Source organism: Rhinolophus sinicus, chromosome 3 (genome assembly GCF_057876585.1).
Source record: "Rhinolophus sinicus isolate RSI-liver-muscle chromosome 3, RSI-T2T, whole genome shotgun sequence".
Lineage (NCBI taxonomy): Eukaryota > Metazoa > Chordata > Mammalia > Chiroptera > Rhinolophidae > Rhinolophus > Rhinolophus sinicus.
The window spans coordinates 160,505,659-160,633,079 of record NC_142503.1 but is presented as its reverse complement, the minus strand read 5'-3'; the positions used below and the strand labels follow the sequence as shown (position 1 = coordinate 160,633,079).

The following is a 127,421-nucleotide window of genomic DNA, read 5'->3' as shown; positions in this document are numbered from 1 at the left end:
TGTGGGGAGAGGGCCATGAAGGAACATTCTAGGGTGATGGAAATAGTCTATATCTCAAGTGTGCTGGTGATTACTAGACTGTAAAATTTCACCAAAATTCAGAGAATTGGAAAACTTTCATGGGTGAATTTGGGGAGGCCGGTTAGCTCAGTTGGTTAGAGAGTGGTGCTAATAACCCCAGGTTACCAGTTTGATCCCTGCATGGGCCACTGTGAGCTGCGCCCTCCTTAAAAAAGTAAAACAATAAAAAATAAGTGAATTTGACTGAATGTGAATTATACTGCAACAGCCTGACTTTTGGAAAGTGATCTAAGAACTGTACAGATAAACAATAAAAGCAAACATGTCCTATGTGATGTCATCATAGAAATGTCAAGACAAAGCTCCACAAACGTCAGAAATGAAGAGATAGATGTTATTTTGCACTTCAAGTAGAAAAAGATATCTCAATTAGAAATAGATTAATTTTACCACCTATAATTATTCTGGAAAAAAGGAATGGGGTATAAGAGCAACTGTCAGCTGCCACACAGCTGTGGAGGTAAATAAAGCATTTGAGGAATGACGAAGGAGCAAACAGCAAATGACTGATTTTTTTACTATTTGGAGAAAATTTTATCTTGAAAAGAAAGTCCCCCTTGCATTCTCCTCCCCTTTTTTTAATAACAGCTTTATAGAGACATAATTCATGTAACACAACATTCACCCTTGTAATTTAGTGGTTCTAACCTATTCAGAGTTGTGCATCTATCACCACTATTTAATTTTAGAACATTTTCATCACACCAAAAGGAAGCCCCATACCCCTTGCTGGATCATACGATAATGTTTTTCCTTTTAGTTTTTTATTTTTAATTAAAAAAATTTTTTTTAATTACAGCTGATATTCAGTATTATATTCGTTTCAGGTAGGTCATGTGGTCATTTGATGTGTAATTTTTTGAGGAACTAGGCTGCCGCACTGCACAATCCAGCCAACCCAAGGACTCTGGAAATTACCGCTTTGCATTCTCCCTCGCTCATCTTTTTTACCCTTTCTCAGCTTTCCATACACAAACAAGGAATTTTTTAAAAACCTGATGCAGTTGAGATCGAAATGAAACATTAAAGGGAAGTTTGAGGAGAGTCCCAGATGATGAAGAGTGAGTAAGGTAACTAACTCAGCACATTTATCTTTTCTGTGTTGTTAAGGTTTGGCATTGTCTTTGCCTGTATCTGATCTAATTTAAGACAATGTATGATAGTTACAAGATTGGACGTTGGGGTATTTTTGGGTGCTTAAACTTGAGAGCATTAATATGAGCTTCCTTCTGGCAAAGGTGATTTCTTGGAGAAGAGACGGTGCTAAGAGAGTTGAAACTGGAAGTGCTGGGGAGTACCTTCTTCCTTCCAAAGAACTTCACACATTCAGGAGCCGGTGCCCCCTGGTTCCATGGCAAGAGGCAGGCCTGGGTTTTTCTCTGTATCCGTGGAAGGATGGAGCCAGGATTAAAGTCCAGGGTCTTTGCATGCTCCTTTTCAAATTCCTCCGGTCCTTCCTTAAAGGGCAGCTGTTCTGTGGGCTTTCTTCATAGCCCTGCTGCTCTTCTTATGTTATATCAGTGTTTCTAAAACCATGTCCAATTATTTGGGAAGCTTTGGGCTAACCACAGTAAAACATGTTCCTTTGGCCAGGATCTCATGTCTCAGAATTGTTACTTGGCTAATGTTCTTTGAGATGCTCCAAGAAGAAGGTATAGAATGCAGCTTTTCACTAAATTCACCTCCTCTCCTTTCTCTTCCAAACATGCTTTCCTTGCAGGATTCCCTACCTTGAAAAACAGCATCATCAGACTCCAAGTGTCCCAAACCACTAATTTGGGACTCACCTTCGATTCATCTGCTTCCTGTCAGCCAGAAGTCCTTCTGGACAGAATTATGGCTATTTCTTGATAAGATATTTATTTATTTAACAAATATTTACTGAGGGCATTTTCTATAGTATCTGGCTTGAGACGCTTACACTCTAATTGTAAAGACAGAACCTACACAGGTGAAAAGCTAAAAACCTCAGCGGTATCACCAGATAATAAACAAGTGTGTATTACAGATAATATGATGCTGCAGGCTCAGCGAGAAACATCTCTGTGGGCTGAAGAGGTCAGGCAAGGAGCCCAGGGAAATACTGTTCTGTTGCTTAGAAACAGCAATGGAGATGGAAGAGAATTTTAAATGGCTATCCGACGGGACCCCTAGAATGTTAAAACTGGAAGATACATAAGCAATCATTTGCCAATACTCTCAATTTACATAGAGGAAACTGAGACCCAGAGAGACCGAATGGTGGATGATAAGCTGCAATCGTACAGTATTTATTGAGTGGACACTGCATGCCAGGCACACCATGGGCTTCGCTGGTTCAAAAGAACAAGCAAGTTGAGACTAATTCTCCAAGGGCAACCGGTATCTAGTAAGAAACTGATCTGTGTCAAACATCCCTGGGGGCTGCGCTATGATGATAAGGTGTTGGGACCAGCTGGTAGTTATAAACTGGATTACTAGTCCTTTGGCTCACCATTCAGAACAGAAGAATCAAAATAGTTAATCACAGGTTAGTTATTTTTGCTTTGTGAGTAATCAGGGTGGAAGCATTTACCCACCACCTACAGTGTCCTGTCACCCCATCAGATATCCATGTGGGAGGTACCTGAAACAGTCTTCACAGTGTCCAGTCCAGGGAAGGTGACACAGCCTGAATTTTTGTGAAGTGGAAACAGACGTTTGGTTTGGGGACCATATAGACAGGGAGTCTCACCATCTTGACTTCTACCGGAGTTATTTTTTTTAAATGCCCCTCTAACAAATTCAGAGTAAGGGCTCTTTCATGGTCCAGAGTCCAGCCTTAGGGAAAACAATGACATGGTTTTTTTTACTCTGAAGGAAGTCAAACAGGAAAAGCTAAAAGATTAGGCGAGAATAGATAAAAATATCTTCCTGAAAATGAAAGCACACACATGGAGAAATTGGAGAAGACAGGAAAAATGTCACAGCCGTAGATAAAGTAAACAGGAACTGGCTTTTCAGTCCGAGGAGACTGAAGGTTCCCAATTCTGGGCCCTCTGGAGAACTGACATTAATTTGAAGTAATCGATTCCTCCTTGTTTGTTAGAACCTCCAAAGGGGTTCCTAAAAATAGCCTCATTTTCTTAGTTCCCCTGTTCATGACCCAAGTGTTTGTGTGCTCCCAGTACAGCTTGAAATCAGTGTATTTTTTTATCTTTGCCTTTATTTTCTAAACAAGCAGGGAGAGACCCCAGGGACCTCGATGGCAGCTCACGGTCTGAATGCTGCTGGGTAGCCCGAGGCACGTCTTCACTATCCTCACCCCGCCTGGCTTTGCTTACATGGAACAACCTGCCCCTAGAGAAGAGTTTTATAACAATAATGTGTAGTGAGTGTGAGGTGAGATCATAGATATGAAAACTCTACTTTGAAGTTAAAAAAATTTTTCAGCCTACACGTGCACAGTATTGCTATTATTTATTACTGAATGTGTTTGATGTGACCTTTGTCAGGCTCCTAGCCATATTCATTTAAAAAGACAATCATCGGCATTATGGCTTATGCACTAACACAGAAGTTTAATTGTCAGTAAATACTAATACATACACTAGTGTACCAAGGAGGCCAGGCAGCCACTCTCCTCTACTTCATCGCCAACCAAAAGGAATTAATAATTGACATCAGTAAGAGACTCCCTCCCTTCCTTACAGTGAGAGACAAAGGAATGTGTGAGGGTGGGGGCGGGGATGCTCTTTCTTCCCTCTCCAGCGTGCTACGAGTCAAAGAGGACAGCAGCTCCCAAAGGAGCCCTCCCAACCCAGCCGTCACAGATTACTTAGCAAACACCAGCTCATTAATGCAGAGGTGCGTATTGAGCAGCTTTGTGAGGTGACCTGCTGCACAATGTTTAAGCAGAAGGGCTATAGTGTTTCCTATGCAATCCTATAGTTTTGCACTATATAAATCACAAGAATCCTTGTTGTTGGGTGTTACCTGTCAAGTTTGGGAGACAATTTCATGCATGCAGGCTATGTGTAGCCCCGGCACCCAGCGTAATGCCTGCCACAAAGAAGCAGGTGCTCAAGAAGTATCTTGTAAGATGAATGACTAATTAAAAAACTTGAATCTGTACAGCAGCCAGTCCAGTGACACAAAATTCCAATCTCCACATCACATACATTCTCTATAGGCCTCTCTGGCATTCTCTGATTCATACCTATACAATTCTGAACTGCACAATGACGGGACAGAGGAACGTAGAACCAGCAAAAGTGCTGGGAGGGCTACCGTGGAGGCCTGCTGCAGGGTCTACTGGCCAGTTCTCACCTTCTCCACCCAGAGCCAAGTTCCAAGCTTAATAGAGCCATCATGCCCTGTGTAAAGTGAGATCCTGCCTCACTCTATCTTTGACCCATCTGAAGATTCGACAGGAATTCCTGCTCTTGTGCAATCCCACTCAACCAGCATTCATCAAATACTAGCTCTATATGTCATGCCATGCTAGGCACTGTGGAGGAGAGTGGAAATATAAGATCTGACTCCTGATCTCAAGAACTAATATTATAATTAGGGAGAGTCTGCACTATTCTTCTTTGACCCTACAAACATATTGAGCATATGTGCTAAGTACTGTTCTAGGTGCTGGAAATTCAATATCAACCAAGACAAATACCTTCCCTGCTCTTATGATGCTGACATTCTAGATGGGCAAGACCAAATTAACAATCATACAAAAAAACACATCATACAAATTCAAATAAGTGCTATTAACAAGAATTCAGGTCATAGAGAAACTATTTTATCTGAGATCTTCATGATAAGACTTGAGAGCAGAGGAAATAGCAAGATCAAAGTCACCCAGGTGGGAATGCAAGCTTGAAGTGTTCAAGACCCAGCAGGAAGCACGGAGTGAAGGGGTGTGAGACAGAAGACAAGGTTGGAGAAGTAGGCAGGGGCCAGGTCAGGCAACTCAAAGTGTGGTCCATGGACCAGCTGCATCAGCATCGCCTGGGAGTTTGATAAAAATTACCCCCAATCTCCATTTCTCTTCATTTACAGTCATAGGACCATCAGATTTCAGGTGGCATGCATCTGCCTCCTATGAAGACCACTTCTCAAAGTCTCCCTTGCAGGTAGTTGTGGCAATGTGACATAGAGAAAGTAGTATATGTGACTTCTCGGAAGTGTCCCCAAAGGGACATCCTTTCCTTCCTCCTGCTGTCTGGAATACAAGTCTAAAAGCTACTTCTCCAGCAGCTATCTGGTACCATGAGAGGTCTTTGAGAATGGAAGCCACTCAAAGCCAAACAATAAACAGAGGAGCCTGTGTGCCTGAGCCTCTGGAAGGCCTGACCAGCCCTGGACTGACTACCTCTCAATTTCCTGAACATAAGAAAAACGATTTCCATTAGCATTAAGTCACTGACATTCCAGGTTTTTCTGTTACTTACAGCTGAACTTAATTCCAACTGATTCACACACTATAATATGTCATTATTTCTTTTAATAGAACTACACATTTCCCTACCTTTAATAAAACCAACAATCCAAGTAGATAGGCTATATTTATTTTGTAGCTTCAAATAACTACCCCCCCAAACCCCCTCATTCCCCCCCCCCCCACACACACACACATACTCCTCTGTGGACGTACATATGGCAATCAGAGCAGCATGGCCCTGACTGGAAGGTGGCAAGGAGGGTGGACACAGCAGAGGTCAGTGGCAAAGGCAGAGGCACAAGGTGAAAGGTGGACCTGGGCTCCAGGTCTTCTGCTTCCTAAGGGAGGGAGGCACTTAGAGAAATGGACCCTTCCAGGCTGAGTTGCCAAGCCTGAGTCTTGGTGGCATTGCCCCCCACTACGCTGAGACTTCTAAAATTGTTAACCAATCGCAGATCTCTTGCTCTGTTGAAAAGACTTCAGCCTGGACTTATTAAACTCTTCACACCAGGTTTCTATACTTAGAAAGAGCCCATTCTTTGAAACACTGAAGGACTGACCAACTGATTCCCTTAAGTTGATTCTCTCCATTCAATCAGATAGTTACCCCAATTTCTTCCGTACAGAAATTCTGGATCCCCTGCTGCCCAGGTTCTCTGCTGCCTTTGCAGATGTTGACAGGCATCTTGACTGTTAGAGTTAAATGTCTACAGATGCACCGAACCTGGGAAAACACTAGAAATATAGGCAAGACTGTTCAGAGCAAGTTGAACGGCCCAGAAATGCTGGACTTATATCTGTCTGTATCTTATAAGCTCTGCCTTACCCTCCACTGTGATAAAGCTGGTCTTGACCCAGTTCACAGGAGCCTCAGACGGGTGACTGCAGGAGTTACAAAACATGGTGACCATTCCACCAACTGCTCTACTTTCAGGAATACTGGCTGCCCACTCAGACCATGCGCTTCACGATTTTCCTTTGGGAGCAGACATGGGGTTCAGTCTCAGAGAATCTGCCCATGTGGCTCCGAGGGAGGCACTGAATTGGAGCAGTTGTTGAATCGCTTTGGGGGAGTGAAGCCTGAGCCTAGTCCCTCAGAGCTATTTCTGGATGAAACAGTGAGCGCTCAGGAACCACAGAAGGCTGCTGAGCAGGTGACTTTGGGAAGTGACACTAAGGCTGCTACTGCAGTTAGAAAGGTTCTGGGATGATTATTAGGAGCAAGCGGCCATCTCCTCCACAGTGTTGAGGAGCCTGCTGCAGCCTTTCTGCCTAAGGGAACAGCCCCTTGAGCTATTCAGCATGAAAGCCACTTTCCAAATTCCACCTAGGACAACACCATATTCTGTGTGGTCTCAGTTTCTCTGAAGCAAGAAGGGAATCAGAGACACTACATGAATGAGCAAGAAACAGGAAGAACTGGCAATTAATACAAACCCACAGCAGCAGCCTAGTTTCACATCAAAGTGAGGATTCAATCTGCTCACTGAAAAGGTACCAGGTGAGCACAAGGAAATTGCACTTTGATGTGTGTTTGTTTGAGCCATGTACCAGAAATCATCTCACATCAGAGACTGTGCGAACTTTCAATCATCCTGAATAAAGGACTTTTACTGAATGCTATAAAATAAAATCCAATGCACATCAATGAATAAGTCATGTGGTTTCTCTGGAAGGGAGTCTCGTTAGCAGGACTTACATCGATAATGAAATCATAATCACTCTCTCTAAGGATTAAATTTATCCCTTCAGCAAAGGCACAATGAACTGCATGAAGGAGGGAGGAAGGGGGGGGAGAGACAGAGAGAGAGAGAAGTGATATAACAATCTCTTCTAAAGTGAAAGACTTGGTGAAAATTCACCTGGGTTATACAGGTCTTATGAACAATAGAAAACACTGCTTTAATCCCATACCATTTACTGTCATGAGAGCCAGTAGACTGGGGGGAGGTTTCCACCCTTTTATTTACAAAGCAGAAAATTGACAAATTCTATGTTGTGGCTTTTATATCAGACACGCGGGGGCAGCAGTGAGCCAATGAGGAGCATAAACAATACCTTGGAGCCAGAAAGTTTGACTCCAGTCATTGAGATGTTTAAAATGACTTAAACCAAACAGAAACATTTTTAAACCTTTTAAAAATTAAATATTATTAGTATTTACTCTTCTAGCATATGCTTCGTTATTTCCCAGATGTTTTTGCTTTTCCTATTGACAGTTTCCTTTTTTAATCCATTTAGGAGTTTGATCATTTTAAAGCTGATGAACCTCTTCCCGATCAATCTAAGTGGAAGCGTGGGGAGAGGAGCAAGATATTCCAACCCCACAGGCACAAACACAAGCTCTGCAGTGCAGAGGTACAGGGACCACCTTTGTGGAGCACCCACAGTGGGCCGGAGCTGCCAATAGCGTTGTGAGAGCAATTGGTTTCCGAGGGCTCCTTTTGAGCTGGTGGAAGCAGCAGTACTTCCTCTTCCTCCCCAAAGACGATTCGGTGCATCCCTGCCTATCTGACAGCTGAAGAACAGCACGGGGCGGGCTGTCCTGGTTTTGCTTTCACTGCTCACGGAAGATTTTGTAAACAAAGGTACCCCAGTCTGTCCTTCTTTAAACCCCCCAAACGACAGGGCAGTGAGACAGAGCTGGAAGCAAAGGGCTGGAGCTGGTGATAAGGGGCTGTTTACTGAGAGCAGGCTGGTCTGCCCCAAGCGGGTGTTGGGCAGTGACGCCCAGGGGGAGGGAGGGCTGGGCTCACTCCCCAAGTGGCCGAGGAACAGCACCTCTTGCTGCACCTGACAAGAGGCCTTTGTTAGGATGTCAGGCCACTTTTATTTTTAGACTCGGTCAGGGCTGTCCTCCGGCTCTGGGCTTCCCCTCGCTCAGCTGTTGCTTCTGCTTTCTGAAGCCCTAGCCTACAGGTGTTACACTTCCCTTTGCCTTTGTTTTTGGCAGTGACAAGTTGGAAAAGTGATGATTGTTTTAAAGGGATGAGATGTGGAAGACTGCCCCTGGGGCTGAAAAGCCTCCTCTGTTCTCCCCAGCCCAGCCCTGCAGCAGCATGCCATCCCCTGTCCCATCATGGTCCTCCAGTCCAGGCTTTTCTAAATCAAACAGTTCCAGCCTGAGGTGAGGCGGCCTCATGTTAGTGAGCACCCTGAAATGCTAGGCCCTCCTTGCTGCTCTCGCTGAGTGTGGGACCTGTCACCTGGCACTGACCTGTGGAGTAACCAATGGAGAGGGCAGAGCTGGACTCAAACACCAACGCCCCCCTCCATGCTGCTCCTACACCACAGGCCTTCGCTGATTAAAAAAGGGTTCCTTGTATACAGAAGGTGCCAAAAAATGTATACACATTTTAAGAAAGGAAAAAACTGTATTAGTATATACTGATAACAAAAGATGAATACAAGTCACGTTTGACTTCTGCAATTACAAGAGGTGCTCAAAGTGGTTACCATCAGCATCCAGACACTTCTGATTACGGCGAACTACTGCTTGAGCAACGTTGACCAAAGTCTTAACATCGCTTAAATTGTGTATACATTTTTTTGGCACCCCCGGTATATTATATTTTAAATAGTTTCTTTCTTGCTGTATATAAAATGTGTGTTTCTTGTGTTATTTCCATGCAGTTTGTCTCTCTGGACAAATCGCAGCATAATTTCACGTTTCTGGGTTTTTTGAGCATGTTTGCAGCCCTGCTGGACATGTGACTGCCGGCATTGCCTGTGTGTATTTTAAAATCTGCACAGAAGCAGAGATTGCCTATGGCGAGTCGGACTGGGAGATGAGGCAGTTTTGCTTTCTCACTTTCTACCTTCCTGTTTAATCTTTTCCCAAGAAAGGAATTATTTTGTAATGTTTTAGAATAAAGGAATGAGGACAGCCGCACTGAAGTCAGGGCCATTGCTCTGTTGGCCATGCCCTCAGCCAGGACTCCACACAATAGGGTTTTCTCTTCTGTCCTCAAAAATACACTTATATTCTTGCTCCTACTGGTGTAGTTCTCTTTGCTAAGAGAATATTAAATGGTTATGCTGTCCTTGGATGCCTGTTTCCTGAGGAACAGGCTGAGGGCTTCCTTCCTCTGCCCAGCATCCTGCCCTCTCCCCACCCCCCACCTCACACACACTACTTTCTTCCTCTTTTTCAGAAGCATGATGCTATCAGGCCCAGGAGTTGGCCAGGAAAGGATTCAATGCAGACAGGACCACTCAGAAACACAGTAAGATAAGTCCGCATATGATCCAATACTTTGAAAAGCAAATTGTCAGGAGAGTAAAAGAGAACTGGCTCCTCTTTCTTTTAACACTTTGTCCTTTGATTTGTATTCTCTCTTTAATCTATTCAGCCTCTAAACACCTGCTGGCCACCCACCCTGTGCCTGGCTCTAGGTGGGTCCTGAGTTGTAAAGGGAGGTAGCCACAGTTCCCACCCTGGGACCACACATCCTTGTAAAGGACACAGCTCAGTGGTAAGTTTCTTGTGAGACGAGCAGGCAGGGGCCATAGCCCAGCCCCACCCGGCCCCACCAGCCCAGATTAGGGAAGGTTCTCAGGAGGAGATGCCTGAGCAGAGAGAGTCTAAGGCCTGGTTGGCCAAGCAGAGAACAGGAGAAAGGAAACATGAAATAATAACAAGGTTCTTCTGCTACTGAGCTTTTCTATTCATCATGGCCGGGTTCTGAACATTTCACTGCATCGTATCACTTAGTTCTTACAACCCTGTGGAAAGTGCTCTTATGGCTCCCTTTATAAAGTTGAGGTCCCTGAGGCATGGACAGGCAGTGATATTTTTCCAAGGCCGTGCATTTAGGAGTGGTGGAGCCAAGGTTTGAACTGAGGCAATCTCGCTCCAGAGCCCTCACTTCAAACCCCTCGATTGTCCTGTAGTTTGGGTAACTTGAAAAGTGAGGGGTGACTAGAATATAGTCGGGCAGGTGCTGGGTTGGAAAGGTGGGCAAAAGCCATATGATGCTAAGGAGCCTGAATGTTATCCTGAAGACCATGAGAGGATTGAAAACAGAGGAGTGCCATGATCAGATTTGGGTTTTAGATAGAGCCATGCATCTGAGATGGTCAAGGTGAGTGGAGAGGGCAGACGAATCTGAGCTCTGCTGAGGAGACAAGGCTGGGTCCATGATGGAGTGTGGAGAGAGAAGGCCAATGCTTGGCACCCAGCTTAGGTTCCTGGACCGAGGGTGGTTCCTCTCAGGCATGCTGGGAACACTGCAATAAGAGCAGGCTTAGCAAAAAGGGGAGGAGTCAATTCAGGTGCATGTGGGGACATAAAGACCCTCATCAGGTCAGTGGCAGGAAGAATGGGAAAGAGGAGGCAAGTGCCAGAGATCATTTTAAAGAAAAGTTCTTTTTTTAAAACTGAAATACGATTGACATATAACATTAGGTAAGTTTAAGATGTACAACATGTTGGTTTGACACATTTGTATATTGTAATACGATTGCATGATAGCGTTAGTTAGCGCTTCTATCACTTCACGTAAATATTGTTTCTTACAGCAGGTGTTCTTAATTCAGATAGAACTCGGGGGATCTGTAAACTTGTGTGGAAAGAACATGATAGCTTTACTTTCACTTTTCTCTTAACAAAAACTATCATATTCTTTGATTATGAATGCAAAACAAATGCTACAATAAAATTAGCAATAGCTATGGCTTTGTCTCCAACAGAAATCACAGATTTTTTCATATCACATTTCAGTTGTAGATATCTCTGAGTATCATTTGTGTTCATCACTACTTTAAAATTGCCATAATTAGACCTGACACTGGATCTGAGTATTTGGTATTATGTTAGTGCATTTTCACATTGCTGTATCAAAACTTTTTATAATTTTGGAAATTGTATTTCCAAAAAATGATGTCCTTTGTATTTTATGCATTATAAAGCATTATTTTGAGAAACAATCTGAAGTCTTCACCATATTGTCAGGAAGATTAATGATATTTTAAAAAGTTAAGAACATTTGACGTTAAGGTAAAGTAAGTAATGGTTGTTAATGGTTGGAGGTGAGGAGTGAGGGGGAAGGAGGAAAATACAGAAACTCCATGAATTTCTGACTGACTGACTGACTGGGTGGTTGATGGTCACACCTCTACCATGGAGAACACAGAACGAGCAGAGATTTGGAGAGGACCAAGATGCGGATCTCTTCTGGTGAAGATGCTGGGTGTGGGAAGCCCATAGGACGTCATGGCCTCATCTAAACCTAATCACCACGCAAAGGCCCCATTTCCAAATACCATCCATTGACAGGGTAAGACTTCAACATATGAAATTGAGGGGCAAACATTCAGTCAGTAATGCAGTAATAACTATTAGTGCTGCGTTGTCTGGTATGTTCTTGACAGGGAAAGACTTCTGTTTTGACTGTGTCCTGAGAACCAAACCCTTTACCTCCCGTTCAGTGTATCAGAGGATTACAAGAACTTTGCACAGACTACCTTGTGGCTCTGTATGTGCAAGCCCTGCTTTCCCTTTTCCCTGTGCCTCTGCTGCCAGGCTCTGTGGAAACCTCCTACTGCCTTGTCCCTCCCTGCACTGCGGTGTAGAGGGCAGTCGGAGTCCCGGGAGCTGCTTCCGTGCTGGGATGGCCAGCAGTCACTGAAATCGATCTGGAAGTGACCGAACCACATCGATGTTCCTCACTTAACCCAAACTAAATATGTCTCCAACGGAACTTCTTCGTTGGGGCCCCACATGCCCACAGCCACTTCCTTGCTCCCTAACACAAGGGGAACAGAAGGAAACAGATGGCATCTTAACCCATGGCGATGAAAATATATCACTTTTGCAAATTTGATGAAAGCACCACATGAACACATTGCTAGGGCCTCTCTCAGGACCTGGAAGCGACAGGCTCCTCCAAGCAAGGGGCTTTCCCTTCTAGGTGAATCTATGTCTGTCTCAGGACATGGGCTGTGAGTGTGAGGATGAGGACAATGAGACAGTCATTTAAAATAAAATAGTTCACACGTTGGTAATGTTTACGAGGGGAAATGCTAGGTGTGTATTCAGCCATTTAATCCTCATAACAACCCTATGATGTTGGTACTATGAAATCCTTCATTTTACAGAGAGAGAAACTGAGTCAGAGCGAGGGTAGGGTCACACATATAGTAAGTGCCAGGGCTGGGATTGGAACCCAGGGAATCTGGCTCGTGCTTGCACATAGTACACGGAGCACAGCACACCTCACAGCTGCTACCACCACTACAGGACTCTGCAGTCCGACCGATAAGACTTAGTATATGTTTTACTGACTTGTCTATTTTCTATACCTTGCTACTAAAATATGGACTCTATGAGGGCAGAGCTGTTTATTTTGCTCACTGCTGTATCCTCAGCACCTAGAACAGTGCTTGGCACATAGTGTGTGGGAAATATTTTGTGACGCCCTTAAAGTCATTAATGCTCCTCTAAACTTTTTAGTTACTCCAAGAAGTCATCTATGTGGAAAACTGCAAAAGAAAATGAAAACAACAGGAAACATATACAAACAATGGGGAAAGTTTGGCCCACATGAAATGCAGGGGGGGACATGAACCTTACATATTTTGAATGAGGTAGAGAGCTCTGTCCTAAGGGTCTGTGATTCGTGTCATCCAGTCCCACATGTCTCCGATCAGGTAGATTATATAGGGAATCAACTAGAAATAATGGAAGAATTTTAGGTGGTCTTGAGTGCCCAGCTGACATTTGAAATTCAAAATGTATATTAGCACCTGACTGTATGGTTATGTGTTATGTAATTCTCTCCCATAATGCTCAAGGGCCAAAGAAAACAGACAGATGGGTGAATCCAAGATTAGGATTTATTGGTTGGCTGTGCTAGCAAGTCAAAGGAGTAAGGGGGTTGTATCTGATGATGATAGCGTCCTTACCCCCCAGAGGGCTAGGGGCTGTTACATGGGGAGATTGAAGGCCAGTGCCTTCTTACGACTGAAGACAGGTTGGGTGAAGGTACAGGCACGGGAGGGGTGTTGAGTTGAGGTCAGAGTGGAATTTCCAAGTTCAAGATTTCAGAGGTGAAGCAGTTCTAGGTGATGACAAGGTCTTGTAACAGGATAGGACATATTGATGGCAAGTGAATAGAGCTCTCAGATGAGTCAGAGGACATGAGAAATTTATGTGGGTTTGTATGAGATATTATGTGGGTTAGGCATGAATGTATAAGTTTATCAGCTTGAGCCATGATTTGTAAATTATAAAGCCAGCTTTAAATATTACAACATATTTAAATATCACCTCCAGTGGTTTATTTTGCTTAAAAATACTTTATTTATAATGATTCAAAAATAAAGATTCTCCCCAAAGTAACAAACAAGGATACTAGCATCCTCTCAATTCAGTAGATTCATAAAGTTGGGGGCTGTGAGTTTTGCTTGTTGAAGGTTTGATTCTGTTCACACACACCAAAGAAGTGTCACTTTATAGTACCAGATTAAAGTCCCTAGGGATACTGAAAAATCCCTATTTGGTGCTACTAAAGATAATAAAAGATCTTTAGTCTCCAGAAGTTCACATTCTAAGTCTATAAGACACTCAGTAAATACATAAATATAATATTAAACAGTGGTAGGACAGAAAAAAGCACTTAGATCTCCCAGACACGCAATTCATGAAGTGCTCCAATTACAAATATAGCCAGCTGATTTTCAGAGATACAAAAAACTTTACCAGGTATTGTCCAGGGGCTTAAAAAAACAAAAATATAATAGAAGCTTGAAATTGGAGGTAATGTCCAATGAGGAGTAAGATTTCAACTTCTTTCCCTGTCAGGGGGCAGCTGGGGATAGGCAAGGAAATGGTTTGTTTTGCAGATTTTTTCATCCAGTATTTAGCCTGAAACATGAAAGAAAGGTATCAGAAATCCCAGATCAACTGTAGCCAGCAAGTAAATTGATGATATTCTTTTTTAAGGATAGTCATGATAAAAGAACCAATCTGTGTGTTTCATTAAATTCACCTGAATTTACAGAAGTCTTTCAAAGTAGAGGTTGTGTAAAAGGCTTTCAACCTTGCAAACTTTCTAACCAGGGAGTAACTGAGCAATGTCTCCTTTCCCTGCTTTGGAAGGCAGGTTGACCGGCTCCTGGGTAGTGAGTCTTGTGGAAGTAGGAAGCGATGGAATCCATGTACTAGGTCTTACATGTGAAGTAATTTTTAGACATTTCAGAGAACTAGGGGAATGCTTTTGCCTTTTCCATTTTACCCTGCTGAGTTTTCCGTATCTCCAAAACAGATGGAGCACATGTAACAAAGCCAACCAAATGCAGAGGATGCAATCTGGGATATTAAAAATAAAATCTTTTCCAAATCTTCACAAGCTCCTTTAAAAACATTTCCACTCAAGTGTTAAGGCAGCTAACAGAGGTGTCTAAAAATGGAAAAAAGGAGAAGAGGTGCCCCAAGCGTTCCTTTTTCAAAAGCAGTCAGCATTAATATTTACATCTCAGACAGGGCTCTTTCCACAATGAGCAAATATGACCAAATTTAGTCATATGTGGATTAAACATGATTGTATCCCAGAGGGCTCTCCATTAAGAATCTTTAAATATAAAAATGTTGAATCAAATCCAGGAATAAGACAAATAGGCAAATGCAATTAATACCCAGGTATGATATTAATATTTCCAAGGATTCCAAATAAATATTTAGTACCATTAAATTATTTAGGGAAATCAGTTAAGAAAATATGGTTAGCTAGATTTTAACACTGTATTCTTTAGCCTTACTCTTTATTATAGCTCTTTAGTATAGAAACATTGTAGCTTATATTTTATATCTCCATAATATTTAAAAATAGGAACCTATCAATTGTGGCTCCTGGGTGTAAATTTTTTTATGTACAAATAATTTATTCTGAGCCAAATGTAATTTCAGATTTTCTGGGGGTAGATTAACCTCACAAAATTATGTGGCGATATCACTATTCTATTGCCATCTTCCAAAGACTACATCAATATTCAATTAAATGTAAATAAAATTCATTTTTATCGCCTTCTTTTTCCCATTGGGACATCTAAGTAAATTGTTTTAAACGTATTACTGATGGAAATTAAATGTAAATTCCTTATTTTTTAATTTATGGAGCTTCCGTGCCCTGAACACTGATGAAGGTTCTGGGGACACAGCCGTGAACAAGATGAACGAGGCCCAGTCAGGCTAATAGGTAAACAAGCAGATGAACAAAGAACATCATTTCAGATAGTGGTGTGTGCTGTGAAGGAAAGGAAATCTGCTAATGGCACAGAGGGTGGCCGAGAGAGGGTGAGGGGCAGGGGCCAGAGTGATTGGGGAATTGGAGAAGGTGATATTTGGACCAAGACCAGAGGAGGAGAAGGAGCCAGCTATGCAAAGAGCCTGGGGGAAAGCATCACAGGCAAAGGGGAATCGCTGATGCAGGAAGGAGCTTGGTGTGTTCATATAACAGAAAGAAGGCCTGGAGGCTAGACGGGAGGGAGTAGGGGTTGGGAGTGAGTGAGAGATGAGATCCAGCTGTTAGGCAGGGCAAGATTATGTAGTAAAAATTTGGGGTTTATTCTAAGAGTGAGAAGAAGCCACAGGAACTGACTGCATTCTTTAAAAGATCTCTGTCTCCATTGAGGCAAAGGGACGGGGCAGGGACAAGCGTGGAAGCAGCAAGACCAGTTAGATTGAGGCAGGAGTCCAGGAGAGACAGTGGTGGCTGGAAGGAGGATGTTGGCCGTGGCCACCGTGGGGGTGATGAGAAGTGTTCAATTTCAAAATATATTTTACAAATACAACCTGAAGGACCTGCTGGTGGTTATTTGCATTTCCCGAACTGTTGAGTTCTCTTTTGAGCTCCATATCTAAAGCTTGTCTGAAACAATTTCCGATCCAAGTTCCTTGCTCTTATCTCCCTACTCACATGCACATCTGTGCACCCCTTTTAGACTTCAGAAAAATGCCCTCAACCCTTTCGAATCCCAGTTGATCCAAATGGTTAACCCAGCATGCCAAGCGCATTTCAGCGGCTCCTCTGTCTACGGACCGGAGCTGTGACTCTCCAGACAGCCTTTCCCATGTCCTGTTGTCACCTTACAATGCGCACCCTCCTACACCGCCAGAGAAGTCCCTAAATGGTTATTTCTTATTTTGTGCAAGACTCTTCACATGCCCAAGATGTCTGCACCTTCCGGGGGTCTGTCCTAGAATGCTACAGCAACCCCAATAAGATTACCAAAACCTCGCTTGACTCGAGGGCCCTCACATGCCTCAGCTACTTCACAGAGGACAGAACCCTCAGCAGCGCCATCTTACCATGGAGGAAACCAGGGCACAGATATGGTCTGTGAACTGTGAAACGATACCCAGCTAAGATCTAAGTCAGGTGAAGCTCAACTGGGCTCACAGCCGGTTGCTGCTGCCCCAAGAGTGCCCCCCACCCCTCCTGGTTAAGCGTCATAGCTAGAATATGACTCTGGAGCCAGATTGCCTGGAATCAAATCCAGTGTCACCACATTTGAGTTGCATGACCTTGAACAAGACACTTAACCTTTCTGTGCCTCTGTTTCCTCCTCTGTAAAAGAGAAAGAATAATAAGACCTGCTTCATGAGATGAGAATTAAGTGAGTTACTATATATATCAAGTGCTTAGAATGACACCTGGTATCGAACAAGTGCTGTGTAAGTATTGTTATCACCATCATCATTCTCCTGTGACCCGCACGGTGCATCACCCTCGTTTCACATTTGTACAACAGAAATTCAGCTCTGTGATCATTGAACCGGTACCAAAAGCCCCCGAGGTAGGTGTCTAGGTGGGTGGGTTGTTAGGGGTGTCCCTAGCAAGGTCATTACAAAAACACTTTGGTATGGGAGGGCAAAGTGATGAGACGAATGTCAGAAATACTAAGCAGACACTTAATAAGTTGTGATTGATTTACTCTGAATAATGCATTGACGGGAAGACATTTATAAAGCATTATTTGGATTAAATTACCATTCTGAAGCTCATCTTGCTAACCAATGGACAGAGGGGAACCTGTTTTTTCTAGTAACTGTTCAGTTACTCAGTTAAGGGTCTGCATCTCCGGTTCTTGCCTTCACTTTATTGCTTTTAGTTACTACAGCATTTAGGGTGATTACCAGTTACAATAGACTAGATTTATTCATTGGAACAATAGTAAACAACTTTCAGCTGCTTAAAATGATAAAGTTTATTTTTGAGTCCATCATGGAAGGGACAAGACCCTACTTAGTGTAGTCACTGAGAACTAGGTTGGCAGAGTCTCCATCTCAACATGCCTCCCTGATTGAAGGGGCAGAGAGAGGGCGCATGGCAAACCACATGGTGGCCCTTGAAGCTTCTGCCCAGAAATGACTCACCATGCCGCTCACATTTCTTTAGTCAAAGTAAGTCATATAGCCATGAAAAGGCTTTAAAAAAAGCAGCATGTACAATATTTCTGCAGGGAAGTGCCCCAAATCCTTGGGGACAAGCTACCACAAGAAATTAACTGAAAGAAAAACCATCTAAAAGCAGCATGAACAATTAAGGTGTTATTTTTCTCACACAACAAATCTGGAGGTGGATCCAGGAAGAATAATGGTATTTCCTCCCGTGGGTCACATATTACTGAGAAAAATCTTCCCAGAAGCCTGACCTTACTTTGGTTCCCATTGGCCAGAAGGAAATCATACAGCCATGACTGAGGCAGTCAGTGGCAAAAGGCATAAGATAACCACCTGGGATGAGAAAAGACCTATTTTCCCTTTTCACAAACAACTCTGATTTCTGTAAGAAATATGCTACTGAACATAAGAAATCAGGAAAACGTAACCTAGTTTCACCTATTATGGCAAACTCCTTTATTCAGCGTAAGTAAAGAGGAACCACAATGTCCCTTCATGAAAAGCCTTCATTTGTGCTTACGTAATTATTCACAGTAAAATAACTATGGGCAAATAAAGTGAGCAAAACAGGCATTTAATAGGGAAGGATTATTTACCTAAGGGTCAGGGAAATAGAAACTACCTTAGATTGATATTGCATCTGTCTCAAAAGAGTTGACCAAAAGAATTCACCACTCCCTTCTTTGTGATACCCCCCCCCCATGATAGCCTAAACATTCTTTCTTCATCATTTCACCCACCACACTTTCTTTATTGCCTTTATCTGTGCACCTGTCTGTCTCCACCTGGAAGACTGTAAGCTCCTTGAAAGATATGGTCTGTTTCATCTATTTGTCCTTGGGCATGATAAAAATAACAGTGGGTGACGTCAGTTGATCAGTTACTGTGTACCAGAGCCCATTCTAAGTTTTAAATGAGTTAATTCTTGTAATACTCAAAACTGTCATATGAGACATGTGCTATTATTACCTATGTTTTATAGATGAAGAGACAGAGGGTCAAAAGGTTAAGTCACTTGACCAAATGCACACAACTATTAAGTGAGAGAGTTAGATTTCACATGCAGGCAGCCTAGCTGGGTGATGCCTAGCACATTTGCTGGACAAATTTATTTATATGCAGAATTTATTTATATGTAAAATCTAAAACCCAGTATGAGGGTAGAGGTCATGTATGTTTCCCTTGCTCAGTATGTTATCTCTAACTCCTAGAACAGTTCCTGGCACACAGTAGATTCTCAAGTATTCCTGGAAGTAGGGGAGGGAGGAAGGAGAGAAGGGGAGAGGGAGACTGAATGTGTAAACACAACTAATGTCCTCCTTCTCTTGTGCCTTATGTTTTCTACTTTCCCTTCCTCTGTTATTTCCATGGGTAATCTGGCTTTTGAAATCTACAACATTTTACCTTAGGATAGGAGGCAGTGTTAGTTTCTAAGGACTAAATTTCTCTAAGTATTGAGTGTATGAGTAACTTGGTTACAGAGTAGCTAGGACTCTGCTGCCCTATACTTCTTTTGGCTTTTGAAACAATGTGTCTTGTGTAAAGTAGACTTTTCTTCAAACTGAAACACTTTTTAAGGATCTGGACTTGTGCTTTCTCTTCTGTGTGCCTCTGAAATGTCGACCAAATGCAGGGATGATCAGTCCCCCATGCACATATTGATTTATTTTTTTAAATCAATGCAAGGCCATAAGCAAATCAACAGCAATAATTAATGGCCGGGAAATTACTACTGTCCATTGATGGATTTATTCCTCCAGCAGTCCCTTCACAGCAATGTGTTACATTAGACAGGCAATAGGTTGCAAACACTAAAAGTATTATTTTTCTTCTTTATTTCAGCACCATTGTCATAGGACTCTGCTTTCATAGATTGCTCCAAAGAGCCAGATTAGTATATCAGATCTAATCTTGGACCATATAGATACCCAGCTCTATTTAAACGGCAACGTAAAATCATAATGAAAGTGAAGCATTGCACTTTGTCACAAATACATTTCAAGAGTTCTTATACCCGATAGGTGTCCAAGTTTCTGTGGTTGATTTTGTTGTTTTGATTCCTGTGCAGAAACCTAATTTTAAAAAGTGTCTCTCTTTGATCTAACTTTGAACTCGAACTTGAGTCTCTAAATAGCCTGATTTGTTGTTGTTATTGTTGTTCTTCTCAAACTTCATTCAAATTTCTTTGAGTTATTAGAGATTGTTTTTCACATGTCTCCTTCAATTTCAGAATATCCAAAAATGAGCTCATTGGTTTCTCTGGCTTTTACCTCCTGGCTTCTTTCTGTTGGTTGATGGCACCATCATTCACTCTCTGACCCAGTCCAACACATTAGACACTTTTGATTGCTCTTGCTTTCCCACCTACATTCAGTTAGTTGACAAGTCCATTCATTCATTCTCTAGATCCGTTCTTTCCTTTTCATTCTCATGCCCAGTAAGTACCCTAAGTCAGTCTCTCATTATCCTTACCCAGAATATTGCAATGACCCCCAAATTGGCTTTCATTATTTATGTCTTATCTCTCCAACCCATCCTTTATATTTCCATTTAATTACTTTCTAAAGGAGAGGTGTATCATGTTTCTCCTCTGCTCAGAAACCCACAATGGGTAACTGTTGCCAATTTTTAAAAAGCCTAGATTCTTTAACAATATTTAAGACTCTTCTTCAGTTAATCCCAGCCTACCTTACCAGCTTCATCTCCTATCACTCCCCACCATCACCTTTATTATCCCTGCACATATATTTTTCCCAGATTTATTATGGCATTCCTCAATTCCTTCTGCCTGGCAAAATCCAAATTACCCTTCAAGGCCAAGTTCAAATGCCCTTCCTTTTATGGAAAAGTCCTTGATCTTCAGGTGAAATTAATCACTCTTTCTGTGCTCTCATCGCATTTTGTTTATATTCTTATTATGTCTCTTGTCTTAGGCCAGGTTCCGAGAGGAGGATTTGTAGGGAAGTGTTTTATTAAGGAAATGCTTCCAGAGGAGACCAGCAAGTGAGTGAGGGCAGTCGGTGAGGGAAGGGAAACACACTAAGCAAGGGTGAGTTTAGGCACAGTCCCAGAGGGAGTAGCTCAGCCTGATTCTCTAGGGGCATCAGTTTATGTTCTGCTGCCCAGTAAGGGAGCTGGGCTTCCTTACTCCATGCTGAGCAGTCACTGGCTAGGAGCACCTCTGTCTCTGCATATGTACATAGCACCCAAGGGCAGCCACCGAGGAAGAATCCTAGGTGAAGGCAGTTGGAAGCCAAAGCATGTCAGAGCTGATGGAGGGGCACATGGACACAGTAAAGGGATCCCCCAGCCTCTGGGAGGAGGCAGTGTCAGCTGCACTCCTCAGAATAGCCTGCTTTGTTTCCACCTAAGCATCTCCCACCCACTGGATGGTGAACCACTGGGGAGCAAAGACCCCTTCCTAGTCACCCTTATGTTGGTAAGGCATGGAGGCTATTACTTCACACCTGACAAGTGCTTAAATAGCACTTACTGGTTCAAATGACATACTCCTTTCCTAGGTCTTGCATGACAGTTTGCTGCTACGAATCACATTGCAGAGATTTTGTTCCCTAGCTGGTTATAGTTCAGTAATAACAGAGATGGCTTCTGAGGTTTCAAAACCTATGGTTCAACTTTTCACTTTGCACTTTTCTTCCTGGAGCAACAACTTGCTCAGCACATCTCTTCCTAAATTCCAAGACAGGCTGTTTGCTCTGTTCAGTCAAGGCTGCCAACCCAAGAAACATTTTCGAAAGATCACAGTCAACATCATTGCCAAGAGAAGAAGTTCTTGGCACACGAGGAACCTGGTTCAATATGAGATGGCAGATGGTGATTTTAACTTCAGCTAAATTTCTGCTGAAAAAAAGTGTTTGAACTGCAGATGAGAAAAGCTTCTGTGACAAATTTCCAAGTGTTAGAAGCTTCGGAGGGAAATGGCAAGTGTTGATACCCCACCCCCAAACACATGCACACATACCGTACAACTACTGTCGGTATCTGGTAGCTAATATTCCGACAGAGATGCCTTTGCTCTTTATTGATTGGAGTTTTTACTAACATTAAAGTACATTAACCGAGTCCAGTAAAAGCAAATACTATTTAATTATGTGCAGGTTTTTTCAAAGGGTGTGTCCCCTTAGCATCTGCTGTGAGCTTTTTTTCGATCTGGAGGTAACTCTCTTTCCTTCATTATTAACTCCATTATTAAGCCACCAATAACTCCATTATTAAGCCACTTAATAGTCAGTGTGTCTCCCCTCCCTAAATACTTTCAAATTACAGGGGATATATGTGAAATATAAATTGATGGTACTTGGCCTGGCTGCCCTTGGGTCCCTGACTTACTGGTGCAGGAAATTGACAGGCCAGGTCTCCTGACTCGAGTCAGGGCAAACGCTGAGATGTGGTGTATGCCCCACAGCTCCACTCAAGACTCGGCTGAGGCTGGGGCTTGTGTGACATTGTACCCTTGCCGGCTTCATCTCCTGCTTTCTCTGTGTTGCCCCTCCCCGACCCCTTCCTCCACCACACTCCCTTGCAGGTTTCTCCTCGGAGCATCTCTACAATAAAACTCTGAACACAGAGCCTCATCTCAGGGTCTGCTTGTAGGGAACTGACCTAAAACTCTGGACAATGAAAAATTCAAGGTGTTTTATGCTAATAGAGAGAAGGGTCATTAGTTCTGGAGCATGGAATGTATCCATAACTACGTTATCAATCAAGATCTCAGAAGGAAATAGTGGATGAACTCCAATGAGGTTTTGGGGGAACAGTTAACAAAGGGACTAATGACAAAGGGGTGGGGCAGGTGCAGAGAAACAAGGATAAGCTGCCGGGAAGCTGACGTTAGGAGGTTTATTACTCATCCTCAGTCTCAGTGGCAAGAGGAGAGCTGGTGACAGAATTGTGTGGGAAGGGCTGTGTGACAGAAGCTGTGATCTTAAGGGATGCAACCAGGCTACAGAGACCCTATAGGAAGCAAGCTGGGTGAATAAACACCCCAACATCATGCTCCTTCTTCCTTACAATCTTTTGCTAGAGACCCCATCACCTGGACCTAATGGACACTAGGGTGCAAGGGAACCCCTAAAAGCAGTACATCAAGGTTTGCCTCTTTGGGCATAGAACAGGTGGAGAAGGGCATACAGGGCATCTGGGGGGACAAACAGAAGCTATCCAGCACATCTACCTAACTATCCTCTCTCTCTCTCTCTCTGACACACACACACACACACACACACACACACACACACACACAGTTTGACCTGTGGCCAATGACACATAAATAGGCGCTAATTTTTCCCTCTGCTGATCTTATTTCCTTTTATATTGTTTGTACTTTGGGGGTCCCAGAGGTAGGCTGCATGACGCGGGGAAGATTCCTCAATAATCAAGCATCAGACCAAACACATTTTTATTAAAGTCTGAGTATGGCCACTGGACATCTCAGCATTAGCCCCCAAACCTCGGCTGCTAAGAGGGCATTTTATGTGGACTGAAATAGGCCCCCCAGAGCTGCCATGAGGTTAATCATGACTTTGACCTCAGTACAGCGGTATCTCGGTTTTCGAACGTCTCCGTTGACAAACGTTTTGGTTTAGGAATGCTGTAAACCGGAAGTAAATGCTTCGGTTTTCGAACACGCCTCAGAAGTCAAATATGTCACACGACTTCCGCTGAGTGCAAGATCTTGAGGCCTAGCTGTCGGCTGTTTTCAAACATTTCAGAACTTGTGGATTACGTTTGAAAACCGAGGTGCCACTGTATTTTGGTACAAAGAGGCCTAAATTATATCCTTGGTGAACCATGCCATTCTCTCCCAACTGAAAATGAAATGCAAACCAAAGATGTATGTTGCTTTTTGTAATGACGTATCTAATTGCTTTCTCATCAATCCAGGTGGGAAGATGCCCTCATTATTTAGTTTGCTCCCAAACGGCCTCCCTATCAGAAGCAATGCTCTTCCTTTCGGTCTCATTTTCTGTTTTTGAAATGGTCATTTTCCCCGAATTCAGCTTTGGCTTGGTTCAGAAAGCAGTAGAAAGTATGTAGAGTGGAAGACAAAAAGTCACTCTGTTATTTTAAGGTTTTTGAGATTAACCGTGGGTCTTCAGGATGCCGGCAGGAGCTGCTGTGGGTGGCATGAAGGATGGAAGATGGAGCAGCAGCACTCCCACACATCCCTGGGGGACAGGCACCACCCAGCAGCGCTGCCTTCTTATCCTCCAGCCTCGGCTCTGCTGGGTGCCCTGCAGACTCAGGTACAGCTGAGTAGAAAGCAGGTAGGCTGTGGGACAGGCATTAACAAGTGGCTAACAGGGTGGTCATTTCTAAGTATTAAGATAGTATAGACTGGGCTATTTTCTTCTCAAATTTTATTTTTAGAAATATTTGGGGGTGTGCAAAGGTTTTAGAGGGTGGTCATTTTTAAAAATATTTTTAAACACTGTGTTTCATTTCGAGGCAGCTGTTAGCATCACACATGAACCTTCCTCTCAGGAAGCAACTGCTGAAATGAATGGGCCCAGCCTAGGGGTCTGATGCAGTTGTGTCCTCATCTCCATCAAGGCGCCAAACCCTCCTGAACCCAGGTTCCTTGTAACAATACACAAGACGATGAAAGCGGAATCCTCTTCTTGTTCTAACATTGCACTATAGCCACTGGCCACATGGGGCTAGTCTGAATTGAGATGTACTGCAAGTACAAATAAAATACACACCAGATTTCAAAGACTTCCCTGAAATACTAATGTAAATTATCTCATTAATAATTTTTATATTGATTACATGTTGAACTGATAGGACTTGGGGGGTATATTGGGTTAAATAAAATATTAAAAATTACTTTCTGAAAGGTAGCTACCAGAAATTTTTGAATTACACATGCGACTCACATTATATTTCCATTGGACAGGATTGTTTGATTTACTTATTTACTTACTTATTTTAAGAAATATTTTTACTATATGTTTCTGGGTTCCCATTTCTTTTGTGTGTGTATCAAATTCTAGAAAACTTAAAGTAGTCTTGTCTGGGGGGAAAAATGTTACATCATTTTGTGGTCAAAGTTCTTTTTTTCTAAAAAGGTAAAGATTTCATGTCATGTTGGCTAATGTTGAAGAGAGTGTAAGGGGAAGGAACACCACTGTTTCTTAAACTAGAATTTCATTTCCTTCTACTTTGAATGAAGCTGTGGTGCCAATCTTTATGCACTTACAGTCTTTAGAACAGAACATTTCCAGATTCCAGCACATGAAAAACGATACTTCTAAATGATCAGCCCCCACACACATAGGCCACAGCTCTTCCCCATGTGAGCACTAACTATTTGGAAAGCACCTAAATATCCAGCCCATGAACTCCAAAAGTCACATGTTCAATAACTGCTGGATCAAATAAAGAACAGTAGACAGAGACAGGGCATCAAATATGCTTTTGGACTGATGATCTGGGCAGAAGGAGAAGCAGAGGGAAGATTCCGAGGCACATATGAGGTCTGACAATTAAGTTCACAAACTTTCCACCGTGTAAATGGACATATGAGCAGAGCTTGGAAGGAGGGTTGGTTGTCTGGGGACACTGACAATATATACATTTGCATGGATCAAGTAGGGCCCTGCATGTTCAGAAGGAGATCTAGGATCTGATATGAAAAGCAATGACCTGATTGAAGCCATGTTTTCAGGAAATGATCCCTCTTTACCGTGCTATATATGTGTGCATCCCCGAGCTGGAAGATCTGATTAGAATCCAATGCCATCTCACACTGTACCCTTACTCTCTTGTGCGTGTATATTTTTGCTTCCCCAAGGGAGAATGACACATTTCTCAAAGATAAGAGTGGAAGTTGATGTTCCTTTTGAGCACCTCATGACTTCCAGGACAGTAGTCAGCACAGAGTAGGTGCTCAAGGCTTACTTTAAAAAAAAAAAAAGTTAAATTGTGCAGAATCCCTGTTTCCTCTTCTTTCATGTATTTCATGAGGGAAAATGAAGACAGAGAATCCTAATTACGAACAAGGGCCCTTCAGGGGCAAAAGTATGAATCAGTTTGCCTTCTGTCTCTTTCTCATTTATTTTTTGTTTTTCTCCTTTTTTCCGGGCAACTTCCTGGGTCCTCACCACCAGCATTTTGTCATCGAAACTCCTAGCCTTTGACTTGCATGTCTGGAACCCCAAATTTCCCCTTACTCCTTTCACCATCCATTGCCTCAGGGCCGCAGGGAAGTGTATGATGTCTCTTTCACCCTGACAGTCCCTGAGTTGGACCATAACTCATAATCTGCTTGAGCCCATTGGCCCTCCCTGATGCAGCTTTACAACTGACCTGAAGATTGTTCAGATTAGTTTAAGTGGTCAGAGAAAAGTAAGAGACATTTATTAAAGAAGTGTGGAAGGACATGGGAGTTAGTACAGAGTGACAGGAGAGTTTTCTTTTTTACTATTCTGTAAATGAGAAATAACTTATACCCAACTGTGACTTTGGGGAAGGTAGACTCAGTTTGGGTAAAACTATAGCCTTTCCCTGACCAGAAAAAAAGAAAAAAGATAATTCTGTAGATGCCAGGAAATTTACAAAGCCTGGATTTGCTTTTTCTCTCTTTCCTTTTATTTTTAAATTCATTTTTGTTGTCCTGACTCTACACTAGTCATTACAAAGTTACTTTCAGGAAGAAGGAAAGAATAACTTTCTCTTTCTTGGGTTACTCTTTAGTTAACTTCTTAGAGCTTTCAGCCACCTGAGAAAGCCAGGCCAATATTGAAAAATGTAGGAGAAAGCCACTGAAAATGTCATCTACAAATACTTTAAGGATCCTGGGTCCCTCAACAAGGCTCTTTATTAAATGAGAGTTAATATCAGAGGCAGATAAACTGCAACAGACAAGAATGAAATGTGGTTTGTAAAGGGTATTAACACAAGGTAAACATTTATATTTCATTTTCTTTATATTGGTGATAATGTAGAATTGGAGTTTGGCTGTTATTTCTGCTTTTATCTTCATTTTTGTTTAACAGAGAAAGCTCAAGATATGGGTTCTAAGGGAAGACATTGCTTTCTTCCAGGGACTCCAGGGGACTAAGACTAACCTTTCACCCTGTGCAGCCTAAATTGCTGTTAAATTACCTACTTCAGTGGGATTGCTCTTATAAAGCTACACCTGGAAGTAACAATGCTCCACACTTCCCCTCCTTTGTAGGGAGGCTGGAGATTGAATGTAGTTTCTAGTTCCTAGTCCCAGCATTAACTCCTCCCCATCCCCTGTTCTCAAGAAAGAGTATCTTATGTTTTTCAAATTATATAACCATCAGCAGTCCTGAACTTTCTCCACAGGCAGTAAGGGAATGCTGCCTCCAACATCCCTACACCCCATGAATCACTACTTTAATGAGCAATCTCATCCTTAAGAATACTTGCAGGTTAAAAAGGGATGTTTGGAGAGAAACCTAGTCAGGTGAGGCTTCCATGGCAGAGATTAGGTGAAACAAAAACATTTCTTTATTCTTACCTTCTAAGACTTGGCTGTTTTAGTCCCTCGTGCACATTATTCTCTTATTTATAAAATGACACCTATGTAAGTATTTTGGTAACAAGTTTGCTATTTGTTTAACAAAGAGTGTGTATGTACATTGTATAATGATTACTGGTCTGGACAACCATGCATAAAGAACATGAGTGTGGATGTACAGACAGAACGTGAACCTGTGAACCTCTTCTCTTTCTTATTTTCCAGGCATACTGTGTTGAAGGAAAAAACTTGAGTTCTGAAATAAGACATCTGCTTTACTTAAAAAAAAACACACAAACTTTTTATTTCGAAATAACTGTAGATTCACATTAAGTTGTAAGAAATCATATAGAGAGATCCCTTATAGACGCTTTACCCAATTTTCCCCAATGATAACATTTTGCATAACTGTAGTACACTATCACAATCAGGAAACTGACATTAATACAATCCTAGGGCCTTATTCAAATGTCACCAATTTTACATGCACTCATTTGTGTGTTTACTTAGCTCTACGTAATTTTATCACATATGTGATCTGCATTTGAATCCCAGCTCTGCCAAATACTGGCTGTGTGACCCTGAGCAAGGTCTGTAGGGGCCAGTTTCTTCATCTGTAAAATGGGTATAATAATATCTGCCCATAAATGTGGTGCAAGGATTAGGTAAGATCATTTTGCGGAATTTCCAGCACAAGTGGATTCTCAAATGCTAGTTTCCTACCTGTCTATTTCTTGTTCTCTAGGTAGCAAGGGAGCTCTTCAGTTTCTTGCTAGAAAAGAAAACCAGACTTGTGGGTTATAATAAATCAGGTGCTCCTTCTTCAAAGGCAACACATTTAACCCTGCAGCTCAGAGAGTTGTGCCCCAGCCCACAGCTGCTCCCGCCTTTGGGTCTGGTCTTGAAATCCTGTTTGCATCCAGATCAGAAGTGTAGGGATGGAGGAGTGAGAAAGCGGAGATTTGGGGGGCGGGGGGGGGGAACGGGAGGAGGAGGAAGGAGAGGCTGTGGGGCAGGAGGGAGGGGGGAGGAGGAAAGAGGCGATAAATACCGTCGGCTGGAGAACTACCAACTCCAAAGAGTTTCTGTCCAGTGTGGCTAGTGACCGAGGGTTGGATGAACCCGCGGAAGGCTGGATAGGGGATGGGAGCCTATGAAGACCTGGTGGGCAGGTGCAGAAGGCAGTCTAGATCGCGTAGGAGGGTTGCAGTCACTTCACAGGGTTCAGAGTCCATGCTAGAACCCTTCCGCCCCCTAGACCCCCTCTTCCAATGACAGCCAATGGGCGCTAGAGAGCTGAGAAATCCAGGGCAAGAGAGGCACCTGAATCCCCACCTCAAAGTACCGCTGGCTGGAGGCGGGGCCTGTCCTCCACACCTAGAAGTGGCCGGCCGGGTGTGCTGGGTGCAGCGGGGCGTGTGCGGGCGTGTTTGGAAGGAAAGGGAAGCGGGCAGGCAGGGGGTCGAAGGGTGGACGCGCCAGCCGCTGCCCGGCTGCGACCTCGGGGCGCTGGCCTCCTCCACCCGCACCTCCTAGAGCCCGGGCGTTCCAAGTTCAAATCTCGGAGACGACAGCCCCGGTGTCACGCGGCAGCCAAGCGGGGACCCGGCTCCTGCAGGCTCCGGCGACCCGAGCAGTCGGGGCCTGGGACGCAGTCCGGGTGGGGGCGGCGTGGCGGGGACAGGCCCGGCGAGGGCCGGGTAGCGCTCGGCGCTCCTCCCTCCGCAGCCCCTGAGGCTCGGGCAGGAGGAGGAGCCGCGCTCCGGCCGGCGCCGCCCTGGCTCCTCCTCCCAGCGCGGGCCTGGCCCTTCCAGCCCGGCGTCCAAAGCTGCGGGTGGCCGCTGCAGAGCCGGGAGCCGAGCGCGCTGGGCGCGGCCGTCCGGCTGCCGCTGCCGCAGCCTGCGAGCCCTGAGTGCGCCCGCGGCCATGGTCCCCGCGGCGGCGCCCGGCGCTTGAGCCCCGGGAGGCGGTAAGCGAGGATCCCAAACCCGGGACCTCCACCCCGCGGCCTGGGGGTGCACGGAGGCCTTGTTCTGCCCCCACGCCGTCGGCGGGGCCCTGCGTGGACACGGCACGGGCACAGGCTGGGTCTTCCCCATCGGGGCCCGGGGCTAGGGCGGGAGATGTCCCCGCAGGCCGGGTGCAGGGGGCGGAAGCGAGGAAGCGGGTGGCCTGGCCGCCAGCCGGGCCGGGCCGGTCCCGGGGGAGCCGGCGGGGAGGGGATGGCTTCGGGGCGGGAGGAGGGGCGGGTCGTGGAGTCGCGGGCTGCGCTGGCGGGGGCGGGCCGACGGTGGAGAGGACGCGCGCGGCAGCCCCCGGGAGCCTCGCTTTTGTAAAAGCTGGTCCCTTACATATGGAAATGACGCTCGAGCGGGTCCCCATTCTCGTCCTTTTGAAGGACGCCCTCCCAGAGCCTCGGCGCCGCCTGCAAAGTATTGTCCGGCTTCTTGCGCCCTAACAAAGCGTCCGCCTTCGCTTTGCAGAGCCGTGGAGGCAGGCGGCCGGCTGTGCGGGCGCGACGGAGGCTGACAGAAGGTAGGCGGGGACGGCGGGGTCCGAAAGAACGGGCCGCCAGACGGTACAATCGGGGTGACTGAGGTCTCTGCGGGTGGCGATGGGCAGGCGTGTCGGGGACGCGTCTGCATCACAGGTTGCCAGGGATGTCGGCAGCGCGCCCGCCCTCGGGCCTCACCTCTCCTCCGCGTCCAGCTGCGCGGCTGAGTCTGGGAGCCTCCGCTACCCGCGTGGTCCCAGCCCACAGCTCCCGGCTGAAAGCGGCTACTGTGTGTTGGTCCATGAGTAGACTTGAGTCCCGGGGGGGAGCAGAGAGGGTGGTTGTTGTGTTGCTTGTGCCACCCAGGCAGACTTGTGATTGAGAAGCTAAAGAGAAACCTGTGTGGGCAAACTCGGGGTGTTACCCTGGGCTGCGCAGCGGAGAGTTACCCTTAAAGTGGGAATTTTCGAAGGTGTGTGGGATCAATGCATACAGAAAGACTTTCCCAGGGCAGTTACTACTAAGAAAGGGAAAAGAACGAAATGACACTCGTTTGTTGCCCGAAAGCCTTGATCGCCACACCAGCAGACAAGTGTGGAGTGTTGCAGGAGAAGCTTCCAGGGTCCCAGGGGCTGGGCTTCTACAGCTACTAAACCGGTCCCTGACAAAAGGACAAAGCTGATGGAAACAGTTTACAGCTGAAAGCTCTGTCTGCGAAGTGAGAGAGAGAGAGAGAGAGAGAGAGAGAGAGAGAGAGAGAGAGAGAATTTCTTAGCCTCAGCGCTACAAATCAAATGGGAGCTGGAGAGATTGTTCTACCATGTACCTTGTGTCTAGACAACTAATTATGAGATCTTCTGCTTTCTTTACTTCCCTGGAAAACTCCTGGTGTTGAGGAATTCCTGAGATGAGCTTGCCATAGAACTCCTGAATTTATTAGATCAAAACAGATTGCATAGTTGTTTTTGTGACTAACGTGGTAGCTTTTTAGGATTAGAATCCTAATAAAATGCACTGTGGCACATGGGGTAAGCTTGGGAGACCACGAAAAATTCTCAGTTGGTCTCCCTTACATGCATTAACAAATTTTTTATGTTACGTGTTTCTTGAGGCTTGACAATCAGCATGCAAGGTAATGTATTTTTTCTGTGTCAGCTTAATTTTATCTTGAGTCTTCTCTAGGGGCTAACACTGGTGACTGACCTGGAATATTGGCAGAGCTTGCTCTGGAGCTGAAGGGGGCTGTGAAAATTCCCAGACTGAGTGTAAAAGTAAGATTCCAGGCTGGCTGCAAAACCAGTTTGTTGTGGTCTCTTCAGCTGTTGTCAGTATCCCTAGGGAGGTCATGTGAACGGCTGGGGAGTAGGGAGTTTGTTTGTAGATTTGTTTATTTTCACGAATTCTCTGGTGATTCTTTAGAGGAAAGCATTCTGAACCGCAGTGAAGATAATAAATGGATGTTCCAGATGAGTTGAACATGGGGCAAAGGAAGGAAAAGGCTTTATAAGGGACAACAGAAAGAAAGCCACCACAGGCACGGTCTTTGCATTCAAATGTCAAGGATCAGTCATTTTAATAGGCACTTGCTCAGAATGGCAAGTGTCATAAGCAGATGACACTTATTTTCTTATTCTTTTTTCATTTCTTATTCTTTTTTTATTCTTTTTTCATTTTAGATATGTGATGACCCTTAATATCACAAGATGTTAACTGTCACGAGGAGAACCAGGGCTCCAATGAATTCTGAACAGCCAATCTTAATTTAATAGACAATATTCTTATCATAAGTCAGATGTTGTTCAAGTAAATTGTTTTAAATGCCACTGCAAATAACTTTTTAAACTAACATTTCACCAATCTCGATGCTTCCACTTTCTGTTGATAATGAAAATACATTTTATCAGGCTTATATTGATAAAGGGTTGGAGAGTTTAGCCAAGGCATTTTCAAGGGATTCAAACAGCCTAAAGCCTTTTCAGAAGGTTTATTTTTATAGATGTCAATTCATTTGTAAGCCAATAAATTATGTGATTTGAATTCTGGCTATTGAACTTACATCTGTTGGGCAGGGGCTTGTAAAGAGATTTACTAAAGCTTTCAAAAAGATTTTTTTATCCTATTTACAAATAAAATAGAAATTTAAAACGTTGATGGGAATATGCAAGTGAGCAAGTTTGTTTGAAATTAGGATGCTTCTTTATTGCAACTTATATCAGCAATTAACCATTTATTCCAGTTTTTGGATGGAAACATTACGAAGTATTTATCCTCTAATGCTCGCTCACTTCAAAAACACAGTTGAGAAAAATCTATTGCTTATCGATGTAAAAAGAGAAGCTCGTCACTTTTACCCCAGGGAACTGTTCTCATCTGCAGGCATTCTACATTAATTTGAGTTAATAAGGCTCAAGAAGTGAAAGTTGTTACAACCAGGCTCTTTTAAGAAAGTAACAAACAGGCAGCTGTTGTTTGCTTCTGTAATGTTACACAGTAGCTGATTACAGGTTATTGTATCTACAATGTGCTAAGCTAACAATTTTGTTCATCCAGCTATCCTGAGTTAACAACTTGATTAGGTAGCCTACCTAGCTATCAGGTTTAACAAAAGCTTGGCTTTTCTACATCATTCAGGATAGTAAAATACTAAAGCTTATTTATGTTTTAGAATAAATACTGGTAGGATACCCTTAGTTAAGTTAAATTTTATAGTGCAGTTAGCAAAGGTTATTTCCTTTCAATTTAATGTGACTTTTTTTTCCTGTGTGGTGGCATTTAAGCTTTTGTGTTGTCTTTTTATACCATGATTTTATTCTTGGTGATGCTCTTGTGCTTTTGGTATCCAGCTAAAAGTGAGGTGCTATCTGAGCAGGGAGGAGACTGTCTGACAGTAACCAGTTTGAGCAGCAGTAGTTTTTGGCAGAAATAGTCTGTATAGATATGTAGATGGGGACAATTGCTTTTTCTATTAAGTTTTTGCTAAACTTAAATATATCCTTGTCTCTAATTCATTTTATACTGAAATTAGTCCAAAATGGTAGGACTGGGAATCTTTGCAGCAAATTAAAGTGCAAAAAAAAGAAAAAGAAACACTGTAATTTGATCAGGGGCATTAGGAGACTCTGATCTGCCAAACTGAAAGCTAAAGGCGTGAATGAAAAAGCTTTGCCAAACCAGGGTTATGCATGTTTATCAGTTTAGTTATAAAGTAACTAAATTAGTCACTTGGTGGTCACTGCCTGGTCTGTGGACCCCCAACAGCTATGTCTGAACGCAGATCCAAAAGCATCTATTATACTATCCAACGAAAGCGGCTGAGCCAAGAGGGGCATCCAGACATTCCTCGTAGCTGTTCAGCTGCTGGACCATCTGGAGGGGAAATAAAAGGCCTGGGCAAGGGGCTCTGGCATTGTGCTCGTTTATTATTTGGTTTTCCCTGGCCAGGCTTTGTCCCCTTTTCACTCCCTCGGGCCCAGAACAGACGTCCCCTTTGGCCGGGGTACCATTCTTACAAGCTCCTTTCTATATCTTGGACACTGGAAAGTTCATAAGTTCATGTATCCACTTCATGCTCGCCTTATGTTGGGGACTTCATTATTCCAGCTGCACCCCCACCTATCTCTTTTCTTGTCCCAGTTGGCACTGTGATTTCATCAGCCAGGGTTGCCGGGGGCAGCACAATAACACAGATCTGCAATGGACATCCCTGTCACAGTCTGCACATTTTGGCAGCCTTGTTTTCAGTTATTTGGAAGGAAAAGTCTCCCAATAGTTCTCGTTATGAGTGGTTACTGGGTGGTAACTGTTTTGATTAATGGCTCTGTGCACCTGCCTCGTTAGAACTCCAAAATATTGCTCACACACTGGCTCTTTTATTCCCAAGGATTGGTAAAGGCTTCTGACAGTTGGATGCGGAAGGTAGATAGTGAAGAGAGGCCCTGGTTTGTGGCAGGCTTTATAAAACTGGGATTGTTCTTTGCCATTGGAAGGAAGATTTATCATTCCAAACCCAACTTTGTCTCTGAGTAAGATTCCTGTCACCGATGGGTGTCAGCAAGGCTTTGACTCTGGAAAACATTGAATTGCACAGATGAGACATAATTAAGTGTTTGGGGGAATAGTTAATAACTGACAATTCCTGGACTGTACCCATTGTTGAAGATATGGGGCTTTTCATTATCATTTTTATATAAAAATTTATTTCTTCCCTAAATCCCACAGCTGCTTTAGTAAAAAGAGATTGCTTGTTCTATGTTTCCCTAGTGCCTTGTGGCTAATAATTATTCAATATATGGATGAAGGGAGGAGGGTGAAAGGAACCCCCCCACTCCCCATTCCAATTTGTAGGAGTTTGTGGCCATCCAGTGTTCCATGGTGGTTTCCAGTACGTGGTACAAGTGACTAACACATAAAGGTGGAGACAAGTGATATGCCAGTGATATCATTTCATCGGCCCATTCATGTGGTCTGTGTATATGTATAGCACTGAAAGACAATGTAGGTTAGAGTCAGACCAGGGTTCAAGTCTCGGCTCCACCTTCATATCAGCTGTATCCTTAGACAAGTTGCTTGATTTTTCCAAGCCCCAATTTCCACATCTGAAATGAGAATATGGTATCTACTTTAAAGAATTAGGAGGATTAAATGAGATCATATATGTACTCAGTGTAGGCCACACTTACAGTAAATGCTCAGAAGTTAACATATATATTCTCCTGAACTTTTAATATTTCATGCTTTCTGCTTTCCTGTGACATTACATTTATCAGTAATCTGCCTTTAAGGATTGAGGAAGCATTGAACATTAGCTGATTCTATTACCATTTAGTAATGTAATATTTTAATGTACGTACTACGTCCCCTGTCTGCTTTTGCTCTCTGCGTTCTGGCATTCCACAGCTCCTGTTCTGTGTCTTTCAAGGCAGATAGATGTATGGCTGATTGACTTGTGTAAGTTACCTCTCCTCAGTTTTTACTCCTCCTTTGTAAGTCACAGGTATTTTCTTGGTGGTTTTCTCAATTCCCTTCTTATATCAGCTTTCTCTGGGATTGGCTACTCTCACTTGCTTACTACATTTAACCCTCACAGATGGTTATTATTCTTTTGATCCTATAAACCAGGGGACTAGGGAGAGTGTTTTGGTACAGATTCTCCTCCAAAGTCACATCTCATAGCAAGCAAACAAAAACAAGAAAAACAACAAAAAAAATGCAGCTGAAGTTTGTGATTTCATTGGCTCACTTACTAACTCCTTGAACCAAACCTCAGACAGCTCTGTGTGGTGCAGTTTGGCAGTGGGTGCTGGCTTTCTACTTCTGCATGGTTATGTGTAGGACTGCAAATGCCTTTGAAACGTGGTTGCATGAGGGAGGTAGAAGTGTGTTTTCTGAAGAAATAGGCATTTCAAAGTCTTCATATGCTCCTTTCTATACCTCTTTCAGGTTAAGTTTCCATTCAAGAAATCTCCATACACTCAGTCAGTCCATGACATTGACTATGTCCTGGTGTGAAGAACACACTCTATTATGGATTTGGGGGTAGCTATAAAAGAAATAGAGGTTGTGGACCTCACCCTTAAAGAAATTTCTGGCAAGTAGGGAGAAAAAAATTCTTGCACATGAAATTACTGATGAACATTTGGGAAATAATATCAATCAGTAGAAATGCATTCTGTGCCAGAAAAGTTCTGACAGTATGTCACCATATGTAACATCTTTTGGATGTTTCCTTCTAAATGATCATTTGTTCTGCAGGGGTAGGGCTGATTTTCCCCTTCAGTCAAAAGAATGCTTTCCTAATCGGGGTGTCTTGGGAAAGAGGGAGACGGAATAGAGATAAAAGAAAGCCCCTGTAAAATGAAAGAGGGTTGACTTAGTGAAAATCCAATGGCCTCCCAAAGAGCAGGGCGTGTTAGCTTATCAATTTAAAACCATGGATAAGATCAGTATTTCTCAGTACACTGTTAGTTTTATGGCTTCCTTTCATTGGTTTAGATGGACAAATTCCCTCCGCCCCCTTGAAAATAATTTTACAAAGGGGAAGTGTTAGAATTCTTTCAGTTTTGAGGTTTTTTTAAATATGCAAAATCAAACAAAAGCAGAATAGTCTGGCTTTTATGATGTTGGTCAGACTCCAGCCCAGGGGACTGTTAAACTCGGAGAGTGAGTCAGAGCTATGGCAACCCTGCAAATCCCAGGGCACCTTGGGGATTCTCCACAGATCTTAGGTGACAATTAACAGGCAGACTTTAGGTGAATCTCATTAGCCCAGTCTTGGTCTTGTCTAAATTCCTGACTTTTGTGGCTTTGCTTATCACCTTGGTGTTTCTTTCCTGATGCTTTGATGTTTATATAGCACTCTCAACGTATTTTGATAATATTTGCATAGTGATTAGTTAACCCAACAGACCAACTCTGGGAAGGTAGCCAGAACCAGCAGCACCTTGGTAATAGAAAAACTGATAATTAGGAGAAGAGATCCTCTGAGAACAGTGATCTGGACCACCAGCTTCAGCTCTGGTGCCACTTCATGTTAAGGAGGGACCCCAGTAAAAATCACACTGGGTGGTGGACTATTTGAATTAATCTTCTGAGCCCCCCCCCTGGTTGTGCTGACACCGTGGCTCTTCTTTAGCTTGTCATGTTTAAACAGTTGTCTGTGGAAAGCAAGCTACACAACCTACAGTAGCAGCTCTGGTTTGTTGTGGAAGGCTCTCTTCTTTCCCTTTCTGGCCATGTTCAACACTGTAAGTCGTGTGTTTCCCATGTTGTAATGGTCTGCTCCATGCACCATCACCTCTCAGAGTTCTCTGATCCAGGGCTGGGTTTAGCGAAAGGTACTGTTTTCACAGGTAGAATGGTGGTTGCTAGGGCCTGGGGGAGGGAGAAGTGGGGAGCTGCTGTGCAGTGGGTATAGAGTTTGTCACGCAAGATGAAAAAGTTCCAGAGATCTGCGGTTCAACAATGCACATATAGTTAATGATACTATACCATACAGTTAAAATTTTGTAAATAGGATGGATTTCATGTTATGGGGTTTTTATTACCATAAAAAAATTATATTGACAAGATAAATACATTGGTTGTTTTAAAGGTGCTACTTTTTATAGTCAAGGGCTGGTTCTGAGAGCCATGCCTCAGATGGCTGAGGTCACCATCTCAAGGGCATATGTCGTGTTTGGCTTCCATTGCATCATGGTGAAGGGACTTCCAATGTGCAGGTTTCAGGCTGTCATTGGAAGACCCAACCCATTAAAAATGAATTACTGTACAAGCAAAACACCAGATTCATTCCTAAAGTATGATGTACCTAGTATTTTATGATGTATATTTTTAGCAATAAATAATTCTGAGAGTTATTGATGACTCTACGTTGTTATGGATCCCATGGAAATTGGAAAAACAGGAGTTTGGGTGGTCAGAGAGGTAGAAGACAGAATAACCAGGTGAACAGAGTGAGACGGCCTAGATGGTAGAGTTCCCTGAGAATCTTTATGATTCATATGGTCTGCGGCTCCTTCAAACCTCACTGTCTGAAAGGTTGGAGGAGTGTTTTCCCCTTTCCCTAGGCAACTGAGCATTACCTAAACCTCCCTGGGACTAAAGCGAGCCTCAGGGAGTACTCTTCCTGTCACACCTGTAATTGCACCAATGAAGTTAATTGAGTTGCTTTTTGAGGAGCATGTGGAAAAGACATTCAGTCTCATGTAAACAGGGAGGTGGTTTTGTATCAGACTGTCCATTTCCTCTTGCTGCAACCCTCCGGTCTAACAACAAAGGAGATCATCTAGGCTGCAGTGTGAGAAGCTAAGCAGCTCCTCCAAGCTGACATATTGCAGCATCTGGGCAGGTGGTCTGGAGCTCTCAGACTGGCATGGAAACTCTGGCCCTGCAGGCTATTGCTGCTAACAGGTAGTACATTTGGAAGGACAGGATGTTAGAAGTGGTCTTTCACCATCTGTAAGTCCTGCTCCAGATGAGCTGATAGAAAGAGAACCGCTGGCTCTCAGTCTTGAGTCTGATAGACTGGTTGGGTGCTTTCTGCCTAGAGATGCCCTTCTGGTTACATTACCCCGCGGTGACTGGACCTTATGGGCGTTCCCCAGGTGGGTGCATGGGGCAGCTCCACTGGCCAGCGCTGGGCCTGGAGAGACCTGTGGTCTTGCTGAGGGGTGTACAGTGTTACCTCTCCCGCTGGCCCTTAGCAAGATCTTGATTGATCTGCATGAGGGGCCGAAGGCATACAGAGCATTCCCAAGGCGCTGGCATGGGTGAGGGTGGCGGTAGTGTGCCAAGCAGTGGCGGCAGTAGGACTCCAGGGGCTGCCACAACTTCTCCTTGTTTCTGTCTCACACAGGTGAGCGCTGTGGGCTATGGGATGGATGAGGTGGAGCAGGACCAGCATGAGGCCCGACTCAAGGAGCTGTTTGACAGTTTTGACACGACGGGCACTGGGTCCCTGGGACAGGAAGAACTCACCGACCTTTGTCACATGTTGAGCTTGGAGGAAGTGGCCCCAGTGCTGCAAGAGACGCTGCTTCAGGACAACCTCCTGGGCAGGGTAAGTAAGGTCTGGGGAAGAGCACCGGCAGTGGGAAGTGGGGGCGGTTTCTGTCGGGGCGCTGGGGGTGGGGCAAACCACACATATTGTAACTTGTTTCTAACATCCTGGCTGTCTGTGCCCTTGGCTCTTAATGTGATAAACAGACAAGATGTAATGGGTGTGACACAGCAGTGCTGTTCGCTCAGGTGGTGAGGGCCTGCTGTAATTTGTGCACTGAGCATCTTAGATAAAGAGAGAACAATAGGTAACAAGAGGATGTTTTCCAACTTTTTTCTTTGTGGATCATTTTATGGATGCCGCTTTTATCATTGAGACAGCAGGGGGGAGACAGATTTCCATTGAAGAGAAGGGAAATGCAGTAAGAAAACTGCCATTCACAGGAAAAGCAGATTGCTGTTGTGACTTTTACTTCCAATAAAGCTATTTCTTCTTCTGTGGGTTGTTTCTCAGGCGAAGTATTAATTAAACCCTTCACCCAGGAAATGAGGCTGGAGGGTAAGTAAATACAGTGTAGGTTCATTTAAAACCCAGCACGACTTGCTTCCAGCAGGGAGATGTGTGTGTGCTGATGTTAACTTCTGCATTTGACAACAAATAGTCATGTTCTCCCCATAAATCAAGTCACAGAGATGAGTAAGAAGTGAGAAGGGAGGGATCCTTTCCCCCCCACTTGCTGTTAGTGGGGAAGAGGTTTGGTCCGTTACGACTGATATTGCCTTCAAGTCTCATAATTAAGAGCATCGTTTGTATGGCTTTGGGTTGAGTCTTTCTGTTATTTTTTGAATGGCTGAGAGATAAAAATGGGCAACACTTTTTGAGTTCTGTTGCTGTCATTGCTGACACTTTGTAAACACTGGTTTCTGTCATGTGGTGTAAATTGAGGAAGTAGTCATGAAGCTCAATTTTATTCCAGTGATTGAAATTCCTTTTCTTCATTTCATTTTCACTGTCTCTTAGCTGACTAGTTGAGTAAGTGGCCTTAGGTGTTGAATGTACGATGTGTCAGCTCTCAGTGACATGAGACAGACAGGAGTAGCGATCATCCTGCAATGAATGCAGAAAGGAAAAATTTTCAAGGGCGTGGCACTATCAATGTGGTGGTTAACAGGGCTCACACTTAAAGAAAAAATGAGTTTGCAAAAGTGGGATCATTCTTGGTCACTTTGGGGCATTAGCTGCTTGTGAATACATGTGGTCTCTAAAATATGTTAAAAATCTTGCTTTGATGGGCGGCCGGATGGCTCAATTGGTGAGAGCGCAAGCTCTGAACAATAGGGTTGCCAGTTGGATTCCCACATGGGCCACTGAGCTGCGCCCTCCACAACTAGATTGAAGACAACGAGCTGCCGCTGAGCTGCTGGAGGGGCGGCCAGATGGCTCGGTTAGAGCACGAGCTCTCAACAACAGTGTTGCCGGTTCAATTCCTGAATGGGATGGTGGCTGTGCCCCCAGCAACTAAAGATTGAAAACGGACTTGGAGCTGAGCTGCGCCCTCCACAACTGGGTTGAAGGACAACAACTTGGAGCTGATGGGCCCTGGAGAAACACATTGTTCCCCAATATTCCCCAATTAAAAAAAAATCTTGCTTTGAAAGCAGTAGGAATGGGAGATTTGAGGATTAAACAAGTAATGCACTCAAGTGGTTTTTAGTTCTGCCTCTATCTCAGATTCTTTGGGGGAACCAAGAGTAGTGTTTCGCCCTGTGTTCCTTGGAGAGCTCAGACCTTTTGGCATCTAAGGAATCGTCTGAAAGAGTGGATCTCTTTTAATGCTTATTAAAGCCTGAGAAGTCAAAATACAACTTAAGGTTTTGTTGAGAGATTGTGTTAAGGTCAGTGTAAATATGGGACCCTCTGCTGTAGACGGACAGCACCTTGGCAGCAGACTAGCAGTTTGCTCCCCGGATGTTGCACATTGTTGCCCTTATTTGGCAAACTGAAATGAGGAGCAGCTATCGATTGATTTGTTAATGACTTGACACTACCAGCCTGCTTTTTACATTTGCTATTTGCCTGTGAATAATGAATAGCTAAGTGGTCTATAGCGTGATATTTACTTAGTGTGCACAGGACAAAAGTTAAATAGATGTATGCATGTTGATCTCATGTGGGGGGGTCCCTGGCGATTATCTTGAGAGCAAGGTTGACATGAATTAAAACGCTACTGTTAAATTGGAATTTTTTTATGAAACTGAATTATTCTCCTCAGGTGATCCCATAATCCTGGCCATCTGCTGTTAAGGTACTCTACGTGGCCTATAATTTTGAATTACAAGGGGAAAAAGTTCCTTAAAATTCACAGAAGTGATCCAAGTGCTATCACCTTCTTGATATATTGAGTAGGGTCATAAGTTGTAAAATTATAAGTTGTTTTTAATGGCAGTCATCGTTCTCTTTAGATAGTATTTATAAAAAGCTTGTAAGGGTTAGCAGTTTGGTTTAGTAAAACAGAAAGAAATAGCAGCACGACAAATCTAAATATATTCATCTATTCTTTAATTTAACAAATATGTATTATGTGTGTCTGTCCTGCATGTCAGGCATTCTACTAGTCTTATGGTATGGGTGCAACTTATTTATGTTCATTGTAAAGTTTTCCATTGAATTGGCTTTTAGGTACATTAGTATCCATCAACTTCTTGAATGCTTATGGTTTTAATTTTATCTTTTAAATCTTAATGAGTATAGTTTTTAAGTAAAATAAAACTTCCAAGTTTACCATTGGAATTAAGCTGAATTAATCATTTTTTCTTGAAAATCAAGTAAGAAGATAAAAAGCATTGTACCTCTCAACTAAGAACATGAATAGTCTGTATATTTTTTATTTTAAAATCCATCTTTAATAACTTCTTGTTCTTTTTTCTTGAAGCCTAATGTTTCTTTTGACAGCTGTTAAGGAAAGTAACTTAAGTTGACTTGCCATTTTCATGCATTTTCATAATAGGCCATTTACCCCCAAATTATGTTAAATTCATCTGTCCAATCTTGAAGCCATAGTCCCCTGAGCATGGGGTTACTGTGTAAGTGTTTGAAATGCCTAAAGATTGTGGATCACTGATTCGATGGAAAGAGAACATTCCCGATAGGTGTTTCCAACTAGTTTATCAAAAGAGCTCCATCCATATCTTTGTCACAGTTAAGCATCTGCCAGGTGGTGAGACCCCAAGAGAAGGGACTTTTCAAGACACTGAAGAACTTATAGTCTGGTCACATAATGTACCTGGCAGGTAAATAGTACGGGGAGCTAATACTACAGACATTTAAGAAAGGGAACCACATTAGCTCTTTCATTAAACCAAGTTTTCATCCAAGCAATGGATATATCTATTGTAAGTGCTGCCTGTTTTTTTGTGTCTTTTAAATGAAGTTTCCATATGCCTCTCTATCCCTTTTATTAGAAATCAGGACATAAATATGATAATTTACCTTGGTTTTATGGAAGCCTTTGGTGATATCCAGCTTGAAAATGCATTTTCCTTTTTTTTTAATGGAATATACCAGCTTTGAGACAAACATTGCCCTGAGTTTCTGATGAGTTTCCTTGCTATACTCTTTAATATGAATCTGGAGGCTGAAGGGCCCCATGTCCTTGTCACTCTTTAGCATCAGAACAAGCTACCTGGTAGTAGAACTCACCATTGGCTTCCAAAGAGTGCTGTGGGTAGGTGGACTTTGGTCATCAAAGGCACTTGGAAATTTTTTAGTATGAAAATTTGATGTATATAATTTACTTTACCTTTCCCACCTTTCATTTTAAAGTGCTTGAGGTTCTTTTGTAAATGTCAAGATTAATTTATATGGAGGATTTGCTTCTTTGTTGTTTCTAATTCATTAAAAGCTTTTAAAGATTTCTTTCTCTAATACACACTTTAACCATTTGAAAAGCCAGTCAGAAATACAGACGCACTTTCTGGCAGTGACTATTTGATCTTGTTCTCTGTGCACAAAATTGCGCTTGATCATCAAATAGTGCCTATTTATAACCACCCCATGTCCATGCTCCTGTTTCATACTATTGATCCAAGGTTTTTTGACTGCATTGGAGGGAATGGTGGAAACATTTCTCATTGCATCTCTTAAATGTCGGAACCTTCACTGTACCTTACTGTCTAACCACTGTAGAGTAACCTAAAATGATAAAGGATGTTTTCTGATTCCTGTGTTGGTCTTGTGACTCTGGGTATCTCTCCATCACTTCCTTCCTTTTCAACATTCTCATCTGGGGTTGAATTGAATTCTTAAGGGTCTCTGGTTCCCATTTACAGACAAACAGACAGTCTGAGTAAGAGGCTACGAGACTTGTTTCTAGTCTGTATTAACAGTTCCTTGTCAAATTTAATGCAGAATTATTTTTGGTTTTGCATCCTGTGAACCTTGAGTCTCTCAGAGGTGTGTAGTTTGACAGAAAGCAAGGGCTGAGGGAAGAGCTGTTGGGAAGGCCTTCTACTTTCAACAAGAGTTGGGAACAAGCACTAAATGATTATTCTTTTCTACCTACTTTATTTCAGTAATGATCATCTCTTTCACCAGAGAAAGTATGCTCAGGAATGCTCATTAGATTCCCATAATATTTCACTGATACTTTTATGAGTAGCTTTTTGTCTGCACAAGGGGACTTAAAATTTTCAGTGTCCATCACAGATTTTAGATTTAACTGTTCATCTGTATGACAGAGAAACATGGAACCCAGAACTTTGAAAAGTGTAGTGACTTGTCCAAGGTCAGGGAACTCATTTGAAGCAGCACTAGAATGAAAACCTAGATTTCTCAGTCCCTGAATGTGAATGCACGCCTCCATAGCCTCCTCAGACTCCACATATGCAAAAATGAATCTCACTGTGTCTCCTCCCTTCAACCCACCCCTACCTCCACATCGAGACAGTGTACGATTGGAGCATAGTCTTTGAAGTCAGACCTGGATTTACATACTGACTCTTGCCACTTTTTAGTCATATGGGCATTTTATCTTAAATATTCGGAGCCTTAGTTTCTTCATCAGTATAATGGGAAAAATAATACCCTCCTTGTAAGATTGTGATGAGGGTTGACTTAGATTGTGTATATCAAAGACATCATAGAACCAGTACAGTTAACTGCCGTGTTCTACACCTCTCTCCATCTCTTACATACCTAGAATGGGGCTTTGGTACACAAGGACTTCCCACTAAAAATCTTCTGAGAAATCTCATTAGAGAATGGATTTGCTAGAAACTCTTATGTGGTGGTGGTTTGCATCTATTTCTGTCCATAGGCAGGGCTCCTTGGATCAGTCTTGAGTACAACTTCATATAGTTGCTTTAGGTATTTAAAACCTGCCTTTGAAAATGGCCTTTGTCTGTCTACATTGTCTGCAGTAAATGACGAGTAAGCTACAATAACCTGAGTGCTTTATTTAGAATACAACGTTTCATAATTATGTCTTTCATTATGACATAATTATGATCCAAGTCATTTATCTTTGCATAATGCCATAAACATTATTTTCCTCTACACTGACCTTGTGATGAGTCCATATTTCTATACCCATTTCAACTAACACAATGTTTTGAGTGTTCCCTCATTGATTTCTCTTTGTATTACTAGATACAAACCTCCTAAGAGTGATGATAGTCACGTGGGCCTTTGTCTAGTTTAACAAGCTCACTTTGTTGAACGCTGGATTGAGCTTTCTGATCTTGGGTCTGTTTGAAGTGCTGCCTGCACACGTATGGAAACTATATTCATTTGATCTCCAAGACTGCACAAGATGATTTTATGCAACGCTAGGTTCCTTATTCTACTTCCTGTTGCAGGTTTTTTTGTGGTTTAAAATAGTGTTTGTTTCTTGTGTATGCTTAAATTCTTTTTTCAGAAAGGCAAATTGTGTCTATAAAAAAAACATTCATATGAAATTTGGAGAGCAGAAGTGGTGAGGTAAATTTCTATTACGCGGTGGTAACACTTGACAAAAAATATCAGACTTGACTAGTCTTCCTGTTAATTTAGTTTAAATGTCATATGTGTTTTCAGTCAGTCATGTAATTTCCCTCATGCTGTAAACTGCCCTTTGAGGCATACAAGATATAGGAATGCCTTATAAAATGAATGGCAGCAATTATTATTCAAATGAGGAGATACCAGCCAGTGTACACACAGCTGGGAAGCTTGTTACCTGGTGAGATTTAATTGCATTGTATATTTGTGAAGACATCTAAATTTTAACATAGTACAATAGTAAAACTCCCTTGGAGGGGAAAATAATCGTATTTAAAAATTCCAGTTACTGAACTTCGTGAGCCCACGGATGCTCATTTCTTCACAATAGAGGGCATTTATTAACATTTTGGTTCTGCCTTGTGCCCTCAGGGGCTTTTCCGCCACATCAGTATTCATGAGCATTGATGAAAAATAGCAGTCACCTGCCTCTCTGTTAGAGCACTCTCTTCTTGAAGCATGTGGAATTTACTGTTGTTTGAAGTGGAGGGTCCACTGTCTCTATGTCCTTGCAAGAAGGAAAATAAAGATCAACTTAAGACTTAAAGTTGCTCCAATATTTTTCTTAATTGAGATAGCATTGGTTAAAAACATTATGTAAGCTTCAGTTGTACAGCATTGTAATTCACTGTGTGTATACACTATAGCATGCTCACCACCAAGAGTCCAGTTTCCATCTGTTTACCACATAATTGACCCCTTTTCTCATTCTGCTGTTTCCCCACTGCTCCAGTTGTTTTGATCAGCTTGCCAGCTTTTCGGGGTTTTAGATTTTTTTTGTCGGGGAGGGAGGGGTTACCTAGATAGACAATGTTGGATTATAAAGAACCTCTGAGTTAGTAATCATGTTTAGTCCTTTTAGACTCTTCTAAAATGTGGCTGATTTAATACCTTATTCGTCCGTTTTGGAAATCTGTAAGCTCTGCTTGTGAATATCTTGGAGAAGTCAGATGTCATCAAATGTCCCTATTTTCCTGCCTGCTGGCCCAGTAAGATATGCTTATTTTTCAGAGGCCCCTACCAGCTTGTGTCTGTCTCAGAATACTTAACCAGATTCTACCTAGTGGTTGCTAATAAAAATTCCTCTTTCATTCACCATTCTACCCTCCCACATTCTAGAATCTAGAATATGGCTGATAAACTTCTTGAGGGCAGAGGTTATGTATCTTCTTGATGTTATATTCCCTGAAGTCCCAGTGGACTGCTTTATGCCTAGTGGCTTTGTGTAAAGTTGAGGATTTGACTTGGAGCAGCAGAGGGATTTCCCTGAAAGGTTAGAGCAGGAGTGGAGCAGGCCTGGGGCAGGCAGAGTTACTAGACTTTAATGTATCTAGTTAGAAGGCCTGGGTTCTCCAAGTAACTCCATCACTTCAAGATGTGTGGCCTTGGGCCGAGTACAGGTCTTCTCCGAGCCTCTCTCATCAGTTCTAAGGATGGATGCCTGTCCTTAGAGCAGCTCACACGGATGTTGTGAGAACCAAATGACCAAATGTCCAGGAAAGAATGAACCTACACTAACACCCCCGTTCATCTCGTATTATCCAGGACCCACGTTAATAAAATTTTCTAATAACTGGATCTCTGACCCCAATTAGTGGCAACCTTTTTTAAAAAACTGGTTAACCATTGGAAATTTAAAAGTTTTGTATTAACATTTTGCCCTACCAAAGAGTATATTAAACATTACAAGGTTGTTCTTAATTATTTAAATCTTCTTGTCTATCACTTATCCTTCTAGAAGAGTGATACCCTCAGGATTTATTTAGCAGCACATAGATCCTTGCCCCAGCAAGGATCCTAGACTTTTAGGTTTTTGAGGGCATGTGCCTTTTTTTATGTAGTTCATATAGTTTTAAAAAAAATAGTTTGTTGAAATGTAAAATATATTATACTTTGTTGTTAAAATGTAAAATATATTTTATTATGTTTGTTTGAGGGAGGATAGTCAATGTCTTTCCTCAATCTCAATATGTTGATAGTTACTTCTTACACTTACCTTAGAGCACCCCTGTGTTTTTTTGGGGGGGGGATATTGGGGAACAGTGTGTTTCTCCAGGGCCCATCAGTTCCAAGTCGTTGTCCTTCAATCTAGTTGTGGAGGGTGCAGCTCAGTTCCAAGTCCAGTCACCGTTTTCAATCTTACTTGCAGCTCATTGTCTTCAATCTAATTGTGGAGGGTGCAGCTCACTGGCCCATGTGGGAATTGAACCGGCAACCCTGTTATTAAGAGCTCGCATTCTAACCAACTGAGCCATCCAGCCATCCACCCCCATCTTTTGTTTGTTGCTTCTAATCTGTGGCAGGTTGGGAAGCAGGCTGATGAAGCTTATAATAAATCAAGTAGGGCGAGGATAAACAGCTCCTGAGTTGCTTCTGCGGCATTTTCTATGAGTAGAACGTGTGGGTTTTATGATGCCTTCCTCAGCTCTGGATACCACTTGTTTCCTGATTGTCTGCTGTATTCTAGATCACTGAGGTGAAGAGATAAGCAACCTCCACATAAATGAGGATAATACTGTCTTCTAAAGTTGGTGTGTTTGTATGAGGCCTAAGTATCCCTTGAATACGGTATAATAAAGCCTTGGAAGCTGATTAAAAGTAACTTCCCAATTATAGCTGTTTTTGTCATTTTTTTAGGGGGAGTAAAACTGAGGTATGATGATTTTCCATGGCTAATACTCACTGAATTGAACTGTTAGGATGAAATTCAGAAGGGCTCTTTCCAATTACCGCTATCAAAACATATCTTTAGAAGACCCTGCAGAGACCCACAGAGACAAGTATAAAAGATGTGAAAGTCTCAAGGCAAACACCTCCCTTTTGAAACAGAAGCCTCTCTCTCTTCAACTCATAACTGGCAAGAAGAGACTTAGGTTTCACTCAGGCCATCTCTATTAATATCCTAAGAGAGGAGAAACCCAGAGTTAGGGTCCCTTCACAAAGCAGACTGGCTCAGTTTCTCCAATGCTGGGCAACTGCACAGATCCTGGGGGCACCCTGCTGTCACCACCCCCCCCAGTCCTGCTTAGCTGTCTTGGTTACTGTCATGGCCAGTTGCTTTGCCTGAGAACACGGCCCTGTTTCTGCATAAAAGTGATGGGACCAGTCAAGCCTGTTATTATACCTGTTAGTAGTATCACTTCCACTTGCTGAGTACCTAATAAGGGCCGGGAAGTTCTACATACTTTACATAACTCTCGTTTTCTCTCCCCAATGCTGCTCTGAGGGGAGTGCTATTATAAATAACATCAAGTACATGCAGTGCTCTTAGCACAGCATCTTAGCACAGCCTCCCTCCCTGTGACATTTCCTGAGACGCTGTGCTCAGTGGCAGCAGGGATCCTTGTCACTCCCTTCACAGCTGTATTACCACGGCCTCGGATTAGTGCCTAGTGCATAGCAGCTGCTCAATAAATATTTGTTGAATGAACCATAAATATTAGTTGTTAGATAGCCCCATTTCCACACATGAGCAGACCAAAGCTCAGAGAGGTGTAGACATTTAGCCAATTCACAGAAGGAAGTGAGTGACTGAGCCAGAGTCAGAACCTGGACCCAGCTGGTTCCGGCACACAGCCTGTGTTCCTAACCCTTCTGCTGCACTCCCTGAGAGGGAGGCCTGATTCTGGCAGGAAGTAGTAAATGCCTGCAAGTGCCCCTAATGGGGAGTGCCCTTGGGCATGTGATGTCTGCGGACCGGCTGGTTGGGAACTGGAGCTGGGATGGCACAGTGCCTGAAGCCCACCTCTGACTCTGGGACACGGCCCTCTGCCCTCCCCCAGGCTTCTTAGTGATTTGTCATCTGTGAAACCTAATTAGCACAGCCTACATTTCTACAGTCTTTTAACTCTTTCATTGATTGCACGGCCCTAGCTCTTTAGCGGATGCCCAGACTCCCTTGACAGATTTCTGCTCTGGCTCTGTAGATTATGCTGATTTTTAGTCTACGTGATCTAAAGGAATATGATTTTGGAGTATGACTCAATCAAAACTAATTGTAATAGAGAAATCACATATACTTTGGGAGAGTGTTGTCAATTGCAAGTATCTACAATTTTATGACATAGGAATCTCAATGGCTTTCTCTCCTTTGATTTGCATGGGTAACACAGTATATGACTTTTCCATTGTTTAGATAACTCTTGAGGTTTGTTGCATTTCCAAATTTAATTTGAAAGTGTTTTATATCTGTTGCATATGTTTAAACTTCTAGGCCATGTTTTATAAAGATGTCCAAAGAGACCCATAAGAGTGTAAATTAAAGATTTACCAAGTTTGTATTTATATATGGGCTTCTGTATAAATAGATGCCACGTTATCAAACTAGAATAATGGTGAGAAGAAATACCGTCTCTCCCTTCTGCCGCATGGTGCAATCACATAAATTTATGTTATAGAAAAATATACGTGGCCGGAAAGACAACCGTTTTACCCCTTTAACCAGTGATATCCCAATTCTAACTATTTATTTAAAGAAAACTCAGGTTCTTTCCTACTTCAGTCCAGGTAACTGTGTTTTTAAGAATTCAGGAAAATGCTTTCCAAGGTCCTTTTATCCTTTGTGTTTGCTATTGATTTTTGCTTATTTATAGAATCATAGGGGCCTTGGGAGATAAATATTATACACCTGCCCCAGGCAAAACTATATTCAAGTCATCCTCAAAAGATAACTTACTCCTTTCTAGACTATCTTAAGAGATAAAAGCATTTTTAGGACATCATTACAATACATCATTTACTTGGGAAGTTTCTCCTAATATCTAACCTAACATCTTTCTCTTCTGGTCTTATTCAGAAAAATAAGAATTCAAAATATATCTTTGTATGAGTTTATAAAGAAGGTTTTGCTATATAGCTTTTCCCCTCAGGGTTGAATAAATATTGATATTAGTATTTATGATACTGGGGTGTCAAAAATAATCAGCCCATTTTCCCTTTAGTGCTTTAGAGAAATGAAGAAAAAAGGGAACAAAAGCAGGTTGTGACTTACTGCTTTGAAGCTCTCAGGATGCTAACAATGGTTCTGGTACCTTATATGTAGATGGATTTGTTTCCTTAAGACTGTGGAAATGATTTTGAATTTATTTTGAATTGTTTATTTTTAGGTGCATTTTGACCAGTTTAAAGAAGCGTTAATACTTATTTTGTCTAGAACTCTATCCAACGAAGAACACTTTCAGGAACCAGGTAAGGACACTCACTTGTCTTCTCTACCTTCCCCTATAAAAGTTGTGCAGGGAAGAATTTGGGGACCTTGAAGCATGTCTATGAAAGATTTGGGGCATCTGCCTTTCATGGATTGAGCAGTTATTTTCAGTGACTTGTCTTTTGATATTATCATAAAAGCCTTGCAGCTGTTGAACACTAAAATGAGACTTCCCTCCGACAACAGCGAATTATGGAAGAAATAATTGGATTGTTCCTAGGCAGTATGTCAGGTGGTGTGGCAATAACTCACTCCTGAAATGAGCAGAGTGAAGCTGAATGATGCTTCCTTCATTCTTATTTCCTGTGTACGTTGAAGGATATGAATTGGGAATTTTGCCTGAAAAAAGAAGGGTGGCCTATCTAGAGACAATTTTATTTAGTCCTGTTGAGTGGATAACCCTCTGCTATAGACATTATCACATTATAATTGTTTATCTCCCCCTCTCAAGTGATAGTTCCTTGAGGACCATGTGGTTCATGTTTTTTATATTTCCAGGGCCTAGTAGAATGCTTAGCACATAGTAAGTATTCAGTGAATATTATGAGTTTCATATACTTTATTGATTTTTTTAAAGGCACTATAGATTATAAAACGCATCACTATTTTATGTATCTCTAAGAAGAAAAATTGTTGCCAGTTATAATAGTAAAATACCATTAATTGTAAGACACATCTTAATTTCAGTGTTCAAATCTAGGGGTGAGTGTGTGTGTGTGTGTGTGTGTTAGAATTGATGAAATATGGTACTTGATGATACTTGTGTGTTTTAGAATTGATGAAATATGATACTTGATGAAATATGGTAAATATTTAAGGGGAAGTCCAAAGAGTGTTGACATTTGTATTATAATACAACCCAGTTTTATCAAATCAGTGGTCATTGGGCTGGGGTTAGGGGTTGACTGTAAAGAGGCATGAGGAGATTTTGGGGGTGATGAAACTTTAATGTCTTGATTGTGGTGGTAGTTACAGATTTTATGAGTTTTTCCAACCCATAAAATTGTGCACTAAAAGGGTGAAAGATACTCTATATAAATTATACCTTAATGAACCTGACTTTAAAAAACAACATAAAAAATACAGTCCAGTTTCTGAGACTGAGGAAAATCATTAACATTTTGTTGCTACCAAGAGTCATTCAATGTGACCTATTTAGATGAAGCACAGATGGGAACTCATTTCTTATCCTCACTAGTGATCCAGTTCTTCGTCGCACCTTCTGAAATGCTCCAGATTTGTGTCATGTGTGTGAACACTGTGTTCAGCACTGTTTTGGATTCCGGATTGAGTCTCCCCCTTTTTTGCATATGGTGACCACCCCTAAGAAGGTTCCTGTCAACTCTGAGACTTGCCAGGGCCCTCTGGAAGCCAACAGTGAGCCTGGGAAGAAGGTTATTGCCTCCTCAAGATTTTCTAGTCTAACAGTAAAATTTCTGTAGTTGATCACTGCTGGAACGTGGAATTTTGTTCTTATGGGGTCTCACATTTTATTGATATTTTTCCTTATGGAAGGTTGTTTGTCATCTTGATAACAATGGTGCAAGAGCTAGGACCCTGAATAGAACTATGGTGATGTTACCATAACGTTTTAGTTAATATGAGCATAGGTCCTAAGCATAAGTTCCGTGTCCTTCTGTAGGCTGATAATGTGCTTTTGTGCAGGTTTGGAGGACGCAGCCCTGCCACTAGGTAGTCCACATGACCCTTCTGCTGCCCTTTCTTCAAATCCTGTACCGTCATGTGCCAGAAAATTGTCATAATAAAGATAGAGATTTACGGTGACTACACATGTGAAGAGTGAGCCCTAGATTTGAGCAGTGTGGGGACATAAATAATGGGACGAGGGCATAGACAATGGCTGGCTGAGCCTGGTAACAGCTAGGAGGTAACATTTATGATTCTGGCTCCAGATGGTGTTTCAGAGTCATGTGTGTGCCTTGCTGCTGTACAGGCCGAAACCATAATTTGGATAAGTCTTCCAGGACAACACACAGAAGGGACTTTTATAGTTTCTCTGTGTGTTCCATCCTTTGCACAGGCTGGAGCAAGCCTTTGTTATAGAGCTGCTCCAAATCCGTGTGATGAAGCAGCAACATACTTATCGAGAGCATTTCATCCAGCATTTTTGTCACTTCCCTGATGTTTGGTCTGGCAGGATAAAATCAGGGATCGAGTCTGTGCCTTAAGCGTATTTTATCTCACAGGAGGCAGTGAGTCAGCCGTCCCTCCCACATTCCCAGCTTTGTTCCTGAGCATCTCTGCTTTTTCTATCTTTTGCCCATCTCTGTCTGGCCCTTCCAGTTGTGTCTGGGGATCACACAGTTCTTTCTACTCAAATGTTCTCCCACCCACTCTAAAATGTGACGCCACCCCACAGGCTGATTGGCGAGGCTCGTGAGAGACAGAAAGAAGGGTCCAGGATTCAAATGCAGCATATCAAGAGGCCACCCGAGTTCACCCCCTCCTTCCACTTTATGAAAATAACTATCCTTTAAGGCACAGACCATATCATTGTCGGGCTACAGAGAACGCTGCCATTTTAACCATGAGCAAATTGAGACCTCAAGAGGGACAGACCTTACTTGACGTCTCACAGATAGTGGCAGAGAGGATGCTGACGCTGTATCGCCAAGGGATGTAACTCCAAGAGCCTGTAGTTTAAGGATGTCAGCCCTCAGTTGGAGAGCTGGGGCCACCCCAGTCCTCATCAGTGCAGGCTGGCCAGAAAGATTCTGACAAGTGGCCAGAGGCAGCCGGAAGGAGTGACTAAGAGCAAGTCCCACCTGATCGTTAGTGACAGGGAGGCCTGTGTCCTCAGCATCATTTGGCTGTTCAGTACTCAATTTATCGTCTACCATAAGGGCCGGGCTGTGGTATTTGTGTCTTGCCTTTTGAAATCAATGGTCCTACTGGACTTTGAGAGAAAAGATTATCCTTAAACTATGAAAGGTGACTGAAAACATAGGAAGGCCATAGTGCATAGCCTTAGAAACGGGATGGATCCTGAAGTGATATTTTATAACATCTAAGATTTTCATACATTGAAAATTCCAGATACTATACAAGACCATAATATAGAAAAGCCAGCTTGATATGTTGGAAAGAACCTTGAGCCAGGAGTTATGAAATACTGTCTCTACCCTTCTCATTGGGTGGCCGTATACGACACAACCTCTGTGGCCTTTGTTCACCCCGTATGTAAAGGTGGTTGTACAGGAAAATACTTAAAATCCACTCAGCTCAAAGATTTGATTGTGTTGTGTCCTAATATCGAAATGACTTTATCTACTTTTATGAAAAAACTTAGTTTCTGTTTCCATAAGATTTTTACCTAACAAATGGACACTGTAAAGTTTTGCTTCCTAGGGACAAATGCCCAGTAGATGACATGCTGTCATATTCTCCTAATAAAAGGCAGTTATGTGTAAATAATACAAAAACAAAGTTATAGTAGGATTTGAGAGGAGATGGAATTCACATTATTTCTGTAGTCTTGGGTTCCACCATTTATAACTTCTCTGAGGTACAGTTTCTTTATTTTTAAAAATGGAGGGTATGGACTAGACTATTTTTAGCATCTTTTTAACTCTAATATTTATGATTGTAAATCTTAGCAGAGAGTGTTTTCTTTAAAAAGCAAAAATAACAATAATGACAATAACAACAATACAATGAGAATGACTGAAATTCAGATAAGGGTAGAAACATGGATTTGGGTTGTGGGGAATCTTTTGTCAATTCTAAACTGATTAACATTGCCAGTGGCCTAACTCCCTCATATCTACATGTACAATTTAGTTTTTAAATTACTTTCTTGGAATAAGTGAAGAATGACAACTTAATTATTAGTCATTTATTCAATTTGCTATGGCCTTGGATTGTGAAATTTTTGTACGTAATAGAAATGCTGGCCCAGGCTCTAAGCTGTCTGAATCTGTTCTCCAGAGATTCTGTCCTCATTTGATGCATCTTGCATTAGATTTCTACTCTGTAGTCGATGTTAGCATAATGCAGGTTGCCCTTTTTTTCCCTGTTATGGTTTGTTTATCTGGTGAGGGAGAACTCAGGTTTGGAAAAGCCAAATCATTAGGAAGATCAGACTAGGCCTGGTTTTGGTGCAGATGATTGGTTTCTGTTATTTGTTTCTTTGTAATAAACATTCCTAACTCCAGGAACCACCCTACTTTTGATTATTTTCCTGATGTTCTGAAGAAGCTATAAGTACCTATAATAAACAGCACCTTTTCATTCGCTCAGCAAATGTGCGTTGAAGCGGGTCTGAGGGTGTCTGGCGAGGTCTTGAATTGCGGTGATGGAAGATTTCTGTTTGTAGCTGTATTCAGAGGCGGTGGACCAGGCACCCCTGTTTTTAGGAGATGTTATACACAGATGGCCCAACAGGCCTGTTCTGTTGTCCTCTCTTTGGCTGAGTAAGATAAGTAAGAACTTAGTCTCCTGTTCCCTTGGTATCTATGAGATATTGACAGTGAGGACCAGCACATTTCTCCCTAAATTAAAAGCATAATAAAACCACCACCACTATCACCACCACGACCACCAAAAGCAGGTGTGGGGAGTCAGTTTATGAAGTCAAGGTGAATTGGGAACGCTCACACCCACTGGTGGTCAGGTAAAAAGATAGGACTTCCCTGGAATGATATACAACAATAGGTACCAGAAACTGTAAAAATACCTTTGGCTAATCAGTGTTACCGCAGATCTTATGCTATAGAAATAATTATGGATGTTCACAAAGATGAGTGTATATGGATAGTCATTTAAAACAGAGAAATATATATATGTGTATATATATATATATATATATATATATATATGTACATATACATACGTATATAAAGCATAAATATTTGACAATGTATTAGTTAGGCAAATTATGATGTATCTTTGTAATCAAAGATTAAGCAATTATGAAACTGTGCTATAGAAGAATACTTATTGTTATGATGATTTTACTAAGGGTAAAAAGGCAATTTAAAAAAAATATGTGTATGTGCAAAAAATATAGTCATATTATTTAAAATTAAATAAATAGGGCTGGTGAGAATGTTTATAATGTGAAACAGTTTAGTTGGGAGTTCTGCTGATGTTGTAAGTTTATTTCAACTTCAGTGTATGAGAAAGTTTCCAAATGGGGGAAGTAAAGATGATGATTTTGTACAGGGAGTCTTAGAGAATTGGTGTGTCCCTCTCGCATCAGCCCCTTGCTGAAGGGAAAAGAGATAATAAGGAAAAGAAAATGAGGGCAAGAATGAGATGGAGGCAACTCTAGTTTCTGAGATGATGGACTGGATAACGCCATTAGGCTTTGCCACTAAACTTACCTACTGCAAAAAATGAGATCGAGGAAATTTGCTTTGGGATTATGCAAAGCAAGACTTTGAGACTTTTTTTTGGGCTATGAGACTCTCCCTGACTCTGCTCCCCTGGGGCCCCATGTGGGTGCCTCTCACTGGTGAGCTGGCTCCTCCCAGGAGAAGGCTGGAGAAATAATCATATCATCATTATCAACTCAAAGACTTTTTCCTCTTGACTGATCTTCAACTGCTTTAGGGCTTAGTCAGACCTATCAGTCCTGGGAGTTGCCTTCCTCCACACCCTGGTGGGGTGAGAACCTCCCTCCCAGGCAAGGCTGTTCTAAGCTACCCTTATTACCTTTGTGTCTGAGCTGTGTTCCAGCAAGATGCATCATTCAGACTGGTAGGAGCTGATGTGGAGACTCCAAAACTTCTGTCATTGCATCCAGGGACAACCTGAAAGCTCCAATTGGACACGTGCATCAAGAGAGGAGTAGCTGGGGAGCACTGTGACATGGGCCCTGAAGCAGCTGCCTTGGGAGAGCTGTGTGCACACACGCATGGGGCGATGGCCCACCTGCCAACACATCCTGCAGAGGCAGGGAGCTTACTGGGAGGCAGAAGGAATGGCAGGCTGGAGGGCTTTCCTGATGTCTGTTGTTGTTCATTCTCATGGCCTCCCTTCTCCCCTTCCTTCCTTGGGACATCTCCCTCCTCGCCGCTTTCTTTCCACCACTCCAACCCTCCTCTCCTCCTTGCCCCCCGCCCTCCCCCCAGCACAAGCCTCTCGGTCTCTGACCATCTTCTGTCCCTACCCCCTTCTCTCTTGGTCTCAGTCTCTCTCTCTGTCTCCCCTTTGATTCTTTCTCTTCCTTTTCTCTTTTGTAGAATCAGGTGTGAGTGTGCACTTTCACGGTGTAATGCCGGTGAAATGGTGCAGGTTGGAGCAGGCGAGAGGGGGCAGGGGGAGATGGATGGTGGGCTGGTGGTGCTCACTTACTACATGGCTTCCTTTCCCCAGGGAAGCTCTGGGCTGCTTGTCCTGAGGTTTGCACGCGCTTCATTTTAGACTCCGTCTTATTTTCACATGGATTTCATGAATCCTGTGAGCTTGGCAGAAATGTAGTTTGGAAAGCCTTGGATTGGCTTGGAAACCCTTGTTCTGAGGTCCTTGGGAAGGAGGTGCTATCCAGGGAATGATTTCCTGGGCTGACTAAATGGGGCAGGAGGGGAAGCAGAAAGCAAGGCTCTGCATGAGTGATCCCAAAATAAGAATACCAGAATAAAAGCAGGGCTTTCTTCTTCATCCTAGAGATATCCTCAGGTCACTTTTAGGAACAGGGAAATTTGATTCAAAAAATGATAAAATATTCCTCTTATCCCACAACAGGTACAACATAATGCTTTGCCTATGGCGGGCGTTCAGTAAATAGGAGTAAAATGAATCGGTGCAATACTGGCATGCCTCTTCCAAATTCTCCTTTAACTTCCCATATATGTGCTGTGGATGCTACTTCCTTCCAATTCGTAAGCTTGTGTTTTTGCAAAGATAGCGTTGATTGAGTAGTGTAGGCTTTCTGGTAACTATTTCAGCTTCCTCTTGGGTCTTCATTGTTTTGCTTTTGGCCATCAGGAGAGCTCAACCTTCCAAGTGGGCATCTCTTTCACACTAGTGGCTAAGGTCAGTTCCAGAAAGTACTGCTCCGTTAGAGTTAGGGAAGGGAAGGGAGTTATGAGAGGGATGGGATGGGGTCGTGTCAGTTGTTTTCCCTGCCAGCAGCTGGCTTATGCCCTGAGTGTTCATTCTCATTTGACAGTGTATTTCAATTTTCCTTTTATTATAAGTGCAAGACCTTCCGATCACAAGGCAGACATGTACATGGTGATTCCTTCTGATTCTGGAAGGTGAACATTATTACAGAAGGAGTTCCTCTTCTGGACAGATGAGATATGGAGTAAAGAATGTGGTGTCTGAGTATCCAGATTTTGTTTAATTTCTAAGGCCAGAAGGAATGGTTTTTCTGGGTTTTTTTTATCTTTTGAACTCTGATTAGATCTTTCTTTTTTTGCCCACCTGCTCTGCACAGACTGTTAGTTACTTCTATATTACTCCAGCAGTCTTTAGGAAATTGAACAAACCAAGTATTTGGTTTAGGGAATAAAGCCTAGATCATCCAAACTTAGGTCAGATAGGATTGACTCAAAGTCACCTTACTACTCATAATAAGATCTCCAGGGATGGGGTCCAAGACTTTTCTCGGCAGGAGTCTTGTCTGTTTTCCTTCAAACCCCAATTTTTATTTTTATGTAGTGATGACAAATAGGAGAAATGGAAAATGGGAAAGAAGGGAAAATGACCCAGAAGATTGACAATCCAGGTAGAATCATAAATATATATATTCAAAGAAAGCACAGCAGTGCTTTATATTTTGTTTCACTGGCATTTCACCTCTGTCCTTGGAGCTCATGATTGCAGTTGTTACTTACGCTATGGGAAGCTGTATGATTTATGTAAATTATTTTATTTCTTTAAGATTTTTATTAAAATATAGCTAACATACAATATTATATTAGTTTCAGGTGCACACCATAATTATTCAATATTTATATACCTAAAGAAGTGATCACCATGATAAGTCCAGCAACCATCTGACACAGTACTATTCTGTCACAATATTATTGACTGTATTCCCTATGCTGTGCATTACATCCCTGTGACTTATTTGTTTTATACCTGGAAATTTGGACCTCTTTTACTCTTTCACCTCCCCTCCCCTTTTTGAATTGTTCTCTTTTATTTCTTAATAAATCAAAGGACTCTATATTATCTGGCATAGATAAAATTGTTCCAGTATGAAACCCTGAAATATGTAAGTTGCATCTGGATGAACTCATAAAGCAAATAAACTTTGCCCCAGGCTGCGGTTTTGCAAATCTTGTTGGGCATGGTAGGGAAAGGGGTAAGGCATTCTTTAATCTGGGTATGTAAGAGTGTCTTAAAATCCCCATGGAGACCTCCTGCTTGGTGGACTGCTGCTGTAGATTTCTAAAGGCCTGGCTGAGACTGATAAGGAGAATCATAGAGTTTTCAGATACATAACACAACTATGGCTGTTGACCATGTATGTTTTCTCTGGACCTCCTTTTGCTGTCTTTTTTTCCCCCTTCTCATCATGCAAGTACAATGATGCTGATACTCTAAATAGGAGAGGGATGTATGAGTGTGTAAGTCTAAGAAGTACTTATTTTTAATTGGTGTGATTAATCTAGTTCTTTATTGGTTTCATGGATGGTTTGGGAAATTCAGTATGACGAAACCTTATTTACCCCATTTATCCTGTGTGTGTGTTTTGTGTCTCTGTTCCAAAAAGATGATGCAGTTTAATCAGTTTCTCTAGAAATTGACTTTGTCACATATGTACATTCTGTAAAAGATGTTAAAATTTGCTCAAAATTAGTTATGATAATAAAATATAATAAGTAAAAGTTTTTTAAAGTTCCTGGCAATGCAAAAATAAGTAAGTAAATAAATCAACCAAAACCCCATAGGGTTCCTAATGGTTCACAATCTATTACTTTCCATTGCTTAGAAAAAGAGCTGTTTCAAATCTACCACTGTTTCCTACACAGCGTGGGGTATTTAGCGGTAAATAGCTAGAGAACCATTTCATCCACAGGTGGGTTTAGGATTAAATCACAGTGGGTTTTTTAAGATGGTTACTTTGTTCCGCTACTTTTTTTTTTTTTTCCTTGAAAAAGTGCAGCATGCATTAAGCGCTCCTCTGCATCTTCCATCTCCAAACCAAGGCTGAGTTCTCACACTGGGAAAATCCCATGTTCCATTTTCTGATGTTACAGGTTTTCCTTTTAATCTTTTCCAAACCCCCATCATCACTAATGGTGTATCTCGTTGTCTGCCAGTAAAATTTAAGAATATGTCATAAATTAAGGATGGTTCTGCATTGCCTCTTGTCTGACTAGCATCTGTGAGTGTCAGCTGCCAACAAGTAGCTCGGGTGTCTGGGCCGCTCCTGAATACTCACAAGCTGACACACTCTCTTCTGATGAAAGGTACTTTCCAATGTGCATGTGATTTTCAATATAAATTTTGTATACTTAAATGCTTCCTGTAAGAGAATCACTCGACCTAATACAATGACTTGGCTGGGCCTTTAAAAAAACTGGATATAAATATCGCTAGACATTAGAGAGCAAGCATAAATACTTCACTCTGAACTTTGCTGAGCATTTTCAGGATGCTTCTGACCACATCTGTGAAATCTGAGCTTATACCAGAGGAAGGGCAGTGTGGGGGAGGGTGGCAGAGTTAGTCAAATAGGGTCACCCCTCCTCCCAGGGAAACTATAAAGTAATGGCTATCCCCTAACATGGTTTCATTGATGACAAAGGAAAGTTTTGTTCTTTTAGTTCTACACCCTCATTTTGCTGGTATGTGTATATACCTCATCTAAAAATCGACATGACTGAGTTCAGACATGTCTTGTTAGGACTGTCATGTTCAAACAGAACACATATTATGTTCTCCAGAGAGATACTATATCTGTGTGGGTGATAAGAATCAAAGCATTGCCAGTCTTTTGTATCTTAATGCAATATTTTATTCTCCTAATTCTGTGCAAGATACTAAAAAAAAATCTGTATCTAAGATGATACTTATTCTCCTTATTCTGTGCAAGTTACTAAAAAACGTATCTCAGATGACATTCGCATAGAGTGAAGTATTTATTTTATTGCTTTAAAGCTATCCATTGTAGGAAAGGGTAGTGTGTAGTGGTGGTGGTGATGGTAGTGGTGGTGGAAACCTTGGTGCTGATGGTGGTGGTGGTGACTGTTGAACCTGCAACATGTTATGTCAGAATGCTGAAGTCCTTCTTTAAGGTCAAGAGATGACTCTCTCCTTATGCACAATTCTTTTTTATTTTGCGCAACACTGAAGCTCATGAAGAAGAAGAAAACATAATACACCATATCTATTAATGCAGCTTCACATTTGCTATTTTATTCCACAGCTTTTAATTTTATAATGAGCTCTGATGCCAGATTGCATATAAGCGATGAGTTGTCATTAATTGATTAGGGTCCACTGTGTCAGTTTCTTTGTTCTGCCGTCCTGATTGTCTGATAGATCAGAAAGTGGGGTGGTTAACAAAGGAGTCACTGAGGTACGTGAGGGGGGTGTTGTAGACTAATCGGTGTGAGTACTGCATTTACAGTGCTGATGCGGTGTTTGTTTTATCATGATGTTCCAAGACTTCCTCCAACGTGTCTCTCCATTAGTATGATCGTCCCTCTCCCTTTACCTTTCTCTGCAAAACACCAGCTTAATAAACAGAAGAATAAATATGACCCCTCGCTGTGTCTATATTTTTAAGTCCGATCCCTCCCTGCCGGCATTGTATCTGTCCCATCACGTACAGAGATATATACTCAGGGTGCTGTAAATCATTCCGAATTAGAAAGAAGCTGTGCTCTGCATCTGACCTGGTGGCTCACATACGCCCACGTCCACCCCAACTGGCAAACGGTGGTGGTTTATTTTGGGACTGGTATAAGGGGCTGCGTCTGACGGCTGTGCATGTCAGCTAAGGGCCGAGACTGTCATGTAATGTGGCCTCAACTCTTTTCTCCTTGCCCAGACTGTTCACTAGAAGCTCAGCCCAAATATGTTAGAGGTGGGAAGCGTTACGGACGAAGGTCCTTACCTGAGTTTCAAGAATCCGTGGAGGAGTTTGCAGAGGTGACAGTGATTGAGCCACTAGAGGAAGAAGCTCGGCCCTCCCACATCCCGACCGGTGACTGCAGCGAGGTAAGAAATCAGAAAGGCACATCTATCTGGACCGCAGGATAACCGCATCTCTGCGGTGCAGAAAGGAGAACTGAGGGGGGTTTATGGCTTTTCTCAGTTGCCCACTACTTGCTGATCTTATTACTTGCTTTTTGGATACATATAGCTAATTTTTTTTATTGTTTGAATGTTTTGATCTTTGTGTCAACTTTGGGAGAGCTGACATTTCTGTGCATGATTTATGCTTATATGTTTTTGGATTCAGTTATTTTCAGATTATCTGGGGTCTGCCACTTCTAGCTCTTCTTAGAAATAGATCTCTCCTCGATGGCCCTGTCATTTTTAGTTGTGTAAAAAGCTAACCAACCCGACCTTCAAACTATAAAACAGCATCCATGACAGGTAGAAAATGAAAGTAGTGTATTTAGGTATTTTGAGATTTGGCATCCTAACAGCTGCAGTGGGGTAAAGCAGCTTTAAACCTTAGTTCTTGTTGTAGCACTCAGCAATTGCCACGATTCTTCTTACTGGTTCTGTGGCACCCAGGCACATCGGGCTCTCTAGCAGAGAGTCACCTCTCTCATCTCCCTTCTTTTCATTTTACACGTTGTCATATGTACAATAAAGGAGAAGCAGTAACATTTTCTTTACTCTTTCTTTACAACTCATTTACCAGCATGCCATTTATAGAACATGATTGAAAATGCCATGCTGAGCAAGCTGTAAATATTTCTTACACATCCCAGTTCAGACTAGTATACTTCAGATACTTATATAAACTGGGAAAGAGACAGAGGGCCTCAACTTTCTTAAAGTAGTCCGTAGATGGTAGGTTGATTGGAGGTGGCCTGTGCACGCATGTATGTGTGTTCATTGCTCTCTGACATCCATGTTCAGCTTACTGAAATCTACAGGAAGCTTGCTGCAATAATGTCCCCAGCAATCAGACGTCTAGCACCCTCCACTTTCCATAAAACCCCCCAAACTCAAAGGTAACTGGAAAGAGCCCAAGATCAGAACATAAATGAAACTGGCCATAAGTACTACAATTTAGAAGACACATGACTGATCTGCTGATCAGAAGAACTTTGCAACCATTTTTTAAAAAACAAACTATACCTGTCTTCACACCAGAAGTGAAGGAGCGGTGGCAGAAATGTGAGCCTGAAGAGAGGAAGAAAAGCAGCTAGAGAAGAGAGAGAAACCACGAAAACTGTAAGAGTGGTGTGGCTAAGAAGTGAGCTGAAAAGAGAGAAGCAAGAAGCAAGAAGGAAAACACTGCCTAGAACGCCATAGCTCTGGGGCTAGTCGGTCTGAGGCAAAGGCTGCTTCGCATCTTAGTTCAGCCAGTTTCAGACCCTTTCTTGGATCCCTTTGAGAGTTTAGATAAGGCCCTTGCCTCAGTAAAACACATACCCTCCCATGCATAAAAGTGTTACATATACAATTTCAAGGAGTCAACTATTTGCATACTTTGGTTATTGCAGTGTTCATAATATTTATCTTGCTCTAAGGAAAGGTATAATTTTACTACATAAAGTCTATTTTATAACCCTGAATAGTGTGGAATGTATTTGAGACATTTCTCTGTGGGAAAAAAAGAAAAGTTAAAACATGTCTCAATACTTTCGGAAGTAAACTTTTGTTATTTGAGGCACAACTTTTAAGTCTGGTATCTGCCTTCTCCAACTATTTTTAGTACCCGAGGCATTATTTGGTGCTAAGAAATTAAATGATGACTTAATTTTGGATGAGATAGTTTCTAGTTACCACCTGGGGATATCTGGAAAGTTCTTGGGCAGAGCTGGTTTTGTTGCTGGCAGTATATTTCTTATATCCTTGTTTTATCTTATCTACTGACTTCCAGTGAAGATTTACAGTTAAAAAAGTAAGACTTTGTTTTCACGTATAAATGAAAATAAGAGTTGAAGCCTGAGTCTGGGCAAAATCTTGCTGTTTGTGTCTTACTAAAAGGGTATGTTGGGAGAATCATTTCACCCCTGATGTATTTGAGTTCCCCTAACACCTCTAAAACCTTTCAGGTGTGACCTTTTGGCACTAAATATAGACGCTTTTGTGTTCTGCTACCCACCATCAGTAGAACAGCTAATAGAGGTGTGGAGAGGGTCATTTCTCTCTTCGTCTGTTCCCCACAAGGATTTTTCTGATTCAATGATAATAGTCCGTTATATCCCACCCCAAACAGCCTACAGGAGTACCGAGTACCACCATTTACTCTGTTTTTTTAAATTGCTGAATGTGTGACTCACACCAAACCTTATCCAGCTGCTCCTTGCTTAAAAGTTAAGTGTTTCATGAACTGAATTGACCTGTCCGTTTTCAAATCGGTTCATCAATTTAAAAAATTAATAGCTTCACATGTGATGTTTTTGATGTTCCCGTTGGCAGTAAGAAGGGCCAATCCGAGCTTTGTGCTGTAACTGTGATCGTAGGTCATACTCATGGATACGTACAGTCTGGTGGCATAGTTTCATCAATATGTCAGTCTTACTGCATGCTGTTGTGTCAAGATAGCAGTCCTGTTTCCTGACCAGTTTCCATAGTAACCTCCGGAAGTTGGGGCCAACCTCCTTCAGTTGGCCAACAGAAGAAGTTCATGCTCCGGGCAGCATGGGCTTATGCTAGAAATACTCTCATCCCTTCTATGGAAGCTGTTTAGGGCTCCTCAGAGTGCTGGGTAATTTCCCCTATTCTAGGGTATCCCCCAAATGGGGACTGTGGGGAGGAAAAAATTCTCAGTGACCCGTGGGGTTTATTTATTATTAACCTTTAAAGAGTTCAGAATCTGTCAGGAGTTCTTTATTGTACAGTTGGCTACTTTTTCTCCTTTTTGGTTGCCTAAGGCCCTTTTGTCTGCTGCCTTTGGGTGTTAAGAATTTATTTCTTGGGTGTGTTTGTTACCAGTGGCTCATAATTCATCTCATTGCCACTGGGCAGTATTGAAGGAGGAAGCAGGGCTGGGCCTCTCCTGGTGTGAATATTTCATAAGGAGCAGCAGTCAGATGGAGAGCTGGAGACAGGCCTTCTTGGCTTTTTTTTTTTTTAAAGATTTTATTGGGGAAGGGGAACAGGACTTTATTGGGGAACAGTGTGTACTTCCAGGCCTTTTTTCCAAGTCAAGCTGTTGTCCTTTCAGTCTTAGTTGTGGAGGGCGCAGCTCAGCTCCAGGTCCAGTTGCCGTTTTCTGGTTGCAGGGGACACAGCCCACCATCCCTTGGGGGAGTCGAACCGGCAACCTTGTGGTTGAGAGGATGCGCTCCAACCAGCTGAGCCATTCGGGAGACAGCTCAGCTCAAGGTGCTGTGTTCAATCTTAGTTGCAGGGGGCGCTGCCCACCATCCCTTGTGGGACTAGAGGAATTGAACTGGCAACCTTGTGGTTGAGAGCCCACTGGCCCATGTGGGAATCGAACCGGCAGCCTTCGGAGTTGGGCGCATAGGAGCTCTAACTGCCTGAGCCACCGGGCCGGCCCCTTCTTGGTTTTGATTGTGAGTTTCCTCTGATTCCTGGATCCTGGCTCAGGGGAAGGTGAAATCCTGGCTTGCCTTTGGATTGCAGTTTCTCCTGCTCTCAGTCATGCCTGATTTTTCCTAAAGTGGACATTAGAGAATTTTGATGAAGACAAAAAGGACCTGTACCTGTTATGGGAAATTAAATGGAGGGGAAATCCTGCTACCCAACAGGAGACTCATTTTAGCTCTAGTGTGAATCAAATGAGTATGTCTTTTTCACCTGAGGACTTGTGGAGGGATGTGCAATGGAATGGAACGGTGTCACAGCGCCTATAAAAGCTGTCCTCGGGGCGGCTTGCTTCCTTCTAGGGACTCATCCTGTAAGGATATGTGAGCAGTCATCTGAAGGGATAAAACAATCACTCCTACCCCCTCCTTTTCTCTAGGGTTATTTCATAATAGGGGAGTTGCTACGGATTCATTCCGAGGCTCCGCGGTTAGTAGTTCAAAATGTTTTTCTGCATCTTTCTTTAGGCCTTCTCCATGCGTATAACAAAAATTATAGGTAATTCTTAGTAGTTATACTTCTTTACAGTCTACTTGTAACGCTACCCTTTCCCTCCCACCCAGGAAAACACAGAAATGCAGGCAAGTGAGAGTGATGCTATTATAGAGATTGCTTTCAAGCAACTAAATTTATTTTTAATGTAAGTCCCATGTGAAACTTCAGGCTTCATCAGTTACAGTGCCATGGAACTCCTCTCATGATTGACTGTTCACAAGGTGACCTGGTGCTTTGGGTGAGACCCCCCCCCATTGTTACTATGGTGTAACAAATGCTCCACCACCCTGGGCTTCATTCCCTGAATAGATTATATGAGAATAAACCTTGTGATGAGGTGGTTTTTTTAATCTTGTTCTACTTTTGTTTCAGTTCATATATGTTAAAGCCCTAACGTAAATTGTAAACATTTTAATTATCTCCATCCTACGCCCTCCCTCCCAGCTTTCTCCAGGCAATTTTATTCTTATCTACTGAAACAGAAAAGATCTAACCTAGCTTTTAAGCATGCCTCGCCTACCAAGTTTAGTTCACAAGCCCAAGCCATTCCATGGGACCACTGTAATCTTGGTAAATTTTCAGCACTGAATTGTGAATTACAGAACTTCATTTGGAAACTGTGCTAATATGCTAATTCACAAGTGACAGGAAGGTCCCACTGTCAGGCTGAAATGTACATGCACCTTCCAATTTAGTATGTTTATCTGCAAATGGACCCCTTGGGAGTCTGACCTCTCATTCTGGAGGATATTGAAAGGAAAGTAGTGATTTTTTCTTTTTTTCACGGGATCATTTTCACTCAAGGCAATTCAATTGGACATTCTATTCTGAAGTAATCCAGACTAACAAAGGGCACATTCTTGATTCCAACGAAAGGTGTGACTAATGAGAAAGTTTTGGTTGTCATTGTTTTTGCTTTAGTTCATGAAGAAACAGAAGTGAGCTTTTAGATTCCAAAGATTACATTTCCCCCTTTTTGTATGCATATATACAATGGCTACTGAACAGACCTTGAATTTTTTGCTCACGGTTCTTCTAAGGCTAGGTGGAACGGGGTGAAAAAAACAGAACTAATTCTCAATTCTACTCTGCATTACCCAGACGTGGTAGGAATGGTTGTTCAATTAATACAATTGGGGCAGGGCCACTTTGCTTTCTGCCCTCATTGAAAACAGGGGACACCTTGTTAACTGTTTTCCTCCACAGGGAATAAATCGAGTCTCGTAAGATTCTTATCAAGAGCAAGAGGCTTTAAACAATTCTTTCTTCAACTGCAGACAATAATAGGGTAAGCCAAAACCGTGCAGTTTAACTGAGGACCTGAGAGAAAAGTTAAAGCCAATTGCTTCATTCGCCCAAGAATAGAGGAGCAAATCAAGTCTTTGCGGTTGGACTACGGGAGTGGGAGGATGGGAGATGGTGGTGGTTTAAAAACTTTTAAAGGATTGCTGATTTTACTACCCTACATAAAATCATATTTGAGAACTTTGCAGTTTAACTTCATGAATTCATTTACATTGTATAGAGTAAATATTGAATTCTGGAGCAAACTTCGTACTAACTGAGAAGTTCTGCTAAGAGCTTTTGCAGTTGAAATGTACCTATTTTCCCGTCACTCCCATGACATATTTTGTTCTAGTCTTTGACAAAGTAGGTAAGCAGTTTCATTACTGTTGCCGTTTATTTCCATCAAACAATATGACATCATCAGGATACATTTTTTATTAATGGAATTCCAGTGTTTCCCTTTATGTTTTTTAAGTCTTATTAGATTATCTGGCTGTTCCCAGAGATGAAACACTCATTTAAGATGCAATTGTAGATCCCTTGAAAGTGATATAGAGAAGCCCCTTCAAAGCCAGTGAGAGATCTCTCATTCTAACACAGACTGCAGCTTTCAGTCTTGAAGGCTTTCAGGCTTTGCTGTTCTGGTAAGTCTTCCTGATTTGATCCCAGAGGGAATTCCCCTGGAGTCCGCCCCCACCCCGACCTTCTTTCAGGTCAACAATTTCTAATATTTATTTTCTCACTAGAAAATAAAGCCCACAAATCAAAAATGGACAAGTTAATTTTAATGATAACAGTAACACTTTCCAAATATACCAGTAAGTGTTTTCCAAATGGAAAAGCAGTATTCACTATTTTTCAGGAGTAGCTTCATGAGCAAGATAGCATGAGCAGATATATGTGTGTGTGTGTGTGTGTGTGTGTGTGTGTGTGTGTGTGTGTGTGTGTATATCTATATATATCCCTTTTCTTTAAGGACTTTAAAATCCAGTGAACCAAAACCAGTCCCCAACCTTGGTAGGAGAGGCTTAAAGCTCAGACTCTTTTAAATTCAGCATTTCTTCAGACTGGCAATATACTGAAGACTTTTTGGCAATGTAGCACACTCATCTAAAAGTGTGTGTATTAAAAAAATTATACATTAATTCCTGTTACCCCCAACACTTTATTGTAACTTGTAATTGCTTTTAAAGATAAAGGGACTGATTTGCATTCTACTTGAGACAGCCCTGTCACTGAGCAGCTTGTCACTGGGTTCAGAATAGCCGGGGAGCTGGGCAGGCAGGCCCTCCGTGGCCCACTTTGCCTTCAAAGGCGGGATAGCGGGAAATGAACCAATCTCCCAGTAAGCATGTCCCTGTGGAAACAGTCGCCAGCCCTCCTGGGCACACTTAATTTCCAGTATCTGGCCAGGAGTGCGGGTATTATAAATATTGAAGACTGTTAAATAAGCCATAGATGCTGTATTTTTAAAGTCCTACAGTTTCAATCATAAGCATTCTCTTAAACTGACTTGGTTTTTTGTGTGTTTTTTTTCCAGGGACTTCCTTTGCTTAGCTAAGGGTGCTGCTCTTGTAAAATGGACACTAGAGCTCAGTTTGTTTGGGAAGCTTTGTTATTCTAGTAAATTTCCTTCCTCTTCTCTTTGGGCTTGCAAGGCTTTCCCCTTTAGAAAAAAAGAAAAAAAAATCTGCTTACGGTTGCTGAGATCAACTCAGCAACCTCTGCTGGGAAAGAATAGCCCCGTGTGTGCCCCCATAATCGTTTTAATTAGCCGTACATTCTGCAGGGCACAAGGTCTGCGCTGGAGCAGATGGCTGGTGGGGGCTGTGACTGGGCTATTATGGGCAGGGGCCGGGCCAGGCCCACAGGCTGCAGATGCTGGCCTGGCCTCGGGGCTGGAAGCCCAGAAGCCAAGAGGCTCAAGCCATCTGCTCTGCAGTCCAGCAAAGCAGGTGTCCCTGCAAAGAAAGCATTCCTGAAAGCAGTGCTGCCTGTGCGGCCCACGTGTGTGGGGCACCCTTGTCCAGCTCTAGGACAACCAGAGAGCTAGCCACAATGGCCAGCATAACATTGAGATGCACAGCCCACAGGGTGGGTGTGGGGCTTCCTTTGTCTGCCTGAGGGGGTGAGGGCTGCCTTCTGTAGCAGCCATTTTGGGGCCAGTCAACCTCCGACCCTCTCCCCTCTGCCTGCTCTCAATGGGGCTGTTGGTCAGCACACTTGGCATAGTACTGTGGGAGCGCAGGCCACTCCTGCCAGCTGTCGCCACCCAGGGGACACTGTCCACCATGGGGAGGGCCCCTGGGGAGGATCTGCCCCTCAGTTGAATCAAAAGTTTATTGCTTCATCACAACTACCATGCTCCAAGCCGTCCTTTCTGCAACTCTCTTCTGGATTTGTTCTTAAAGCTGACACTGGTCTGCTGTTTGTTTCCTGTGTCTGCCCTTGTCCTAGTTTTGGACACCTAGGTAGAAGGAATAGTAATTATATTAAAATATGTATTATACTTACTTAACGGATACTTAGCACTTAATTTGTAGCAGTTACTATTTTAAATGCTTTCCAAATATTAGCACACCCTCTTGGGTAGGCATTGCTGTTCACTTAACCCATGAGGGAACGGAGGCACATTGGGAGTTAAATAATTTGGCCAAGGTTGCACATCTAGTAAGTGGTGGAGCTGAAATTGAACTTGGCAGTCTGGCTCTGGAGTCCAAACCCTTAACCACACCATTGTTCGGGCTGAAATACTAACAATAGCTAATAGTTCCTAAGTGCCAGGCATATGCTTTCATGGCTCCATTAGGTAGATATCTCCACTTTACAGATGAAGTAAGGGACTGAGGGGCTCCACAAAGTGGCAGAGCCAGACCTCACCCACACAGCTCCGCCAAACCTGTGTGCTCATGCATGCCACCATTTTGCCTTCAGAGTCGGGAGGAGTAGCTGACGTCCCTCAGAATGATTTTTTAAAATTTACTAATATCCATTCTTTCTCCAGTGAGAGGCTACGTAAGATTTCAAGGGACGAAATTAAAAATCCTTTTTTGTGAATTAGTATTGAGCACACATCCTAGCAATTGTCCCTCCCTTTCTCCACTACTTTCCCAGAGATTTTTGTGATTATCTCCCTTCCAGTGCTCATGGCTGATCTGTGGCTAGAGGCCACCTGCCAGGCTTTCACTGTGCTGGGTAAACCATCAGCAATTAAATGACCTTGTTCCAGAATGATGCCTCCTTTTATTGGTGGTGTTCCAGTAGCTGAATGATCTAATCCCCCAACCTTCTAACCTGCCTTCCCCTTCCTCTCCCCCTGCTTTTTAATTGGAACTACTGGCTCCAGGCAGTGAGAATGAAAATAAATGAGCTGTGAATGAATTAAATCCTCCCCCACCCTCCAACTGCAATTTAATAACAAATATTCAGCCACCATGTGCTTACCTCCCTCTTTATCTGAATGGCAAACTTCATCTACAATTGAGGTGGTCTTAGAATGAAAATGTAGCAATTAGCATAAGCTTGCTTCTCCTCCTAGCCTGGTGGGTCCTAGGTGGATCTGTGTTTCTTATACAGGGGTATGGGAGAAATGCGTGGGAAATTGGTATCCCTAGAGATTTTAAAACAAGTTATCTCTACTGCCACCACCCTTCCCCCTGTTTGTGTGAAATCATCTAAGCTGCTGGTGCTGCCTGGGATTTAGAAGCCTGAGGCGAGTGGGTTAGGTTGTCTCAAGAATGCCTCTTTTGGATGGTCGTGGTCACAGTCCCCAGTGTAGGTCTCTGATGAGTGTCCCTGATCTTTCTTTCCACATTCCGCTAAGCTGAGGAGGCATTGCCATCAGCAGCTCTCGCCCTCCTGAACAGCACTGGGCTTCCCTCCAAGCCTTGCCTCTCCGTACCAGGTCACAGTGCTGGAGGACACTGCAGACGGTGCAGGGGTATGTACCTGTAAGGAGGGGAGAGACGTTTCCCTTTCTCCACACTCCCAGGTCACAGGAAATTCATGTAGTGAGAATTTGAGGGCAGGTGGGCAAAAGAAATAGTGAAGTTGGACCTATTTATATTGCATAAACAACATTTATAGCAGTAAAGGAAATAAAATTGTTTCCCGTATTCCCTCAACCAACTCTATCTATTTTATTATCTCTATTTCCTTCCAGTCTTTTTCTAATTGTATACATATTTCTGTTAGCGGTAATCATGGTATAGATAGGATTTTTTTTTTTTTTTTTTTTATTGGGGAACAGTGTGTTTCTCCAGGGCCCATCAGCTCCAAGTCATTGTCTTTCAGTCTAGTTGTGGAGGGCGCAATCGCTGTTTTCAACCTTTAGTTGCAGGGGAAGCAGCCCACCATCCCACGCGGGAATTGAACCAGCAACCTTGTTGTTGAGAGCTTGCGCTCTAACCAACTGAACCATCCGGCCACCCAGGATTTTTGTTATATTGTCTTTCATTGAACATTTTATAAGATGTTTTTCCACAGGCCTACATGGTTTTGTAATTATGCTTTTAATGACTACATTATGATGTGTCATTATACTTTTATACCCCGTTGTTGAATACTTAAATTGTTTTCAATACTCATAAAAATGCTAAATGTACATATTTATGTGTATATATTTATTCTTTCTTTGATTTTATTGCCATCGGAAATCAGATGAAATTATTGGTTCAAAGACCATAAATATTTAATGGGTTTTGATACATTAAGCCATTTTCTTTACTAAAAAGGTAATATCCATTTACATTGCTACCAGTAACACATAAACAGGCCTATTTTAAATCATAACCTTAATGGTAATAGGATTCATATCTTAAATACTTTGCTAATTTAAAGGGAACAAAGTGATTTTTTGGTTTTCATTTATACTTCTTTGATTGCTGTTGAAATGAATCTTTCCCTGTATTTGTTTAATTGTGTTGCCTCTTGAGCCAATTGCCTGTTTATATTCTTTGCATATTTCCTGGAGACTTGGCATTTTTCTTATAAATTGATATGAATAACTGATAACTCCCTAGGGCCACCCAAATTAATGCTTTAAGTTTAAACATGGTAATGAAAAAAAATGCAAACATAAATATAGTACGTGCTACATAAACACATGTCCAATAAAAATAATATGTTTTATAGTGTTTATTATGTGCCAGGCATAATTCTAAGCATTTTAGCCTGCTCTGTGAAATATATATTACTTTATTCCCATTTTATAGATTGAGAAACTGAGGTTAAGAAACTGTCCACACCCAACCTGGTAGGTAAGCCAGGATTTGGAGCCTGGCAGTCTGCCTCCCATGTCTGTGCTGTAACCCCCACACTCACTCTCTTATCAGTTAGGGGTGCGAATTAGGAAAAGAGGGCAGCAGAGAAGTACTGCTCTGGGGACTGAACCAGACACCCGCAGCCAGTCCCAGGAACTCGGGAGATGTTGGCTACAGTATATTGTGGCCTCTTCTTCCTCTGAACTAATTGCTCATTATTGTAAAATGAATTGAGAAGTGAGCAAATGTAAGAAATAAACTTTTATGTAGCAAGATACATACCTTGCTGCTTTAGGAATTGTTACCAAGTTTTTGAAGGTGTGTGTTTGCATTTTTCTAACTGTCTCCCAGCAGGGGCTCCCTTTATTGTTCAGTGGTATGGAGCCCAGTGACATGTGTTCTCTGGCCTTTTGTCCTGTCAGCTTGTGCTGTGAAAAATCATCCCCTGCTTGTAATATGGTAGGTTTTATTTTGACCAAATGGTTCTTAGATCACAGTAACCTATTTTGTTTGTTTTAGGTGGACTTAATGGATTTCATTTTAGGGTGTTTCCAACTTACATGTTGAATAATGAGCTTCCACATTTGAGGTGCCAAAGTAGTAGGAGCATTTAAATTATTTGCTCTGTTGGATGAGGAAATAAAGATGAAGGAACAGACAGGCAAGATGCTTTTATTAGCGGGGCTTTATTGATTTAAGACTTTCTATATAAAAACAGTTCACTTCTACCCAGAAACAATAATGTAAGAAAATCTATGGAGGAGTATTTACTGCACTGCTCCCTCCCCACCCCCACCATGCCTTATACAGCCACCAGGTTGGAGATATGCCTTTATGTGGAAATATGGGCAAATAAAATTGTAATCACAAACAAGCAAAAATCATACTGTGCACTAATTCAGTTCCCACAGATACCATGTATTAGTAACTTTACCGTGTGTTAGTAACTTTCGATTGTAATCTGAGATGTAGTGAATTTACACATTTTGAGTTACAGCCTTTTATGTCTTGTCTGTATGGTAAGAAGAATCCATCTCAGCATTGTCAGTTTGTGGTTTCAGTTTAGTGTGGCAAAACTCGGTGAACTCTCTCACTTGGTGCTATCTTCAGTATCTAAGTAAAATATAGAACCGTGAAACCCTGGTAGATGGTGGTTCTTCAGTTACAAGGAGAGGACGAGCATAAGTGAGTGTGGAGAGGAACAGAGTAGAGGAGCTTAGGTTGCCTGAGAGAAGAACTTCAACTCATATCAACTTGAAGAAACTACTGAAAGTTGACGTCTAATCTAAGAATTTTAGGTGGCACACCTTCTGCCATGAGGAATCCAAGGTCTGGAGAAAGGAAGTAATGAGGTTCATTTTCCTGTTGCATTTACTTCAGGATTCTAAGAAATCAGTTCAGCCATCACAGAGAATGGGTTGGTTATTTGTTGTCAAAGGCAGCTTCATTCATAAAATTGGCTCTTTTTGAGATAGCAGCTGGATTTTTAATGGGGAAATACACCTTTTCTCAACAGGGTTTCCTGTGATGGTTGTCGAACCTTTCAACAGGAGTGATTAGGAAGCCTTCTTGTGGGGCCAAAGGCCACTGCGGACCCACTTCTTGCCACTGGTTGAAGCAGACATGTGCCTGCTTGACCAGTGGAGCAAGACATGGATTTTGGTTCTGACTTGTGTCATTGGCTGGGTGCTTTTGTGCACTAACACAAACCACAACTGTATGCTGTGACTTGGAAAAGGCCCAGTAGTAACATAGCATGATAAGGGGGCACAATGGCCCAGATAAATGTCACTGCTTTTAATGTAATTTACCAGTAATGTATATTTTATTTAACTTGAGCTTTCTAGCCTACCTGTTTTGGGTTGCCTCTCTATGACTTCACTTTGCTCTTTCTTGCTTCCACGGTTCAGCGAACAGTAATGCTCCTTTCTTTTCACTTGGCTGTCTTCTGCTCATCCTTCAGATCTCAGTGTAGACCTTCTTTCAGAAAGTCTATTCTGATCTCTGCAGGATCCCATTTACATACCCTCATGAGCATCTTGAACTTCCCCACCTTAGCACTTAATACACTATAATATTGTACTTCCTGTTTTGTTTTGTCTGCATGCCTCCATTAGCATATAAACTTCTCGAGGCAAGAAATATGTTTGTCTTGTTCATACTTGTGTCCCAATGATATAGTGTGATGCCTGGCAACCAATAAACATTTATTGAAGAGCGAATTCATAAATGCATGCATACAAACCCTTGTTGGTTGATGGATTCTGAATATTTGCTCTGGCTTGGTTTTATTGGTTCTGATAGGTTTCGCTGTTGAGTAAGTGACCTCACCAATGTGAAAGGCAAATCCTTGGTGAAATAACTGCAGAAGGCTCTATGTAGTATTTCTTAGGAGTCTCCTCTCGATTGGCTGCTTGACTAATGAGAAAGCACTAGAGGGTCCTGAACTGTGTGACTCACTCAGATGATGATTTCAGAGCAGAGAGTGATCTGGTCTTGGAAAAACTGAGTAAATCCTAAAGCACACTAATCTTTTTCTCTTGCCTTCCGTAGCACTGGAAGACGCCACACAGTGAGGAGTATGAAGCGGAAGGTAGGAACTGAGTGTGGGTCGGGGCCTATCTGGAGGGAGGGACAGCCATTCACAGGGCACATTGCACACCCGCCTTGCTCCATCTCTTAGCCTTCTTATAGCCTTGCATGCTGGGGGCTACGAAGTAACTTTAAGAACAACAGCAACAAAAAAATTCATTCCCAATTGATAGCTCCTAGTTTTAAAACCCTAACATTTAACATCATGCAAGATATGGTAACTGAGATGTAGATTTTCACTTATGGGTCAATTACTCTCTTATATTGACTTTGAAATTAATCTGTGAACAGCCCTAAATTAATTCGTGACTATCTCTTGACAAATTTTCTATGTATTGAAGAAGCATCAAAACATGTTGATCTTCTGGCCAACAGATGGCACTGTGGTTCAGTGGACAGACCCTCAGCTGGCTTCACAGCCCACCCTGGGTTAACTGTGCTTAAGTCTATTTGTAACTTGTTCTCTAGGTCTCCAACCTGGAAAGACACAGCAGTAATGGGCTTAATTGCGTCAATAAATAGCAGGGGTAGCACTAAATGCTCTTCCCAGGCAGACAAAATTGTGCCAGTAATTATCTCATGTTTAAGGAATAATTTTACAGAATCTCTGGTAGGTAAGTGGAAAATTGAACTAGAATTGAGAACTTTTAATGGAAGATAAATCAATTTTGATTTTAAAACGCATAGTTTGATCCTCAAGTCTTCAAATAGACCTTATCCTTAACGTATAGATAATTAGTAACTTGCAGCTTACGACCATTTATTCTTTCACACTGGATTGTTCTCAGGTCAGGATAGTCACATGTGCAAAGATTAGAGAGCAGGCTAATCTTGAGACTTTTCTGATTATTTTACGATATTTATCGTGACATTATTTTCTTTTCAATGAAAGCAGTCCTTGTGCTCGGACTAGAAAGAAAGCAGAGATAACAAAGTCTGGTAGCTCTAATGGAGGCGTATTAAGCTCTTTGGAACGCCTCTCAACCAGCCTTCTCTTCCGATCACACCAAAGCCTAAGCCTGTGCATGTTTTCAGTTGGAATAAAACAAGACTAAAATCTTGGCATGACCGCAGAGGAGATATTTCTTACACGGGTATGACTGCCAGTGAACAAATAAGTGCCTGTTCGCTCTAGTAGCAGCCTAAGAACCTATGGTTCCATTTCATTTGAACTTCAGAATCATATCAAAATGGAATCAACATTTATAGTCTTTGTCTTACAGTATTTACTTTCAAAAAGCACATTTTTCTTTGAGAATAGGTCTCTCTCTCTTTGCAATCCCTTTGGAGACAACGCACTATGTGCTTTTACTTCAGGCCAGTTAAAATTTTGGAATCCAGATGATTTGAATGCCTCCCAAAGTGGGCCTTCCCCTCCCCAAGACTGGATAGAAGAGAAACTGCAGGAGGTTTGTGAAGATTTGGGGATTACCCGTGATGGTCACCTGAACCGAAAGAAGCTGGTCTCCATCTGCGAGCAGTATGGTTTGCAGAATGTCGATGGAGAGGTAAGCCTGGCATCCTATTTTTATTCAGGAATAATAATCATGATAAAAGATAAACTGGCCACAGGCTAGGAACAGCCATATATTGGCCCCCTGCAGCATGTTCTAGAGACTCCATTCTCTTTTTCTCCTAGGAAGTCAGCCATGAAATTCTGTCTTTGAGGAGCTCATGTGTTGTAAAAAAGAAAAATGGACAATAGCTGGCACTTACTAGTGCTAAGCACTTTGCCCCCCATTATTATCACATTAGCTCAGTGCAACCATGATGTCAGATACATTTGTAGACGTGGCGTTCCAAATATGAATGTGGGAAAGATATAGAGGAAGGACTAAGCAGAGAATTCAGTAGATTTGAGTTGGAGGAATATTTTGAAGGCCAGGCAGATGAGTTTTAAGTTTTTAAGAGAAGATCTCAATATCATCCCTGGGTTTTTCAGAAAACTGACTAATATATAGGAAAAACTGACTTGCTGAGGATGGCCTGGGCTTCTTTTATGGGGCATGTTGTATAAAGAGAGCCTCTGGTTAGGAGACCAGCCAGGAGCCATCACAACATTCCAGTCGTGAGGAAATGGAAAAGGGTAGGTTGGTGGTTTCGAAGATACGCAGAAGAGTCTTGAAGGAGCCCCCCAAAGACTCTTGCTTGGTACAATTCTGAGCTTTACGTTTTCTGAAAAATTAAGTGGGGAACAGGCAGGACCGGGCACATGAATAGTCATGAAATGTAAGAATATAAATGATTCCAAGATATGTCTTTCAAAGAGCCGAAAATAAGGGACTTAGAGGTTAGGGCTACAGTTGCAGCTTTGGGAATCTTTGATTATAATGATATTTTAAACCATGCTTTCTGTTTGCTCAGGGGATAAGTGGTATTATTTTTCTAAACCAGAAAGAGCTTTATCATCAAAAGCTTCCAAGTAGCCTGGCTTGCAAAAACATTTTTTTTACCCCTTCTTCCTTGTATATGTGACCGTTGTATAGCTTTTGACTACTTTTCATGGCTTGGTGTTCATTTATTCTTCAATGGTGGCTGTGGAGTCATAAAGTTGAATGCATCCTCCTAAATTATAAACCAGTGCAGTATGTAGAACCTTGGGTTGTTTTTGCCAAGAAATATTGCACAAACTTGGATTATTTATCTAAGAACAACTCTTGGAATGAACTGTAATCATTTGCGGGGAGTTTCATCTTTTGTGGTGGAGTTTCCAGAACCTGGGAAAAAGAAGTAACACATTTAGTTATTTTCCTATGATCTAAAGATGAGTAAAGGATTGCTTATGGTATATAGCTTTTATTTAATGTCCCCCAACCCTCCCAAAAAATCATGAAATATTATAGTACTTTGTATTATTAGCTCTGGACCACAGAAGAGCTGAAAGTTCAAGATGATCTCATCAAGATACATTTTGGAATCTTAGAATTTTACAACTGAAAGCAATTTTAGATTTAGTCACCCTCTCTTTTCATAGATAAAGAGAGTGAGATCACTGCTGCTTGTTGCCCTTCCCATGAAGGGGTAGCTGGAGTCGCTGTGTTAGAGCTGTAACTAGTACTCTGCTTTCCAAAAGCAAGGACATCTGTAGGGCGGGGATGGCAAACTGTCACCCTAGTTGCCAAATATAGCCCAAAGGCTATTTTATTTGGCCTGTCCAATGTTTAAAAAATCGAACTTCTTGCTGCACTTTTGAAAACCAGGACATTTTTCTAAAAATCAGAAGATTTGGCTCCATTTTGCTGGCAGCGAGAAGTGCCTAGCTCCTTTGGACATGACAGTGCCCACATGCGTTCAGTTCACTGCTTTAAGTGGCACTGCTTTCTAAGGTCTCAGGACCATCCTGCCCCATGTATTTACATCGCCTTCCTGGCCTCTCTGGATATTTGGGTTCATGGTCCCTACTCTAGTGCATTATTTTGCAACTTTCTTATTGGGAAATCAACCATCCAAAGACCTGGCTGGTGTATCATGGGGAGTAAGAATATCCTCAAGGTTCTGGGTTTGGCTCCTGCACAGGCTGCAGGGGTGCCCCTGTTGCTTATTTGACTTACATTCCTTTCAGCCTAACCCTGCTCATCCACCCTCTTCTGCATCCACATCCTTTTTATTCACCACTTGCCTACAACCCCACATGCAATAACTGGCAAGACCCGCTCGCTCTACCATTTTGAGTGGATGAGGTGATGGGTGTTTAGGTGGTCTGGAAGCTGTGCGTTGATTTGGCCAGGGTCACAAGCCCAAGCAGTGTGGAGCTAAGATTAGAGCCAAAACATGCTTATTAACTAAAGTCAGCACACCTGGATTTTACTGTGACTTCTGGTTTAATGATCCTGAAAGCCTAGTCCTCGATGGGAGTGTTTTTTTGGTTGATAAGACTGAGACACTAAGGGATCTTGATGTCAGAATCTTGCCCACAATGCCTTTTCATTGGTTTCATTACACAATTCTCTGTTAGGAACTGTTGCTTCTGCCAAAGATTTCCATTCTTTAGAATGGTTTTCTTGTTTTAGAGTCCTCTCCAGAGGAAGGGGTATAAACATAAGAATAGAGACAGATGTTTCCTTTTGAATATGAATTGGAAAAAAAAACGTTTGAGACAAAGGAAATGCCTCCAGCACTTCACGAAGAATGAAACCAAGAATTCTGAGGTGACACGAATCCTAGCAATACTCCAGACTTACAAAATGAATATTGAAAATTTGATGATGTCTTATAAAGAGGTCTTTCTTAGAATGGACCCAATTAATTGTAAGCTCTAATGCAACAAGCGTAGATGTGTTGTTTATTTTATTTCCTTGTTACTTAGCAACATGCGCATCACCTGAGAGCTTGCCAGAAATGTAGAATCTCAGGCCCCATTCCCAGATTAAACTGTATCAGAGTCTGCATTTTAACAAGACCGTTGGGTGATTTCTGTCTTGTACATTGGAGACCCGTCCATATAGAACAATTTTAGCCCCCCAAATAAAGAGGAATATTACTGCCAGGAGGAAGGAGGTCTTTGCCTTCCCTCCCTGTTTTGTGGTGTCAATGATTCATCTGCTTTAATTCCCCTTTCCATTCCTCTCTTGAGCTAAGGAACAAACCATCTCCTAGGCAAGCCTCTAGAAGGGACTGTAGTCCAGTCTCCCCTTCCCCAATTATATGATGAGGACTACTTGGTTGCTGTCAGAGGGTACAAAATAGCCAGGCAAAATTCCTTTCTCTTGACATCTTTTGGAACCCTCTATTGCATGCACACAAAATCCTTTTTATCTAATTTTTGTTTCTCCTGTACTAAAGCATTAAAACAAATAAAAACCCAAAACACACAGTATTGTTCTAAGTAACATTCTAAATCCCAAGTCATGGGTTTCAGACCCACACTCTTAGATCATTGCGATCTGTCCCAGACTAAATTCTGCTGTGCTAACACACCAATTTCAAAAATTCAATATAAACACAATATCGTAGAGTCACCACAGTATAATGGCTCAATTAATGTCCAACTAATTTTTACTGTTACAACACTGGGAAACTGTATCTTTATATTTTTAAGTAATGTTTTACTTTGTGAGAAGAATGTGTAGTAACATTAGAGATTACCTGTTCTACGAGTGTGAGTAAAAGAGAAAAACAGTTAATTGCTAGACTGTGAAAGATTATGAAGATGTTGAAAATGGACTTTTCCGTTTGTGTGAGATGGAAGGACGTATTACTGGAAAGGAAAATAAATTCAGTGAAATGAGAATAAAAGGACATGTTATATTTCTGGAGTCCTGGGGTTCAACAGTGGTGCCACTTTCTATTGGCCAGAAGTGTACTTTGGGCCTTGTGTTATTTTGAGTGAAATATTTAAAATACATGGTTCCCCTTCTCTAGATGCTTGAGGAAGTCTTCCATAATCTTGATCCTGATGGTACAATGAGTGTAGAAGATTTTTTCTATGGCTTGTTCAAAAATGGAAAATCCCTTACACCATCAGCATCTACTCCATATAGACAATTGAAAAGGCACCTCTCCATGCAGGTAAGAAATAAATAGGAAGTGGTTTCTTTAGAAGTAGAAGTTAAACCATTTGAATAATTTCTAATGACTTAATCTGTTGTTTTAAGAAAAATACTAAGGAGAAAGAGAAGCAAAAAAGAAAAGAAAAAGAAAGACTAAACCATTGGGAAAGAAAAGTTGGGTTTTGAGAAATAACTATGAATTAGAGAGTGGGAAGATTATTACTAATGCCTGTTAATGTTAGCTGAAGAAGAACCCTGGTGCTAAGTAGAGACACATCTCATTAATGTCAATCAGCTCTCTACCAGATCAATCCTTGATAAGCTTTGCATTCTTGACTCACTTGGGAAAAGGAGATCCAAGGGATTGCATGACATTTTTCTGGCAGTGTAAGTTAAAGAAATGTGCCTCTGCTCCTTGTGGTCGGGATTGACTAATTTTTGGTCTTGACCAAAATCTTGTTGAAATGCCTGCTCAAATCTCTTTCTTCTTCCAGTCTTTCGATGAGAGTGGACGGCGTACCACAACCCCATCGGCGATGACGAGTACCATTGGCTTTCGGGTCTTCTCCTGCTTGGATGATGGGATGGGCTATGCATCAGTGGAACGAATACTCGACACCTGGCAGGAAGAGGGCATTGAGAACAGCCAGGAAATTCTGAAGGTGTGGCAGCTAAAGTGGGAGAAAAATGAGAAATCGGGGAAGAGTTGAAAAATTCCAGTGTTTTTTTTTCTTCTTTTTTTTCAGAAAACGTCTTTCTTTTTTTTTCTTTAATTAAAGTTTATTGGGGTGATAATTGTTAGTAAAGTTACATAGATTTCAGGTGCACAATTCTGTATTACATCATCTATAATTCCAGGTTTTTTGTTTTGGTTTTTATTGAAACTGTGACTTGATTTGATTTCTCCTTAACGATTCTTCTATTCACAAGACCTCAAAGATAAGAAGTAACTTTTCCTACTCCCTTTAAGCAGGAGTCTACTTTCCTTTTTTTTTAACCCCTCCATTACTGACAAGCGAAATGCTCTTAACTGATCTCTAGTTGGTAAAGATTAGAATTATACCACTGTGTTTATTTAAAGTTCCAGGTAGCATTTCCTTAAAGAGACGCTAGTTATGTTCTGGATTTAAGAGTGCTCCTTAGCAATCACTAAGGAAATGTAATCATCCATCTTCTAGACTGTAAAATTCAGTTCTATACATTTGTTAGCATTCCCATTTTCTGCTTTCAGAGGATAGAACTTGTGATTGTCTTGAATTTGTTCTGATTTCTAGGCCTTGGATTTCAGCCTTGATGGAAACATCAACTTGACAGAATTGACACTGGCTCTTGAAAACGAACTTTTGGTCACCAAGAATGGCGTTCACCAGGCAGCTCTGGCCAGCTTTAAAGCTGAAATCCGGCAGTTGCTGTGAGTTGGAGGGAAGGATCACCTCTTCCATTCCCTTTTCTGCTTGTTCCTCAGGTCACTCAGATGCCTGTGACACACACTCTTTTACTCTCTATGCAAATGTGGTTAATCTCCTATCATCCCTTTACTGTGAAAATGAGGTAGAGCTTAGACTTGCATGTAGATTTTTAAAGGGAGCTGTGGAATGTCTGTGTTGGAAGGGTTTGGTTGTCTTGGTTTTGTGTTTGTATTGAAGCAAGCCAGATGAGAGCTTTTTTTGGGGGGGGAGGGGAGGGAGTCTACTTGTTGCTGAGAGACGTTTCCCTTTCACTCGATTTATTTCTGATTCTAGGGAGCGAGTTGATCAAGTGGTCAGAGAAAAAGAGAAGCTACGGTCAGATCTGGACAAAGCTGAGAAGCTGAAGTCGCTAATGGCCTCAGAGGTGGATGATCACCATGCAGCCATAGAGCGACGGAATGAGTACAATCTCAGGTGTGATTGGTAGCGCCAGGCCCCTGCTTTCCCACCACCTTGGCCCAGGGCAGTGCGGCTCAGCCTGCTGGCCTGAGTGAGTTGGCGACACCTGGCTGCAGTGCCTTGGCTGTGGCTAAGCTAAAGGAAAGCAGGGTACACTAGATACCTTCTCAAGCTGCTTCCCATCTCTGTGACTCTGTGTTTCCATGTTTTGATGGATCCACATAGGGACCTCTGAAGGATGTGGTGGCAGCTTGTCGGTCTTTCCTCCTCACAGGAAATTGGACGAAGAGTACAAGGAGCGCATAGCAGCCTTAAAGCATGAACTCCGAAAGGAGAGAGAGCAGATCATGCAACAGGTGGGCAAACAGCGTTTGGAACTTGAGCAGGAAATTGAAAAGGCAAAAACAGAAGAGAACTATATCCGGGACCGCCTTGCCCTCTCTTTAAAGGTAATCACCCTAGTAGCTCTGTGGTCTGTGTCCTGCTGGGGATGCCGTATGGAAAAGTGCAGCTCTGTAAGAGGGCACGTCTGCACAGGGCTCAGTCCGAGGGCTCCTGTCATTTTACCCACCTGGGGCATGACCCCCACTGGGGTCTAGATTCCAGGAGTACCCAGACTTCTGGTTTGCCAACAGTGTTGATTAGTGTATCTTATTCTTCCTCCGCTGAAGTTGCACTGGGTTCTCAGGGCTGTTTGGCACCTGGTTGGTGCCTTCTCCCTTCTCTGCCCTTCCCGTACCCTTTACTGTTAGCAAATGGCCTTGTTCCTGCCACACTGCCCATCAGCTTTGCTTCTCTGCTTCCAAATGTGCCTTTTCCCTTATACATCCTCCTCTCCTTTCCTATGCCTCAGTAGAGGGAGTGATCCTTCTCTTTGTTGGACTGTTACACCAGATAATATGTACAGTGTAGTCTAGTGATGGGGTGGTGGGTGGGGTTTCTGGATCCAGACTGGTTCCAATCTGGATACCACTACTTACTGGAAAGCCTTGTTCAAGTTACCCAAACCTGTTATCTAGTGTACAAAACGGCCACTATCGTAACGCCTACCCCATGGCACTGATAGGGGGATTAAATGAGATACTACATACACAGTCTCTGGAATGTACAAATATGTATGGAATATTCACTATCATTGAGGTTGTGAAAGGTTCCCAAAACTCCACATATCAAAAACTGAGCTACTCCTCGCTCCCTAACCATCAAACTGCTTCCTCTCCTGAATTTTCTCCATAATTGATATCACCATATGTGGTAAAGTCACAGAAGCTAAAATCCTCAGTCATCCTCACTCATCAGTCCTTACATCCTGTTGATGCTCTGAAACGCCTCTCAGATTTACCCACTTCCTCTCCATTTCCACAGGCTCTAAATAGGTTCAAAATTCTCATCACGATTTCTCGGTGGTCTTAATGTGCAGCCTGTCTTCTGTCTATCCAATCTCCATAGAGCCACCAGTCACCTTACTAAAGAACATTACAGTCACACCATTACCCTTTGTAAAAGTGCAGTGTGGTAGCCCTGAGGGCTCTGAAACGGGACTTGTCCTTCCTGAGCCCAGGAACTGGCAGCAACCCCCAGTGCCCTGCCCCCAACCCCCGGCACCATCAGCTCTCTCAGTTCCGTAGAGGGCTTTCATACTCCTTCACTGCATTCTCCAACACTGCAAGCCAAATTACTTTTTTGTTCCCATATCACTTTCTTCTTGCCAGAAATAGGGTATGTTCTATTGCGTCATAGGGAATTGTATCCATATCTGTCTCCCTCCCCTCCGTCCAGACTGCATTCCCTGTGGTCAGTAGCAGCATCTGATTCCTCAGTGCCCAGAGCACCTGCACAGGCTTGACACACCAAGATTGCTCCTCAGTGTTTTGACATCTAAGTTTAGACATACCTTGAAAAGTTAGAGTTGTATTAGGTTGGTGCAAAAGTAATTGCGGTTTTTGCAATTATTTTTGACCTTTTAAACCGCAATTTTGCACCAATCTAATAGAATTGGCATTTGGTGGGGGGAGGTAGTATTTTTTTAAATGCTTCAAGCACATACTTTTTTACTCCATATTGCTGTGTGAGGGTGTGAACTGGAATGTATTAAAATATATTGGCTCTATATTCTTTTGGCAAAATGTACTTTGAAAATAATGTTCTTCCAATCATCCTTTAACATTGGAATAGAAAATATGTCAAATGGCGCATCTGTGTGATTTTATTTTATTTCTTTTTTAACAAATGTGGGTGGGAAGCTCTCTAACAAGTATTATATGCACAGAAAAAAAACTCCCACATTTTGTGGACTTCAGTTGATGTGTTATTTTATTATAATAATTTAAACATACCAATTATGAAAAACCTATAATATGTAGCTTTTACACCTCTAAACCAAAATAAAATTGTAAATTAAATATAAACTAAACTGTAACATCACTAAATGAAAATTGATTTTATTTTACTTTCTATAGTTTTTCTGACTTCTCTTTTGCTGTCATCTGAACAAGTTATTCTGTAGCCAGTTTTCTTTCATTTGACAATACGTTGAGAATGTTTTTTGTGTCATTGAATTTTTCACTGCAATGCTGTCCAATAGAAATATAATGCAAGCCATATACATAATTTCAAATTTTCTTTCTTTTTTTTGTTTAAATTAAAGTTTATTGGGATGACAATTGTTAGTAGTTACATAGATTTCAGATGTAAGATTCTGTAATACATTATATATCACATTGTGTGTTCACCACCCAGTCAGTTCTCTTTCTATCACCATATATTAGATCCCGTTTACCCTCTTCTAGAGACCCCCTCCCCCTTACCCTCTGGTAACCACTAAACTATTGTCTATGTCTATGAGTTTTTGTTCCTTCATTTGCTTGTCTTGTTCTTTTGTTGTTTTCAGTTTTATATACCTCATATCAGTGAAATCATATGGTTCTTCTACGTTTTCTGTCTGACATATTCTGCTTAGCATTATAATCTCAAGATCCATCCATGTTGTCACAAATGATACTATACATCTTTTCTTACTGCCAAATAGTATTCCATTGTGAATATATACCACAACTTCTTTATCCATTCATCTATCAAAGGACATTTTGGTTGTTTCCATGTCTTGGCCACTGTAAGTAAAGCTGCAGTGAACATTGGAGCACACGTGTCTTTATGGATAAATGTGTTCAGATTTTTGGGGTAGATACCCAGGAGAGGGATTGCTGGGCCATATGGTAATTCTATTCGTAATTTTTTGAGGAACCTCCACACTGCCTTCCATAATGGCTGCACCAGTCTGCATTCCCAGCAACAGTGTATGAGGGTTCCTTTTTCTCCACAGCCTCTCCAACACTTGTTACTATTTGTCTTGTTGATGATAGCCATTCTGACTGGGGTGAGGTGATATCTCATTTATTTGCATTTCTCTGATGGTTAGTGATGTTAAGCATTTTTTCATATGTCTTTGCCATTTGTATGTCCTCTTTGGAGAAATGTCTCTTCAGGTCCTCTGCCCATTTTTCAATTGGGTTGTTTGTTTTTTTTGTTGTTGAGTTGTATGAGTTCCTTGTATATTTTGTATATTAGCTCTTTTTTGTAGGCACTGTTTGCAAAAATCTTCACCCATTCAGTTGGTTGCCTCATTATTTTGTCAATGGTTTCTTTTGCTGGGCAGAAGCTTTTAAGTTTGATATAGTCTCATTCATTTATTTTAGCTTTTACTTCCCTCACCTTTGGAGTCAAATTCATAAAATGCTCTTTGAACCCAAGGTCTATAAGTTTAGTACTTATGTTTTCTTACAAATTTTCAAATAGCCACATTAAAAGGTAAAAAGAAACAAGTCAAATTAATTTTAAATCACTTTATTTAATCCAGTATCTCTAAACATTATCATTTTGACATGTAATCAATATACAAAAATTATTATTGAGCTATTTTATGTTTTTCTATGAACTCAGAAATCTGGTATTTTCTACTTCCAGCACAGCTCAGTTTGCTTTACATATTTCAAGTGCTCAGTATCCATGTGTGACCACTAGTGGCTGCATATGGGACAGCACAGATTGGTAAGATCAAAAAAAGGAGGCAGACTTTTGGGCTATAACATAAATACCATTTTTTTTTATATTTACTTTCATCTCATCTGAAATGTGCAAAATGAACAAATTTTCTCAATCTAGAGCACTGATTTATGCCTCCTATAAAATGGTACAACGGTTTGCTTATTTTTTAATCCGCACCTATTTTCCCCACATTTCTTTATTTTCCCCCAATTTCTTCAGGAAAACAGTCGTCTAGAAAATGAGCTTCTGGAAAATGCAGAGAAGTTGGCAGAATATGAGAATCTGACAAATAAGCTTCAGCGGAATTTGGAAAATGTGTTAGCCGAAAAGGTAAATCTGTGTAAATTTGATTTCCTAATATGCAGCCCCAAGTGTAGTTTGCTCAGAAGAGCAGAAGCAAGGCCACCAAGATGGTTTCTGTTAGGGAATTATTTAGGGGGCTAATAGAAGTGGTCATTTTTGCTGGGATATAATTTAAGAGGTTGGATGTGAGGGAAACACTGCATGGTACTGGGAAATGATCCCGGCCTGAGTTGAACACATGGCTCTAGCATGTTCTTCCCATCATCCTGTGGGTGCTTTTTCTGCTAAAATGTCACATTGTTGCCATACTCAAGAGACTGGGTGAACCCCAGAAACCGGGGTCTTTGGTATGTTATAAGTCAGAAGGACACTGGGAAAAATGACAGCTGTGCCCATTTCCTTTTCTAGTTTGGTGATCTTGATCCCAGCAGCGCTGAATTCTTTCTGCAAGAAGAGAGGTTGACACAGATGAGAAATGAATATGAGCAGCAGTGCAGGGTGAGTGGCTGAACAGCATTTCGTAAGTGGAGGCGGGCCTGGGTGCAAATCCTGCTGCGCCGTTTCCTAGCTGTGTGACCATGAGCAAGTCACTTACCTGTGCGTGCCCCAATTCCTCATCTACAAGATGGTAAAAATAAAGGGTTGTTGTGAAGAGTCAATGAGTGACTATATGTAGATAGAGTGCTTAGAACAGAGCCTGGGACGTAGTAAGCACTTAACCCAAATGCTAGCTATTAATATTATTTGTAGTATCCTGAAATATTAGGGAATCATACAAACTGCGTTTAAGTCTGCTTTATCTAGGTCGGAAATTGCCAGGGCTTAGAGGAAAATACAGGTATTTTTATTCCGAGTGGAGGAATGTGTGTTGGTGTTGATGTGCTTAAACAAAATTAGCCTTTCCTGATTGATCGATCATTAAAGACCTAATCTGATGTAATTTGCCTTTGTCCTGTGAGGTTTTGTTTTTCTGAATACATTCATTATTTTATTTACAAAATGCAAATGAAACAGAAACCACTCAAATCTTTAGTAAATCATTACAAATTCCTACGAGAAGAAACAAAAAGTTGTATAAATAATGGGAATCTTTGATTTTTTTTTTTTTTAAATAACTCTCCTAAGCTTAGGAATTTGATTTTTTTTTTCTTAAACCACAAACACGTATTCATTTTAACAAGATAAGCATAACGAGTTCTAACTGCTCAGGTGAACGTTGCATTTGTGCAGAAATGAGGGAAACATCACCTCCTTATGTGGTTGCTCATAAGGTTGTTCAAAAAGAAACTACCACTCCACTTAGCTGTACTCTGTCCCATGATCCCAGCCCTAGGCAATTAATAATCTTTCTGCATCTACAGATTTGCCTGTTCTTTGTATTTCGTGGAATCATATAATATATAATGTTTTCGAGGTTCATCCATGTGGTAGCATGTATCAGTACTTCATTTCTTACAGTTGCTGCGTAGTATTCCATTGTATAACTACACCATATTTTATTTATGCATTCATTACTTGATGGACATTTGAGTTGTTTTGAATGTTATGAATAACACTGCTGTGAACATTTGTATGCAAGTTTTTGTGTGGACATATGCTTTCATTCCTCTTGCGTATATACCCAGGAGTGGAATTGCTAGGTTACATGATCACTGTATGTTTAACTTTTTGAGGAACTGCCAAACGTTTTCCAGGGGGTTTGCACCATTTTACATTCCCATCAGTATGAGAGTTCCGATTTCTCCCCTTCCTTGCCAGTAATTGTTATTGTTTGTCTTTTTTATTGTAGTCGTCCCAGCAGGTATGAAGTGGTATCTCGTTATGGTTTTGATTTGCATTTCCCTGATGGCTAATGATGTTGACTACTTTTTCATTTGTTTATTGGTATATCTTCTTTGGAGAAATGTCTGTTCAGATCCTTTGCCTAATACTTAGTGGGTTGTCTTTTTATTATTAAGTTGTAATAGTTCTTTATATATTCTAGTTACATGTCCCTTATCAGATACATAATTTGCAAAAATTCTCCCATTCTGTGAGTTCTCTTTTTAGTTTCTTGATGGTATCCTTTGAAGCACAGAAGTTTTTACTTTTGATGATGTCCAATTTATCTATTTTTTCTTTTGTTGCTCGTGATTTTGCTGTCACATGTAAGACTTGTGTTGGTTTTTAAACTCCAGGTATTACAAGACCAAGTGGATGAACTCCAGTCTGAGCTGGAAGAATATCGTACACAAGGCAAAGTTTTCAGACTTCCCTTAAAGAACTCACTGTCAGAAGAACTTGATGTTAACAGTGGTTGCCTTGAACCTGACCAGGGTAAGCCATTCAGATCCCGTCTTTTCAGAATCTCTGCATTGACTTTTCTTTTTAGAACCATGATTGAATGTAAAATTGAAAAACTTTGGCAACCGAAAAAAAAAAAAAAAAGACTGGCAATACTATTTTCTTGAGCTATTTCACTTGTGGTCTGTTTTTTCATTTGTCCTTGAAATCTTTATGAGAATATTTCCATCTGATTTTTATATGCATCAACAAAGTAATGGAAAAATCAGACCACAAGGATATTTGATTTGTTTAAAAAGAAAACTGTCCCCAAGTCTGAGAATCCAGTCCTTGGGAACGTTAGAATTTGGCTGAGCTATTGCTGAATCCTCCCTTTCTAACCTCCCTTTTGCCCAGCTGGTATGGTGATGGTTTTGGAGAGGAGGCCAGCTGGAAACCACAGAATTTGGTTTTCTTATGCAGGCTGTGCTAAATGTCTGCATTGCCTCTGCAAAACAACAAATAAGATAAATAAGTGTTGGTTGCCTGTGCCTTTGAGGAAGATTTTGAGTGGCAAGTTTGGAAGGCAGAGTTGTTTGGGAACCCTCCTACATTCATTATCAGCTGTTTTGCTCCCTCCTGTTCTCAAGCCTCTTTCCTTCAGTGTGTTTGAATTTCAGAAAGGGCTCCTAATAAGTTTTTTTTTTCTTTTTGTCAAGTAAAGCAAACATCCTTGTGGTTTGATTTTTCCATTCCTGTGTTGATTCTCCAGTTATAAATAGTGTTGTCCACTGTTACTTGTTACAGGAATACAGGTTCTTGAAAGGGTTGTTTAGTCTTCTTCTCACGTATTCTAGAATAAATAGGGGGTTGGGCAGGGGACAGGGAGCGGCCTTAAGACCTTTGCTCTGAGTCTGTGGCCTCACTGTACTATAAGGATGGAGCTCAACTGATGATATGATACATTTCAGAAGTTTTTCTGAACTTTTCCATAGGTGACCAAGTGTTGGGTGGGTTCTCCTCATGAGTACGTAAAGCTGTACCATCTTGGGGTTTTTACACCCCAAGTATCACTTCTTAGTTGGGGATATGCCATGACATATGAAGCAAAAGCTCAATGCAAAACTGTCAATTCCAGATACTAGACTTACGCCTTTCTCCCATCTGCCTGTGTACCCCCACATGAAAATCTTCCTGAGTCCCCTGCCGTAAGAGGTTTCTACCTGACAGAATCATTTTGTCTGTGTCCTAGCTCAGCCCCCAACTTAACCCTTTACATTTCAGTGTCCTTCTCAGTCATCGTCGTGAGCAGTAGCAAAGGTGAACGCCTGGAGGAGTTGAGAAATTTTCCCCAAACTGCCAATACCTGTGTTCCTGACCTATGCCCTGTTTGTTTTGTTGGCTGAAAAATAGTATTGACTAGATGTTTTGTCACCAAAAAGAATTTATTCAGGGAAAAGAAAGGGTTGCAGCCCAGTGCATGCAGACCTGGCAAGCCATGTACACACACTGGCCTGCGTGCCAAGATGGAAGGTTATTCATATAAAGGAAAAAGGAAGTCAAGGGAAGTCAAGTTGAACCACAGAACTTTATTGTAAACATGGAGTTCTTCCTATAGGGTTCTCGCTATTATGTAGGGTGGGAGAACTCCTTCCATAAGCCCTAGCTCCTCCCATAGGCCCTCCCAACTTATTATGTTCATTTTAAAGTCCCAGTTAGTCTTTATCAGTTTTTTAAAAAATTTTAGCTGATAGTTTAAGATGGGGCTCCACCTGCACTACAAGAAATTAATATTACAATACTCAGTTATCTGTGATGTTGAGTGGTGGGTTGGATATGTTGACCTATGAAATGAACACCTCAAGGCATAGCAGCAAGTATGCTGGTCATTCGTTCTCCTGCCACATTGCCCCTCTGCTAATTTGTTATTCAGTATTTGTTGGATGAATAGAAGACTGGTTGGTTAGACCAAACTACCTCTCTCCAGGGCATTTTCATTAGGAGGAGATCACATTTAAGGAACAATTTGTACATCTACCCCCCACCTACCGTTCGAAAAAATGCATACTATTAAGGTTTGATGCACTGCCCGCCTATGAAAGAATCTGTTCACCTTCATTTTTTCTTGTTTTCCCAAGTGTTTGAAAACAAAAGAGACTTCTCTTGGCTTCTGTTGTTTCCTAGTAGAGCTCATCTTGGCAATTTAGGCTGAAATTATTCCTTTGTTAAACTAGATGTCCCTCCTCAGATGCCAGTTGTGTTATTGAAGGATCAGGGTCAACAGATGTCATGTGTTTTCAGGGCTTGGTTCTGAAGAATGCAACCCACTGAATATGAGCATTGAGGCGGAGCTGGTCATCGAGCAGATGAAAGAACATCATCACCGGGACTTGTGCCGCCTAAGACTGGAGCTTGAAGATAAAGTAAGTCCTTCATATCAATCCTGTTCTCTAATTTCTGTAAGCTCTAACAAGCGTTTGTATGTAGGATGTTCTCAGTTCTTTTTTCTCATAGAGCAGCGCTGTCTATACATTTCTTGTGTCTTGGTGGCTGCCAGGAGCCCATTTTCTCAGGATGGTGTCATAGACCAAGCACGAGGCCTTTTCCTCATAGAGTTTTTCCAAAATGTAATATATGTTCTAGCAAACATGGAACCTGATGGCCATTACATTATTTCCAACTTGTTAAAAAAAAAAGTCTTAACATGAAAAAAAGCCCATGGACGTAATATTACCTCCTAAATTAGGTACAAGTTCTGAGTCTTGACCTCCCAAACCCTTCACCTTCTAGGTTCAACTTATTTTTCCATGTTTCTCATTTACCATTTCTTTGAGTTAACTTATCCTGTAGCCAAAGCAGGCAGTTTGCTGTTCTTCATCAGAATGTCCTCTTTTGCTCATGCTGTTACATGCTATATTATTACTTCTTTCTACCCCTTGAAAGTCTACTTACCCTTCAGAGTTTGTATCAAATGTTACCTCTTGCATAAACCCATTCCTGAATTCCCCCACCAAATGTGATTATTCCCTCCTTTGAACCCCCTGGTTATGGTAGCTCTTTTTTCTATACTTTCTATATTTTTTATTCTGCCTTGTAGCATACATGTTTGTATTTGTCATAACCATGTCTAGACTGATTTCTCCTTAATAGCAGGGACAAGTCTGACCCAACTTTGTGTCCCCACCAGGCCTGCAAACTGCCTTAAAGGTGTTCAATAAATATATGAGTTTAATTAAGTATGTTAAGACCCTAAGTTTGCGGTTGGGAAGGATGCCTGGGAAGACAAATGCTATCTCTGTGAAGGTTTAGTCAGTTTTCATAGAGTTGTTAAGAAATTAATAAGATTCAGCCAAGTTAAATAAAGGAAAGCAACCCATGCCTGACTTAAATATATCTTATTTAATGTGTTTCTGAATTGTTACTTTAAAACAAAATGGGAAAACTGAGGAATCTCTTGTAGCGAAAAAGTACTTCTGCCCCCATCGCCTTTCCATGGCCTTGAGTTGAATAACACTGTGGTGGTTTTGCTTTCTGACTCTAGGTGCACCATTATGAAAAGCAGCTAGGTGAAACCAAGGCTGCCTGTGAAAAGGAGCAGGAGAACATGAAGCAAAAGTATGAGAATGAAGTGCACATCTTGGAAAAACAAATAAGTGACCTTAAAAATCAAATTGCAGAACTTCAGGGCCAGGCAGTGGTGCTTAAGGAGGCACAACATATGACTACCTGCAAACATGAGGAGGAGAAACAACAACTGCAAATGAGGTGGGATGAAGAAAAGACTCTCCTGCAGGAGAAGCTGAGGCTGGAGCATGAGGCAGAGCTCAAGGAGAAACTGGAGCAGGCGGAGGAAAACTTTAACCGAGAGAGGGAAGGACTTATTCACGGTGCCTGGACTGAAGAGAAGGTGAGAGGCTTGACTCAGGAACTAGAGCAATTTCACCAGGAGCAGCTGAAAAGCCTGGTGGAGAAGCACACTCTTGAGAAAGAGGAGTTACGCAAAGAGCTCTTGGAAAAACACCAAAGGGAACTTCAAGAGGGAAGGTAAGAAAGCGGGGGAAATGGAGCAACCTAGGGTGCTGTCCCTCAGGAGCGTCAGAAGTTTCAGTCAATTAAGGAAACTTTGATGAATCACAGGCATAATAACTCATTGATGGACTGGATTTGGGTTTTTTAATTTTTCAACCTGTTTTCCCATTTTGCTGACATAGACCTACCCTGGGGTTATTGAAACTTTTTTTTTTTTTTAAAGAGTAAAGGACGTCTTGTATCTGACTTGTATCTTTTAAGGTTACACATGAGGACAAGCTTATTGTCAATGTGGTTCCTTCCTAGTTCAGTCCTGTTGTTTTCTGAGAAAGGCTATTTATAAACTAGATTCTAGGTAAAGGTAGGTTTCCTCCCAGAGTTATGAAACACTACTTTGTGCTTGCCTTACTCACATGAAATCTCAGGTACATTTGAGGGCTTTGGCACTTCATACTCTGTTGAATTCAGTGCGCTTTCATTAAATAAGAAGCAAAAACATGATGAATTTGTTAATATGTGTGGTTTATATGATTACTATCCTCCAATGTATATTTAATTAAAATGACAGAATTTTATATATTTCCCAAGTGAGAGGTTACATTAATATGCATTTGATCATTTAATGTAAAATATCTGTTTAAGTTTTTGGTTAAAAAATCCAAAAGCAAATACATCCAGGATGGGCCAGATAATTTGGTTTCCAAATTTTCCTGCTAAATGCAAAGAGAGGTTAAGTGCTAAGTCTTTTAGATGAATTATGGCTGCCAGTCTTGGCTCTCAGAAATGAAATCCCTTCTCAGTATAAATGAATCACGTAAGGATTAAGTGAAAACCATCTTTAGAAAGAAACCATATTTAAATTGTTGACTTGCAGCTTCTTCTATGCATGGGAAATGTTTTTTTGTTTGCTTCTGGAGTTGATGGCAGTTTTAGTAATGCTGTATGTTGACCACATTTAGGGAAAAAATGGAAATTGAGTGTAATAGAAGAACCTGTCAGATAGAAGCCCAGTTTCAGGAGGATTGTCAGAAAGTCACTGAGAGATGTGGAAATGCTCTGCGAAGCCTGGAGGGGCACTACCGCCAAGAGCTTCAGGAGCTCCTGGAACAGCAGCACGAAGAGAGAGCCCAGTGGGAGTTTGAGAAAGACGAGCTCACCCAGGAGTGTGCAGAAGCCCAGGAGCAGCTTAAAGAGACTCTGCAAAGAGAGAAAGCAACTTCTCTGGTCCTGACCCAGGAGAGAGAGATGCTGGAGAAAACATATAAAGAACATTTGAATAGCATGGTTGTTGAGAGAGAGCAGCTGCTCAAAGACCTGGAAGATCTAAGAAATATGTCTGAAAGTCAGCAAAGCCTATTGTCCAACCAGGTACTTGAGCTGAAAAGCAGTCACGAGAGAGAGCTGAAGGACCGCGAGCAGGTCCTGTGCCAGGCAGGCGTCTCGGAGCAGCTGGCCAACCAGTGGCGTCAAAGGCTAGAAATGGAACGTGACCAGGAGAGGCAGGAAATGATGTCCAAGCTTCTGGTCCTGGAGAACATCCACAAAGTGACCTGTGAGAAAGCAGATCAAGACAGAGCCAAGATGAGCACAGAAATCTCCCGGCTTCAGAATAAAATTAAGGAAATGCAGCAGGTGGCATCTCCTCCCTCCAGACTTCAGAATGGCTGCCAGGAAATAGGAGGGGAGGAGGCAGAAGGGAGTGGAGCCATGTCCCTGCTCCAGCAAGGAGAGCGGCTGTTGGAAGAGAACGGAGATGTCCTCTTAAGCCTGCAGAGAGCTCACGAACGAGCAGTGAAGGAAAATGTGAAAATGGCTACTGAAATTTCTAGATTGCAACAGAGGCTGCAAAAATTAGAGCCAGGATCAGTAATGTCTTCCTGTTTAGATAGACCAACTACTGGATTTTTTGGAAATTCTGTGGAACAAACAGAGCCATTTTTACTGCAAAACCGAATGAAGCAAATAGGTGTCCTGAGTGATCTGCACGACGACGAGGGTCAGGATCTGGAAAGTACAGGAACGAGCTCTGTTCAGAGACAGGAGGTCAAAATAGAGGAGTCTGAAACATCAATCGAGAGTTTTTCTGAGCTTGAAAATAGTGAGGAGACCAGGACTGAAACCTGGGACCTAAAGAATCAGGTTTGTCAACTTCAGGAACAACTAAGGATCTTACGTGCAGACTGCGATCGAGCTTCTGAAAAGAAACAAGACCTCCTGTTTGATGTTTCTGTGCTCAAAAAGAAACTAAATGTGCTTGAGAGAATCCCGGAGGTTTCTCCCAAGTACAAATTGTTATATGAAGATGCTAGTAGAGAAAATGACTGTCTCCAGGAAGAGCTGAGAGTGATGGAGACACGCTACGATGAAGCACTAGAAAACAACAAAGAACTCACTTCAGAAGTTTTGAGATTACAGACTGAGCTAAAGAAAGTTGAAGAAGTGACTGAAACATTTCTTAGCCTCGAAAAGAGTTATGATGAGGTCAGAAGAGAAAACGAGGATCTGCATGTTCTGGTTTTGAGACTTCAGGGCAAGATTGGGAAGCTGCAAGAAAGAGCAGTGTTCCGGTGTGACTGCTTCTCCTTGTGTGAGACCCACTTAGAGAACTTGGACCATGAAGCTGATGAAAAGGTAGTTGAACTAAATCAGACACTGGAAGCGTGTGTGCCGAAGGTGATGAATGTACACCATATTATAGAAGGACATTATCAAGAAAACCAGTACCTTGAGCAGAATACACAGATCCTGGAAAAAGTAAAAGCACATGAAATTGCCTGGCTACACAGATCAATCCGGACACATCGAGAAAAGCCTGGAGAACAGAACCAAGTTATACTGGAGGAAAACACGGCTCTCCTAAGCCTGCAAGACAGTCATTTTCAGCGTCAAGCCATGATAGCAGAGTTAGAACTGGAGAAACAAAAGCTGCAGGAGCTGACTAGGAAGTTGAGGGAGAGAGTCACTAATTTAGTTAAGCAAAAGGATGTACCTTCTCAAGGAGGAAAGGAGGAAGAGCTGAAGGCAATGATGCATGACTTGCAAAGCACATGCAGTGAGATGCAGCAAAAGGTTGAACTTCTGAGGTAATGTATGTACCTTCTAACCTTCACGGAATCCCACAGAGCACCTGGCCAAATCTAACTTCTGCTGCTTGCTGTACCTAGAGACACTAACCTGTTAGTCTTCAAGGAGAGAGCAGTACTTTAGACTTCCTTGTGCTTCTGTGTCATATTAACAAATAGAATATCCCTGCCTAAGAGGCATTCCCTTCCTCTGTAGAAAATAAGTGTCGTTCATCTGGGGTGTGAAAGTTCGTAATGGAGTGTTTGTTGTTTAACCACGTGCATCATCAGTGTATGTCAAGTCTTTAGCTGTTCTAGCACTTCATTTGGATAGATTTTTCTTTTTGCTAAATGTTAATTATTTTCCTTATTTTGATGAAACATGTTATATGAGAGTGAATGCTTTTGTGTATTATTAACTTGCTTGGTAGAAAACTCTCTTCTTATACTAATATAGGACAAATGTGTTTTGTGGCTTATAGTTTTTCACTTACATCACTTGAAGTACATGCCGATATTCTGTAAACAATGGAAATTTATCCTAGGACATATAATTTTATCGAGGAGCTATCAGATTTTAATAAATATGCTTAAAAATAGAGATGAAAATGAACTACTTGAACCAATGCTCACTTGACTTTATAAAATTTGATTGCAATAATCTTCTAGCAAATTTGGTTTTTAAAAAAACTTTTAAAATGTTAGATCATGTCTGAAATATCTTAATGAAATGAAACAAAATAATTTAATTCTGGATGTAGTTTTTCCTCTTCTTACTTCACACCATTTTTAGTTGTAAAAATCGGAATATAATGAGGTGGAAAAAATCCCAAAGTAAACATTAGTGTGTATATTTCACTGTGGCCCTTCTATTTATGTAGTGAATTTCCTTGCTCTAGGTACCCTAAGGCCTAAAACTAAAACTAATACAACTTAATAATATGGCTTTGGTCTCTTTGAAGCAGGTAGGACTTGAGACTGAGACAAATGAAGTTATTTGCTCAAAGCAGTATGCTTGCCACTGAGAAAATCAGCAACCAGAGTGGGCATTGCGTCTCCATGCTCAAGTGTTCTGGCTGTATTGCCCTAAAGTCTTTTCATGAAATTCTTACTTCACAAAAGAAATGAGTCAATATGTCATAACTTGATTTCCAAGTACTAAGAGACTACTAATTTAGACTTCTCTTTTTAACTGGCATGGAATGCTTGTTTCATTGGAAGTTACTAGAAAGTATTTTCCAAAGATGCCAGATGACTGCCTTGTTGTAATTATTTTTTTTATATCTCTGCTTCAGATATGAATCTGAGAAGCTTCAAGAAGAAAATTCTATTTTGAGAAATGAAATTACCACTTTAAATGAAGAAGATAGCATTTCTACCCTGCAACTGGAGAAATTAAATGGATCTCAGGAAGAAATGTGGTAAGACATAGTATATTTAAATATTCTTAAGGCATGTTTGCAAGAACTAAAACTATTTCACCTCAACTTTTAAACTCTAACTCTTAAGTTATATATTTCATTGTCCCTTTAGGCAAAAAATAGAAACTATAAAACAGGAAAAAGCTGCAGTTCAGAAGATGGTTGAAAATTTAAAGAAACAGGTAAGGAGATACTTAATATTTCCCAGTGTTTCTTAATTCTGAAATTTTTTTTATTTTGAATTTACAAATTTATGGGACATGCTACTGGAACGACATGTAGCTAGTAATGGTAAGATTATAAACCTGGAGTTTCAAAATGGAAATTCACCTCATGCTGACTCTAAACTAGGTTTCTATTTTTTGTGAGTAGGTGAATTTTTGGTGACTAGAAACTAGGTTCTATTTTTTGTGGATGTAGATGTAATAGTGTATATGTTATTTCTAGACTCTGAATGCTTAATACGAACTTTATAATCAGTGGAAATAGTGAGGTAATACCTCTAAAACCAAACCTATGTAATACTAGCTCTATCCCTCATGTAGTTTCAATTGTTAGCTCCTTCCTCTTTCCTCACCATGACTACTAGCAGAAAGTTAAAAACAAAATTTCACAGATATAGAATACCAGTTAATCAGTATATCTTTTCACAGAATTGTGATTTATTCAGCTAGCTGTGACAGTCAATGCCTAATTTGTATAATCTCACAGCATGCAATTGTGCAGGGGAAGGCCATTTAAGAATCTGTTTGAAATGGTCAAAAGACAAAAACATCCTGGGAAGAAAGTACTTTGAGTATTTGAAATAGATAAGGTGTTAACATCCAAAATATATTTTCTACACTTACAAACAAATGGTAAAAGACAGCTGAGAAATTAATAATTGATATGAATGGTCAAGTCACAGAAAAGAAGAATACAACAAATGAAAAGACGGTTAGCCTCATTAGTGATTAGGGAAGTGAAAATTAAATGAGTTTTCTTTTTTTCCACCTGTCAGATTAGCAAATATTAAAGATTGACATCATCTAATACTTAAAAAGGGGGTGAGTAAATGAATGTACTCAGCTCTTGTTGATAGGACTATAAATTGGTAGCACTGTGAGGAAGACATTTTGGGGATATCTATCAAAACAGTAATGTATATGCATACCTTCTAACCCAGCAGCCCCACTTCTACAACAACAACAAAAAAAGAAGATGCTAAATACAAAATGCTACCATGTGTAAATGAATTTTCCAAAAGATTGTTTTAGTTTCTTCATAATTAGATTCAATGCATTATGGAATGTCTTGATACATGGAATACCCTACAGCCACTAAAAAACATAGCACATGGTGATTTCTAAAATGCACTGACTTGGAAAGATAAGAGTCTGTAAGATATTGTAAATGGAAAAAGCAGGCTGTACAAACATCTGAAATAATTCAAATGTTTGTTATAAAGAAGAAAAAAAATCTCTATGTATATATGGGTTTTCTATATGCCTAGAAAACCATATGGAGGGATACATATGTATCCAGCTGTGAATAGTGGCTACTGGTGTGGAGAGGGATTGGACTGTCTATCACTTCTTCATACACGTCTGAATTGATTGAATTTGTAATAAATACTGTGTATTAGTTCTGTTATTAAGTGTGTATGTGTGTGTGTATAACTATCTACACATAGAGGGGACAGCAATTAGTCTCAATCTGTTTTTTGGCAGAAGTAAGGTAACTAGTTTTTAAAAACTTATCTCAATTTTAATTAGATTTCAGAATTGAAAACCAAAAACCAACAGTTGGATTTGGAAAATACAGAACTTAGCCAAAAGAACTCTCAAAATCAGAAAGAATTGCAAGAACTTAATCAGCGTCTGGCAGAAGTGCTGTGCCAGAAGGATGAAGAGCCAGGACACAGCACATCTGAGGAATGGGAAGCAGAAAAGTCTCATCTGAAAGAAGAACTGGAACACTGTAAAGTACAGGTATAGTTTGTAGCCACCATAAGCCTTTCTGGAGGAAATCCCAAGAAATAAAAGAAATGCTTGTGTTAAATTTCTTACACATAAAATCTTAATAATGAAAACAGTGTGGTACCAGCACATGAATGGACAGATAAGTGAAATAGAAAGTCTAGGATTAGACCCAAGTATAAATGGAAACGGTATATATCGAAGGTAGCCGCTCAAATCACTGGGGTAAAGATGGAGTTTTTAATAAGTGGTGCCTGGACAACCAGGTAGACATTTGGAAATAGATAAAATTAGATCCATATCATAAGGATAAACTCTGATTGGATTGGGAGTCTAAATATAAAAAAAATTGTACAAGTCCTAGAAGAAAACATGGGTGAATTCATCTTTAGCCTTGGTGTAGAGAAAGGCTGTGTAACTATGACTCATAAACCAGAGGCAAAAAAAAGGAAAAAAAGTTGACTTTTTAAAATTTGCATGGCAAAAAAGTAAAATAAGTATCTATGGATCCATACTAATACGAAAAACTGAATAAGTAAATAAATGGAAGAGAAACACTGTCTTCCTTACAGAATTCCAATTAATGTGGAAAGAAAGAAGGAAATAGAAAGTCATTATAAGGCAAGCACCAGAGTAATAATTGTTGACAAAAATCCACTGATAGACACTAAAATTAATATGCAAAACTTTAAGGAGAAACATGATTTGCACAGTCTCAAAATATGTCCCCCAAAGAGAAAGATAGCGATTTTACAGTGGAGAAACCTGCAAAAACTACCCAAGAAATCATGTTCATGCCATTTATGTGGGAAGTCTTTTAAAAAGATAGTTTTAGTTTGTTCCGTTGAGTATAAACATAAATGGTCATAAAACCTTGTGTCATTGAGTTCATACTTTAACGCTGCCTTCTGTGAACCTAGTAAGTTTCCCTAGACTAAATGAATATGTGTATTATTTGACTTTTAAATTTTTTCCTTAGTCCTCTACTTTAGTGTCTTCCCTGGAGGCAGAACTTTCCGAAGTTAAAATACAGACTCATATTGTGGAACAGGAAAATCTCCTTCTCAAAGATGAACTGGAGAAACTGAAACAAGTAAGACTGCTTAAGAGGGGTCCAGGGGAGGCGGGGCTCACAGGCCAGTGTCGACCTGGTGGTCTGCTTTTCTAGCCACCAAATGTGCTTTCATTGAATCCTGTCAACTAGCTTGTTGCTTAGTAAAGTTGAGGACTCACAGTACAAGTCTATTTATAAAGGCTCCCACTGTTAAGTCTCTAAATAAATATTGTTCTAGTTATGTAACTATGTTGTAGACTGAAATTCTGTGACTATAAATGAATCACAACTACTTCAGTTTAAGAAATTTGTTGTTCTACTTTCTTCGAACCAGGTGATAAAGCAATATAAGTTTGTCTAAAAGGAAGGTGGCTTTCTTGCTTACAATTATAATAACTATTCACCTAGATTCGTGAGACACAGGTGAAGCTGGTGCCTCTTATCCCTTTTTCTTATAGCCAGTGTGAAGCATCTATCTAAGATACAAGAGTAAGTTCTAGAGTATTATCAGGGAAGCAGTCTCACTTATGAATCTGGTTTTAAGAAGCCTATTTCAAATTTTCAAAGACTTAATTTCAAGTATCAAGAAGGGATCACTTTAAAGTTATATTCTTAACATTGTCCTGTTTTATTCTTTATTCTGAATTTTTCCTTGAGTACAGGACTCTCAGTTTGAGCAGTCCTGATTTATAATAGAGGTTCCATTTTACTTATTTGCATCACCAAAGCATTACTTTAATATTATGAGTTCCTTAGATTATACAACTCTTTCTCATATCTGTTCAGCCTGTGAGCATAAAGGTGTGCCTCCCTGAGTGCTGAAATATTGGATCTGGACCACCAAATGTTGTGTTTGTGCTGCTCTCTAACCGCCTCCTATCAGTCTTGATTTCCTAATAGGATTATAAGACTTGCAGGAAATTTGTGTCTCTCATAATGCCTAGTACAGTACGGGTACCTAATGGGTGCTTTAAAAGAACCTTTTCAGGTCACATGCTGATCAACAGTAACTATCGTAGTAGGGGTTTCCAGCACCCCACTGACACCACTGGACAGGTCCTCCAGACAGAAAATCAATACGGAAACAGTGGCCTTAAATGACACATTCGACCAGTTGGATTTAATTGATATTTTTAGAGCATTTCAAGTCACATGCTTCTGTGCAAAGTCCATCTCTTCTGCCATAACAGAAGCTGTCTGTCCATATAAACATTCCAGAAGTTAAAACTCATGGGGCACTTTGGTGTATCAGTATCCCAAAGCTGTTGTTACCAACTTCATCCTAATTGGGCATACTTTTCTCCTTAACCTTTTGAAAGTCTGTCTGTTTGTTCAGCCTTTAAGATGATAATGATGGGTTCCAAATCCACAGCATGTGAAATGTGTGCTTTGTGACTTTGCTAATAAGCTAGAGATCAGAAGAAAAGGGGCAGAGCTGGGGGGAAAGGAGCACGATGAGGACATCATTCGGCACATGTGTATTGCATTCTTTTGGTAGCGGTGTTGATATAAATCATGAGATAGAAAAACAAGGAGCCCTGTCTGCCTTTGGCAGAAGTTGTTTCCTGGCACTCTTTTGGCTCACGAGAGTAGGATGGTGTCAGCCCATTGTGGCTGCCATACAACTTTGACCTAGAAAGCACGTGCTGCTCTATATGACATAATGACTCCTCTTCACAAAACACTTTTACTTGTATTAGCTGTTGCGCTAAAAAGAAACACAAATAGCATCAGCAGAAGTCACATGCCAATTTGCAGACATCCAAAATGGCACCAGGCTTTGTGAGGGTCTGGGGGTGGGAGGCAAGGTTGTGAGCAAAGGAGAAAGGTTCTTTATTAAACCAATGCCCAGGTACTTTAAAATACATTTCCTGCATCCTTCTGACTTGTTTAGATTGGTAAGGTAGGCTGGATTTGTTGCCAGCTGAAGGCAAGATTCCACCCTTAAAGGCTATTTTGTCATACTATTCCTAAAGCTAAAGGTAGGGTAAAATAAGTTTAAAAAAATAAATAAACAGGGAAGTAGAAAGATGGCCATAAAATTATAATGATAATAAAGAATTGAAGAATTGAAAGCCAAGTGAAGCAAAGGGAAATTAAAAATGTACAAACTGTGGGAAAGAGTTAAGAAGTGTTAACAGTCTCTTTAAAGTAGCAGTTGGGAGAGGTGAGGGTTGCTCTCCCACCCTGGGACATTTAGCAGTGTCTGGGGACATTTCTGGTTTTCCTAATTGGTGTGGGGTAGGGGCTGCTCCTGGAATCTAATAAGTAACGCCAGAGATGCTGTTAACTACTCTAAGTGCACAGGACAACCTCCCACAACAAAGAATTATCTGCCCCAAAATGTCAGTAGTGCCGAGGTTGATGCTGAAAAGGAACATGCAAAGGCCTTGGTTTGCTTCATAAAGTGGAGAGCAAGAAGCCAGAGTGTCCGCACCAGCAATCTTTTACTGAGCAAGTCAGTTTAGGTGTCTTCCAAGGGAAGGGTACATGGACCACGCTGAAAAAACACTGCTTGTTTTACCTTTAAACGTACCCTTGGGTTGATACGTTGTACTTGCTTCATGCCAATTCTATAGTTTTGACTGAGATTTTTGAGAAAAAGATTTTTTTTCTCATTAAAAAAGCATGAGAAAAATCTATTGTGTTATAAGTACACAAGTGAAATTGATGACAGGATGGCAGCATGTTATTTATTTCACCCTGAAGGTAAAACAGAAAGTTGGGACTATTATTTAACAATGTCTGTCTGGTTGAGTACATCTGAGCACACATTTCATCAGTCAATTAGAGAATGGATAGGAGCACACAAGGAACATTTTGTTAAAGTTAATTATAGTCCACTAGAGTTTCTGTATCCTCTGAAAAATCTACAGATGGGGAAATAGCAGTAGCCATGAAAATGCCCTGTTTATAAAGATCTCTTTATAAATATAGCCGTGAGAGGTGATGGGAGGGCTTGTTTGTTTATCTCTTACAGCTGCACAGATGTCCTGATCTCTCTGACTGCCAGCAAAAAATTTCTAGTGTTCTAAGCTACAATGAAAAACTGCTGCAAGAAAAGGAAGCTCTAAGTGAAGAATTAAATAGCTGTGCTGATAAGGTAGTAAAAATAGGACTTCTTCCCGTCAATGTGCAATGTGTACCATAATGGCTATTTCTCTATGCATAGTGCCATATCGGCCGTCGTGTTAGCCTAATTGTTCCAAAGTCTCCTGAAACAGCATTTCAGCTGGCATTATGTGACCTTCGAGTTCCTGAAGCCATCATTTTAACAGAAGTCTAAATTAGTTGTTTAATAGTTATGTCATTAAATACAGTAATACAAAGTTTGTCTCATTTTACTATGTAACCATACTACTTAATATATAATATTATTTAAATATATCACTATTTTACTTATATATAATATAAATAATATTATTATTGTATTTAATAAGCTGAGATCTATTACATAGACAAACACTTTGTTGCTATTGTATTTTCGCTAGCAAATCCAAAAACACTGCTTTTACCCCACCTGCCTTAATAGGCAGTTCATATTTTCCTATTATCGTAACACTCTTGAGATTTCTAATTGCCTTCTGGTTCCACCATCTCTCACCCACAAAATATGAGGCAATGAGAAAGAAAGATTAGAGACGCCTCAAAATTAAAGTTAGAAAAGGGCTAGTTGGTCAGGAAAACGTCTTTCTTTTACCTTGCTCTGTTCCCCCATGTGAATGGATGGTACTTGATTTTTCAATGTAAGTGGAGGCATAGAAATTGAGGCTAGATATGTTTGCAAAAATGCCCTGTCACATCTTTTCTTTTCCTGAAACAGTTGGCAAAATCAAGTCTTTTAGAGCACAGAATTGCTACCATGAAGCAAGAACAGAAGTCTTGGGAACACCAGAGTGAAAGCTTAAAGGTGCAGTTAGTCGCTTCACAGGAAAAGGTATGTGGACAATTCTTATTTCATCTGCATGGTTAGTATTTTCCTGTATCTTCCAACAGAACTCTCAGTGAAAAGAATATTCCGGATGAACGTGTGGCTCAGAATGATTCAATTTGACTAATATTTGATACATCCTTGTAGTGTAGTGAAATAATTTGAATACTTCTTTCAAAGTTCATGATTATAAGATGATCTCATCATTGTGAGATTACTTATTGATGAAAGCTTGAGAGTAGTGTATGAAAAGGACTGCTTGTTCCTAATCTAGGAACAGGGTTTCTCAGGCAGGTTCATGCCTGATTATAGTCGTCTATCAACATTCCTTTTAAAAATTCATTTTTTAAATGGAAATAATTGAGATGTTAGCAGGGAGTGGGGTTCTACAAATGCATAGTTTTATTTTTAACTAAGAGGTCCTTTACAAACCAGCACCAGCGCCTAAAACATTAATTTCTATAAAATTAGGTAAAACCATCTTTTGTGATGCCAGCTGGTAATCATTGGTTGTGTAAGGTGTCACTTGATAATACACTAGATGACTATATCAGCGATATCTTGCTCCGGGCATAGCTCATCAGTATCCTAAATATAATTTGACATCCTGTAAATATACATAATATTTTGGGTTTCCACAGTTACTGGAAAGCGCCAGATGTAATAAGCAGAAACAGAAGGGACATGGGTGTTCTCTTGTCCCAGCTCATTCATACCTGGACATGCTGTAGGTGAGACCACAAGGGTTTGGATCACAGTGTAAGACTGTTTTCATGATGCAGGTTCAGAGTTTAGAGGAAACCCTGCAGGATGTAAACCTGCAAATGTCCCAGATTAAATCCGACCTACGAGTGACTCAGCAGGAAAAGGAGGCTTTAAAACAAGAAGTAATGTCATTACATAAGCAACTTCAGAATGCAGGTGACAAGGTAATTTTCTTTTCTTTTTTTCTAATTGAGGTATAACTTAATATAGTAAAGTGTACACATTTTAAGTCTATAACTTGATTAAATACATGTATGTGTAGAATATGGTATTTTACATACCTGTGTATGTATGTTTGTGTTTGTGTAACGACCACCCAAAATGTAGAACATTTCCACTTCCCAGCAGGTCCTCTGTGTCCCTTCTGATTGATAACCCCAAGGATCTCCTTCTCTACCCTCTGCCACCATAGGTTAGGGATGCTCATTTCTGAACTTCATATAAATGGAACCATAGTGGCAAGGTAACTTTGTATTGCACAAGTCAAAAGACCAGGTTGAGTTATTCTGTTGCAGTAAAACGAAAATATTTTGATGTTGTAGACAGTGTGTCTCATCTTAATATATCACAATGCTGCTTCATCTGTACATAAAGAAAGAACAATGTAAGCCTTGGGGTAGATGTTAAGATTTTATTCTCCCATGAAAGTAGGCATTCATTCAGTTATTTTATCTCTTGGTGATACTTTTCTTTTTAACGGTGATTTTCAAAAAATAAAATAGTTGCTTCCATTTAAAAAAATTACTTCTGGGCTGACATTTTCTCAAAATGAGATTGTACCTTTTTTCCTTTTTCATGTTTTGGCTTAAAAAGCAAAAGGTTTATCTAGTTGTGTTACCTTTTTTACTTTTTAAAGCATTTTTCAGGATCCAAAAAATCACTTTGATAGATTACAACACGTTCCTGTGTTCAGGCCTCAATTACTTGGATAATAATATGTGCTTTGGAGTCTAAAAACGAATATGATTACATATGTGAAAAGGGAAGTAGAGTTTAGCTTGTGAAACCCTTCAAGTTAGACCTCTGTAGCATAGTTCAGTTTGCTTTCTATACTTTGTGCCATGAAGTTAGAGTTCTAGAACAGTTTTACTCGGCGAGTTTGAGTTTTCATTGGTACCTTCCTCTTCTGGAAATCATGGTTTGTTTACAAATCTGGGGAGAATGATGAACAGTCATTTATTTTGTTATAAAAATTTCATTAATTTGCATTTCAGAGTTCCTTCTGTTTCCTTTGTTAACCAAAAAGCAGTTGTCTGGGTTCAAAGAAAAACTTCATAAGAATGAGGCAGTTCTTAAGGCCACCAATCTCTATGCACCTGGGTCCTGTGTGGAACTGGGACTTGCCCTACAATCACCTTTGCTATTAGATTTGATGGGGCTATTTTGCCAAAGACGGTTTTAAACAGAGAATTTGCAAAACTTTTTTTAATCAAACCCCAATAATATCGGGTTTTTTAAAAAATATTTATATGTACATACACTCACTCCCATTATGAAGACAAAGGCGAAGGTTAACACGTGCTTTCTAAGAATTGCTGTCATTAAGGAAATATGACACTCAAAACAGAAATCAGCTTGTTTTTAAGGCTTAACTCTGCAATTCTCTCTTAAGAGCTGGGCCCCAGAAGTAGCCACCCATCCATCAGGATTCCATAACCAGCAGCAAAGCCTCTCTTGGGACAAGTTGGATCATCTGAGGAATGAGGAACAACAGCTGCTTCGGCAAGAGACTGAGAGACTCCAAAACGTGGTGCAGAACACCAAAGCGGAACTCACACACTCCCGGGAGAAGGTAACTGGGAAAGTGGCACATGGTGGTATATATTTGGAAATGCTTCGTTTGATATGGAAATGAATGCTTGAGATGATTGACATGGTTCTAGGGTATGGATTTCAGTATTCTGCTATGGCAGACGGATTTTAAGACTGTATAATTCATCATTTACTTTCATTTAATTTTATCCTGGTATGTTTGTACAGTATATTTCATTTTCTATAAGCAATTCTGTATTAAAAGTTGTGAATTTAATCCTCATTTCCAAACTATAGACTCATGGGAATTATGTTAACCATATATTTGTCATTCAAATAGGCTAGACGCCAAGACTAGTGGTACAAAAATGGCAAAACTAGACTCAAATCTGGTTGGTCTAACTCCTTGTAAGAGAAAAGGTGTCCCTTTTTAAAGGTTATTTCAAGGTTTAGAGATTAGAATGGCCTTTAGGATTAGACTTCAATCTTTCTAGGTTCGAATGGTCTTTAAAGATCATCTCTTCCAACCACTAAGCTGGTGTTTAAATTCTTTACCTCTGCTAAGTAGTGGCCAACTATGGTTGACCTATACTTACACACCTCTTTCAAGGAGGAACTCTCTGAAACACTGCAGATACTCATTCTGGCACCTACGCGGTGCCAGAAACTCTGCCCTCCCTCAAGTTGCGGTGCTGAACAACAGACATGGTTGCTGTCCGCAGGAACTTAGCTGATGTGAACACATTGCTTCGGGGGTGAACAGCCCAAGACACAGTCGATGGACCTGTCATCTCATTCACTTCTTAATAGGCACTGGCTATTATGCTCATGTCAGAGCAGAAGGACCTAGGCCTGTGTCTGTTTCCTTGACTCCTAGCGGATTGGTAGAGCCAGGAGTCCCCTTCTTCTTTGTCTGTTCCTTACAGTGTTGGGTTTTTAGACATAACCAGACTGAAAGTAGACTAACCTAGAAAGGATCTTTTGAAATCCCCAAAAGTAGGCTTCAAGAACTGGTAGACTTGGCTGAAAAAAAAAGTATTTTTAATACAATACCCACGCACTAAAGAAAACCTTTCCATATGCTCATCATTTGTTTCTCCTGGCTCTGTGATCATATTAGCATTTCTTCCTCTCGCATTGGTTCTCGTTAGGTCCGTCAACTGGAATCCAACCTTCTTCCCCCCAAGCACCAAAAACATCTAAACTCCTCAGGTACATTGAAGCCCTCAGAGCAGGAGAAGTTGAGCTTAAAGAGAGAGTGTGAAGAGTTTCAAAAGGAATGGTCTCCTACTAACAGGAAGGTGAGATTTTAAGAGTTTGTACCACGTGTCTATGTTCTGACTATGTTGTGTCCCTAAGTGTGAGTTTCTTCCCCTGTGTGTTTCCAAGGAGATAACTACAGTGGCGTAGTTTGGTTCTTCCTTATGTCTGTGCTTTTGTAGTCTTGTGAAAACAGTATCGTACTTTTTTATTGAATGATGGTTGAAAAGGAGCAATTAATTTTAAGCTGTCATAAAGAAGACGGCTGATCATCTGTCTTCAGTAGCATTAGAGAGCCTGTGTAATTTAGTAAAATATGTAGGGCCTGAATATTAGGAACATCTTAACAAGGTCTGTATTATCTGTTGCTGTATAACAAATTAAAACAACCAACATTTGTTGTCTTATGATTTCTGTGGGTCAGGAATTCAGAAGCAGCTTAGCTGGGTGGTTCTGGCTCAGGGTCTCTCATGAGGTTGCAGTCCAGATATCAGCTGGGGTTGTCTTCATCTGAAGGCTTCACTGGAACTAGAAGGTCCCCTTCCAGGTTCATTCATATAACTGTTAGGAGGAGGCTTCGTTTCCTTGCTGACTGATTGCCAGAGGCCTCAGCTCCTTACCACCAGGGCCTTTTCTCAGGATGGGGCAGTGAGTGATAGGAGGGAGAGATCGCAAAAGACCAACATGGAAGCTATAGTACCTTTTCTAAGCTATTAATAATTGCAGAAATGACATACCATCATTTCTGCTGTATTCTACTGGTCACACAGACTAATAACCCTGGTATTGTGTGGGAGGGGATCGTGCGAGGGTGTGAGACCAAGAGGTGAAGATTATTGGGATCCATCTTAGAGACTGACTACTGCCTGGTTAGACCTCTGTAGCACAGTTCAGTTTGCCTTCTATACTTTGTGCCATGAAGTTAGAGTTCTAGAACAGTTTTACTCTGCGAGTTTGAGTTTTCACTGGTACCTTCCTCTTCTGGAAATTATGGTTTGTTTACAAATCTGGGGAGAATGATGGACAGTCATTTATTTTGTTATAAAAATTTCATTAAATTTTTTTTAAGTTTTTTTAAGTTTAAGTTTTTTTAAGTGAAAGTTATGATGACCTTTGGCAGTAAGAAGACTGGGTGTGCTCTAAAGCTGAAATGTCATTTAATTTTAGGTACATTCAAGTAAACTTTTCAAGAAAGATAGTGGGTTTCATCCAGCTATCTAGGCTCACTAAGGAAAAAGTCTAAGGATAGGTTTTCAAATAACAATGAATTTAAATATACCTGGAGAGATTACATTCCATTTAACAATTCTTGCTACTCTCTTCAGCTCTTTTTGCTAGAGGTGAAAATCAGCGTTCTAGAATAGTGTCATATGTTTTCTACTTAGCAATATTGTGAATCACAGTGTTCTTTAGCACATTAGATTCTTTCTATAATAAGGAGAACTCCAAAAATGGAGACTCATGGAACATTTTGATGGTTGCCAGGTGGGAGGGGGCTTGGGAAGTGGGTGAAAAAGGGGAAGGGGTTATAAAAATTGGTTGTTATAAAATAGTCATGAGAATGTAGGGTGTAGCATAAGGAATATAATCAATAACATTGTAATAACTACGTATGGTGTCAGGTGAGTACTAGATTTGTCGAGGTGACAAATAGGAGGGGGGTGGGGGCAGGGTGAAAAAGGTAAAGGCATTGAGAAGTACAAATTGGTAGTTAAAAAATAGTCTTGGGAATGTAAGGTAAAACATAGGGACTATTTTTTATTAATAAAATGTATTACAAAATATCAGAGTCATGGAAAAGTATTATTTCATGAAATTTTTCTTTCAACGATACGTACTTAAAACTGATTATGCATATATATGTACATGTCAGTGTGGATTTATTCTCTGGGTTGCAAGAAACAACGTATTTCATACAGTGAGTGGCACTGAAGTTTGAAAGCCACCTGCCTTAAGGAATCTGTTCTATGTGAGGTGTGATTAAAACTAGACTACTTAAATGTAATCAATGCACTGAATATCTTTTTTAATAATTCTTTTAACTTTTCAATTACAGTTGACATACAATATTAGTTCCAGGTGTACAACATAGTGATTAGACATTTATATAATTTATGAAGTGATCACCCCAATAATTGTAGTACCCATCTGACACCATACATAGTTATTACAATATTTTGATTATATTCCCTATGCTATACTTTACATCCCCGTGACTGTTTTTATAACTGGCAAATTGTACTTCTTAATCCCTCCCCCTTTTTCACCCAATTTCACCCCTCCCATCTGGCAACCACCAAAATGTTCTCTGGATCTGAGTCTGTTTCTGTTTTGCTTGTTTGTTTATTTTGTCTTTTAGATTCCACATATAGGTGAAATTATATGGTATTTGTCTTTCTCTGTCTGACTTATTTCACTTAGCATAATGCCTTCTAGGTCCGTACGTGTTGTCACAAGTGGCAAGATTTCGTTCTTTTTTATGGCTGAGTAATATTCCAATCAGTGCACAAATTATATTGTTTTCTTTTGAAGAATGAACTCAACTTTCTTCCAAGAGCTGAGATTTCTGACTAGTGTGAACTTGTCCAAATAAAATAGACAAACTCAGGTGGGTTTGTTTGTTTGTTTCGTTTGTTTTCTAAAGGGAATTTTTCGTTTTTTAACAGGTCAACCAGATGAATTCACTTGAACGAGAATTAGAAACAATTCATTTGGAAACCGAAGGCCTGAAAAAGAAACAAGTAAAACTGGATGAGCAGCTAATGGAGGTAAGCTTTTAAGCAAATGGCCTTAGCTATGAAGAATATTTTAATCCATGAATGAGCCGTTTGTTGGGAGAGACTAGCACAGTGTTGAATTTGTATTATGGAAAAAGTGAAAATCTAAGTACACTGCCAAGCTGAATTCTTTGGTCTATCTTACTAAGTTTAATAGACATTTTAGCTTAATTACACAGTCACAGGAATTCATAATTCTTCACAGAGAACGAAATAATGTTGATTATCCTAAAATGTAAGGAACTGTACCTCAGCAAATTCAAGTGGCAAGGACTCTGTCTGCAACTGGCTCAAAGCTCTCTCCTCATTGCTATGGTTATGACAGTTTCCTGATACCTCCTTCCCATGTGGCAGTGTTTGTAGTTATGGATTGCTCTCTAACAACTTCTTCGGTTAGGAGAAAATCCATGCAGGGAATTTGAGAGCATTAGCATTTAGAAGTTTAACTTTCAAGTGTTGCCACTGTTCATTGCTATATTAGTAACTCAGCACTGCCTTGTGAGAGGGACATCTGTTAAATATAAAAATGGATTTGTAAAATGGATCAGCTTGGACACTGGGTGTCTGTTTACTGGATTGCTTTCTGAATACTAAGAACAATTAAAGGCTGTGAAACAACTTGTGTACAAATCCTCTTTAAGTTATAGTTTCATTGAGATACTTTGCTTTGAATAGATGAAAGAATTAATTCAACGTTTAGTGAACTGTAAAATTTATATAAGGTAAAGAGACATGGGTAGAAAAATGTCTTTTTGTGTTCTTAAAAAGTACTATGTACACAAATATTTTTAAGCCAGAATTATAGAAAGGGAGAGATTTAAATATTTTCTCGTGAATCTGGACACACACAAAGGTAACTTGAAGTAGAAGCTTGGATTTTAACTGGGAAATATGGGCAAACATATTGCATTGACATGTAAATAACCACTGAGGTTTCTGTTACTTTTATGTTGTCTGATTTATCCACAAATAGGGAGATTAGTGAAACTATAAATAGGAAATCCAAACCATTTGTTTTCTCTGGCAGCATATAATAAATGTGTTCAAAACCCTGAGCTGTGGGCTGTGTTTAGATGTAGATATGCTTTTCTGATGAAATAATTATATACTGCAATGAATAAGACATCTGAATCTGGGCCTGCTCTGTGTCTAACACCAAATTGAAAAGTAGCAGGGTATGTATACTTAATCCCGCTAGATCTTCTCCAAACACTCTGCCAACAGGCCAATTCTCCCACCTGCTCTCCCTGGCCTTGGAAGCCCCCTTACCTCCCAGGCCTACTTTACATTATTAGCCGTCATAAGCAATTTCCCCTCATTATTTTTCTCTCTGATCTAGTAGTAAATATTTGCTAATGGATGAGGGAAATTGAGTGTTCTTGGCACTAGAGCTAAATAAAGAAAAACCATGAGTTTTCCATTGGAACACTGAAAAGAGCATCTTATACATTACCTATTCTAACAAAACTTTCTTTAGGCAATGAGGCTGAGCTATTAACTCTGTATCAACGTATACAAATTGAATTCTTTAGCAGTTTTATTGAAATATAATTCACATACTATACAATTCACTTATTGAAAATGTACAATTCAATGGTTTTGGTATATTCATTTTTAAAATTATATATATATATATATATATATATATATATATATATATGAAATTTGCCATTTTAATAATTTTTAAGTGTACAGTTCAGTGGCATTAATTATATTCGCAATGTTCTACAACCATCACCACCTACTTCTAAAACTTTTTCGTCACCCCAGACAGAAATTCTAACTATTAAGCAATAACTCGCTTTTCCCCCTCCCACCAGCTCTACAAATTGGATTTTTACTTATGTTATGATATCTATAGATTAGGCCAATTTGAGAGATATACAGTGGTTTTCACACCATTTTTTGTACCCAGCTCACCTGAGGGATAAGTACATTCCTTTCACTCTGAGGAGGATTCTCATGGGGTTTCGGTGAAGGGCAAGAGGCAGGCAGGGAGATGTTCCTTCATCAGAATCTTTGGGATCAAGGAATTTCTAAAGCTTTCTAGGTGATTCTCATCTTCTGTATGCACTCCCTTGGGTGAAGGAGTCTCTCCTCATCCCTATATGCCAGTTTAAAAGCCACCAATCAAATACAATACATACTCCTACCCCAATGTAACTAAAGATCCCAAATCACTAGACAAGGAAATGGAAGAATTTGACTCCCACCCCAGGGCTTATTCAACTATATAAAGCAATGTTCTATAAACAATTCATTTTGAACCTTTGAAAAAAAAAGGTTACAGACTGTATCAGCAGTTCTTCAGTCTGCTGTGTACCTATGATAGCCAACAGTTTAGATATTTGAACAACAAAATTTTTATAGTTTACATTCTGCCTCTCCAAATGGTAAGGTCTTTAACATCAGATCCATTCCATGCTGGACCTGGAATCTTGTAAATAATTTTACTGGGATGAGTGGAGGTAAAGGTGGCAAGCTCACAAACCAAACATATTACTGTACATAAGGAAGAGGTTGTAAGATTAGAGCTATAAGATATTTTAATATCTGTAAAACGTATATACAGAGACATGTAAATGTTGCTCTTTTGTAAATTCGTACTAGAGCACACACATTCAGTTATATAATATACCCAGTTTGTACTGTTCTTTCTCTTTTTATAACTCATCCTTTTCTTCTTTATATAACCTCTGTAATTTTCTTTTGTTTGTTTTTGTTTTGTCTGTGGCTAACCTGTACCTAGAACTCTGTGGTTGGAAGTTGCAGAGAAGGGTGCAGTTCTCTGCCTGAGATAGTGTGTGAAGGTAGAACACTCTCTTTCAATGAATGTCATAGCATGGAGACATCTCATTAAACCCTTTGTTTACGTAATCATTTCTACTGACTATAACAGTTAATAAGTACTTAAGGTAAGAGCCAGTATTCATTTTCATTTTGCTTTAAGTGTAGAATGTGTCTCTGTTCACCTTTATATCAGGATTTTCCACAATATTTAAAACTCAGTATTTGAAGACGTGTGTGAAGCAAAACATCCCACTGTTATAAAAATCATGGGATCATAATTCTCCATACACTTTATTCCTGAAAATAAAGTGATGAGTTTTCTGAATCTATAACAAATATTTCAAAATGGGTAGTGGCCCACCTCAGAAATTTAGATTTAAGGAAATGGATAGTGGCTCTGAAGTTTCATGACAACATTTAATTATAGTTGTGTCTTAGAGGACCGTTTTCCCTTCTCACAAGCCGGGAGGTACTCCTTGACTTTAGTACTTGGACATGTTTGTTGCATGCCTTCCAGTGTCTGCTAATGTGTCGACAGACGTGAACTGGCATGCTTCACTGGCCAAGGGGAGGGCATTCTCCTTTTTCCTCGCCCAACATGATTGACGTGTGATACACATACCATTTTCTCATTGTCTTGAAGAAATATTTCTATTCCATGTACTTCAATTCCCAGAGATTCTGGGATATCACCTTCTACCCCAGAATTGCCTTAATTGTGTTATTTTAAAGTATAACATTGATAAACTCAGATAGGTTAAAATAGTTTTAGATGCAAGATGAAATTCTTTGAAAAAAATTGCTAACTTGGAAAATATGTAGTCATTGAACATGTGCTTTGAAGAATCTTTATGAATAGTCAGTAAAGGGCAAGCCCTAAAGCACAACCACGTTCTCCCCTTTGCCTACTCCAACACTGGTTGTTGCTTTTTAAAGAGGGATAACTAAATGTTCTGGTGTAAGAAGAAAATGAAGTAGAATTCAAACATACCATGTACATCCTGTCCCTCATACCCTATGGTCACTCAAGAGTGAGTTAAGTCTAAAACATCCAAGAAGGCCTTCTTATTTATTAATGATATTATCTCCTAAGCAAAATGGTTCTTCCCATTTACTTCTCACTCAGGCTCATGGTCCACCCTGTTTTCAAGTTATCAGTGGGTCATAGGCTTGCTTTCCCTCCGGTTGACATGTCCAAGAGCAGCTGTGTGATTGCAGGCAGTGCCTCTGACCAGAGCTTTGCCCTTTTCCTCCAGATGCAGCACGTGAGGTCCACGGGGACGCTTAGCCCATCCCCTCCTGCTTTGGACCTGCGGCTGCTCCAGCAGCAAGCCTGTGCCGTGGTGCCCAGGGAGCAGTTTCTGCAGCTTCAGCACCAGCTGCTGCAGGCAGAAAGGATAAACCAGCGCCTGCAGGAGGAACTTGAAAACAGGACCTCGGAAACCAACACACCACAGGTACGAGGCTCTTTTTTCTTCTCGTTGTAAGCTCAGATCACCTAATGTAATTTTACCTGTTTATTTGAAGTTCTACCAGTTGGAAGGTGGGGATAAAGAATGTAACTCTTCCGTCAGAGAGTTACACCTTACCTGTATTACAAATCCACAGAATGACAGTGCCTGTTTTATTTTTGTTTTTTTTTTTGCAGTGCTGTTTTTGAGCTCTCAACTTCTAAGCCAGGTCATTGTATATTCTGGGTCTACTTTGCACATTTGTAATTGATGACAAAGTACCAGGATCACCTGAGCATAGTGCACATTTGACCTAACATTCTTGTCTGATGCCAAAAATATTACAGAATTCAAGTGCATCACTAGGATGCGCATTACTAACAAAGCATCCTGGGTTTTCCTGTACCAGGGCGGATAGCCTGCTGAGTTCCGTGGAATTCACAAGTAGGGACCTTTCCCAACCAGGTAGAATGTGTAGTCAGTGACTCTGTTTAGTTGACATAGTTCGCTTAACTTAGAGTTTTTCAGACTACATCATTAAAAAAAGGTATATTTTTAAGAAAATAAAGATTTTCCTCCCCTTCTTTTCGAATTAGCATTATCTCAGCTCACTACCAGACACAATCTTATATTATCTAGGTTTTCAAATAGTTATTTCTTTTTAGTGCTTCATTCATAATCATCCGTTTTCATGAGGATGAACTTATTACTTATTTTCCCATGGGCTAGCACACTACTTGTCAAGATATCAAATTATAAGAAACAAAACACGTGGGCCCCTTTTCTTATTCCTGAGGAAGTACAAGAGTACTAAGTACAGCTCATCTGTAGAGTTGTGAATTTATCTTATATAACCTCCCAGATCCCACTGCTGTAATGTGTAATCCTGAACTTTTGATCTGGTGATCTCACGTCTTATCATGTAATAAACAACTTTCATTCCTTCTCATTTCTCCTGGAATAATGTGGGCATCGTTCTCTTATGGTTCTGATCCCTACCTCGTGCAATTCACATATTGGTATTATGATATACCGGGGGTGCCCCAAAATGTATACAAGTGGACACTTTGGTCAACGTTGCTCAAGCAGTAGTTCGCCGTAATCAGAAGTGTCTGGACACTGATGGGAACCACTATGAACACCTCTTGTAATTGTAGAAGTCAGATGTGACTTGTATCATCTTTTGTTGTCGGTATATATTGAGTATTACAATTTTAATAGTTTTTTCCTTTCTTAAAATGAGTACACATTTTTTTGGGACCCTCTGTATATCATAGAATGTATTAAACACAATAAATCATGAAACAAACAAAAGAAATAATCATCCTTTTCCAGAAGTCTCTGAACTCTTTGGTCTTACCCATTTAGTTTATTCAGAATTAGAAATAAAATAAAAAATACTCCTTAGTTTGTAGAATTCTAAATTCTTTCTGGTTTGGATGCTCTTCTGTTGTCTAATGCCTTGCTTGTCAACTGACATTTGATAAGCAATTTCCCAGCTTGTTCTGCAAGCCCCTCAAAGTGGCTTTGCAAAGTCACGTTAACACTATAATCATACACTGGAGCCGTTCTCTTTTCCTCTCCTAGGAGATAGCTACGCTTTATCATGATGTACTTCTGTCATCTATTCTTTCTAACAACGCTTAAAAAAAAAAAGTCTCTTGTGCTTTAATATCTGTTTTTAGAAGCTTCCTGCATTCCACTTCAATTTCCAAATATTAAAATTAAATTCTTGAATTAAAATTGTGAAGGTGGGGTATTGACATGTTTCAACCCTTCATTGCAGAATTGCATTATAAAACCTTGACCTCAATTTTTTTTTTTTAACTTTTTATTGAAGTGTGTTTTTCCAGGAGCCATCAGCTCCAAGTCAAGTAGTTGTTTCAATCTAGATGTGGAGGGCGCAGCTCACAGTGGCCCAAGTGGGGATTGAACCGGCAACGTTGTTGTTAAGAGCACCGCGCTCTAACCAACTGAGTTAACCAGCCGCCCCCTTTGACCTCAATTTTTAATGGACCTTTCAAACCAAATGATTAGGCTAAGTGCTTTCTCATACACACTATTTTCAAAGCATGTTCTTCTGAACCCACCCACCAATATTTAAAAAGAAAAAAATCCCAGTACTCCAATTACTTCAGGATTAGGTAACCAAAAAAGTTAAGATTTCTGTACTAAAAAAATCACCCTCCAGTCAGATAGCAGGCTGGACTGCTTATTACTCCCACTAGAATGACACTATGGGTTCTCCTGTTTCTGGTAGCTGAGCTGACGCTCATTTTAAGCTTATTAGAATCTGCACGTTTTCTCTGTGTGTGGAATGATGTGATTTCTAATTCTGCCTTTGTGTTGCTTTGCTTGCATATGTGGTGTCAATGTGTGTGCCTAAAAATTGTTTGCATTATCAATGTGTGAACTGAGACTCCCCCCAAAAATATAATCTGGACATCAGGGTGAAGTGTACCACTTGCCTTCTTTCTCTAGGCCTTGCTACCGGAGCAGCGAGCAGTGCATGCAGATTCCTGCAGAAGGATTGGGCACCTGTGAAAACTGGGCTGCTATGGATGACATGTCTTACCATGGCAGCTACTCAAACGCACACACCCACATACCCCCACGCACCACACAAACAGAGACATAAGCTGAAAAATATTTTGGAATCAGTGCTCTTTTGAATTATGATGATGATGATGATGCCTTTGCAGTATTATGTCTCCTATTTATTTATGTAGAAATGACAGGTTTTGTGAATCAAATTCACAAATTTCAGCTTGTTACAAATAATTTTATTTATACCATTTAAAGAGTGTGGATTTGAGATTCTTGAAAGGATGTATTCTATATATTTTCTAATTCCATATGTTGTAATTATTTTTAATAAAAGGTACTACTTTTATATATGGAATTTGAAGAAAAATCACAGTTATTTATACTGTTTTGTATATGTACGATACATTTTTGACAGGAAAAAGGAAAATTTTGATGAAACAATAAAATAAATTTTAAATATATGACTGCCTCTGTTTTTCCTCTTTCCCCACTCTTTTACCACGTTCCATGTTCTTTGAATTAATTATCTGTTATTGTGGGCTTTTTTGTTTTGCCTTTTTTTTTTTTTTTTTTTTTTTAAGGCAAGTGGAAATCAGGCATTTTCCATTTATGTTTGAACTTTAAAAAGCCATTATATCTTAAAATATAGGATTTTTAAATGCAAAATGTCTAGGGCCTGATTTCTTGAAATTTACTTTCTGCATTAGACTTTTGCCTACTTCAGTTTTTGTCTTCAAATTAGTCACATTGTTGTTTCCTTTATGTTTGAATAAATGCTATTATTTAATAATGAAAAAATATTGGCTTTCAACTCATTTTTGGTCATTCTGCGTGCTTTGTAAAGGATGCCTTTTTGAGAATATTTTAAAAGGCATGATATGCCATCAGCCATTAACACCTTAGTTTTGCTTAAACATTTAAAGAACCATTTCAAATGTGAAATTCCTTACATGGATGTTTTGGTGGACTGTGGGAGGTGCAGTGAGTTGCACTTGAAATCTCTCTCTAGGCCCCTCTACTCTCCCAAACCCACATATTCTTTAATCTGTCACTGTTATGTGAGGCGAGGAAGAGAAGCGAGGCCTCTTTCTGCCCTATTGTTTTATCTAGAAGTTGTTTGTGGGGAGAATATTCGTAATTTTAAATCTGTTCTCATGATAAACCTATCCTCTAATCCAGATATTTGCTTCACATTGACAAGTCAACCTGGGAAATAGATAAATAGAATAATTGGCAGGAAGAGGCTGGTTATCATAAAGAAACAAACACTAACACCTTTACAGTAACATGCTACTTCAAAGGAAAATCAGATGTACATATTGCAAGCTGATTGGGAATTTTAGGTGATCCTGAATAAACTCAGTTTTTGTTTCATTGTTGAGAGTCCCACAGTATGGCAAACACCCAAATCATAGTTGGAAGGCTGATAACCATCTTTTAATTTACTTTGGATAACTATATTTTACTAGAAGTGCACACAGGTATTAAATTATGGGTTTTAAGAATTTTGCTTTATCTCAGGGGAAGGTGGTAACACAGGTAAGATTCTTTTTTCTTTTTTCTTTGATTTTTTCTCTGATAGGGTTACTTTTCTAACATGTATAACCCATGCAGAACTCCCATTTCATCAGAAATCCACCATTCCTGTTACAGAGACAAACATTTGCTGTCCTTTCTGTAGGCATCTTATGGGGAAAATAAACTACTAGTGTTTTCAGTGTGGCATGATTTTCAATTGATAATACTTTTTTTTTTTCTTCCCTTCAGGGAAACCAGGAACAACTGGTAACTGTCATGGAGGAACGAATGATAGAAGTTGAACAGAAATTAAAACTGGTGAAAAGGCTTCTCCAGGAGAAAGTGAATCAGCTCAAAGAACAAGTGAGCCTCCCAGGTCATCTCTACCCACCTACCTTACATTCCACTTTTAACTCCAATTCCACATTCCTTTATTGCCATTAACTTCTGTTGTCTAACAAAGACAAATTCTACTATGAATGCATAGGAGAAGTTAGGATTCCCTCTCCCTCATACCACTTCAAAAATATGAATTCTGTATTCTACATTATTTCTTCCAAAGCTCTTTAAAGGCATATGTTTTGTCCACAATTTTTAAAAAGTGTATTTGTTAATAGTGATTCATAGTTTTGTATTTTCGTGGTTTTTTGGGGGGAGGGGCTCAAGACAGGAAATATCGCTAGTAAAGCAGATTTCATATTGGTAAAAAAATTGGAAGATAATAAATAGAACTTTTGCTTTCCTGTTTGTAACACCTATGACAACCTCAAAAAGTACCTTATGGCTATAACCAGACTCCAACAGCTATGCTTTGAATTAGAATCCAGACCTGAATTCCAAGACCACTAAGCAGCTTGAACTTTTTCACCTGCTGGTTGCAGGTATCATCTCTTAGAAATTATATGTGCATCCACTGAAGAGACATGCAAAAAGGGCAGTTTTATAGCTTCTCCGGAAACTGAGATTAAGTCTATTTGGTGGGGATGGGAGGGAGGAAATTGTCCACCTTGGATTTCTAGACGCATAAAATTTAAGAATAATTGCAAGAGAGGGTCTTAATACAGAGGTAGTATTTGTTCAATCCGTCATTATTCATTATTCAATACGTAGTTACTATGTGCTAGGTACTGTTAGAGATACAGCAGGAAAATCTGCCTATATGGAGTGTAGTTTACCAACTAAGTATCAAGCATTTGGCCAGGTAGTAGCTTCAAAAATAAAGTAAATAGGGTCTACTTTATTTTCAGTAGAGGGGAACATAGAGAAGAAATACTTGATCCAATACAGGTAGTTGAAAGAAAGTTTCCTGAAGGCCTCTTAAACCTAGTATCGAGGGTTGCGTAAAATTTTAACAGGTGAAGAAATGTGGGAAGTGCATTCTGGGCAATGGGAACATCATGGAGTTAGGACAACATATGGGGTGTGGACATCTACAAACACTTTGGATTTAGTGGTTTGGAATAACACTGTCTTGGGAAAAGCAGAAGAAACTAGAGAGATAGGGAGGAGGGAGGAGCTGGCAGTAGAGGGCCTTACACACCAAGCCAAGGAGTTTGAATTTCATTCTGTAGGTGATAAAGAGCCATCAAAGAAAGGGAGAGAGGGAGGGAGGGAAAGTTCAATAGAGAGTAGGTTAGTCATCTCGGTTCTGGCCTTCAGTGTTATAGTCTTATCATTGTCCTATAAAATGCTAATAAATTATTTAGCCACTCTTTAGTTGTTTATCTCTTTAAGTCTTTATCCTTTGAGATGCCCTGCTTGAAATTGGGTATAAAATGAGGAGTTACAGGTATAACGGGAGTAGGGGGAAGTAGAAGATATTAACAGGAGCAATAATAAAATTACCCCAAGGCTGCTGACAAGTGTTCCCACCTTAGCATAGACTATATAGCCTAACCATAAAGATCAGAATGTATCTTCTAAGACAAGGCTCTATGCAAAAGAGGAGGAGTTAAGGAAAAGTCACTGCCCAAATCTTATCTCTTTGTTATAATACATGAGCCAAACTTCAAAATAATCGGTTGTATGTTATGAACGGGAAGCTCAAGCATCTGTTAAGAACAGAGTTAAACACAGTTCACACCCTATAGCTCAGAAATTTAAGTTATAAAAGTATTTTGATATTTTTAGAGAATGAATAGAAGAAGAATACCTAATTTATTTAGGTGGGGAAAAAAATTTTTATCTTTGAACCCTCCAATACTTATTTGTTCTTTTTAGCAGTGACTTCTACCAACGTATTATGCAGAGAAATAGCTTGGAATAAGTGGATTTGCTCCACTTGTATCTCTAATGCCAGTCTGATGTTAAAGCTGTATTGTAAAATAAAAGAATATAATTGATAGAAGCCTTTTGCTTTTACAAACAACTGTCCTTATGTCAGATTTTAACTGAAAAGAATTACAGAAATGGAGTCAAGATGTTTCTGGTTCTGTTTCTAGCTCTGCAAGAACACTAAAGCAGATGCCGTGGTGAAGGATTTGTATGTTGAAAATGCCCAGTTGCTGAAAGCTCTGGAAATGACTGAACAGCGACAAAAAACAGCAGAGAAGAAAAATTACCTCCTAGAAGAGAAGATTGCCAGCCTCAGCAATATAGTCAGGAATCTGACACCAGCACCACTGATTTCCACACCTCCCTTGAGATCATAGCAAAGCCGAAGGATACAGTCATGTTTGTGCACTTTACTGAAATGGATGGAACATTTCAGTAGGCTCTCTCAACCTTTTTTTGTATTTATTTATTTAAAAAACTTTTAATGGCATAAAGTTAAGCATAACCTAAAACTGCCAGCAATAGAATTGGAGTCTCCGTTCATTGTAATGAGTTTTACTAAATAGACTCTAATGGGAGTTGCAAACAAACATTCACATTTCACTGTTTCAATTACTCCCAAGTTTTGAATTTTAAAATATTCTAATAGCCACCAAGAAGGTAGACTTTGAAAACAATTCAAGAACCTTAAAACCTCAATTTTGAATGAATTTTTAAAAATCATTACTATATACAAATCAATCTATAAAGTCAAGATATTTTAAGTTTGAGATCTAATTTTGTTGTTTTGATCTTTATTTTAAACCAAATGTATGCCTTCCTCACATTTAAATATGGGAAAGTCATTCCGTTTCTAATAGTTTGGTTCTTTGAACTATTTGGTAGTCTTTCTAGCTGGTAACAGAAACTGGGCTCAATAACTACTGAGGTCAGAAAAGCCAGAGTCTATAGAACTCTACCTTCTAATACCTGTGACAGTATTAGCACTCTTGATGTGTTATAGATACAAAGCTGATTTACTCAACTGCACTGTTAACTACCCTGTTTCCCCAAAATAAGACCTAGCCGGACCATCAGCTGTAATGTCTTTTGGAGCAAAAATTAATATAAGGCCCAGTATTATTATGTTATGTTATATTATATTATAGCATATAATATTATGTTATATTATATTATATTATATGAGACCTGGTGCTATATTATACTAAAATAAGACCAGGACTTACATTAATTCTGGCTCCAAAAGACGCATTAGAGCTGATCGTCTGAGTAGGTTTTATTTTCTGGGAAACACGGTAATGTTAAAACTTTACTTTCTTTAAAGAGCCCGTTTTTTCCTCCTTATAAGTTTCCCTTGGGAGCTTGTCTTCTAAAAAATGGATAAAGCCTCATTCTTAAAGCATTCGAACTATAGGGAAAGCACTGGACAAACCACTTTGGAGTAAACAACTACTCTTAGAAGAGATAAGCACACCTGTGGGTTTTTTTCTCTTTAAGTCTCGGAGTTCATGAACTTACGTTTGGGGTTGCCTCAAGAACTCAGGGAACAATGCTTCAAACTGTCTTCCTGAATTACTGTAGGGCCTCTTTCAGAATTTGAAATGTATAAACCACATGACCTTATTTATTTGTCTTATTTTTAGCCATAGTGGGATTTTTATTTCTACACTTTCAGTAAATGTAATCTTCTGAAAAAAGGCCTTCATTATAAAGTTAAAAACCTCTTCTAACTTATGGAAGAGTTATTATTATTTTCTTGTTTGTCTGTGTAAGTAGATCAATTTTCACGCCTCAGATCTGTTAATAAGAGTTTCTTACTGTGATAAGCATTGGTGTGCCAGCTGAGGTAAAGGAATACCAAATAGGATTTCTTAGTCAGTCTCCATGCCCTAACTTTATAGAACACTTAGCATTTTAGATTGGATAACTTATTATCCCCCAAGTAAAATCTTAGGTTGTAGCCTATATCAGCCAGCAGTTGATGGAGGACTTATTAGGTGTAGGATAATTACAAAGCTCATGACAGCCACCTATTTGTTTTGGTGGGAGAGCAATTAGATTTTAAACATTCACTTTGATGTATCCCAGGAAGGCCCAAACCCATGAATTTACGAGAGGTATAAGAGCAAAATCAAACACTACTTTATGTGCAGGAACAAAAGATGAAGCAAACTGCCTAAGAAGTCATATAATGTCAGAAACTCAATCTCAACAAAATAATTTGCGCCAAGGAATTTGAGACTTCCTCAGGGCCTACCCATCTACTATTAGTCCCTCTTGCCAGCACAGGCATCCTCGCTACCAGAGCCCTGACAAAGCATGGTTGTTTGTGGGACTGGGAGTTCACATTCATGAAGCAAAACCTTTCCATTTTTGGACAGCTCTTATCAGAAAGTCCTGATTTCCCCCTGGAAAAAAAATTATTTAATCCTTCCCTATAATTACACTTCAAAGCATTTGATATCTGCTATCATGCCTTCTCTCATCTTTCTTTTCCAGTGCAAACGTTACTAGTAACTGCAACTACTTCTATGGCTTTGGATTTAACAGAGAATCCTTTTCACTTAAAACTGTGGATAGGCCTAGGCTAAGCTAAGTGTGGTATACTTACGTGATATGCTTCAAGTTACTCAAGGTTCTTGCCATCAGAACTGAACACCAAGCATATTTCTCAAATAGCTAGCTTAGCCGGTGATCACATGTATTGTATTGTTTTTGTTGTTTTTTTACATTACAAAAAGTATAGGCTAATTTGTTTATTTCTTATAAATCTGTATTTATGTGTATATAAAATGTACAATGAATGTGAATATGACTTTATGGAAAGTTTTAGACTACATTTAGAATCTCTTTATCCAAAAATCAAAATGCTGCTCAAATGAAATTTAACTTAACCAATATCTAGGTGCTGAATTTCTTGCTTTACTGCACTTATAAGATTGGGAAAAAAGATCAACACGAGAAACATAGTTACCTTAAATTTATACATTTGTGCAGCAGTTTATTTTTGTAAAGCAGTTTAGAGTGGGAATTTAACTGGCAATGTATAATATAGCTTATAGCTTTAAAAAGGCCTTTTAAAGAGATTAAACTGTTAAAATTAAATGTTTAGATTTTGCTTTCAGACTTTATAATAGCAGTCTTTAAAATCACAAGTTATATATTGTTTTATAGGCATTTATAGCTGCTTGTTTATTAAAAGCACTGGTTAAACTTCCTTTTGATTTCCTAAGAACAGTTATTTAAATTGTCTTAAAAGATGGGATCTTCATTTCAAGGAAAGAGAAGCAAGTTTGCCTTTGTGATAATACATTGCGCTAAGAAGAGGGAAATGTGGATAGTAAAACCTACATTGTTCTATTTGACTTTGCTTTTTAGAAGCCTGGGCTCTTAAGGTCAAATTCGTGAAGGGAGAGAAGTAGAAGGGGAGGGGTAGAACCACCACAGTATTTTTATTTATTTTTCTAAAACTTAATAAACCCAGATTTTAAAAACTTTTAAATGCAAATCCTTCCCAGAAGCTTCAAATGCATTGCTTATATATTTAATCTTAAGCATATTTTACATAAATAGATCATCAAGTCATATACTTCCAAGGTATAGGAGGAGCTGTTACAGGTCTAGTATTTCAATAATGTACCAATCCCCAGGGCAGGTATTATTATGAGGAACTTTTGTTTGAAGAATGAGTAAGACTTTTTGGCAGATTTTAACGTGTGGAAATGAATTTTTTATTTTTGTGATTTCTTTTTTCCTGAGTGAAGGAAAAGAGAAATGTGTTGCTGTTGTCAGCATCTTAAAAGTATTTCCAATCAAGGCAAGGCTAAGTACTTTGAATATTATTAAGTCAGTACTGATTTTGAATGAATTATCATTGGAATGATATACAAGTTAGCCAAACACCAAGTCAAAGCCTAATAACCAAAGCATTCCATATTTAACACATCTACCTAATATCATATTGGAACCTATTTGAACATCGCAGCACTATACAGTTTTGGTTTTATGGCATATGGACAGCTGTTTAATAATAATTCCAAGTTAGCTTTTTGTTTCTCAGCTTTTTGGAAAGATAGTTAATTTATTCTTATGGGAAGACATTATCACCACCTCATGTAAGGGGACGTGGCTTTGTGAAGGAAAGCCTGAGTTCATGTAAAGCCATCTCTAGGATTCTTCTCAGATAAAGATTAATATGTATGTGTTTATATCGACTTTGTATCTTTCATTTTAGTCATTCTATTCTAGAGAGATTTTAACGTGAGCTTAAAATGTAAATAAATAATTTTGCAAACATCACTCTTGTTTTCTATATACCATGAACAATTTCGGTATTTATCATTGGTATTAAGAGTGAAAGCTTCAAAATATTGCACTAAAAATTCTGCAAATGTATAATCTCAGCTCCCACTCCATACCTAATGAATCAGATTGTGCATTTTTAGTCAGTATATATGATGGAGAGCCTTGGTACTCAATTTCTGTCACACTTTGATAACTTTCACACCAGCCGGTTTAGGGTTCCTATCCTTATTGTGGTTCATAATTTACTTCTAGAATCCTGACTTAACCCTAGGCCAGACCCTGCTTGGGATTTTGGGTGCTTCAGAGGTGGCTTTACTTCCCTTTGCTGTCTTTATGGATGACTCAGACGTTTTTAGTTATGCTGCTTATGAATAATGAGCTATGTGCAGTTATAGGCACAAAAAGTTAACCTGAAAGCACATTTAAGTTAATATGCTGAATACTGAAATATGAAGTAGAAGTGTTGGCCAAACTAGACCCATCTTCATGATCTTTGCTTTATTTATTTTCAAAGTTTTTATACCAACCTCACACTAGCTTTATGAGGCAAGAACTATTATTATCCCCATTTTACAGATGAGAAAACTGCAACTTAGCAAAGTTGTGACTTACTCAAGGCCATTCAGCTTGCTAAGGATGGGACTCAGGACTCAAGGCCCAGGTTTATTTGTATTAATATGTTGTATAACTCTTGTATCAATTTCTGCTGGCAAACAATATTTAATCAGTGTAGACTGAATAACTGCTATGTGCACTGCACTCTAAAGAAAAATATACAACATTCATGGTTTTCTATTCATGATCTGATTGGTGTAGAACAGTAAGATTTATGCACAAAACTTTAGAAAACAATACATTCAGACATAAAATTATCAGGTTTTGTTGATGGATTCAATGTTATGGGCGCTAAGAAGATTAGTGTCTCAGGTATTTTAATGTAGGAAATGAGGAAGTTTTTTAACCTAGCATTAAAGATAATTCTGTATTTCATTGAGATTAGTGTAACCTGTTTGTTTTTTTAGTCTTTTATTCATTTTGCATTGAAAAAGTCATATTTTCTCTTTACTATCTACCTGATACACATTTTCCCATATCACTGGTTAAATTTTGTCCAGAAGACTGGAATTTTCACCTAAATTATGCAAAATGTCTATAATCTATTGATTGAAAACTTAAATTTAGACAAAATGTCATAAATCACAAGAGTGTTTTTTATTCCTTGTTTGGTTTTGTCTCATTTGTAAATCAGAAAAATATGGCTAATTTTGACAAAAGGATATCTTTTTAAAAAATCAGTATTTCATAAGGGGGAACTATAAAACTGAATCAGTGAAATGGTGTAAACTAAAGAGTAAGCAACCATGTACAATAGACCTGTATACCCTTATGTTAAAATAATATTTAATTCTTAGAAATCATTACATGAGATGTGCTTTACTCGTTATGGCAAAGTAAATGATCCTGAACTGTCCTTACAGTCAGATGCGTGTTTACCAATCATTTTTCTTTCTTGTTTGGAGATTTATCTATTTTCAAGATCTCAAGCAATCAATATGCACCAGCCTCGTGTCAGGCACTAAGATGCCATCTAGTATTAAAATGCTATAGTGGAGCAGGCCAAGATAGCAGCATAGGAAGACCCTGAACTCATCTCTTCCCACGGACACCAAATCTACAGCTATATAAGAAATAATTCCTTCTTAAAAGGACCTGAAAACTAGCTGAACAGGCTCCTTCACAATCAACAGTAAAAGGTCCACATCAAGACGCGTAGAAGCAGAGACATGCTCTCACCAAAACTCCACCCCTGGTGCAGCAAGTAACAATCTGGAGCTTCTTCCTGAGGAGGGATTCATACCCCACATCAGGCACCCTAACACGGGCCTGCAATGGAGAGATGAACCCTCAAAATGTTTGGCTTTGAAAACCAATGGGGCTCACAGCTAGGAGTCCCAAAGGGCTATAGAGAACTGAGATAGTTCTCTTAAAGGACTCAGGTGTAGACTCATTTGCCCTGAAATCCAGTCTAAAAACAAGTTTGAAAGTGCCTAGACTATATAAGAAGGAAATTCATTTGCTAATTTTAAAGCATCTGCCTGGGAGGAGGCCGGTTAGCTCAGTTGGTTAAAGCATGGTGCTCATAACAACAAGGTTGCCAGTTCCATCCCCGCATGGGCCACTGTGAGCTGCGCCCTCCACAACTAGATTGAAACAAGTTGGAGCTGACAGGTCCTGGTAAAACACACTTAATTAAAAAAAAAATTGTAAAAATATGAAAATAAAAAAATAAAGCATCTGCCGGACGGGTCTGTTAAAATTTTCTCTGGGGACAGGTGTGCTGGTGGGCACCATTTTTGTGCTCTCCCCTACCTTGATAGCACCCACAGGTGTGCCTCTGCCCAGCACTCCTCTGCTGCCCTGCAAAAGCCAGTAACTGCACTCCAGCCCTGCACTCTCCCATGGCACCGTGAAAACCAGTAGGAGCATGAGTCCTCAGAGGGGATGCTCCTTGATCTTCTGGGTGTGGTGGCCGGGGGGCTTGTGTTCCTGGTTCCCACAGAACTGTAACAATTGGAGAGACAGTTCTTGGCAGGCTGCCACCACCAGGGCACTACACAGACAGCCAACTAAAA

At 40.6% G+C, this 127,421-nt stretch overlaps 1 protein-coding gene across 8 annotated transcripts; it reads left to right on the top strand.

The window, feature by feature from the left end:
- The first annotated feature begins 29,196 nt into the window (after positions 1–29,196).
- NIN (ninein) lies at positions 29,197–124,782 on the top strand. Of its 8 annotated transcripts, XM_088797329.1 has the most exons (31): positions 29,197–29,365; positions 29,880–29,931; positions 38,244–38,447; positions 49,529–49,610; positions 60,605–60,774; positions 73,890–73,929; positions 75,246–75,436; positions 79,290–79,436; positions 79,912–80,079; positions 80,692–80,828; positions 81,160–81,300; positions 81,560–81,734; positions 85,549–85,659; positions 86,041–86,130; positions 87,810–87,948; positions 90,196–90,317; positions 91,436–91,938; positions 92,883–95,006; positions 96,281–96,406; positions 96,519–96,588; positions 98,161–98,376; positions 99,344–99,457; positions 102,399–102,521; positions 103,242–103,355; positions 104,132–104,278; positions 105,727–105,906; positions 107,018–107,167; positions 109,793–109,894; positions 113,950–114,150; positions 118,459–118,572; positions 120,651–124,782. In XM_088797329.1, the coding sequence occupies exons 3-31, from the start codon at positions 38,265–38,267 to the stop codon at positions 120,858–120,860; spliced, it is 6,390 nt and encodes a 2,129-aa protein (XP_088653455.1). In that variant the 5' UTR covers positions 29,197–29,365; positions 29,880–29,931; positions 38,244–38,264; the 3' UTR covers positions 120,861–124,782. The 8 variants fall into 8 exon arrangements, with proteins under 8 accessions (XP_088653455.1, XP_019581229.3, XP_019581232.3 ...); XM_019725670.3 differs by lacking the exon at positions 29,880–29,931 and having other exon boundaries at positions 29,205–29,365; XM_019725673.3 differs by lacking the exons at positions 29,197–29,365; positions 29,880–29,931 and having other exon boundaries at positions 118,459–118,585; positions 120,651–120,809.
- The last annotated feature ends 2,639 nt before the right edge of the window (positions 124,783–127,421 follow it).

Excerpts from the sequence above, each read along its gene's own strand:
- NIN (XM_088797329.1), top strand. The coding sequence starts at position 38,265 with ATGGATGAGGTGGAGCAGGACCAGCATGAGGCCCGACTCAAGGAGCTG. Across the intron at positions 38,448-49,528 it reads AGGACAACCTCCTGGGCAGG|GTGCATTTTGACCAGTTTAA; the intron begins GTAAGTAAGGTC and ends GTTTATTTTTAG. Across the intron at positions 105,907-107,017 it reads TCACACACTCCCGGGAGAAG|GTCCGTCAACTGGAATCCAA; the intron begins GTAACTGGGAAA and ends GGTTCTCGTTAG.